Raw genomic sequence first — 144179 nt, forward strand, 5'->3', positions numbered from 1 at the left:
CATGGGCAGGACTTTCGGCCAATAAACAAGAGGGTTGCACTCTGATTGTGGAACAATCTACCAATCAGAGAGATCTACCTGACACCTTTCTTGTCACATGACTTGTCCTCTTTGCTAAGCAGGGTCTGCACTGGTTGCATATGAATGGGAGACCACATGTGTGAGCACTGTAAGATCTTCCCCTTAGGGGATGGGGCCACTCTGGGAAGAGCAGAAGGTTCCAAGTCCCCTCCCTGGCAGGATCTCCAAGATAGGCTGGGAGAGATTCCTGCCTGCAACCTTGGAGAAGCTGCTGCCAGTCTGTGTAGACAATACTGAGCTAGATAAACCACATGGCTCTGTGGTCACTAGGAGTCGACACCGACTCAACGGCACAACGTTTCCTTTTTCCGTTAGTGAGGCATTAGGCCACCTTGAATGCCAGCAGAACCTAGGAACACAGGAAGCTGCCTTCTACTGAGTCAGAACCTTGGTCCATCTAGCTCAGTATTGTCTAAACCGTCGCACTGAAAATAAATAAAAAACTCCACAAAGGAGGAGAATAAAGCCAGTTGCAGGCCGTCAGTTGCTAGAGCGTTCTGTGCACAGAGCTGATCAAGAGATAAATATATATTTTATGATGCCGCATTAAAAAGGGGGTGGGGGAGGTAATGATTAACCATGGAAATTATGATTAATGATTTGCAGGATGGGAAGGGCAATGTAGGGGATCCATGAATAGAGCAAATCCAGCAGTTTTCTTTGAGATATGGTATCTCTTCTGGCAATTTGTGGAGGGTCAAGGCGTCGTCTTACACCCTCGGTCTCAGTACGGATTTTTCTCCTGCTGCACCCTTCTTTCCCCTGCAAACACATGCTGCTCTGCGTAGGAACACAGTAACATAGGAAGCTGCCTTATACTGAGTCAGACCCTTGGTCTATCTAGCTCAGTATTGTCTACACTGACTGGCAGCAGCTTCTCCAAGGTTCCAGGCAGGAGTCTTTCTTCGCCCTACCTGAAGATGCTGCAATGCTCTCTGGGTTCCATCCCCTAAGGGTAATATCTTACAGTGCTTTTCATGTAGTCACCCATCCAAATGCAAACCAAGGTAAACTCTGCTTGGCAAAAGGGACAATTCATGCTCACTACCGCAAGATCTCCTGTCTCCAGCCTTCCATGGTTGGGCAGGTGATTGAGAAGGTGGTGGCCTCCCAGCTCCAGACGGTCTTGGAGGAAACTGATTATCTAGATCCATTTCAAACTGGCTTTTGGGCAGGCTATGGGGTGGAGACTGCCTTGGTCAGCCTGATGGATGATCTCCAATTGGGAATTGACAGAGGGAGGCTACACAGAAAAGGTGAGGTGTGAGGAGAAGGGAAGCAGGTGTTATATGATCAGACTTTATTATTATTGCAGCCAAGTCACAACCATTGACTCAACTTGTGGTCTATCAAAATTCCAAGCAACAGCTAGGAAAGTACCCATGTTGAAATTACCCGATGAGATACTACAAAGTATGTGGCATTGCTTAGACCTCAGCAGATCTTGTTTCCCCTATGCGGGTCATACTGGAATATGCTTCAAGTCATTTCTGAGAAATCAGAGAGCTATTAGGCTTATTTCACTGGTGTATTCGTTTCTCTATGGAAAAGGGGGTGAAAAAACTGAACCAGCAACAAAATCATCTTATGCAATGCAGAAGATCAGCCATTTCTAGGAGCCAAGAGAAGATGGATTTCTCTTAACAATGGAAACCATATGTATCTTAAATGGTCTCTGGAGTGCCAGCACCAATCGTATTCTTTATACTGACGCACCGGGTACAGCTATTTCTCAATTGATCCTGACCTTAATATTTTATTTCTACAATATTCTCTCCCCAGAGGCATGTAGATAAATTGAACATGGTGTTGACACATGCTTTGGACCAGTATGCTACAACGATTCTTCCCCAGAAGCAACATATACATATATCTCTAATTAAAAGCCTGGGTGAATATATGTGTCTTCAAGGCCTTTCTAGAAGTTGCCAGAGATGGGGAGGCTCTTATTTCTACAGGGAGTGTATTCCAAAGTCCAGGAGCCGCAACGGAGAAGGCCCCGTTCCTGAGTAGCCGCCAAACGAGTTGGTGGCAGCAGCAGGAGGACCTCTCCAGATGACCTTAGCAGGTGGTGGGGCTCAAGGCGAAGAAGGCAGTGGCCAGAGAGAACTCGTGGGCCATTAAAAAAGCAGAATGGGTGGAATCCATTCATGTCTACACATGCACAAGGACACATGTGTAGGAAACATACCTTCAGCACGCGGTCTTTTACCATTAACTTGAGTTTCATGACAGTTTTGTTAGCGGTGGGGGAGAAATCATTGAGACAAGAGAGCGATCCCTGACAAATATCTTCCAGGAATACATTCAGCTTGCAAAACAAGGCAGGCCATTTGAAGTGACACTATTCAGAGAAGACAACTGATTGCACAGCCATCTGGTTTGGGTCAATTTGTTATGGCTGTAGTTGTAAAACTAGACTCTAATGATCTGGTTTCACACCACTGATGATCACAGTGGTGTACAGTTTCTAATTATGTGTCCTCCCAATGACATCTGTACTGGCTTCTGTATTCATGCTATTGATTTGATCCAGGGACAATTTATTTAATTTGGGGTGGTAGCGATTTTCTCTTCCCAACCACCATTGGCAGAGTATGATGTTCTCAAGAATATGAGTGTGTCACATGACAGCCAAGAAAGAAGGAAAAGCTGATAACCTCATTCACAACATGTAATTTCTGAACAGCAGCATCACTTTAAATGGGGGCTTTTGGAAGAGTCAGCTCTCTAGCCATCATGGTAGCCACCCAACCTATATTTTTTAAGATCACTGGCGAGTTGTAGCTCTATCGGCTGCATGCAAAAGGCCAAGTTACCCTTGGATTTGGCTTCCAAAAAACCACACACATACCCCTACCTGTTAATAGCCAGAATAGCTATGTGAGAAAGCTATTTTCAAATACTATTCAAAAGCTATTTTCAAATTTTCAAATAGATTTTCAAATGCGGTTAATTTTGAAAGAGGGGTGTTGGGACCCAACGTAGACCCCTTGATTTGGAAGCCCTCCTCTTCCATAGAGTCATGGTTACTCAGTGAGGAGGAGAAGGCACTCTCCCCAAGGGAAAAATCAACTTTAAATAAAATAATTTCATTTCATGTGAGAACTGCTGGAAGGTAGACACCCTTGTGAAAGGAAGGAAGGAAGGAAGGAAGGAAGGAAGGAAGGAAGGAAGGAAGGAGGCATCCCATCCCATGTTTAAACCACTCTAGCCACCTAATGGCGCAGCGGGGAAATGACTTGACTAGCAAGCCAGAGATTGCTGGTTTGAATCCCCGCTGGTATGTTCCCCAGACTATGGGAAACACCTATATCGGGCAGCAGCAATATAGGAAGATGCTGAAAGGCATCATCTCATACTGCTCCGGAGGAGGCAATGGTAGCCCTGCTCCCCAGTATTCTACCAAAGACAACCACAGGGCTCTGTGGCCGCCAGGAGTCGACACCGACTCGATGGCACACTTTACTTACTTAGTTGGTGATGTCCACCTAGGCTGAGCCTTAGTAGACAATTAGAAGGAAGGAAGCAAAGACGAAGGTTTGAACATTTATAATGGGTGGGCTTCACTCTTTGAAGATACCAAACCCCACTCTGATATTGATTAACGATTTGTCATTCTGTGTTTAGTAAAGTTTATGAAAAGATAATGTCCCTCCAGAAAGAAGAGATAATGTCTGTTTGAACCCAGCCGGTTTCCAACAGCCTTCATACTTTACAGCTAGGAACGGTCGACTTCTCTGACACTTGCCTTTGGCTGGGACTTAAAGAAAATATAAACGCTGCCAGCCCTCCTGAGTGAGAAGAACTTTTCTGCTGGTGGTTTATGATACTGGAAATGTTTATGTGGCCTTAAGAAGGGAGTGTTTCATTCCTTCGCAATCTAGCTCGTTGCCAGGCCTAAAAGAGCATCCAAAGAGAGATGGGATTGGAGGGGGGGCCATAAATGTGTGCAGCAAAAGCTAATTCAGCCTTGGCAAGAAGAAATAGAACAGGAAGTACAATCAAGTCCCACTTCCTGTGTAACATCCCAGTGTGCAGTGATGCTTCTCCTTTGTTGAGAGATTAATGAGCTCTCCCTTGGTTTTGGGAAACATACATCTCCTGGTGGGATTGTGCTCAAACTCACTGCAGGAGTCATGAGAAATGGCAGAAGGAGTAATTAACGACTAATTGAGCTGATGTTGGCATGACTGGACGTCTCGGTACATAGTTCAAGGATAAAAAACATAAACTCTTATCTTTCCAAGGAGTCATTTGTGTTACGTCATTAAACAAAGGGGAATTGATTGCACAATTTAATTATTTTATACCTCACACATGATAATACAATGCAATCCAATGTTCTTACCTGAAAGTAGATTTTTGGATGGCCTTTGCCTTGATTTTCACACTGGGTAATGACAGACAGATCCAGTCTTCAGAGGTCAGGCACTGAATTGGACAATATGAGTTTCTTGCCTCATACCCCTTCACTATTTTAAGCCGGAGACAATGATCAAGTAATGACCTCAGGCAAAAGGCTATCCTGAGAAGTGGTCTGAGGTCACCAGGAAGAAAATAAGGAGGGAAAGGATTTCAAGCTTTGCAAAGGCTACCTTTGGATTCTTCCATTCTTTCCTTTATTAAAGGGTTTATTAAGTTAAAGTCGGCCTCCCTGTTAATAGGGTTGAATCAGAGTTCAGGCAATTTGGCAGAGAAAGCAGTTGGCAATTCTCTTTCTTTGGCTCAGTTCCTTCCTTCTGGAGACTGAGTCCTGTTTTCTCAAGATCGTTCTCTTGAAACATGACCACATTTCGGAATAGTGTGACATAGGCCTGAGGCACCGGTGCTTCTGAAAAATTCAACTAACACAGCTTGACTGCTGGCTCGGGGGTGGGACAAATTTCAGGGATCTCCCCCCTGCCCAGAAAGCAATCTGTGCCACCTGAAAATATGTGCCTGAGGGATGTGCAACCCTCAGGGACATATTTTCAGTTGATGCAGAAGGCCTCCAGGTGAAGCGGAAGTTGCTGAAATTCCTAAACAGACATACTAACACCAGTGCTGCATTTGTCAGGTACTCTGCAGATGCACCAAAGCCTCTCCTGTTGCACCATACCTTCATTAGGATGACAGCACAGGGTTTAAAAACAACTCAGTCATGCCTTTTCCCATTGGTCTAACATTTGTGGGATCCCTACAAATCCTTACAATGCAGCAGCAAGGTTCCAAATACCCCTTACTAGTGTGTTACCATCCATAGTATAACTTCCTTTACATAACTGAAGACTTCCTCATCAAGCACAAGAGGACAGTGCACTCAGAGCATTCTCTCCTATCAACACGGATGGTCACACTTGTAGTGGAAATAACACCAAAGCAATCCCTCCCACGTTCACGAGCGTATGACACCATCTGATGCTGTGTTCTTCATGAAAAGTGCCACTTTTATAACATCTCTCCCTTGCTCTGCCTGCACTTTTCAAAATGTTTACTCAGGGATTGCCATAAACGACACGCTATTGAACTGAGGAGGCAATCCAAGTTGATTTAGACCAGGCCTTATCTGCATCATATAACCATGATCCAGAGCATAGACTCATAGGGTGCGAGTGTGAGAGAGAGAGCAATAAAGAGCGGGTCATTTCTGCCTCTCAATCTTCTGTTCATGTAGGGAGGGAGCTGAGGGGGAGTTAGGTAATGATTTGTCATCCTGGGAGCTTGGAGTAGTCAAACCGACTGCTCTGGGAATCCTGGCTGTGATTGACAGCAGGTCTGTGGGGGCCAGTCATAATGAAGCTTTGTCAATCCCTAATGGACATGGAAATGCCAGATTATGCCGAGTCCCTCGACTCCTCGTACACCATGTTGGAGTTCGAAAACCTCAGGGTGCTGCCCACAAGTTCGTCAGGTGAGAAGATCCTTCTGTTTCCTCTCCAATCGGCCTTTGCTACCTTGGTTTCAAAGTTGCCCTCTGGGGTGGACAAGGAAGGGGTTGGGGTCGAAGGGTGGAAGGTGGTGTATTTGCAGTCGTTGTGAACCTTCGGACTTATTTTGAGGCTGAAATGTATTGGGGGTTTTATACTCCGGCCAAGAACGATTGCAGATAAGGTACCTGTCTCGAAAAGCTTACTGTCTTATGGCTGAGATCATGGATCCCTGACCTATAGAACACTGCAGATGTATCCACCCTGTACCATTTTTTTAAATCTTTATGATTTCTTTGACATTTCAAGGAAACAAAATGCCTACCTACATTAGAGTTACACTAAACCTGGGAATGCCTGTTTTCCAAATATTAGCTTCATGACGTATTATCATTGAAATGTACTACATTCTATATGATCATCCCTTGAGTTTTCCTTGTGTTCCATTGATTCACCATTGAGAAATGAAACTGAGAAGGGGAGCATTCTTTTTAAAATTCTCATTTTTTTAAAAAAAATTGCTTCCTATGAGTAAGTGGCCTCAAATTCTTTTTCTTGGTTCAGAATTTCCACCGCCGAAACACTTTCTTTGGAAAAAGTGGCCACCGGGATTTGGTCCTGTGTGTTGCAAATAGTCACGTGTTTAGCTGTTTAAACTTGACAGTGGACCGGTGTAGATGGTACCTCTTACATTTCATGGCTATTTGATCCCTCTGCTTGGGATGTGTTATCTGTACTCAAGTACTGCAGCAGTTGCAGCATGAAGCAACGGACCTCTCATCCCAAATACTCTTCAAACGGCTAAATACTCACAACGGTGTTGTGAGGAAGAAGAACACAGAGAGCAAGTCTAAGATGGCGTTCCGCATGGATGGTGTGTGAGGCGAGGTGGAGGATTAATAAGAGAACTCAGTTGAACCAGGTTGTTCAGCTTTCCAGTGGTCCCTGAGGCATATCACATTTAGCAATAGTCTACTGACGAAGAGGCAAATCTGTACTGCCACTATATTACCTTTCCCCTCTAGCTTTTGTCCAAATTCCCCACAGTATTATGATCAAAAAAGTGTGGAGACGGCACCAATACAGCTTCTGTTGCAGATTTAGCTGGCATCTGCCTCCACCATGAGAAGATAGGCGGGCAGGGGGTGGGCATAAATAATGTGAAATATAGAAACTACTTTGGGCAGCAAAAAGCCAAGTGAGAATAATTCATGCATCTGATGGCATGGGTCCTAATCCATGAAAGCTGATGCCATAATAAATCTATTGATCCTTTGTGTGCCACAAGGCTGCTTGGAAACAATATACGAAGATGAAGACGACAAATATGGTGACGCCATGTTAATGAAAATGACCCAGGAGAGTTGTTGGAGCCAGCAGGCTTGAGCTGATGCTTCCTTTAGTGGCACATTGTTTTCTTGCCGTCTGTAGTTTGGGCCTTGCCAACGCTAAAGGCCATCATTTCTGGGCAAAGTGTTGGTCACTATTTTCACTCAAATGACGGCTCTGTTGCCCCAGGTTTTACCCTCCGCAAGATTTCAAGGCAAATGTTGTGGTTCTCGATTGGGTGAAAATACAAGGAGTTGTGAGGGAAGCCTAAAGAGAAATTTAGTAAGACTAGCAAAATTACTCAGGATGGTTCCTGACATGCCCTTTCCTAACAAAATGTGATGAAAAGAAGGCAAAAAGAATAAAACATAAACTTCTTGTTTCCTCATTCTGTCTGCTGAATGATTTGTGCAAAAAAAATTTGCATGATGATGAAAATTGTGTGTGTGTGTGACATGTTTAGTTTTCCTAGAGGTGAAGGCTATCTCAAGTTGGCATTGTGGTATTTGCCTACTAGTTAATGAGTAAACTGGCTTGCTTAGAAACTAACTGTTTTGAAATTAGTTTGTTTGTCCTGGGTAAGCATCCTTAAAAAAAAAATTAAAAATGGTCAAAACCACTTTTGAAAAACAGAGTCAAAGCTTCCAGAGAGGGATGTATCCCACTGATCAAGATATTAAAATGTAGCTGGTCTAACCGCAAAGTTTTTCAAAAGATTGAAAATAGAGAACTTTTCCTATGTTTTAATGGTATTTAGGGAAACTTAAAACATGGGATGGGAATCCCAGGCTTAGGTCTCCAGATGCTATCAGACTACAACTCCCATCATCCCCAGGCACAATGAATGAATTAAGGTACAGGGTACCCCTGAGCACATGCTCAGCTTAGAATGTGGCTGTAAGCCCACTGAAACATGGCTGGTTGATACTTTACTGTTGTTATCAAGAAAGTGGGGAGCGGGAGGGACCTAGAAAAGAAGTTGGTGGCCAGAACCTCAGGGGGTATACTCGTGAGCCAAATGGGCCGTAACCCAAAATTTGGCTTTAAAAAAGCCAAATCTGGCAACAGAGGGACTGGAACCGAATTATTTAAAGACTTGCAAACTGGTAGAGCAGGGGTTCCCAACCTGTGGTCCTCCAGATGTTGCTGAACTACAACTCCCATCACCCCCCAGCCACAATGAACTGTAGCTGAGCATGATGGGAGTTGTAATCCAGCAACCTCTGGAGGAACCCTGGTCTGCACAGACTGGCAGCGGCTTCTCCAAGGTTGCAGACAGGAATCTCTCTTGGCCCTAAGCCGGGGAGGGAACCTGGACCCTTCTGCTTGTAGGCATGAAGATGCTCATCCCAGAGCAGCCCCACCCCCTGGGGGGAATATCTCACAGTGCGCGCACATACAGATATGATGGATATTTATATACCACTTTTCAACAAAAAATCCCAAAGCGGTTTACATATAAATAAATAAATTAAAATTAAGTAATAAAGATTCATTCTCTCTCTGTGTGTGTATGTGTGTGTGTGCGTGTGTGTGTGTGTGTAGCTACTCTGTCCCCAAAGGGCTCACAATCTAAAAAAAAGAAACATAAGTTAGACACCAGCAACAGCCACTGGAGGGGTGCTGTGATGGGGATGGAGAGGGCCAGTTGCTCTTCTCACTGCTCACTAAAGAGAATCACCACTTTTAAAAGGTGCTTCTTGGCTCATTTAGCAGGGGACATGAAGTCTCCCATTCAAATGCAAACCAGGGAGACCCTGCTTAGCAAAGAGGACAATTCATGCTAGCTAGCACAAGACCTGCTGAGATACGATCCTCCCCATCTCTGATGAATTTTTTTTAAATTATCTTTTAACTAATGTGGACACTGATATTATCTCTGTTATGGCCAAGTTTTGTTATATTATTTGTAAAGTACGTACTGGTTTATTGTAAATGTTTGCTGGTCAATGACCGAATAAACTTATATCTATATCTCTGGCAATTTTCAAAAAACACCTGAAAACCCCTCTTTTCGCCCAAGCTTTCTCAGCTTCCTAAATTTGGGGGGTTTTAATCTCTGGTTTATTTTTAAATTGTTAAATTGTGTGTGTTTTTAACTGGTTTTATGCTATTGTTAACCGCCCCGAGATGAAAGTTTGGGGCAGTGTACAGATTTGATAAATAAATAAAATAAATAAGACCCGAACCTCTGTGGTAGAGCATTCTGGCAGAGAGAGAAATCGCTTTTCTGGCTATGTCACTTTTCATTCTTTAAGGGCCTGCATGAGTACTTGGGCAACTCAGTGGGGGTCGTGCTGAAGTCAGCTGGATGGCTGCAAATAAATTACATAAGCATGTCTCTAAATTGCAAAAAGATGGTGTCGACATGGAGTGGTGGCAAAGGGATCATGGCACGCACTGCTTGCTTGTCGTCAGCGCTATCACAAACACTCCCAGATAGGTGTCTGGAACGCTCAGGCCCGTGAATCCCTGTCCAACCCAGCTCTCCAGATGACTGGCAGAATAAAGAAACTCGTCATCTCTCCCGCAGTTGCAAGACATGTCTCCAGTCTCAGCACTAGAAAATGTGACATCTCCGAAACATCAGGACTCCACAGACAGAAAGTGGTTGGATCTCATTGTGCACAACAAACCAGCCACATCTATGCACTGGTTTCTTGATAAACTAATCCTCTGGGTGGTGGTGGGGATTAGTAATGTCCCAGTTTTTTCAAGCTCTTTTGTTGACATCAAAGCGTCTTCCACTGCCACTCTGGGGACCCAAAGGGGCTGCAGCTCAGTGGTAGATTTGCACAGAGAAGGCTGCTTTGCATAGAGAAGGTTATGGGTTCAATTCCTAGAGTCTCCTCTAGGGCGGAGGAAAGATCTCTGCCTGAAAGAGATCTTTCAGGACCTGCTAGCCAGAGTAGACAGTACTGAGATGAATGGACTAATGGTTTGACTCCGTAGAAGGCAACGCATTCCGAAGTATTTTGATACATAGCCCAATTAAGATGAAACCCCATGAAGATGTTACATTACGACAATCTTCTGTAACTTGCAAAAATCCCATTAATTTCAGTTGCATCTTCCTGGTCTGTCCTTGCCACGTGAAAATTCATATAACCATCTACGACATGGCGGAGTCATCATAAGATGGCTGGGTTTCAGTGGGTTTGACATATGGCTTACTCAGGAAATGCATTGCCCCAGAACAGGATGCATCATTGTGATCTAGACCTTTGTTGGGGAGAATGTACACTCCCACCCCAAGGTGCCCAGTAGGACTTCACAACAGTTCAGGGGTGGTCATGGGAATAAGCCCTTGATTAGAAAACATGGTGGGTAAACCACCAAGCATCATTCATTCATTCATTCCATTTATATTCTGTTCTTCTTAAAAGGAGCCCAGGGTGGTGTACATGGTTATGTTAATCCTCACAACAACCCTGTGAGGCAGGTGAGGATGAGAGCTGCGTGACTGGCCCTGAGTCACCCAGTGAGTTTCATGGCTGGGTGCGGATTTGAACTCAGGTCTCCCTGGTCCTAGTCCAACCACTGCACCACACTGGCTACATCACACTACTACACCACATATATTTCAAAGGGGCCTTCGAGGGGACAAGCCATACTGAAATGCAAATCAAAGGTTGTGAGACAGCCTTGTGTGGTGGATCGGGATCATGCAGTGCAATCCAGAGTACTTCACAGGCTCTAAAATCCTGTCAAAACCAGTCACAGAACAGAACAGAACAGAACAGAACAGAACAGAATAGAATAGAATAGAATAGAATAGAATAGAATAGAATAGAACTTCTTATATTGTGCACCATAGCTCAATAATTAAAAATATCCAGAGAGTTTTGATGGATCAGACAAAGACCCATCTAGTCCTAGATCCTGCTTCCAACAGCGCCCAACTAAATACCACCAAAGCAGAAGATGAAGGCAAGAGCCTTCTCCTGGTGTTGCTCACTACCAACTGGTATCGAATGGCTTACAGTCACCACCATATCTTGGGGTGCTTGGTTGATTAAATGAGGGGTTATCAAATGTGGGCCCCCAGACGTTGTGGAACAACTCCTATCATCCCCAGCCAGTGCCACCATGGCCTTTGGTCCCCAACAACATTTGCAGATCCACCTTTGAGGATCCCTAGATTAAACTCGTAAATGACGCTTCTAGACCAAGGGTTCCCAACCTGTAGTACTGCCGAAGTTGCTGAACTACAGCTCCCATCATGCCCAGCTAGAACTGATTGTGACTGGGGATGAAGGGAGTTGTAGTTCAGCAACATCTGGAGGACCACTGCTTGGAAACCCCTGGATCAGGCCCAAGACCCATCTAGTCCTGCAACCTGTTTCACACAGAGACCTGCCAGATGCCTCTGGCAAGGGATGAGGGCATGCTCCTCTCCTGCTGTTGCTTCCCGGCAACTGGTATTCAGAGGCATCCTGTATCTGAGCATGGAGGCAGCCTGCCCTGCAGCCATCTGGACCAATAGCCGGACCAATATTGGTCCATCCGGACCAATAGACCAGTCCTCCATGAATTTGTTCAAGACCCTTTTTGAGCCATCTAAACTGGTGGCCATCACTACATCCTGGGGCAGAGAATTCCATAGGTGAACTATGTGCTGTGTGAAAAAGGACTTCCTTTGGTTAGTCCTAAATTTCCTGGCCACCAATTTGATGGGATGACCCCTAGTTCTAGTGTTGTGAGAAAGGGAGAAAAATTCCTCTCTGTCCCTGCTCTCCACCCCATGCATAATTTTATAGACACCTTCTCTGCAAAGCTCAACCAATTCCATTTTGTCTTTGTAGAATCCATTGTTCCAGAGCCAGGTAATGGCAGCTTGCTTGGTAACGGGATTAGCTCGTTGTGTGCCATCTGCGGGGACAGAGCTACTGGGAAGCATTATGGCGCTTCCAGCTGTGATGGCTGCAAAGGGTTCTTCAGAAGGAGCGTCCGGAAGAATCACGTCTATTCTTGCAGGTAACTATCCGTTTGAAGGGGATCCAGGGAAGTTTCCCAGACAGAAATATCAAGCCATTGCTATCCGTATTTATCTTCAGGAAGGACCGTAGCTCAGTGGTAGAACATCTGGTTTGCATGGAGAACGTCCCAAGTTCAAGCCCTGACATCTAGAAGTGTGCACGGAACCGGAAAGCCCTGTTTGGTTAGAACAGAACTGGACTCGAACTGGACCGGACCCGGTTTGGTTCTGTGCATGTCGAGCCAGGCCCCACTTCATCTCGAGTCTGAACTGGTTTGGGCCCAGCTTGAAGTGTGTGTGTGTGTGTGTGTGTGTGTGTGTGTGTGTGTGTGTGCAGGCATGCAAATGGCCAGTGTGCATGCTCAGTGGCCTTCAAAAGAGCCACCGCAAGCAAGCATAATGCTGAAAAGGCCTGTAAATGGGCCAAACTGGCCTGGAGAAGATGGGGAGGAGGCCATCAGGGGGAGGGAAAACCTTCAGCAACCCCTCCAATGATCAAGGCAACACCCCCTGGAGGCCACCAGACCTGGCTGTAAGTAGAAAACAATAACCCCAAACTTTAAAAAAACATTTAGAACCCCCTCAAAACATTTTGAGCCAAAGTTGAGCCGAACTGAACTGAACCAAACCGGGCACTGTTTGGCTCAAGGGCGAACCATCGAACAGGCCTGGTTTGGTGGTGAACCGGCTCAACCTTGAACTGGTTCGCACATCCTTACTGACGTCTCCAGGTAGGGCTGGGAAACACCCATTTGAAACCCTGGAGAACTGCTGCCGTTCTGAGTAAATAATCTGAAGCAGCGTCTTCAGAGTTCATCACCATCTATAGCTGAGTGACAGAGCACCTGCTGTGCATGCAGCAAGTCCCCAGTTCAAATCCGGACAGAGTCCTCGGGGAGGGCTGGAAGAGACTCCTGCCTAAAACCTTGAAGAGCTGTAGTCAGTCACTGAAGAAACAAGACCAAAATTTAGTAGAGTGGTAAAAAGGGCAGGTAGGCTTGAGGTGGGACTAAAATAACTGAAAGAGACACCAGAAAATGTATATTAAAAACAAGAACAGGCTTACTTGTAATTAAAAGATTTCAAAAATGAAAACAAAACGAAAAGAAAAACCCACAAAAAAACCAGTACAGAATGAAAGATTAGGTTGGCAAGAGTACAAAAATTACAAAATGCAACCATGCAACCTTGCTAGTCTTCTGCGACAAGGCTTAGCAGGCTTTGGTAAGACCAGCTCCTTCACTGCTAACTTCCCTACCAGTTTCAGCCCAATCGTATACTGCTAGTGTTCTAACCTTCTGGCTCACACAACACTCAGCAGCAAACAGTCTAACAGAACTCTTCTCTCTCATACACCATTCCCTTTGCTCTCACTCTCTCCTGGGCTGTCTCCTTTTTATTCAGTTCTAAAGGGATACCTTGGCCAGTGAGAGAGTTTGTTACCTCAGGCAGCTAGAACCTTCTTTCTCTGCCTGGAGACAATCCATAGTAACAGATTTGCAATTTTTCCTCCAAAACTCTGCAGCTGACAACTTTGACCTCAGAGCTGCCTGTCAGAGGTAGCAACATTTTTAATTTTTAATTTTCTCCAGCCACATTGCTTGGAGTGGACAGAGCACAAGGCAAGTACAAAACAAACATTACAAGCTGTAAAACCCAGTGGGGAGGGGTCATTCCTTCACAGCAGGCCTCACCCAATGTGCCTCTAACCCCAGCCCCACACCACTCTCCTTTTCCAGGTTCAGCAGACAGTGTGTGATAGACAAAGACAAGAGGAACCAGTGCAGATACTGCAGGCTGAAGAAATGCTTCCGGGCAGGCATGAAGAAGGAAGGTAGGTGGTGGCATAAAACCATCGCCTGATCGGTGACCTGTGAAGCTTGTAACTTTGTAATTGGGAGCCAGATGTTGCTGCCGGGTGAGTTCATGACTCATGCGGAGTGCCACATCGGCGCATTCCTCCCAACAGCTCTGTTTATGAGGGCAGGGCTGAGATATAGGGATGCAGAGCACGGTCATTTCTCTGAAGAGGTTTAGAGGGACTTTGCAACCAGGTGCTTGGACTCACAAAGTATGGGATAGTGGGGGATGTGAAGGACAAGGGGCTGGAGGAACTGTGTACACCTCACATCCCTGTGGAGATAGACAGCACTTGTGGACACAGAGGTGAGGATCCCGAGTGCCTTCCTCTCTGTTTTGAACAAAACTCTCATGCCCCATATTATAATTCAAGGCTTGGATAGAGGAATGTGTAAATCAATTTGAATTAGAATTGATTTGACTCGAATCTAGGTGATTGGAGTGATTAGAATTGAATTACCCCTTGAAACGGTAATTCGATTCAAATTCAAAATGAATTTTCAAAATTTGATTCCAGAGCCATTTGGCACCTTTAAAAAACCAAGCAGCCCCCCTGATTGGTTAAAAAAGGTGCCCAAACATGGACAATTTGATTTGCATTCTATTTAGATTCATATCAAGTTTTCTGACCAGACTGGAATTTGATTCAAATTTGGAATGAATTTTCAAAATTTGGTTTGAACTCAAAATGAATTGAAAAATTTGTTTCAGGCACATCTCTACCTGAAAATGTTGCTACAACCCTAGGGATAAGTAGGCCCCAGATTGTGGTGGGCCCAACTCTTGGATGAGGATTCAAATTCTATCAACCTCAGCATAGAATTTTTGAGCTCGGCAGAGGCAAAAAATCCTCAAGTCCAAAAAAGAACATAATCCCTCCCCTTCTAAACACACACTGTTCACACAATGAGGTCATTCACACAATCAAAACCAGTATTCCACCTGGGTTTGGGAACTGTGTGTGCTCCTAATTTTCGGTTATGTAGAAGCAGGGTAGGAAGAAAACCTGGGTAGCTTTTCCTGCCCCTTGTTTCCATAGAATCACTTCTACCTAGGTTTTCCTCCTACCTTACATCCACACAACCACAAATTGGGAGCACACAGCTCCCATATTTGGGCAGAACACAGTTTTAAATGATATTTATCACATGAATGTTCAGGAGGGCAGGAGGGAGAGTGGGGGGAAGGCTGCGAAAACTTTCCTTTCCCCCCAGATGGTCCAGTAAAATTTCCTGGGAACATGCTCTCAGATGATCCACTGCTGTGCTAGGCAGTGAAGGTCTGGAGGCTAGGATGACACCCAGTGGTTCTCACACACAGCCTAGCTCAAGCTAGCCTGGGTTAGGCTGTGCGTGAGAACAGCCTCTTTGATTGTATGAATGACTTCACTGTGTTATTGTGAAGCAGGGACCACACACCAGATCCCTGATCAATTCAGACCCAAATCTTTTGCAGAACACTGGGCAACTTCCAGACTAAATTACTCCTGAATAGTCCTTTGAAATTAGGTAGTCCTACAGTAATACTATTGAGTAACTAATATGGATTCTGGCCAATGCTTCTAAAACAAATCATTTAAGATAAGTCTCTGTTGAGAGAGCTTTGCCACACACTGCAGGAGAAACCAGTCCTGCTTCTCCACTCTCTAGTCACTAGCCAATACAGCCTGGGGAACAATTCCTTCCCAGACCCAAATGTAGCAACCAGTGTGATCCTGAGCCATATTCACATGCTTCACGTCATCTCACCTGTTGCTTAATTGACTGCATCCCCGCACCACCCAGTATCCGGTCCCTCATGATGAACACTGATCACATCATTTCCTAAAATGAGCCCTAAATAGTACTCCTCTCTGGTCTTTTTGTAGAAAAGCGACGTGCATGTCTATCAAAAGATTTGGAAAGTTACTGATTTGCTGCCTTTGACGTAAAAGTAACCTCTACTGGAACATTTATTGATTTTATTCTCCAGCACTTTCCTGTCTCCACTCTACTCCCTTGCCCTCTGTGGCAACATGAGGAGGACAGAAGGTTTGGGGAAATTAAGCAAGTCGATTCGTTGAAATTGTGCTACCTAACAGGGGAACAAACATGATCCTGTTTGTTCAAACATTTGGACATGGGAGGTACTGAGTGGATGCCGTGGCACAATATTCTGCCCTTTCAGACAAAGTCGGCATCACTAGAATTCTGTGGCAGTGTTTTAACCATTTTTGTCATTATTAGAAAGAGGAACAAAAGACCAGAATGCTGTCAGCCCCAGAACAACTGATTATTTATATAGCATTACAAGTAGGCATTTACAATGTTCAGGTCTTTTCATATACATTGGCTTGGTTCACACAGTCATTTGGATTTTGGTTCAATGTTGGTTACTGACATCAGTGTGATGCTGTGGACTCATGACAAGCTGGTTTATGGCCCAAGATGAATCTGAGATTCTTGACATGAGTTCACAATCACGCTAATGTTGGAAACCCACATTAAACCAAGATTCATATGATTGTGTGAATCAGGCCATAATATTGTTGCCCTCGTTGCAATAGTCGTGTAAAGGAAGTCAGTATTATTCTCCCTTTTGTACGGAACTATGCCCTCATCCTGACCCCACATCTCATACCCCAAAGCATCTTCACCCCCATTCAGTATTTCAGATGCACCACTCAGCTCAGCCTAACTTTTACCCCCTTTTATTAACCAGTATGAGAAATACTTTGCAATCCCCTGGCCGCTGAGTAATAACTTATTTTTACAATAGGTAAAACATTAACTGCACTTGGCATGGCAGGGTATTTCTTCCAAGGTACCTTTTGTGATAACGCTGAGATCATCTAGAGAACATCATGCTGTACCATCCAGTTACACTCAAGGGCTGTTATCAGAGCAAAGGGGAAACACTGAAATATGCACCATAAAATCTGTTGGAGAAACGCTAATAAGATAAACAGGAAAATTTCTCAATCTCAAAAGGGTATGAGCCCGATAGGAACATTAATAAAACTCCCTTTGATTGGCTCTAGTATGCCGTTGATTGGATCTTGTTTTCACTCGTGCTTTGCACAGAGTGTGATACACCTATCTCTTGCTTTGATAATGACTTTTTGGTCTCACTTGCTAATCAAGCCATTTCTGTTTTCTTCTTTTTGTACTCAGAAGGTATATTTACCTTCCTATTTAAGTGAGCTTTTCATGCGTCTGAGAAACTGGACACAGGCCCACAAAGCTTACGCCAAAATAAATTTATTAGCCATTAAAGAAACCACAATAAAATCTTCTTCATCTCTAGACAGTTAAGATTTAGCTCTTGATAGCCATGAATCAGGCAACATGTGCTTAGTCAGATGAGAATTTCCCCTAATGAAACATCTGTGGGTGTGTAAGGATTCTTCAGAACTGGTAATACGGCTGCCAAAAATATCAATACCATACAAATAAAGTTGAGATAAAACCAAGCATAAAACAAAGCTCAGAGCAATTTAAAATTACGATTTAAAATAGCAGCAGTAAACAAACAAAAAACCCATTTTATAGCAGTGAAGGATCTGTTGGAGATGCAGCTCCACAAACACATATAGGAGTGTACAGATAGCTGTACAGTCATACAGCATAACGTTGAATTGGCCTACAGTAGATATTTAAATCTCAGGAAAATGGGAGCACAAATCAGCCCTCTTTTGTCCAGAATCAATTATGGCATCCTAAAAACAAATACTTGCCTGATGCACAACTGTTCTTTTGTCTCTCTCGTAAGCTGTGCAGAATGAACGCGATCGGATCAGCATCCGTCGGAGCAGTTACGAAGACAACGGTGCCCTGTCGATCACAATATTGACTCAGGCAGAGGCAATGGCACAGCAGGTGGGGAAACAATTAAACAGCATGTGAGATGAAGTGGAGTGTATGGATATAGTCAGGATCACTGGTACATTTGGGTCTGGGAAGGAATTGTTGCCCAGGATGCATTGGCTAGTGACCGGAAGGTGGAGAAACAGGACTGGTTTCTCCTGAAGTGATGTTGCGGTGGGGGATTCTAATGTCCCTATTTACAGTTAATGACGTGTCTATTTCGCTGTTTTTATTGTTAAACTATTGTGTTCTTGGAGAGGGCCCTTAGCTCAGTGGTCGAGCAGATGGTTCACAATGTTTGAGGTTCTGTTTTTGGCATATTCAGTTAAAGAGCTTCAGGTGGAAGAGCTGGGAAAGATCATGGAGACAGAACTGGGCTTAGGTGGATGAGACAGCTTCCATCTGACATCTCATGGACTGGTTTTATACGCTGAATATTCAGCATATTGAACCTGGCATTGCGTTTCTCAATTGGTGGGGTAAACATCCAAGCAATCAAGTTAATGACAATAGATAGACACACAAAAACATGAGTTTAGCAAACATTTCTGAAGGCTCCAATGCCTGTTTCTTCTGAGCTCTTCTGAATAATTTTTAGTTTGAGTTGCACATATGCTGAAGTTTAACACACATTTAAAAATAGTTGTGATCTATTGCCACCTGCTGGACAAAGTGAATATTTTGCATTCCCTCAGAGCCTTCTGGGATACCACAGATGATACCTTGTGATTTTTGGAGGGTCAAGGGGGTGGGGAAGCGGGAGGAAGAGAAAAGGGGGCAACCCGCATTTATTGGGGAAAGGGCCGTAGCTCAGTGGTAGAGCATTTGCTTTGAATGCAGAAGGTCTCCAGTTCAGTCCCTGGCAGCATCTCCAGGTAGGGCTGGGAAAGACTCCTGCCTGAATCATTGGAGAGCTGCTACCGGTCAGTGTAGACAAGATTGAGCTGGATGGACCAAGGGTCAGACTCAGCACAGAGCAGCTTCCTATGTTTTGTATTGGGCATTGGGTTTGGTTGACTAGAGCCTGTGGATGCACATGCATAGAGAAACAAATTGTAACAGTAAGGTGAGATGGCTGTGAAAGGAAAGGTTAGAGCTCCATTCTGTGACAATTCTTTGTAAAGCTTCAATATATGTAAGATGAGGACAGTGACCATCCACAACAACCGATAACACGCTTGTCCTAGATTGTCCCAGGGCCCGGTTGTCACTGCTGAATAGCTATTTTAAATTATGGGGCCATCTGTTAGCCAGGGCAGGCCTACCACTCAATGCCTAGAAGAGTGAATTCATGAAGGATGGATGTCATCTCTGCCATCACTTACCATCAGGTCATCACTTACCATCAGGTCATCACTTACCATCAGTGTTCTTTTGCTGTCAAGAATGGACTATAGTCAACTGACATGGTGTTTACCTGGGAGCTGTAGGTGACCACAAGTGATGGTTTGGTCACTTCCTCTTTGGGGTTGTCTGGTTGAAACATCCTTTACCTTCTCTCTTATAGTATTCGGCTCTCCGTCCTGTACACAGAGCAGATATTGCCATGAAGAAGATTGCCACCATCAATGATGTCTGTGAGTCGATGAAACAGCAGCTTCTAGTCCTTGTTGAGTGGGCAAAATACATCCCAGTCTTCTGTGAGCTTCCATTGGATGACCAGGTAAAAGAGGCTGCTTCTTGCAGAGGCAACTTTTCACTCATTCAACATGGCTTCTTTAAGAGTTATGCTTTTCTTCTGAGAGCCCTGTGACAAGCCAAGGGAATTTTCCTGCTCCAAAAATCCAGATGCATGTCCACTCAATGCAGAATCCTTTCCTGCAACTGTGGATGTTTTATGGGGCATTTTTGATAGAAAATTGGGAACTGCACAGTGGTACATGACTGTAATTTGTGCATCTAGTGAACTCCACTGCAACACACCTATACATTTTTCTTGTTTGTGCAAACATACTTTGTTGTCTAGAGACACATTTCATGATTTTGCAGTGCCTATTTGGAATGCATTCATTGCTGTTGATTACGACAGCAACGAATGCACCACTGAGAGACCGTAAAGGCCAAGTTGAAGACAGATCATCCTGGAGAGAATCTATCTATGTGGTCACTAAGAGTCAACATTGACTTGACAGCACTTCAATCAATCAATCAATCAATCAATTTGGAATGCAAGAAAATTCTCAAAACTGGGAATTTATCAGCACTGATACAGAAGAGTGTTCTACATTCAAGTGTCTACAAAAGGCATCACAAACTCCAACAAAAGTTTATTTGCAGTGAGATATATATATTTTTTAAAAAAAACACCTTAAGGACAAGATTGAATGCACAAAAACCGTAAGAGGTTTACAAGTTTCACTTAACACCCCTTGTAGTACACTAGACCAGACCAGAAAAGCCAGGAAATAGATACTTTTTAAAAATAGTGGTTTTTCTACCTCTGATTCCATACACCAGAGAAAGAAGTACCTGGTCCTTAAGCATGTGGGGAATTTTGCCCACGGCCAATCTTGTCTCTTCCTACTCCTGGACCAAAAGAGTCAAAACAATTGTGCTGGCAGACAGCTAAAAGCTTTCCTTTCCCAAAGGTAGGTAATCCTCTTCTGTCCTGAGAGGCACTTGACTTTTCACACTGCCAACTGTCATTTTTCAACAAGAGCAAACATAGACACAACTTTCACATAACTTGAATTTTTGAACTGTGCAAATGTTCTTTTGGAACGGCACCTTTTTTCCCCTGGACCTGCACACATTGTGTCTCGTCGCACATTAAAAAATAAATCCCTGATGCTTTAGATTTAGTGGTTGTAGCAGGGAAAGAACTTCAGGGGGTAAAGGATTGCATTTTGTAAGTTAGCATGCACATGGTATGGATCTTGTGGCACTGAAACCTTGGATGCCACAGGCTGAGTAGATAAGATTTTTTGAAATATTTGCTATCATCCCACTTCTCCCCCCAAATATAGTCTTCTGTGAGGGAAATGACAGTTGTCAGTCAGCAACAGCAGCAGCTACAGGAGATGGTGGGATCCAATCCCATTCTGTGAAGGGGACTGGCCCCAACTGTCATACAACATTTTAAAAGAGCAGATACTCATAAGCACTTGCAAGCAAGAGTTTTTTCATACGTGCCAGTAAGACCAGTTGCAGTTCTGGAAGCTTCTGGAGTATGATTGATTATTCTGTCTTTCTTTTGCCACTCACAGGTTGCCTTGCTAAGAGCCCATGCTGGAGAACACTTGCTGTTGGGAGTTGCAAAACGTTCTATACCATATACGGATTTTCTATTACTAGGTAAAATAATCTTATTCGCCCCATAGTTTGGTTTCCATAAGGGAAATGCAAATCAATTCAAATTCAACTCGAATCTGGATGATTCAAGTGATTCAAATCCAAATCGAATCACCCCTTAAAAGGGCAATTTGATTTGAATTTGAAATGAATTCGATTCGAATTTGATTCGAGAGACATTAAAAAACCATTCAGACCCCCTGATTGGTTAAAAAGGCACCAAAACAGGGTTGAATTGATTTGAACTTGCTTCAAATTTGAAGCAAACGTTTGGACCAAATTTGAATCTGATTTGAATTCAAAATGAATTTTTGGAATTCGATTTGAATTCAAAACAAATAAAAAATTCATGTTTCATGCACATCTCTAGTTTCTACAGAGGTAACTTGAAGCCTTTGGTATCTGAAGTGGCTTATTGACCTTTTCTCTCCCTGGCCCTTTCCCCCATTATCCTGTAGACACTTTATAAATAACAGGATCATAATAACAATAATGACTGCAGTGCCCAGGCTTCCTGTATTTCCACCCAGCGAATATCAGGCACCTTCTTCCTTCTCCTCCTCTCTAGGAAATGACTTCATTATTCCAATGCAGTGCCCAGAGCTTGAAATTGCTCGGGTGGCTACTCGGATCCTGGATGAACTTGTGAAGCCCTTGCGAGAAATTCAGATTGATGATAACGAATATGCTTGTCTCAAAGCCATCGTGTTCTTTGACCCAGGTAAGGGGTTGCCACATTTCAGTGGCCCTGACCTCCATTTATCAGCAATGAGATTTTAAATAACATGTTTCTGGGTCCCTTTATCTATTTATTTAAAATATTTCTATACCGCCCAAAACTGGCATCTCTGGGCGGATTAGAACCCCTTTCTATAATATGTGTATGGGTTCAATATATTATTCTGCTCCTCTGTGTTAAACACAACAGTTGTAGAGGAAATACAGTTCCCGCGCCTGTTCCAGTAGGAAACCAGTGGTGAACTACTCGTATGAATGTGCACCACATAACTCAAACCTACGTGGGAATGGGGTCATAGCTCAGTGGCAGAGCATCTGCTTTGCAGGCAGAAGGTCCCCGGTTCAATCCCTGGCAGCATCTCTAAGTCAAGCTGGGGAAGGCTCTTGCCTGAAGCCTTGGAGAGCCGCTGCCAGTCAGTGTTGGCAATACTGAGCAAGATGGACCAGGGGCCTGACTCTAAAGCATCTTCCATCCTGTGTACCTTACTGGCTGCCTCTTCCTTCCAGACTGCAAAGGCCTGAACGAGCCAGGGAAGGTGAAGAATATGCGTTTCCAAGTGCAAGTGAACTTGGAAGATTACATCAACGACCGACAATATGACTCGCGGGGGAGATTCAGTGACATCCTCCTCCTCCTGCCTCCCCTCCAAAGCATCACTTGGCAGATGATTGAGCAGGTTCAGTTCATCAAGCTCTTTGGAATGGCCAGGATCGACAGCTTGCTGCAGGAAATGCTTCTGGGAGGTACGCAGTGGAGAGTCTTCCTTTCCTGGGGCTGTGCAGCTTTAGGGCCCTGGCATTTGGGGGAGACGCCAGATAATGAGGAGGCTGTTCACACGAACAGCCTAACCCTGCCTGGGGCAGCCGGGCAGTTAGGCTGGTCATGAGAAGCCGCAAGATCCTTGCAGATCCTTCTGCTCCCTGCCTGCCTAACCCTCTTAACTAACCCGGCTGTTAGCCAAGGCTAAGGGTGCACTCGCACTAAGGGTGCACTCGCACCCTTACTCCAGCCAACAGGTATTGTGTGTCTCCTTGGGGCTGAATTCAGGAGACCCGACGGGCATACAGAGCGTCCTTCTGATTCAGGATTACCCAATGCAACACACGTCTCGAGCGTTGCATTGTGGGAAGCCTGGAAGCCAGAACAACAGGTGCTGTCAGAGTAACTTTACTTTCTCTATCCTCACGCAGGAACCACCATAGATGTGCCCCAGTACCAGTCGGGACCTTCCAGCCTTAACATGGATCCTCTTCCAGGACACATTGCACTACCTAGAAACATGGGTTCTGTGATTCACATGGTTTCAGCCTGTAGGTGTCCAATTTCCTACCAGCTTCAGTAGGGGGAAGGGGTTAAATTGGGGCCCACTTGGGGTATAGGGAGCTTAATCCAAAACACAAAGATGCAATCTGGAATTTTCAAATGATGGATGGATGGACAGATGGAGAGATGGATATTTCTGAAATGTTCTCTCTATCTATCTCACTGCCAAGCCCTAAATCAAGTAAGATGGAGGGTGTGTGTGTGTGTGTTTTTGAGGGGGACATCCTTTGTGCTAGCTAGTTTTGGTGTTGCATATTAACTTCTCCAACCTGTAGTCAACTGTAGTCAACATACTTTGTAAGTTGTTTACCGTGACTACAACTATTATTTATATACTGCTTTTCAACAAAAGAGCTCAAAGCAGTTTACACTGAAAAATAAGTAAATAATAAATAAAAGGTTCCCCTGTTCCCCCAAGGGCTCACATGATAAAAAGTGAACCGGAGGGTTGCTGTGCTGGGGTTGGATAGGGGTAGTTGCTCTCCTCCTGCTAAATATAAGAGAGAATCACCACTTTTAAAGAATCGCCTTGTATAAGCAGGTTGCCCCAGCGTATCGTGTGCAGAGTGCAGGAGGGCACTGGCCCTGCTCCCTGATTTTGTTCCGGGCTCCAGTTGATGGACTTTGGGGATTGATTAAAAAGCAAATCAGAACCTGCAGACTGGCTACAACTGCTGTCAACTGCTGGTTCACCACATCTTTTTATGCTCTTCTCCTCCGCAGCTTCTCCTGAAACTTCCCTTCCTTCTCCTTCCACCAGCACCGGAAGTGAAGATTACAAGCTAGGCCCATCCCATGGGTCTGAAGTACCGACGACGCTTATGCCTCCAGCAGTTATACCCAAACAGGAGATCCTATAAAGAAGCAAACTAAATATATCAAGAACTAACATTTGAGTCTTCTTATTTTAACTGGCCTCATTCCCACAGTGGTGACGGGCCACTTCCATCGCCTTTTCTACCGCTCAACAAAATGGTGGCCTTCTATGACTACATGAGAACTTCCCTGTCTACAGTGTCTGTTTTCTAGGGTTTCATGCTGTTCCCCCCCACTGAATTATAAAACATATGGGACAGGCTCAACCTTGTAACTTCTAGTTCAAGTCGCAGGATTCTGTGTCAATGGAGATGAAAGAGGACATGCATCCATATGGGAAGTTACTTCCGCCACAGATCTTGACAATGTCCTTGCTATTGTCCTTGCTCTCCAGGTTCTGTCTACATATGGACGGAGCTTGGGAGATTCTGACAGCTGACATGTATAAAGACTTAAGGCAAATGATAGCATGTTCTGAACTGATGGACACCCCTGGATGCCTCTCCTCCTCATTGACACACAAGGTTTGGAGATCCCCCAGAAGCTTCAGCAAAGAGACAGATGAACTCTTGGGTCCTGGTGTTACTACATTTCCTGAGAATCTAAATCTGTTGAGAGGAGCTGGGTGTGTTTAATCTGGAGAAGACGAAGCAGATTGGAGAGCAGTCTTCGAATATCTGAAGGCCTGTTGCATCTGAGGAGTGGACCAATTCTCTGTTGCTTCTGGAGACAGGTCTAGGTTGAAGCGACAAGGGATCCGATTCAAACTAGATTTTAGGAGGAATTTCCTGACTGTAAGGGGAGTTTGATGGAGGGACAGCCCATCCTGTGTAGAGGTGGGCTCTCCTTCACTAGAAGCTGGATCACCATCTGCCAGGGAGGCTGTAGCAGATTCTTGTACTAAGCAGGGTGGTGGTGGTCTAGAACTGGGATTCTCAACGTTGGGTCCCCAGATGTTATTGAACTTCAGCTCCCATAATCTCCAGGCCCAGTGTCCTTTGGCTGGGGATTATGGAAGTTGAAGTCCAATAACATCTGGGGACCCAACGTTGAGAATCCCTGGTCTAGAAGACCTCTAAGGTCCCTTCCAAATATAATATTCTATTATTCTTTGGTTGCATGGAAAAGGGAATAGCAAACATCACTGCATCATCAGCCTCTGCTTCCAAGGCACCAATTGACTCCCTGAGCCCACAATTTACTGGCCTCGCATCTGCTCTCACACCAAAAGAAAGGCCTATTGACGCTGTTGGCATAACACACATTAAGTGCCATTTCTAGCTGTTGCTGATAGCAGATTGCAGTGTTCATCCAGCACTGGCAATATGTGGTGTGTTTTCTGGTTAGAATTCAAGGACACACCCAGTGGTTGTTGAAGCAGAAGACGAGGCTGTTTTGGAGATCATTCAAAACATAGAGGCTAGTTCCACACAGAGCAAAAACACATATGATTGACAAGCATCCAGTGTCATTTCTTGGGATTCATCGGTTTCTTTGCCATGCTATGATCCTGGGAATCCTCCTGGGACCTAGCCACGTTTTAAAAAAAGATTTGTTTTACTGTTTTTAAAAAGGCAGAAAATATTTGAAAATAGGAACATGTTGTGCTTGGAGTAAATAAATTCATAAGATGATATTTGGCTAAGCCTCTAATTAATATTTTTGTATTTCCACTGATTCCTAGGGGCATGCCTATCCACACATTTATTTATTTATTGTATATGCTGCCCCATTAAAAGAGCTTGCCCCTTAAAATTCACAGACACACACACACACACACACACACACACACACACACACACCTGGGAATCTAAACATGTGCTTTATCACTGAAATATGCCCCCCATTCCCCATAGAAACATAGGAATCTGTCTTATACTGAGTCAGATAATTAGTCCATCTTGCTCAGTACTGCCTACTCTACACTGACTGGCAGCAGCTCTCCAAGGTTCCAGGCAGGACTCTTTCCCAGCCCTACCTGGAGATGCTGCCAGGGATTGAACTGGGGATCTTCTGCATGCAAGCAGATGCTCTGCCATGGAGCCTTGGCCCCATCCTCCAAGGGGAGTATCTTATAGCAGACAGTGCTCACAGTCACCCATCCACAAGCAAACCAAAGCAAACCCTGCTTAGCAAAGAGGAAAATTCATGCTTGCTACCCCAAGACCAGCTCACCTCACCCACATAACCAGGGAAAGGTACAAAGCCAACACGAGGGCTTCAACTAGTTCCTTTATTTTACATTTAAAAAAATTACAACAGAACAAGGGTTTGAAAAGCCAAGAAACTCCATTTCCATACACACCACACACACTGGCTAGGGTCACACACAGATTCAGCTGCTTCAGAGGGTTTGTCGAGTTCCAGCAGTAGAGTTCACCCAACGGCGTACGTCCAAAGAGTCTTGTGATAAAGGCAGATATAACCAACCTCCAGAGCAGAAGGTGCAAAAAGGAAATTGCTAAGGATCTTAAGTTGTCCACATTTACAGAATTGATGTCAAGTTTGATTTCATTGCTTGCCACTTCTCTTTGGCACACCGGCTCCAAAGAACTGGGAATACATCCAGAACTGAAGAATTACCTGCATGAATTCGGTTCTGTTTTGCACAGGATCTTTTGAGGCCTTGCTCAACATCCCTGGCCCTCACAGCTCCTGCAAAATTGAGGTGAATACCATGTGCTTCGATGGCAGTTGTTGGGGGAGGCAAGCTGTGCGAGGGGACAGAGGCGTAGCAGCTTTATTGACATGTGCATTGACAGACGGCTTCATGTGTTTAGTGGCCCGGCGATCCCCTTCCTGTGATGGAGAAGCCAATGAGATCCCTCCTCCTTCAGCTTGTACATATTGTGAAATGCAAGCTGGACTCGCCACACAGGAGCCCGTCTCAAAAAGAGAACGATGTAAACTGGAATCACACATATGCATGCCTCACACATTGTGTGTGTGTGTGTGTGTGTGTGTGTGTGTGTGTGTATGTGACGGAGAAGGGCACATGCTTGCTCCTTTACCACATGGAAAGGATGGATGGCTCGCTATGTAGCTTGAACCTGGCCTCTTCCCCATCCACACACTGACTCCACACACTTCTGGTTTGATGTTGAAGTGCCAGCTGGAGGTGCAGAAAGGCCCTTTGACTGCACTTCCATACTCTGGTGTGAGACCTGATTCAAGTCACTAAACTCATTCACATGATGATAAAGCTACTGAACGAGGCAGGAGAAAAGCTCTCCTACCCAGCAGGAGACTAGCTGACAACCACTGCCAGCACCTCCTACCCACCCCCCCCAGCAGAAAACAGGAGTGCGCACAGCTCTCAAGATTGGGCAGGACGCTTCTCCTATCCAGTTTTCAGCCGTGTGAATGAGTCCATTATATGCTAAGATGCCGTGGAGAGGCATATAGACAAAGCATTAAACTTTATATTGGATAGTAAACTTATGGGCTGGAATCCAAAATAAAAGATGGGCACATGTATGGCAGGAACTTTGTCATTTTTCAGTGCAGCAGCCCTTCTTGTAGAAGAGGCAAGCCACTCCATACGCCGACAAATGGCTTTTCTCTTCAGCTGTGGGAAGTGCTGGGTTGAAAGAGGCAAAACTCCAGCTACTCCCAGGGTGGTATCTGCCACACATAATGTGCCTTCCTTGGGATTCCAGCAGTGAAATGGGAAGACACTTAAACATGTACATGCCAGGGGCCATTGGTAAAGCAAAAGCTCAACTTGGGTAAGTTAAGGAAAGTTTCACAATAGAAAGTTTCTTTTTGTTTCAATCTTCTTGGCACATATATTGAAGATTTACACTGAAGCGCCAACTTTAATCACTGTGCGGCAGGTCATAAAGCCAATGGGGGGAAAGCCCAATTGAGGATGATATTCTCCTTTAGGATACAGCTTGCCGACTTCAGGTCAAATTTCATTACTTGCAGATTCAAGAGCACATTCAAACTGCACATCTTTCATTCCACAAGGGACAGTAAAAGCTAATATGCAACTTGCTTGTCTAGCTTGGAAGGCGTTTGGGTTGGAATACGGCAACCTGCCAACATTCCAGCGCCCTCCTTGACACAGATTTCTACCCGCTGAACATGGCACACCTCATTTCTGATCAGGCGAAGCAAGCAAAGCCACAATTCACAAAGCAGAGGTGTTGGTGGGGCTCCAAGGTGGTTGTGTGGACTGCCACTCAGCAGCAGAGTTCTAGACACACCTGAGCCACAATCTGAGAACTCCTTCTTTGAGTGGGAGCTCAGAGGGGTCCACACACGCAAGAGTGGTGCCGACCACTACCCCAGGGAGCTGTGTCGCATGCAACCCCTGTGGGCATCCAGCGATGCCTTTGCCACTGACGTGAACAATAAAGCTTGCACATGCATGCCGAGTGGCGCCAGTCACAATGTGGCGGTCAACTCTGGGAACCTGTACGGCTGACTTCTAAATAGCATGCTTAGAATCTGGCTGCAAGCATGTTTGAAATGTGTTTGGCAGGCCATGGGCTATGACTAAAGCCTTTAAGCCTGCTTACTTGGGAGCAGCAACTTCGACAGCCTAGTTGTGACAAAATTTGTGCAAGGAAGCAACAGAGATGGTTGGCTGGATTGAGATACTTCTAATCTGCAATACATTCATTCCACAGGAAGATTCTGTCCCTCTTTCTTTATACAAACAAAGAGCCATCTCCAGGTACACCCAAGTGGTAAAAGAGGTGTCCCCTTGATGATGGTGCACATCTCTGCGCGAGAGATAGGCCAGCGACATGATTGTTGCACATTTAGCATTTGCAATGGAATCCTAAAGAGGAATACTCTGTTATGCACCTAGAGAAATGCTGGGCACTGAGCAGCTTTGTATATTTTTTGCTATGCAGTCCCAGAGCACAGGCCTGTTGAGATATTCACGCGCAGAAATATACAAGATGGAGTTGAGCAGCTCCTGAAGACTATAGGGACAAAAAAAAGATTGCTCCCAGCCCATAATTTCCAGCATTACTCTTGCGTATCATGATTGACTAATGCATTCTAGTACACAGTCTTATAAAAACAGCAGAGGTCAACTCTTTTTTTAAAAAAAGAAAGAAAGAAAAAGACACACATATCAAATAAAAAGGGACAAAAATAATGCATAATTAGATCTCTAAAATAATAAGTTACAGTAGTAAGACGATATTTTGGCTTCTTTAGTGTCCACCTTGCCTGGGGTTGTGTTTTGTTTCGGTTATCCTGCTCAAAAGCCATATATGGTAGTCTTTAGTTTACCCTTCCGGAAGTTAATGAGATGTCTGTGGCTATAAATGTATAAAATTCTGCTTGCTACAAGCAACATGTTTCATAAATACAACATACTACTGGCTTCTTCTTTTTCCTTTATCTTTTATGAGATCCAGCATGATTTGGCAGGCTCAAACGGAAAACTCAGGACCTCCTTTCTTTGCTTTCAGCATCAGCCGTCTGATTCGAAATCCAGCAAAAGGGTTTATCCAGAGCAAGGAGGGCTGGCCCCCAAAGACAGATTTCATGCCCTCCCAGCGTAGTCGCCGTTCCCACGTGGGTTTCTCGCTCTTCAGTCTTTCAATCTCCTGCAAATATAAAACATATTTTTAAAGGGACACACTGTAGAGGAAGTGCTAAGCTCTAACCATGACTTGTTTCCAAATTTGTACTCCGCTTTTAATTTAAGTATTCCAAAGCTGTGTACAAAAACAAATGCAAAATTGCAAAATGCAGAGACAGCCATTTAAAAATGCACACAGCACAGCAAAAGTCTTTTGCGACACATCGGTCACTGTAAACAAAGAAGCCAACATCTCAGCAGAGCGTAGTGCAGGGAGCATTGGGCATGTGGGAGACCCAAGTTCAAATCCCCATTCAGGCACGAAGCCCACCAGACCCTGGCAGGGTTCGAAACACAGTGACAAGGAGAATGTGCAAATCTTACCGTTTCGTCGTTGCATATTGAGTGGATCTGGGTACCAAACATGACTGCGGTAAACGTAAGGAACAGAAAACCCTCAAGGCACAAGAAGATCAGCAGGATCACCGTCACGGGTGGGGAGAAGTCACTGCATTCTGAAAACAGAGGATGGACTTGAACCCAGAACTCAGTTGCCACAAGCACACAGGCAAGAGGTAACTCCAAAACAGAAAAGTGAATTGTATATGCTTAATAATAATAAAATCAACCACGGGCAATATTACAAAAGGAACTCAAGTGTATCCTTACCAATCCACTGCCCTCTGACGCAGGAGAAGAACTGAAACCCACACAGGATGAGTGCATGAGCTGAAATTAGAGCTATGTACATCTGGAAGCAAGAGGAAGATTTGAAAATCGGTTTTGGAAGGCACAGCCCCATGACTCAGACAGATACAAACATCTCTTCCTGTTAGTTTTCAAACACGCCATGGCCAGAATCTAAACAGAATATTTGAGATGGGCCCATTAAGCCCAATGGGATTTTACTTCTTCAGATCTCTGAAGTGCCCACTACCGTGCCACGTCAGAAAGCAAATATCCTTGTTTCTAGTTCAGGACCATCTCATAGGAAGGAACATAGGAAGCTGAAATATACTGAGTCAGACCATTGGTCTATCTAGCTCAGTATTGTCTTCATAGACTGGCAGCGGCTTCTCCAAGCTTGCAGGCAAGAATCTCTCTCAGCCTTATCTTGGAGATGCTGCCAGGGACGGAACTTGGAACCTTCTGCTCTTCCCAGAGCAGCTCCATCCCCTGAGGGGAATATCTTACAGTGCTCACACTTCTAGTCTCCCTTTCATATGCAACCAGGGTGGACCCTGCTTAGCTAAGGGGACAAGTCATGCTTGCTACCCCAAGACCAGCTCTCCTCTCTCCATTGGTCAGCCAGACTCCATGGGGAAGCCTGTAAGTAGGAAGGCAACAGCACAACCATGAGAATGATCCTTGTTTCCTCCCCTCCGGCTGCAAACCTGGAGAAGTGAGTGGGCATCTTTGCTGCAATGTGCAGGAACAATTCTGTCCTCTTCCCCAGTTCGAAGCTAGAGAAACAGGCTAGGCCACCTCTCATTACCTCCACCAGAGAGTGATGGGACATTTACAATGGCGAGTGTGACTAGAAGAATTGTGGACCCCTGTACGCCACAATTTGTAGCTTTACTCCCACTATCAGTTCAGCCGGAGAAATTCTCAATCTCGGGGGGAAAAGATTTCCTACTCACAGTAAACAGCACAAAAAACCTCTGGTTTCTCTCCCCGACACAGTTGTTGACCCACGGGCAGTGGTGATCCATCTTCCGGATACATCTCTTGCAAATACTAAGGGAAGGAGAAAGGAAAGATAAAAGTTACACGATGAGGACATTCACACAATCAAAAACTGTGTTCTACCCGGGTTTGGGAGCTGTGTGTGCTCCCAATTTTTGGTTGTGTGGAAGCAAGGTAGGAGGAAAACCTGGGTAGAAGCAACTGTGTGGAATCAAGGCCGGACACCGTAAAGGGGGCAAGAGGCCGTACCTGCAATGGTGGGCGCGTTCCGGCTTAATGCTGCAGCACTTTGGACACTTGTAGATCACCTCGCCTGGCTTCAGCTGCAGGTTTTCCATGTACTCTTGTGTGGCGTTTCCTTTGGGAACAGCCCCCTAAGGCATTTCAAGGGGAAAGACAGACAGTGCCCAATTACTAGGAGTATGCGTATGATTCTGCCATGCACAGGACAGAAAGCAGATCCCTGGGGGCTTCATGCAATGCAATGCATATGCTCTGCTGCTGAGCGAGGGGTCCCCCATCACTCACGAGAGGAGGCACTGCAGTTGCTGGAGACAACATAGGAGTGCTGGAGAAGCTGGTAAAGTTATAAGGAAAGACTCGGGGCGGCCTTTCTGTGAGGCGAAGGGAGGCGGCAGATTATTGGGACGCCAGTGTGGCAGAAAGGCACCTTGCTGCCCTGTGCTTTAGAGAAAAAGAGGGGGAGGAAGGTGCAAGGGGAGAGGCATTTGGCGCCCTGCCTCAGGAGTGCGGAGGTCTTGAGCCATCACTGGAAAGACTTCGCCAGAAATGTGCTGAACAGTCTACAAGCCAGTTCACACGGTTGTTAATGGGGTAGGTCAAGCATCCTACCCAGGTTCGGAAGCTGTACACACATCTGATTTTTAGTTGTCCGTTTCCAAACTACGAGGTCGGAGGAGGAGGAAGTCATAGTCTGCTGGCCAGGAGCTGGGTAGTTAGGCGCCATCCTACCCAGCACTGATACCCAGCAGTTTAATGAGGCAGGAGGAAAAGCCATCCTCCCGAGCTTCTCTTTCACAGACAGTCACTCTGCCACCCTGCTTCCTAGGTTTTTGCTAGCATGTGATTGAAAACCGGGAGTGCACACAACTCCTGAAGCTAGATGTTTGTCCTACTTCATTCATGATGGTGTGAACTGGCTTATTATTTTGTGGGAAACTCACTGGCCTAGTTCATACCATTATCTGAATCTAGGTTTTATGTGGGTTAAACCTATTAATTATGATGATATTATGTGAACCCATGCCAAAGTATAGGATATTCACACATGGTTTGGGGTTCAAACATGGATGGGGTGACACCCTTCCAGAAAGAACAGGTTCGTAGCTGGGGTCAGTGTCTCAGGTTGAGGCTGTGGCCAGGAGCGCTTTCTACCAGCTGTGATTGATTCAACAACTCTGCCCATTCCTTGAGGAGAACGACCTGAAGACAGTGGTGGATCAGCCGGTAACCTCCAGGTTGGACTACTGCAATGTGCTCTATGTAGGGCTGCCTTTGTGCGTAGTTTGGAAACTTCAGTTAGTTCAAAATGCAGCAGCCAAATTGGTCTCTGGGGTATCCCAGAGAGACCACATTATGCCTGTTCTTAAACAGTTGTATTGGCTGCCGATATGTTTCCAGCAAAGTACAAAGTGCTGGTTATTACCTTTAACTCCCTGAATGACTTAGGTCTGGGTTGCCCGAGAGAGCACCTTTCTCTACAAGATCCCCACCACTCATTAAGATAATCAGGAGGGGTCCATCTTTGGGTGCCACCAGTTCATCTGGTGGCAACCTGGGATCGGGCCTTCTTAGTTGCCGCCTCTGGGTTATGGAACATGCTCCCCATGAGTATAAAAGGACCGTCTTCCTTGGAGGCCTCCAGGAGAGCCTTTAAGAGCCTCATCTCTTCTAGTTTTAACCTTAATTTTAATGAGATTTAATCTGGTTTAAATTTTTCTCGATTTTGTTTTATTCTGTGTTTTAAATTTTAAAGTAAACTGCCTTGAGTCACTTCAGGAAGGGCGGTATATAAATTGAATGAATGAATGAATAAATAAATAAATAAATAAGGTGGGAATCTCAGATTCATCTTCATTCATCCACCTTGGGATTTTCTTAATGAAAGGCAAGGTATACATTTAACAATAAATAAAATAAATAAATAAAATCTTGGGTTATGAACTGCCTTGCTGAGGGTTCACACACTCACTCTAATGTTGGCAACTCACATTAAACTTAAATTCAAACAACTGTGTGAAGCAGGCCATTGTCTTTCCTTGTTCAGCATAGTTCTGGATTCCAGTCTCACCAAGACATTCTTTGTGGAACCACCAAAATGCCAAATCATTCTTGCCTTCAGTGAATGCTCTACTGGCCCCAAAAAGGCACAGGAGATGGCAAGCCAACTGAGGGGAACGTTCTTACTCACGGGATCGGTCAGCATCGTTCTCAGGTGGGAGGACAACGCAAGCACGGCCAGGCAGTTGAAGAGGACCCCATTGATCAGGGAGTACCAGAAGTCTTTGGAAGGCAGCAGCATGACAAAGGTGACTACAAAGTCCGCATAAACCACGAGGAGCCATGTCATCACCGCGCAGACCATCCCGCAGCCATCGCGGATGAACCAAACCCTGTCGGCCATGTCGGCCTCGGACGGCGAGGACGAGTCGTAGCTGTCATTTTCCGCAAGCAGAGGATGATGCTCGAGATCGCGGAACCTATGCCCAGATGACTGCATGGTTTTCTGGTCGAGCCCTGCAGGAAAACGCGATGGCAGCAATGAACGGAGGCACTTTGACAGCAAATGTCAGGCCCGTTATGAAGGGCTGTAAGTGGGTCTGATCATAGAGGTTACACTGAAGGACGGCAGAGAGAGGGCAAACAATGGATTTTTCCAAACGGTCTTGTTTTAATAAGTGCTTGGCTGGTGGGCAGCCAAATCTTCATGCTGTCGTATTGGATGCTGTTGAGGCTCATGGTGTGAAGAACAAAACTATCAATGCTAAGTCAGATTATTACATTCAGATCTGTGTAGCCAGAGAAGAAGAGAACAGGCAATCGGTCCCATGTGGGGCTGGTGAGTACAGATAGCCACTAAAGTAGACACAGCAAAAGAGTATCTCGATTTACACGATGACTCAGCAAAAAGGGGCCCCGAAAGCGACTCTAGGCACCACAGCAGGAAGATCTTTGCAAGGAGTGGTACTTGGCACTTTTATCCAGCAATTTAATGTTGGTGACAGATGCTCTCCTTGCTACTCATGCATTTGGTCCTTGATAGGAGGGTGCCATCCTACCCAGCAACTGCATCCAGCTCTTTCAATGAGGCAGGGGGAAAGCCCTCCCACCCAGCTGACTCACAGTGGGTGATCACTTTCCCCGCCTCTTACCTTGCATTTCACTCGCACACGATCACAAAATGGGAGGACGTACAGCTTCCGAACTTGGGTAGCTAAGACACGACCCAATTTCTGATCATGTGAACTAGCCAAAGCATTGCAAAATAATGGTCAAGTACTTTTACAGCTGCAATCCTAAACAAGGATTAAGCTCCACCGGGGACAGTGAAATTTATTTTGGGGTTTAAAACGCACCTTTTTTTTTTAGAACAGAACAGACCTTGGATTTCCCCGACGCTTCACAATCTAATGTCTGCCATGTGACCCTCAATGAACTATTTACGGGTCACACAGAGTACTTCTGGGGGTGCGTCAAAAGTTGCCCACTTGCATGTGAGCCCCCGTGCTTCAAAGCTAGGGATGCTAGAGCTGCACGTGTATAAAGTGGCATAAACGCAGTGTTAGGGTGTCAGCCACTAAAAAAAACAAATGCTGGTTTTTATGCATCCTGCTAGTTCTCATTTTGCACTCCTCTCATGACACATACAGGTTTTGGAAAAGGTTCTTTCTTTCTTTCTTTGAACTAGGCATTTGGTGTCTCGAGCCCCATCTAAACACATATTGCCTCATTAAATCAAACTGGAGCAGGAAGGAGGTTCCAGTGAGTCTACCTACAGAGTAAATCAAAGCATTATTATGAACAGGCTGCAGTCGACCCCTGAAAGTACCAGGAATAGCATGAAACCCTAGAAGAGCATTCAGTCCTCAAATCTCTATTGATTTGGGGCTCTTAAGGACCATGCCAGACAGCAACCTGAAAGCAGCACATTGATTTGGCGGTATCTGAGCAGATGACCTCTTGTTTTCCACCCTGAACACTAAAGGTTGCTTCCCTTTCCTGTATCCAGCAATGAAGCTTCAAATGCATGTTTACCAATCTATTCACTGTTTTTGACTTCACTCAAAATATTAACCTTCAATATCCAGGCTGACCACCTTAAAGATGTTTAGGGGGAAGATGCTTCCAGTTAAGATCTGAATCTGACGTTCAGATTCCCTGAATGTCAGAATAAGCCATCTCTTCCCAGATTTCACTCTACCAATACACCAGTCCACTGGTGCTGCAATACAGAGCTAGAAAAGGTGTAGAAAAGGGTGGCCCAAATGATCATGGGGTTGGAGCAGCTCCCTTATGAGGAAAGATTACAACATCTGGGCATTTTCAGTTTAGAAAGAAGGTAGATAAGGGGGTACAGGATAGAGGTGTATACAATTACATGCAGCGCAGATAAAGTGATTAAAGAAAAATATTTTTCTCCTTCTCTTGTAATATTAGAATCAGGGGTCATGCGTTGAAGCTAAACGCTGGGAGATGCAAGACAGTCATAAAGAAGGACTTCTTTATACAACATGCAGTTAAACTATGGAATTTGCTGCCACCAGATGTGTGGATGGCCACCAATATAGACCATTTTAAAAGGGGACTGGACAAATCCATGTTGGACAGAGCTATCAATGGCTACTAACCACTGTATTGTGGGGAGGGGGCATGACCTTGAACACCAGGTGCTAGGGAACACCAATGGGAGGGGACAGTTCCCATCTTTCCCTATTTGCGGGATTCCCGAATGTATCTAGTTGGCCATTGTGTGGGGCAGGATGCTGGACTGGATGGGCCTTGGACTGATCCAGCAGAGCTTTTCTTATGTTCTTATGTGGTGTAGCTGATATTAGGGGTGTGCACAGACCAGTTGGTGCGGTTTGGTCCGAATTCGGACCAAACCGCAGATATTCAAAGCTCGAACCGGCCCGGTTCGCGGCAGTCCGGTTTGCCATCGAACCAGTTCTGCACATCCCTAACTGATATCCTGATTGGCTGAGGAGTGTCAAATGAGTAGAAGACTCCAGTACAAAAATCTGCTCACAGCAGCTGACTTACTATGGTTTGCAATTTCATCCACACTGGCATGTTATGGCTTAAGCTTGCCCTGCCAGCCAGGATGGAACATCAATATCAAGCCATGGCTTGGCATCAAGTCTGAGTTACCTCAATGATGCCTGGTTAAGTGTTGCAAGAACATATGGCAAAACTGCATTTATAGCTTCGTTAGACAACTGAATAAAGGCCACCCTCTCAGCAGCCTGTATTATTTTATCCCCAGCCATAAAGTTTCACTTGCAACATTAACATTAATCCAAATGGTGCCATCAATGCCTCATGCTTATGAGCTGGCAAAGCAAGAAGAGTAATAACCCTTATTGCCTGAAAAGCAAGAACGTAAAAGCCAGGGTGAGAATGAGAGGTGTTCTCATTTTCGGCACACAATTCAGTTTAATCCACAGGGTGTTTCTCAACATCAGATCTCGAGTTCTGTTTTGTTTCATTTTTCTAAAGGTAGCACCTATGCTGCTTGCCAAGAACCTAACCGGCCAAAGCCAACTGGAAGGGGAAAACTAAAACAAAACCAAAAACAGGGGATTGCATATGCGGGCGTCACTTAATGCCAGGAAATACTTGCAAATGCTAGGGGTGGGGGAAACCCTTAATTCATGCATCACTCTCTGGAGAGGCACACAGTACAGGCAAATGCATCACTCTCAAACCACAAATCTTTCAGACAGATCACAATGGTTCCTTGCAGTCTCCACACTTCAAAGTGTTGATTATCAGCTCTAAAGGCCTACAGGGCTTGGAGCCCAGGGTATCTGAAGGACCACTTTATCCCAGATGAGGCGAGGCTGCCTGCTTTTTAAGCTCTTCAGCTGAGGCCTCGTTCCATGTCTCGCTACCTTTGGAAGTGTGGTTGGTGATGGCACGGGACAGGGCCTTTCTGAAGAGGCACCCAGGTTGTGGACGATCTCAGTAGCGGTTTAGCCTCAGCCAAGTTGCTTGCTGGGTGCTCTTGCTTCCCTGGGGCTTTGATATGCTACTCCTGAGTTAAGTGTTTTAATTCTGTAATGTTGTTTTCTCACTTTGTTTAATTGCAAGCCACTCTGAAGGTCAGCTGGCAGAAAAGCAGCCTAGAAAAGTTACTATAAACAAACCGTTTGCATTCTGAACTGTGTCAACACAAAACAAAGACTGAAATCAAAATAAACGCAGCAGGAACGTTCAACGCCCGCACCATCTTAATATAATTTGAACCACCACCCTGAAACACAGGTCAGAATTATCACCGTATAGCAGGGAGAAGGCGTGGTTTCCCTAACATCTCCGAGTGAGTGCACCCAGAGGCAAGATGCAAATCGGGGACTTCCCAATTCGTAGCTCAATCGTCTCAGCCACAACTGCACACCAACTCTATACAGCACAGAGTGAGGCGCTTGCCCCTACGGACTGCTTAGCAAGTGAGTTTTGTAATTTGATTCACAAAGGCAGAAACGCAGGTCACAAGAAGCTAGGGGGTTTAGAAGCAGTCACGACAGCGGCCTCAACGTGTTATCCGTACAGACAACTCCGTTTATCACGGTTCAAGATAGAAGCACAGAAAGACTGATCAAGCCAACAGTCTTTGAATAATGGGGACTTCTCACAGTTCCGCTAGACGTTTGTGTGCCTAAACTCCAGGCCATCTTAGAATGAAAAAGAAGGCACAACTCACACGCATTTCAGCCCAGCGGCTACTAAATATCGCACTGAGGGGTCATTTGAGAGCAGGAGGTTGCTGTGCGAATTCAGTGGGGCTCTCCATGCCACCGGTTTCTATGTGCCAGCCCTACGTGCTTAGTCACGGCATACAAACTGTTTGCTGGATGGCGGAGCCTCCTCACAGTGGCACTTCAAGGCATTCTGTTGTGGCTTGTCGAAAGCCATCGCGCTTTCATCTCCCGCTTTGTTCTCACAATTCTGAAGAAAGCTCACTTTGGGCCAAAAGGCTCGCCGTCAGAAGCATAAAGGCATTTAAGTGTTTGCATTGCTCTCTGCGACCCGCCCTGCGCCTCCGGAGGATCCAGAACGAACACGTACCTGACAAGGAGCGTGAGCGTTACTCTGACATCTTGCTGTTCCCTCGGGCCTTCAAGATGCACGTAGCCATGTTTGATGTAACCTGCACAGACATAATAAAGCCACTCATTAGTCACAACGGTAGTGCCAAGGCTATAATGAAGAGCAAGTCACTGTTGGTGGTGGAGGAGGCACCACGGGTCGGGAGAAGACGAAAACCTGGGTGAATCTGGAGAGGACTTCCCTTCTGACCTCTTGAGTTGCTTAGCAAGTCCAAACCTCTAGGTTTCTCCTCCGCCTTGGGATGAAACGGTGAACCTCGAGGAAAAAGAAGAGGCGTGGGAAGGGGGAGGCCGTTCTCCTGAATAGAGGTCGCTGTTAATGAAAGACATTATCAGCGATCAGCTGTTTCAGGAAACCTCAGACTCAAACCATTTGCCCTGCCCATCTGTTCCACTGTGCTGACCAGCTGTCTGCTCCATATTCCTCTTTCAGAGAGCAACGTCACAAGGCACAAACACAAATATACACTGTATGGGGTGGCTGCCTTTGAAGACTATTTGGAAGCCTCAAGTGGTGCACAATACAGCCACACCTGACTTGAACTGACCACACAAAAATGTACACTATCAGAGTTAAAACATTTTGACTGATCTCCTGCATGTTCCTGGTAATGATTCAAAATGCCAGGGTTGATCTTTGAATCCACAAACAGCTTGGGACCTAAGGATCTAACAGATGTCCTGATCCTATTAAAAAAACCCCTTCAAGCCACCAAGATTTTCATGGGTACCTCTTCAAGGAGGACAACTTCCTTCGGAAGTCAGGAAGGTGATGACTGGGGATAAGGCTTTCTCTGTGATGTCAGTCTACTATTTAACTCCCTTCCCAGGAAATTTTCCAGACAACAACTTTGTTAAGCTAAAAAACTGGCACATTCAGCTGTGGAATAAGCTATCACCACTTGACTGCCGCCCGGCGCGAAACAAAATGAAGAAAAATAAAAGATAATGGATTAATTGAACACAACAGACTAAATCCAGCTACATAAGACTGTCCTAGAAGGCAGTAGCAAAATAGCCGTTTGCAATACATATTTCTGGGCTCCATGAGAACAGCGCTTAACCAGGGTTTGTTTTCCTTAATGCTGGATAAGCCTTAATACTTAAACCATGGTTAGGCACGGTTACTGTTATTTTCATGTATATGGCACCATAACATGCATTGCAGTTTACAAAGAACAAGACAGGCCCTTGCCGCAAGGGACTTAAAATCTGAGATCCGACATCTGGGGAGATGACCGAGAAAGGGGTAAGCAGAGCATGGGGCAAGCCGAAATACATCTCAGTGACATGCACTTAAGCCTGCTATGGAAATTGGAGGGTTGTGCCGAAGGCTTCGTGATAAAAGGCAGGCTTTCGGGAGTGGCTTGAAGCAAGCAAGGAAAGTGGCACCAAACAGAACATATGAAACTGCCTTATACGCTATCAGCTTGCAGTCGCTCCAGAGAGGCGAGTCCTTGAGGTCCACAAAACAGAGCATTAGCCCCAAAGAAGTCAGGTTCACAGAACAGCAGGATCCAGAGTGCCCTGCATGCGGTCATCGTGAACACAGTAATAAAAAACTGACAATGCAAACAAGGCTGTCGTTAAGACACCTTATATTTAAAAATCTCACGGGAAACTGGCTGCGCTTACTAGGGAGTCAGCATCTTCTCTTTCGGAAGAAAGCCAGCCCAAGCGGTTGTTTCACAGCACAGGTCTGTATTTCAAGGAAGGCCCATCTGTGGGGAAGCAGCAGCTGCAGCAGGCTCAACTTAAGTGCCCAATTACCGCCCCCCACAATTCAATTATTTATTCCGTGTAGACCACACTCAAGGTCACAGTTGCTCCGCCGCGGCTAATGATGGGTTTTCTGCAACCGAGTATTCAAAGTGCTCCGGAAGTTACATGGCTTACGTGAAAGCTCACCTTTTAGATCACTAACTGTGCTCTAGGAAAATCAGTGATTTTATGATGATTAATTCTTATTATAAATTATGCCGGCTGCTCCTTTTCATACCTCTTGCGGTTTTAACGTATCTCACCTCTGCAACTTTCTTTCATCGTGCACTTTCTTCTTCCAACAAAGGATGACAACAAACAAACAAAAAGAAAGAAAAGCCACACACAGGTCCATGGCCCTCGCTACTCACGAGAAAGGAGGGTGGAATGTCCTGGCTGTGACACTTAAGGGTGGTCATGGGACTATGAAACCAGATCTCACAATGGGCGTGAACTGCTCAACGGTACCTCCACACATCTTGGGAACGGGGCCCTTCGCTGAGTGGCAAGGCATCCACTTTGCATGCAGAAGGTTGCAGGTTCATACCCTGGCAGCATCTCCAAGTAGGGCTGGGAGAGACTCCTGCCTGGAAACCTGGAGAGCTGCTGCCAGTCAGTGTAAAGAGCACTGAGCTAGATGACTTGGTATAAGGCAGCTTCCTATGTAAGGGTCTGACTTAGCATAAGACAGCTACTTAGGTACCTACTGAGGTGATCATGGCTCAGTGGCAGAGCATCTGCTTGCATGCAGAAGGGCTCCAGTTCAAGCCACAGCAACTCCAGGTAGGGCTGGGATAGACTCCTGCCTGAAACCTTGGAGAGCCATTGCCAGTCTGTGTGGACAATACTGCGCTAGATGGCCCAAGGTTCTGACTCAGTAAACAGCAGCTCCCTGAGCTAATTCGTGAGGAGCAAGGGAGCTACCTACGTTGCTGAGTGGCTCTGGTTAGGATTACACAAGCCAGTCCAGAAAGGCCAATTCTGTGCGTGTGTGCGCACACACACACACACACAGAGGATTTGGTAACTAATTACAATACAAGGTGTCTCCCCTGCCACTAGTATGCAAGTTTAAAAACATCAGAGGAATGAATGGGCAGATGGGGCACCCAAACAGATACACCACCCTTATCTAGAGCTCCCTTATCTGCTTCCCTTACAGAAGACTTTCTCCCTCCCGCTACAACAAGCAACTATTACCTGCCGTCGATTGTGCTGGGAACATCCACCATTCGCATGGCGGAAATGCTGATCAGACTCTCCGATCTCATCTGGCTGCACAGGCCATATATATTTAATTCTATCTCTACCGAACGGACGTCCTTAACAATATTTGGAATTATTTGCTATTCCTTTCTCTTGGCTACACCACTCTAGCTGTCAACAGTTGATCAGTATTCTCCCCGCTGCCCCATTTTCCAAGGACTGAAGTAGACAGACAGACAGAGAGCAGCTGAATATTTTCTGGAGCAGAGCACATCCCTCCATATTTGGAGGTGGAAGGATTTCTGCCTTCCAGGCAAGGTTGGCTATCCGCCCCGGGGGCTTTTTATCCCCTCCTCTATGGTATGTGTCTAATTTCCTTAAGCCAACACGCGCCATCTGATCTGCTGTCAAAGTTTTGCAGCCCATCTGCTCCCCAACTGCAGCGTGCACTGGTCTCATAAGCATGGGAACAGGTTTATGGGAATCTCGTAGGTGGCTGGTAAAGGCGTTGGAGGGACCCACCGGCATCCCACCCCCCAATTCCACGAGGTTAATGCAAAAGAATATGACACAGATTTCCTTACGATGTGTGTGCATTGCAACCGCTCTTTTAAGAACATTTGCCATGCTTTTGCACGCTGCATACTGAGTTGCTGAGCTGTGCGATGGCTGAATGCACTAGGAAGAGGCCATTCCTCTGTGGTAGAGCACATGGCTTGCATGTAGTAGGCGGTAGGTGGAAAAACCTGGCATTTCCAGTTAATGGACCTCAGCGATGTAGGACTGGGGAAGAAGCCCTGCCTGCAACTAACCTCGAGGAGATGCTGCTGGCCAGAGCAAGCAGCATTGGGCTGGATATGGTCGGACTTAACAAGTCTAATTTCATAAGTGAAAGACAGAAAGACAGCTTATCAGAATTTTAAGGAGAGGCCATCACTCTGTGGCAAAGCATCTTCTTTGTAGGCAGAAGGTCCCCGGCGGCATCTCCAGGTAGGGCTGGGAATGTATCTAACACCTTGGAGAACTGTAGAGCGTACTGAGCTAGATGGACCAAGGGTCTGATTCGCTAGAAGGCGGCTTCCTGTGTTGTCTGGAGTAGACAATACTAGGCCTGTTGGACCAATTATTATGATTAAGGATAATTTTTCAAAGTGGTCTACATCAGTGTTCCCTCTAAGGCGTGTGCACAAGCGTGCACTCACAAGCTTAAAAAGAAAAAAGTCCGCTCAGTTCATTTTAGATCCCGCTCAAGCTGAATCAGGAAGGCCCCACTCTGAATGCACATGTGCGCACAGACTGCCTTGATACTGGCGCCCAGAACAAAACACATGCCACACAGAGATGGGGAAAAAATAATTAGAGGGGCCACTGGTCTACATAGAAAAAGGAAAAAGATGCCTCTAAAGGGCTTGCCATCGAAACACACACGGTAGACACCAGCAACAGCCACTGGAGGGATAATGTGCTGGGACTGGATGAGTTCAGTTGAGCTCCCCTGGTAAATATAAGAGAATCTTTGCCCAGTTAGCAGCGGGAGCTAGCTGAGCAGATTCAGTCCAGCACGAGGCGGCTCTTTGGTGTGAAAGAACTGCTTGTTCCAAGTGCCCACTCCTTGAGATCCAAGTCCAAGTAAGAGCACTCACAACTCACCCAATGGTTCACTCCGAAATTCTGCCAACCTACTGGACTTTTCTGCCAAAGGTTTTTAGATGCCACTCACGTTTATCCCATCAAGAGTCATCGTGTTGAACAGCCGGAAACAAGGATGTCAAGCGAGCCAGAGCTCTTTGTACCCGAGATAAGAATCCAAACTGCCTATGGTTGTCTCTGCCTCTTGCCATACAGTGGTTTCCGCTTTGGAAAATTCTGTTGGAAAGCGGTATATAGATATTTGTTGTTGCTTTGATTAGGTCAAATGCTTGTGGGGAAAATGACAGTGATTTTGTGGTGAAGTTTTCAGACTCTCTTCACAACCAAAAGGACTAGTCCTATTTTTTTAAAAGAACACTCATATTCTAAAGTTCCCAACAAGCGCTGTGCAGAGGGAAATCAAGGGCTACCACAGGCTGCATGGAGATCTCATTTTAAATCAATTACCAATGCTACCTTAGAGTTCTTATTTAGTCTCCAGCCTGCTTAAATCATCTCAAAAGCTAGTGTGCCTGGAAGGGAAAGATGATCTCTGAGCGACAGCAGGGGGAAAGAGACAATTGGGGAGCTGAGAGGTAGAAAATGGGCACTGCATGCAGAAGGTCCCAGGCTCAACCCTGGCATTGCCAATTTAAAAAAAAAAATGGAAATAGCAGGGCTGGGATAGATGTTAGAGAGTGACTGCTAGTCAGAAGAGACAGCGTCGACCTCAAAGGACCAATGGCCTGACGGAGGGTAAGGCAGCTCCACAAGCAATGTCTCTTAAAGCTGAAACTAATGAATTAAATCAATGACAATGTTCTTTAGCTCCTCTGCTGGAAAGACTGCAGCCAACAAAAGCATCCGTTCCTGGCTCTCAGGATCAGTTTTTCTGTGCAAGGTGGAATTAAATTATTTCAGTGGAGACATATCAGAACGGAAAGCCAGTTATCCCCAATACTGAGTTGATTAAACCCAGCTTTCCCCCAAACGTAGGTCCCACAAATGCAAAGAGGGCACACAGCCGGAGGGCTGGGATAAGACTCACCATTCTCGAGGGATGTGCACGAATTGGTTTTTCGGGCCTCCGAACCGGTTCGAATGTCTGGCAGTTCAGTCGGTTCGGAGGTGGTGGTGGGGATACCTTTTAGGATGGGGGACGGTGCTGTTACCCCTCCCACCACATTTCCCCTGCCTAAAAGTGCTGTCTTTTAAAACATTCCGGCAGGGCAGAAGCGTACCTCCTTGCTGCACCGGTTCCATCTCTCCTTAACCCACACCTTCTAACTGGCAGATGCTGGTTCTATGCACACCACTAGCATTCGCTTGTCCGGGACCTGTTCACTGGAACTCCTGGAAACGCCACTGGAAATCAGGGACCTGCACTGAGGGTTGATGGAAGCCAGTGTGAAGCTCTGGTTGAAGCCGAATATTCTGCTCGGTCCCCCCGCCATCATGGGAGATGGCCATTCGCAGCCTGCAGGGGGTAATGTATGGGGCCCGGCTGGGGGGTGGGGAGGACTCCTTTAAGGGAAGCAGAGCCCACTTGAGCCCCTACACCATCTGAGCACAATGATCATGATCGTCATCTTTATTTTGTTATCAATGAAAATAACTAGTTGGTTCTGAGCCATAGGCGCTTCCCATTATTAATTATTAGTTAATTAATTAGGGGCAAATGGTGTCCTGTAAGGGACAGACAAACTGGGGCTGGAATAAGGGACTGCTGGTAACCCTACCCTACACGCACCCTTCAAGGTAGGCTGAGGCACAGCAACTGCAGAAACTCGAACCCAGACCTCCAGACCAGGGCAGCACGCCTTCAACCCTCCAGCTATTGTTGGGACTACAGATCCCATCACCCTGATCATGGGTCACTGAGGCTGGGGATGATAGGCACTGTAGTCCGACAGCAGCTGGAGGACGAAAACTGAGCAGCCTTGCTCTAGCCCATGGGTTCTCAAACTCCTCTCACCGGAGAGGAGAGCTGGTCTTGTGGTGGCAAGCATGCATGGTTCCCTTTGATAAGCAGGATCCACCCTGGTTTGCATTTGAATGGGAATCTACATGGTCTATGAGAGCTGGTCTATGGAGCTGAGCTGGTCTTGTGGTAGCAAGCATGACTTGTCCCCTTAGCTAAGTGGGTTCCACCCTGGTTGCATCTGAATGGAAGACTGGAAGTGAGCGCACTGGAAGAGATTCCCCTCAGGGGATGGAGCTGCTCTGGGAAGAGCAGAAGGTCCCAAGTTCCCTCCCTGGCAGCATCTCCAAGACAGGGCTGAGAGAGAAACTCCTGCCTGCAACCTTGGAGAAGCCACTGCCAGCCTGGGTAGACAATACTGAACCAAATGGACCAAGGGTCTTGCTCAGTACACAGCAGCTTTCCAATGTCACCCGATGTTGCTGGACTACAACAACTCCCATCAGCCAGTCCCAATGGCCTGGGATCATGGGAGTTGTAGTCTAGCCATATGGGGGAGCCAAGTCTGAGAAGCCCTGGGGTAGCCCCCGGGCCACACTGCTATGCGAAGGAAAAGTGGGGAGGAAGAGAAGCTGCGGGCAAGGCACGTGGCGGGGTGCAGAGGCGTGGCCTAGGCTGGCGGATGGGCGTGGCCCCGGCGGGTGGGCGTGGCCTCTCCCGGTCTCCTCCCCCTCCCCTCCGTCCCTCACAGACTCACCCTCGCCTCGGTCCCATCGGCCGACGACAGCTCGGGGCGACGCATGCCGAGGCCTGGGTCGAGGGCCGCCCGGCCCGCTCAGGGCCCGCCGAAGGGGGGAAGGCCGCGTAAAGCGGAGCCGACACCGCAGCCGCTGCCGCGAGAGGCAAGCGCGCGAGCCCCAGGAAGCCAGCCGCCTCGGCCGCACCGCGCCTGCGCGTCGCGCGATTGGGCCGGCCCTCGGAGCCGGGTGGGGCGGGGGATAGGCGGCCACGCATGCGCGGAGTGGACTCCCAAGGGGATGCGGGATGGGTGGGCGGCGACGGGTTCCTAAGGGGAGCTAAGCGACGGCATTCGCTGCAGGAGAGGGGGCGGCGGGGGGGGGGCACCCGGATTTACCCTGCAATCCGCGAGGGGCAGCGGCTTAAGAAGAAATTGTCCCAGTCCTGCTATAGAAAATTTTGCAAATGCATCGTTTATTCTTTTTCCTTTTCCGTTCTTTAGAGTACGCTGCCTTCCCGCAAATGGCGGCGGCCACAAGAAACCCGGAAGGTGCTCTTTCCCCCTCATAGCTGCGTCTCTTGGAAGCGGCTGTCAGCGCGGCGCGCGTGCGCAGACTGCTATTCTTGCCTCTCCTCTCCTAGAGCTGGTCTTGTGGTTGCAAGCATGAATTGTCCCCTATGCTAAGCAGGGTCCGTCCTGGTTTGCCTTTGAATGGGAGATGGCCTGTGAGCGCCATGAGATACGGGGCTTCCCTGGGAAGAGCATCTGCTTGCTTGCTTGCCTGCAGAAGATCCCCAGTGTCTAGGGCTTTTCAGTGGGTATTGCCTGTCCTTCTGTTAGTACATCCCCTAGAGAGCATCTGCTTTGCATGCAGCAGAAGGTTCCAAGTTCCCTCCTTAGCAGCATCTCCAGATAGGGCTGAGAAGGACTCCTGCCTGCAACCTTGGAGTAGCTGCTGCCAGTCTGGGTAGACCATACTGAGCTAGATGGACCAAGGGTCTGACTCCGTATACAGCATCTTCCTATGTTCCTGCTGCTTCCTCTTTTTAAACACTCTGCTTATGCGTGTTCTAGAATCACTTTTCTAAAAGATATGATTGATTAATTGTGAAAGAATGAGCAGCCAGGGCGAAGGGTTCCTTCTCTCGCCCGTTGTTTTGCAGTCTGGACCAAGCTTCATTAATGGGAGGGAAAGGTGCTTCTGAGCATCTGCTTGTCACTCCCTGGGTCCCCTGCACGTACACATCTGGACTGGTGGAGAGCACTGTGAGAGGCTTACAGACAAGTGTCGGTCACAGAAGACGCTAACTGTAGATTTGGCTGTGCATTTCTCTTTGTGTGTTTGCTTTAACTGTGTTTCTGTTGAGAAGACAAACATTTTCATACAGTGTTTGTAGGAAGAAAAACAGCAGAAAAACATAACAACTTGAGCCTAACAACTTGGGTTAAGATACAGTGTCAGCAGAGAGGAAGCCATTTCATTCTTGTTTCTGTATAAACTGTGTTGAGAGCTCTCTCTCTTTTTTGCTGAAAAGTGGCATATAAATACCTTTAATAATAATAAAATCATGCAACCTAGGGGCCAGCTGTGTGACTTGCTAGACAGAAGTTTTATTCGTCCTGCTTTCCCCTCGCAATGAGATGCCCCAAATGGCTAACAACAATTTAAGTAATGTAATTACTTAAAACAAAACTAAAAGCAGCAAAAGATTACCATGCATCCTGCAGCCTCAATTTCGGTTTTAAGGTTGTTACCTGTTTGGAGTGTTGTTGTTGTCTGATTTGTGCATACTTATTTGGAAGTAAATGCCATAGTCTCTCCAGGTGAAGCATGCAAAAGCTGACATTGTGCTAACACATTCCTGGAAATGAAGAGCGGTTGAAGAAAACAAGCAGACAATTGGGATAAGAAAGTTTCACGTTTCAGTGCAGAAGGACCCACAGAAACTGAACTTCCAATTTTCAAATAACTGCTCGCACAGCCTGATCCCAGGGACATTTACTGGGAAGCCAGTGCCATTACTTTCGAGGGACCCCACTCCCAGAAAAATGCACATAGCTTCTACTGATTTGCACTGATTTGCATTTGTCCACCAGGTGGTGTGTTTAATCTGCTGGACCATCCTGGAACAGCCCACTGTATTTAAAAAATAAAAAAAATCTCATCCTCTTCAACCTGGTTCAGTTGCGCATTAATAGCACCTGGTATAATCATTTGGGGACTGAACCTGTCTTAGTTTCTTATGGAAGGAACTTGGTGTATTTGGCTGGGTGACATGTGAGTGCTGTAAGTTATTCCCCTTAGGGAATGGGGCCATAGCTTAGTGGAAGAGCAAGAAAAACCCAGGTTTAATCTCTGGCAGCATCTCCAGGTAGGGCTGAGAAAGACACCTGCCTGCAGCCCTGGAGAAGCCACTGCCAGTCAGTGCAGACAATACTTAGCTAAATGGAACAATGGTCTGACTCAGTATATGGCAGCTTCCTATGTTCCGGGATGGACAACTTATTTATTGTCTGGCTCAACACTATTTTGTAATGCTCAGCAGTTTGTATCTGATGGAACACAGCTGTATGGCTCAGCTTGGGTCCAGATGTTCCTAAATATCTTTACAGCTTTTGTTTAAATATTGGGCCTGCCTTTGTCCAGTGAGACAGTGTGTGTGTGGTGGCGGGCGGAGGGCGGGTTTTTACCACCCTGCTGCTTTCACTTCCTCTTATTTTCGCCCCTCTCCTCTCCACAAATAAGATGACTAAGAAGAAAATGAGTGAAAGCTGATTGAAAAGTTTGAAGATCTAGAAAAGAGAGAAACCAGTGGAACAGATTGGTAGGCTAGACCAAATAAAGCACGTCTTCCTATGGACAATTTACTGGTGGAACTCCCTGCCACAAGATGTGACAAACTAGCTCACGTAGCTATAAAAAAACAAATTCATGGAGCAGAGGAACTTGCGGTAGTTTCACAATAGCAAATAAAACTGCAAGTAAAGAATAAAACCTGTAAGATAAGAATATTTGGTTTCCTTTGGCCAGGCTGTTGTACAGCTCTTCTGGTTAGCTTTAGACTTAAAAAATAAAATAAAATTCAAAGCCCTGAGCTTGGGTGTAGATTTGTCCTTGTATATGCAGGTTATCCCAGTGCAGGGTTCATGGGATGTAGCAGGTGATGTTGACTCTGCCTGTCTCCTAGCTTGGTGGCTATAGACATTGATCAGATTCTGAGGGTCATGTCCCTGAACAGAAGCTGCTAAGGGTCACCAAGGCAATGGGGAGGTTTCCTTCTTCCCCCTGCTTGATTGGCCACTCTGTGAGGCAGGATCCTGGACTGGATGGCCCTTGGCCTGATCCAGCAGCGGTTTCCTTATGTTGTTCCTGAGCTGCATTTGGCTCAGGTTAGGGGACTTCCGGGTTCTGATAACAGAAGACCCTGCCCATCCTTCCGTTAAAGATACATTAGGAAAACGTAAGTGTCTTAAACTCAGGAATTCAAAATATACTTCAACAGGGTGCTTTCCAGATTACCCACAACAACAGTGTCACTAGGTGTCCATTAAGCATGCTTCTGTACAGCCTGTGTTTCCACATCACAGACCGTGAGCTGCCAGCAAGGTGCCGTTCACATTTCCGATGCCGCCTTTCTGGTTTTATTGCTGTGTTACAATCTTAAAACGTCGCATGTGTGTTGCAAAAAAGAAAAGAAAAGCAAAAAGAAAAAAGCCGTATTTTCCTGTTGTAGGAGTTTTGCGCAAGCTAGAAAAGGCTGCTCCCCCTGCTGGTGGCTTTGCGCAATAAACAGCGACAACCCTTTATTGACGTTTTGAATGTGAGCTGCCAAGCCGAAGCATTTTACTGCTGTTGTAGCGGGTAGTCTGGAAAGAGCCCGGGTGCAGAATGTGAAATAGAATCTGCTTACTCCCTGGTGCTGTAATATTTATTAATGTATTGTATTTGTACACCGCCTCAAACTTATGTCTCTAGCTGGTTTATACCAACATAAAAGTTAAAACCTTAAAACAATTGAAAACCACAATGCTAGTTAAGAAGCTTGGGTGAATAAATGTGACTTTAGAGACTTTTAAAAAGGTGTCAGAGATGGGGAGGCTCTTATTTCAGCGGCTGTTGGCAACTGCAGACAGACCTCTCCGGATGATCTCAATGGGGGACGATGCTCATAAGGAAGAGGACGTTCTCTTAAGTGCATGCCTGCCTGTGCATTGGCAATGCATTAGAAGCAAGAGATTTGCTTTCCGGAGGCCCCAGGAAAGGTACTGAAGCCTGAAATGTGCAGCCTGAACTCTAGCCATTTGCATTAACAGCGTTTTTGACCAGGCATGCCCAGTAGGCCAAGATGAGGGCAGTGATTTACCAGCAACAGGTACAGAATTTGGGAGCATCCTTGGGGAACAGGCTGTGCCCTGAGCTTTGGTTCTTTCAATCTATCTCTCCCGTGCCAGGTACCTGAGCTGTCTGTGGTGGTATGACTTGGCCCTGTGGACCGCTTCACTCTCCAGTGTTTCATTTGGCAGCACACGGCATTCTTCCACGAAATGGCACAGAAACCGTGTTCAGCTCACACCTCTGCGATGGAAAAAATGTCGAGCTCTCCAAAGTCAGGGCTACTAAAAAGCGGCTCTGGAGATGCAGGATGTTCATCCAAGCAGCTCCTCGTAAACGGTCTTCTTTGGTCAAGAAGAATCGTGAACTGTGAAATTTCATTTTTCTCACCTCATCAGTGGCCTCTTTCAGATTTTCTATTTTTCTTCTATTGCCTTCAGCAATAGACTCCAGCCTGAAACCATGGAGAGTCGCTGCCGGTCAGTGTGGACAATACTGAGCTGGATGGACCAAGAGCCTGACTCAGTATAAGGCAGTTTCCTGCGTGTAAGTCTTAGAGATGAAGCAGACTAAAAAGGAATGGGGCCATAGTTCAGAGGTGAAGCATCTGCTTTGCATGCAGAAGCTCCCGGATTCAATCTCTGGCAGCATCTTTGGGTAGGGCTGGGAGAGAGACTCCTGCCTGAAACCTCGGAGAAGCTGCTGCCAGTCAGTGTAGACAATACTGAACTAAATGGACTAAGGCTCTGACTCGGTATAAGGCTGCTTCCTGGGTTTCTGTGACTTGGATTGATGCAACCAACCAAATCCTTTTCCATCCCCCGCCCCCGCCAGCTCCTGTTGCCGGAATAATGTTCACAAATTAAGAAAATACGTGTTTTAGGCTATTTTCTTCTCTTTTCTCTCTCTGGCATCTGTACTTCACAGAGTGCCGGCTCTCAGTATTTTTGAAGATGCAGAGTGACCTCTAGTGGTTGAAAGCAGTACAGGCGTCCATACTGTGAAATTGAAGTGGCTTGAATGGACGGAATGAGATATCAGGATTACTAGGCTTCCCCAGTCCTCCTATGCTTTCTTCTTCCGCTCTTCCGCATGACATCTAGAAGAAGCACACAATAGCTGGATTCAGACATTATGCTGTGTGTGTGTGTGTGTGTGTGTGTGTGTGTGTGTGTGTGTGTGTAGATGTCTGTACACTCGTACACGTGTTTGAGTGAATGGTTGTCCCGGGGTTCATTTTAAAACAACAGGCCCTTCAAAAGCATGGGAGAGATAGGAAGTATACTGCTATATAATCGGAGTTTACTAGCTGTTTCATCCCAATCTTCACTATGATGTCCAACAGTAGTTTGTAGACCTGTCTAAATTTGTCTAGCCCAGTTCAGTGTACAGTGAAACAGTGCCATCTCATGTTCAAATCATCTGAAGTTTGGTGTGTAGGAACATATAGGAACATAGGAAGCTGCCATATACCAAGCCAAACCATTGGTCCATCTAGCTCAGTATTGCCTGCACAGACTGGCAGCAGTTTCTTCTCCAAGGTTGCAGGCAGGCAGGAGTCAGTCCTATCCTGGAGATGTCAGGGAGGGAATGTGCAACCTTCTGCATGCAAGCATGCAGGTGCTCTTTCCAGAGTGGCCCCATCCCCTAAGGGGACTATCTTACAGTGCTGAATGTGTAATCTCCCATTCAAATGCAAACTAGGGTGGACCCTGCTTAGCATAGGGGACAATTCATGCATGCAACATCAAGACCAGCTCTCCTCTCCTCCCATCTGCTGTATTTTATTTTACACATTTATTTTGTCTGTAATAATGTTTCCAGAATGCTGTTCCTCCTGATAGGGCCTTCCCACCAATTTATTTTGGTTTGCACAGTGTCAAATCAAGAGAAAACCCCACATCTTGCTTTATGCCTCCTTTGTGCTATATTTCTCGCTGCGTGTTCCTTTAAAAAAGAGGAAAGCACTAGCAGTTAGAAAGGGCGTGAGCATTTTGTCATCTGCTCTTAGCACTAGAAAGAGACGTGATGAACCTCCTTCACGTTCAGGAAATATATTCCCATTTAGTACTTTGAGCATCATTTTTTAAACATATTTGCAAGGGAGGAAGCAGTCAGCACAGACCCCAGTGCAACTGAAGTTCATTCAAATGCAGTAGTAAAGTTTCATGATGTACATTAAATCATGGGGGGGAGGAGCGGCTAAATCGCCAGCAAAGCCCTGAAACTGTCAAGCTCCCTCACCAAAGCGGCTTTCCCTTGGGGGCCATTTCTGTAACAAACGTTTAAATTGAGTTGTAAATGATAGCAGAGCAGGAAAAGTGGTTTTCTCAGTTTACAGGGGGATTTTCTAAAAAGTACACATTGTTGACAAATGCTCTTTCCCCTTTGGTTAAGAGAGGGATTCAATTCGGATGGTCATTGGGTAGGATCTCTCGAGGACCGGTCGCGAGTACTAATAACACAACTTGACATTCATGGGCATCTTTCAACTTCTCTGCAGATCAGAATCTATTTGCGCAGACATTGTGGCAGCAACCGTTAATCAGAGTAATTATTATTTTTTAAATTGATCAACTAAAAAGGTGTAGGGAAGGGCAGCCAAAATGACCAGGGGGCTGGAACAACTCCCCTGTGAGGAATGCTTGGGCCTTTTTAGTTTAGAAAGAAGGCAAGTAAGAGAGGACATGACACCCCTCTTTCATAATATTAGAACATGGGGTCATCTGTTGAAGCTAAATGCCGGGAGATTCAAGGGAGAGAAAATGAAGTTTTCCAAAGGGGAATTGACGGACTGGGGCTCTGTTGGTCCTTTTGGATCTCTCGGCGGCTTTTGATAGCATTGACCATGGTATCCTTCTGGATTGCCTGCGGGGACTGGGTGTAAAGGGCACACTGCCCACACCTCTTGGGCAGATTCCAGAAGGTGTTACTTGGAGAGACTGCTGCTCTACAAAGTGAGAGCTTTTGTATGGTGTCCCTCAGGGCTCCATTTTGTCTCCAATGCTTTTTATCATCTACATGAAAGTGCTGTGAGAGATCCACAGGGGATTTGGTGCAATGTGTTATCAGTATGCTGATGACACCCAAATCTACTTCTCCATGTCAGTTTCATTAGGCAATGGCATAACTTCCCTAAATGCCTGCCTTGAGGCAGTAATGGGCTGGATGAGGGATAACAAATTGAGATTTAATCCAAACAAGATAGAAGCGCTGACTGTAGGAAGCCACAGTTCAGGAAATGGGATAGATCTGCCTGTTCTGGATGGGGTTACACTTCTCCAGAAAGAACAGGTTTGCAGTTTGGGAGTACTTCTGGACCCAAACCTCTCTCTTATACCTCAGGTGGAGGCAGTGATCAGGAGTGCTTTATATCAGCTTTGGCTGGTTCACCAACTGTGCTCTTTCCTAGAAATGACTGATCTTAAGACAGTGGTGCACCAGCTGGTAACCTCCAGGTTTGACTACTGCAATGCACTCTACGTGGGGCTGCCTTGTATGTAGTCTGGAAGCTGCAATTAGTGCAGAATGCTGCTGCCAGATTAATCTCTGGGACGTCCCGTAGAGACCACATTACTCCAATTTTAAAATATCTACACTGGCTACCAATAGGTTTCTGGGCAAAATACAAAGTGTTGGTTATTACCTATAAAGCCCTTAACAGCTTGGGCCCACAGTATTTAAGAGAATGCCTTCTTCATTATGAACACTGCTGCCTATTAAGATCTTCAGGATGGTTTGTCAAATTTGGAACCAGGGGTCACCTCATGAAACTGAAGGTCAGGAAATTTAGGACCAACAAAAGGAAGTACTTTTTCACAGAGATTAATTATTACACAGCATAATTTCACAATTAATCTATGGAATTCTCTGCCATGGGATGTGGTGATGGCCACTAGCTTGGATGGCTTTAAAAGGGGCTTAGACAAATTCATAGAGGACAGGTCTATCAGTGGCTCTTAGTCTGGTGGCTATAAGCCACTTCTCACCTCAGAGGCAAGATGCCTCTGAATCCCAGTTGCAGGGGAGCAACAGCAGGAGAGAGGGCATGCACATACCTTTTGCCTGTGGGCTTCTCAGATGCATCTGGTGGGCCACTGTGTGAGACAGGATGTTGGACTAGATGGGCCTTGGGATCCAGCAGGGCTGTTCTTATGTTCTTTCACACACAAGAGGGAATGCCTCTTCTGAGATAATTCCTCTGATACGACAAACACCACTTCCATCCAAAAAGAAAAAAAAGTGTTTCTGGTTTCAAATCTATTGGCTGTACTCATATGCAAACTGAATCAAATAATCCATTTATCACCCTTAGCTCATTCATGCAGCTGATTAAAGATTCCTTTAATTGGCTGACAGCCCTACCAGAAATACAAATTTACGGTTGGCCATCTGCCTCCCCTTCCCACCCCCAGTGATTTCTTCTTTAAAATTTGCCTGGTGCTCCAACTTTGAAGCTAAAAAAATCAACACTAAGTATTTTCAAACTATTGTTGAGAAGTCTGGTTCACAGGAGAATGCACTCCCAGTGGGCATGACATCTGGATTCGCCCAAGTCTGGTTCTCCGTTGGACTTCTCTACTTCCGGCAGAGAATGTCGAGCGAAAGTTGGGAAATCTGGCCAGGAGCTGGACTTTGATCAGTTCAGACAACAAATGGACTCCCCAGGACCATGTGAGGCCACCCGCTGAGAACTGAGTAGTCCCGTATTTACCTGAAGGGAAGACAACTCTACATTTAAGATGATCCTCTTAAAAACAGAGGTTGTATTCCTGTAAAATGACCCCCAGTTTCTAACATCGAAGAACTGGTGGTGGTGGTGGTGGGGTGGAAGCCTTGTCTTGGATTCAGGTAGTTATGGTGCCTGACTAGGATGTTGGGTGACCATGCAGCTCAGTAAAGGCAGAGATGTCAAACAGCAGCCCTCTCCTCGCTCATGCTGAGTGATGGGGGCAAGGAACACACCTCAGAAGCCTGGAGATGCATGCCCATCTCAGAGGGACCGCATCATGCTGTTCCTTCATTGGCTTTGGGGTCTGTTCAAGAGCTTGGTTTAGTCTTCACCTTCAGCCACCTTCTCCTCCCTCATTCTGCCGATGATCTTCTAACTCCCTGATTGCAGGAGCCGCATACTTGAGTATCCAGGGGCCATTGGTAACATGTTTTCAATGGACTTATGCCTGCGAAATTATCTGTTCCTTATTGAACAGATACTGTTGGAGTGCGCTGCGTCTTGGGCTCAGCTCAAAGGCCACCCCTCGCTGTGCAGAGATGAGAGCATAGATCGTATATTTATTTGAATTTAGGGTGGAGTAAAGTCCTGAATTGGAATTTCTGGTCCCAGCCTTCAAGGAACTGTGTGTGTTTGGATAATTATGATCCACTCAAGACTCAGGGATATGCTTTCCTACCCATGATCCCTTCTGTGCTCCGAACCTGTAAAAATAAAAAGCAAAATCTGACCACTCTCTGTTTTGTTTTGTTCCCCTGGGCGATGGCTAAGGCTGATGAAGATCAAGGGGAAAGCTGGGAATTCATGAACAGAGATCCACAGGTAGGGTAGTTGCAGCCAAGTTATGGCCAGAGTGGGGTCATACATTGTTCCTCTTGCAGAGAATGCTTGAAAATACACTTGGGTTTCGAGATGGTTCAGATGATATTTTCATTGGATCAGCTCTGTAGGCAGGGTAAGGGAGCAACTTTTCAAATGGCTTTTCTCCTGCCTGCAAAATGCCTGTTGTTGTGGGCATTTTAGGAACAGAGCATCAGAAGCTGCCTCATACTGAGTCAGACCATGGGTCCATCTAGCTCAATATTGCCTACACTGACCGGCAGCAGCTCTCCAAAGTTTCAGGCAGAAATCTTTTCCAGCCCCATCTGGAGATGCTAGAAGGGAGTGAGCAGGGGCGTAGCAAGGTCAGAGTGGACCCAGATACGAGATTTTTAAATCCGCCTCCCCACAGCTTTCCTCTCTTTCTCCTGGCCCGATGTCTCTGCTAACTATCCCAACTAGTTACAAGGTGTAAATAACAGCAGAACCAACTAATACAGGGATTTAAGTCTGATATTTCAAAATAAGTATGCTGCCTGGGAATACATTTCACTGAATACACACATGCACACTTCACAATATATAGTGATATACATTGAATACTATATATTTGTGCTACTTTTAATGCCTAGAACACGCTAGAAACACTAGAGGTAAGAGTATTTATGCTGCTTAGCTAGATAGATGCTAAGATATCATGAACTAGATAGATGGGGAGCTGGGACGATGATCATGTGACTTGTCTCTGGGGGGCCCCTCAAGGCAGTGGACTCCGAGACAAATGTCTCCCCTTGCCCAATAGTAGTTACGCCCCTGGGAGTGAGCCTGCGACCCTCTGCATGCAAAGCAGATCCTCTCTGCCACTGAGTTATGTCTCCATCCCCTAAGGGGAATATCTTACTCACATGTAGTCTCCCATCCAAATGCAAACCAAGGAGGACCCTGCTTAGCAAGGGCACAATCCATGCTCACTAACTCAAGACCTGCTGGGTCAGATCAAAGATCCATCATTCTGTTTCCAAGGGTAACTCCGCCAGATGCTTACAAGCAAGTCATGAACACAACAACCTTTCTGTGGTGTTGGCAGCATGCACCCAATATTCAAAAGTATACTGCCACTAAACTTGGAGGATGTGGAGGAATTTCTCCAGAGTGTAAATTCTCTCTTCGAATTCCAGAGGTTCTGTCCAAGGACAATTTTTGGATACTTTTTGGTAGTCTTTTCTGAGGCTGCAACTCCTCATGGTGTACATACATTCGGATGCTGTGGTTATTTTCCTTGCCTACTTTTAGGAAACATTGGCCTCCTTCTAATCTGGCTTGACCACACAGTAAATATAGCCAAAAATCTAGTTGACTGAATGGAGCTGTGATGTCATCAGGCTGGTTATGTGATCCCTGATTGGCTAAATCACACAGCAGCAAGAAGAATCCTCTTTCTCAATAAAATGAAACGAAATTTTAAAAAAAGGTGTCAAAGGTGAAGTAGAATTAGGCTGAGAAAAAGGAGACTAGCCCAGTAAGCTATGTGGTTAATTATGGATTTGAACCCAGGTTCTCTTCAGCCCAAGGCAAATCGTCTAATCATCACACCACCCTGGCTAACCATGTCTCAGTTCCCTTAATTTTTGCCCTTATATGGTCCGTGAAATATCTGGAGACCCTGCTCTGGGAAAAAACGTAAAGGCATTCAGACAGAACCAGCTCATGTTGGGGCTCCCCCCCCCCGCCCCCAGTTCTCTTTTGGATCATGGCCACTGCCATTTCCAAATAAGGATCTGGCATCTGAGAACTGCCATGCATGCCTCCACTACTCTCATCTTCAGAGTTCTCTCACTTTTCCCTGAACAACTTCCCAGGAAAAGCAAGAGTCTCCAACTTACATTTTTGGGAGGTCTGCCTCATCATTCAATTATTCTTTGGAACTCAGATTCAAGAGTCCTCCACAGATCACAGCTATTGTCCCTTTTCTTCCTCTTAAAAAAGAAAAAAACTGATTGTTTTGCTGGGGAACCTGTGAATTCACATCACAACTAGCCAGCGACTCTATTTGCTTTATGATAGAAATGTAGAGCACATATTAAAGTTCTAATTCAGTTGCCAATTTTTTTTATTTTTTATTTTTGGTCTTTAATGCTGCAAAAGCAGTAGTGAACTCAGCGGGCGATTTTCCTGTTGTTAAAACTGTGGGCCGTAATCAAAGGGAAACAACCCGTCCTCTTATTTTCTTTTTTTGAAGCAGATAAGATAGGAGAGGTTATTAATCATGGGTTTCAATGGCCGTGGTGGGAATTTGGAGTTGGGACTGGCAAGTCCCAGCTTTATATAAAACTTGTCAACATGTACTGAGGGGCCGGATTTCGGTCCGGAGGGAGCTTTAAAATGTCATTATGCATCTGGCGTACGATAAAGAGCAATTTGTCCGTGGTGATGTCATAGCCAGGTTTTTAAGATTCACAGGCCTTCCAGCAACACAATTCCTCTTGAACAAGCCTTTATTGGTTCATTTCTATTTTACACATTTGTAGCATGCTATTTCATCTCAACCGCTTCTCAAAGGGACATCCCAGCAAAGTGCTGGTGTGATGAAAAATGTGGTGCTAGCACACACACACACAAGACTGCTCGATGGACCAGTGCTCTGACTCAGGATATGGCAGCTTCCTATGTTCCTAAGACTGTGACAGTGGAACAGCCTGCCTCATGGTGTGGCAAAGCCTCCTTCAATGGAGGTTTGCCAGCATCCATCAGGGACTCTGTAGCAGCTTCCCAGCACTGAGCAGGGGGTCTAGAAGACCCTCCAAGGTCATTTCAACTCTGGTTCTGTATGCTCCTTGTCTGTGCTTCCATCTAAATCTCCCCCACCCCCCAGAGGGTAAGGCAGATGGAAGGGGCGGCTCTCACTGTGTGGGAGCCCCCCCCCACCTTTCCAGCTCTCTTGTGCCTTTCAGGACCGCATTGCAGAACCAGCACAGTCATCTTCCCACCAGGCAGATAAACGTGCCCCCTCCTGCCTGTGCTCGGACCAGTCTAGGGCTTTCCCCAGAGGACAGGAGATGGAGCAGGGAGGTGGGAAAGCGAGCGGGCTGGGGGGGGGGTGTGGACTGGCGAATGCAAGCATTTTTCCCACCGTCGGCTTCAGCTCTTTTCCAATCCCCGCTGCTGCAGCCGTGGTGTCATGTGTCTGCAATGCCCAGGCTTCGGGCTGAGGGGCAAAAGAGTTGGGGGTCTGCAGGCCAGAGATCGGTGTGCCATTCACGGTTTCATCACAGCTCGTCTTTCCCTAAGCAATTTCGCACTGGTTTTGGGGTGGGGGGATCAGAAGGCGAGGGGAGCTGCTCTGGAGGCCGTCGGCTTGAATGGTCCTCTTTGCTAAGCGGGGCCTGCCTTGGTTTGCATTGGGATGGGTGACTGTGTGCTAGCCCTGTAAGATATCCCTCTTTGGGGATGGGGCCATTGCTCCGTGGAAGAGCATCAATAAGGCCGTGAGCATGGCCATTTTCGCTGGTGGGGCAGAGGGCTGATGGGAAGGCAGGATCCTGCCTGCCTCCCTGCGCATGATCCCTGTCCCTGTCCAGGCTCTACTGCTTCCTCAGCTGGGCGGTCTTGTCACCCGGTTCCGTGGGTGCATGGACCGCCTGCAAAAACACCTGACCCTGAGCCTGAGGTTAAGGGCCTGCCTGCACCCTTAAACCCAGGTTAAAGCCTGGGGTAAATTAACAGGCTTGGGGCTGAGGCAGAGCTGGAATCGGGATCAATTCAGGATTGGGATCGGGCTGGGTTGGCTAAGGCTGCCCGTGTGAATAGCCTCAATGTGTTTGCAGGCAGAAGGACCTAGGTTCCATCCCTGGTAGCATCTCCAGGTAGGGTGGAGAGAGAGACTCCTGCCTGCAACCTGGGAGAAGCCGCTGCCTGTGTGTGTAGACAATAGTGAGCGAGATGGACCAAGGGTCTGACTCGGTATACAGCAGCTCTTCTATGTTCCTAAGGTAGGTCAGGCTCAGCTAGCAGATCTCCTGCTTTTTGCATGATATCATAGGGCTTTTTTTTACATGCAGATAATTTGGCAGAGTGGGGAGGAATGGAGGAATATTTCATCCCATGAGTTCCCAGCAGCACTCTGAAGTGGTATAGAAAGAAAGAAAGAAAGAAAGAAAGAAAGAAAGAAAGAAAGAAAGAAAGAAAGAAAGAAAGAAAGAAAGAAAGAAAGAAAGAAAGAAAGAAAGAGAAAATGCCCTTCATTTGCTGCTGGTAAGAGCTGGGTCTATAGCAGTCAGGCTGACACTATGAAGTCTTTGGTCAGCAAAAGGTCCCCCTCCTTTGACAATCCCAAATTCTTCCTCTTTTCATAAAATTTACAGCCTCCTGAAATGGTTTGCAAGGACCTCCCAAGCTCTGATTCCTTGCTGCGTGTTTTTTTTTTTTTTAATGTATATTAGCCCCCATGCTGGCTCACAGATTGAAATAATTACACTCCCTGTTAGGTGTTAATGCTTTTGACATTTGCTTGCCAGCGGCGGGGAGAAATTTATGAACCAACTGCCCACAGACTGGAGGCCAAATTGTAGCCTCCGCATTCCTCCTAGGGGCTGCTCTCTCCTGCCATGCATTTGCTCATTCATTCCCGAAAGGAAATCTGAGGGAGGGGTTCCTGCTCCCCGCCCCCCATGCATTACCTTCCTAGTTCTGTGCATGTTTGGATTCGAGGTTTGCCCCCCCCCCCCGGCACCCCTGCCTTACTGGATTGCAATCGGTGGAACAGACTCAAAGACAGCAGAGATTTTTCAAGAGATGCCCGCGGTTGGAATGCCACCGCTTGAAGCTGCGGCCGGCCGCAGTCAAATCTATCTTTGTTGCACCTGATTTGCGAAGAAAGGGGTTTTGCCCCTCTCTGGGTTGTAGGCCCAGCTGAAGAAACATACATTAAACTTCTGAAGTGCGGGGGGGACGGACGACGACCGCCAACTACAGCCCGGTTCCAAGCCCTGAAGCCATTTAGAGGGTTTTTCTTTCAAGACACCTTATCGGGCTGACCTTTTTAGCCCCTCTGCATACAGAAAAGGGCAACCAATGCCACCCAAGGATTTGGATACTTTCTCTACAAGGGGAAAAAAAGGGCATTTTGGCGTGTTTTATTCTAATAGCAAAAGCCAAGAACAAGAGATCTCAAATGTGCCCCTGCCCCCTCTGATGTGGGACTACCACCCCCATCATCACCAAAGTCCATGGTGGCTGGGGATGATTGGCGTGGTAGTCCCACAACATCTGGGGACCCGCGCTTGAGAACCCCTTAAACAGCAGAGGTGTGTCGTATAACGAATAATTTGGGGATTAGGATCACCCAATGAAATGGAGTGGCCCGAATTTCAGAACAGACAGGGAAAACATAGCACACTCAGTTCACTTATGGAGCTCACTGCCACATGATCTGGGGATGGCCACCCACTTGGGCAGCTTTTTGTTCAGCAAAGAGAGGATGTGTGTCGATGGGCCAAGCAGCCATAAGCTAAACTGAGCCTCCATATTCAGAAGCAGTCAGCCTGTGAGGACAAAGCTAACAGCAGCTTCAAGCAGTGATTTGGACCAGGAACACAGCATTGTGTGTGTGTGTGTGTGAGGGCTAGATCCCTGCTCTCTCCGGCGCCATGGTCCCAATCCAGGAAAAGTTGCTAAGACTTTTGGTGCTCCCACACGATGTCTACTTGAGCCTAGAGATCTAAAGCTTTGTCAGTGCAAAAGCCACATTAATGTTTAATTGCAGCATCACTGAAGGGCACTCAAGGATCTGGGGCAATGGGTCCACCGTCTCCTGCGGTTCCTTTCCCCTCTGTTCCTCCGGATCCTTCATTTTGGGAGTTTGTGTATCTACCTCACCTCTGGCACTGCAGAACCCCTGGGGTCAGCAAAAAAAAGTCCCCGTGGGCTGGATCCAGCCCATGGGCCTTATGTTGTGCAGGCCTTGTGTGGGGTGTGTTTGTGTGTGTGCCCATGTGCACACACACACACACACACCAGATGTTACTTCCTCCAAGTCTGTAGCCTTTTCAGCCGATAGGCCAGTCAAAGGGGACCTGCTAGTGAATACATTTGGAAAACTGTTGAAAGAAAGGATTTGACAACAGTTCCTCCCTCCCCGCACCAGCCTGGATCTTGCACTTAAAGGCACAGGCACAAAATGCTTGCTGCCCACATTACCACAAGGCATGGAGAAGGACCCCAGGGCAATCCTGGCATCTCTGTGTAGAGCAGGGAAAGGCACACATACACACCCATCTGATACCTGGAGAGCTGTTCCCAACTCAGTGGAGGCATTGGCATAAGCTGGATGCATCAAGGGCTGGCTCAGTAAAGGCAGTTTCCTGTCTCCATATGGTTGCATCTGAATGGGAGACTAGAAGTGTGAGCACTGGAAGAGATTCCCCTTAGGGGATGGAGCCGCTCTGGGAAGAGCAGAAGGTCCCAAGTTCCCTCCCTGGCAGCATCTCCAAGATAGGGCTGAGAGAGGTTCCTGCCTGCAACCTTGGAGAAGCCGCTGCCAGACTGGGAAGACGATGCTGAGCTAGATGGACCAAGGGTCTGACTCAGTATATGGCAGCTTCCTATGTTCCTACATTGTATCTCTTCTGTTATCCTATGCCACCCAAGGAAGGACCATGTTCCCAGTTGTAGGGAATTCTAGCAGGAAGAGTACAGAAGGCTGTACACCCCCCACCCCACCCCGCCCCCGCCCCACAGAGGCATTGGCCTAATAGCCTGCATGATGACTGCAGGTAGAGAGGAAGGTATATGTCTGAAGATGCAACACACAGAGTCCCCAAACCGAGTTCAGGACGGGGTCCCCATGCCGTATAATCCAGTGATACTTCAAGAGTGGAGTCTGTATCCCAAACCATCTAAGCCTTCAACTCCCGGTGAGAAAGGAAGCCAATCTGGTTCATATCTGTAGATTTCAGCCTGGCAAAGGCTGCTGGCTCTTTATTATTTCAGGTGGCAAGCTGTTGGGATTAATGGCCAGGCCTTTCTGTGCGGCTTTGACAACGGCAGCAATTTTCCTATCAGCGTCTGACATGCTGCCTTCTCTCAGGGTGGGCAAGAAGGGTTTGCTCTGTAGGCTTCCAGCTTCTGAACCTCTCCTAATTATCTCCAATCAACATGCCCTTCTGCAGATAACGAACTTTCGGCACAAAAGGTGATGAGTGAGAAAGGGGGGGGGGGCAGTGGACCGCCAGCAGGGGAAAATAAACGGGTTTCGGAGGAAGGCCAAGGAGATCGACAGGGAGTTTAGATCTGTGAGAAGTTCCTTTTCCTTCATATCCCGACATCTGCAGTGCACATTTGGAAGGGGTGTTTGGGGAGGGGAGGGCTAGAGTCCACTAGCAAGCGAACCCACGTCTTTAGAGAAGAGGACTCAAGAACCACACAAGGTCTGAAGATGGATGGAAGAAGTATACACAAAGGTCTGAAAGTTCTAGCCTACTAAATCCAAAGAGCATGGCAGTCTTCTGCTTGGGGGATAGCTTTGTGTGAGATGTGTGCAGAGGCGTAACTATAGGGGGGGCAGGGGGGGCACGTGCCCCGGGCGCCATATTTTCTGGTCACGTGGGGGGCACCGCCATGACAATTTTTTTTTAAATTTTTTTGTTAATACAAATGTTTCCTGCTCAGTGCAGCAGCGCTGCAGCAGTCAAGGGAGCGCGTTGGCGCCCCCTCCCCCACGAGCGGTCCCTTCCGTGCCGCCCGCGCCCCCCCATTGCTTTGCTGGCACCTGGCGGCCAGTCAGTGGCCTGGCTTGGCGGCGGCAGCGGGCGCTTGTGAGGAAAAACCTAAGTATAATGTAGTATGTTGGGGGGGCGGGGGCGCCATTTCAGTGCTTGCCCCGGGCGCCGTTTTCCCTAGTTACGCCTCTGGATGTGTGGTGGCATCTCCTTTTCATGGGTCTTCATATGATGACAATGAAGTATATTTATATAATGCTTTCCGGAAAAAATGTCCTCAGAGCAGCTTGCATATAATTTTTTTAAAAAAATGAAATAAGATGGTTTCCTGTCTGCGAGGGCTCAATCTAAAAAGAAATATAAGGGAGATACTAGCAACAGGGATGGTGTGCTGGGACTGGACAAGGCCAGTCACTCCCCCAGCAACCTGCTAGATATAAGAGAAAAGTCCACCTTGAAACTAGCGTATCATTTGACATTTGAATGCATGTGCTCTTGGGAGATGCTGCACACTGAATCGCTGGAATCTGCTGATACAAATTGTGGCGATGGCCTCCCGCTTAGCTGGCTTTAAAAGGGCATTAGGCAACTTCATGCAGAGAATTTCTGTTACTTGTGATTGCAAAATGAAGCCTCCATGGTCAGAGGCAGTCTATCTCTGAGTAACAGTTGCTTGGCCATAACAGTGGTAGAGGCCTGCTTGAAAGCATCTGTGGGAAATGGGATACAGGACTTGATAGATATTGAGTTTGTCTCAGAGGGCTCTTTTTATATGCTTGTGTATCCTGCATATGTCCTCCATGGCTCTAAGGCTGGCTTACAATGATCACCCCTCCCATTTGATCCCCACAACAACTCTATGTGCTGAGCTAAGCTGAAAGATAGCTTTGAACCTCTCCAAACTCATGTCTTGTCTTCCTAGTCAAAACTCAGCACTGATGCATTGGTAACATCCAGATTGGACTACTGCAACGAGCTCTACGTGGGGCTGCCCTTGAAGACTGTTCGGAAGCTTCAGCTGGTTCAGAATGCTGCAGAAGGATGCTCGTGGGTGCAAGTTGCACTCTGCCCTCTCATAAAACTTCATCCTATGCTAGGGAGGAACTCTGAAGTCCATTTCCATGATTCCTGGAACCCAGTTCCCTTTCCTGCTTTTGAAATATGTTCCTTTGACACACTTTCTTCCCAAATCAGGGCTCTGTCTGACTCTGAACCCAGCAGAATCTGAGCACTTCTCAACCTCTTAGTGATTTGAATTCCTCAGTCATCCAAGGTCACGGCAGATGGCACACCTACAGTTCCACCTCTAGATGCTTTTGGACAAACATCGTTACTGTGCTTAATCGCCCATTATTAATCAGTGTTGATTCCTACCATCAGCTAGCAGGTCCCACCATGCCCAGGAGAGAATGCAACATTCTACCTTTGGCGTGCCGGAAATCTATGGCTATCATCATATCGTGGGTGGGTGTGTTGATCTGGTTTGATTTTGTTCTTGCAAAACTTGGGAGGTAGTGAGATTTTTTAAAAGGTGCAAGACAGAAGGAGAAACCTGTTTCTGGACCCTTCCAGATTAAATAATTGCATAACCCTAAATATCTCTCTAAGGACAGGAAGGCATTTCCCCTTTTGCCCTCTTCAGCTTGGCTAGATAGGAGATGAAGAGGGACATCTTACTCTGGCAAACTTTGCCTTTGTGGCTCAGATGAAAGTAAAACACTAGTTCTTGGGGGGCTAGTTGGTGATTTTTATCTGGACCTATGCACGGCCAAGGGTTGGGGCTGCCCCAGGCAAAAAAGTCTTCAGAGTGGCCCTTTCCCTGTTGGATCAATGCTGATACAAGTATCTTCACACAGCACACTCCAGTGCTCGAATGCTTCTTCCAACCCCATCTCACAGCTTTTGTGGTCTGCCCTGTTATCCGAGTGCAAAACATGGTCCCGTTATAACTTAAGCACCAAAATAAAGAGGAAAGAAACAGCACCCCTATCATCACGACCGTCTTATTTCATAGGCTTTCTCTCCTAATTGGATCTGAAAAGACTCCACGCTTTCAGTGGTGTATGGTTCCTTTTGGTCGGGAAGCATGTTCGTACTCCCCCTCTGCCAGTAGGCGGTGCTGTTATATACTTCATGGAGCCCTGCTTATTACCTAGTCTGGTAGTTGAGATGCAGGGAGGTTGCAGACCTTCCGTTCCTTTTCTGCACGTTTCAGACACTAAAAGGTCCGGTACTAAAGAGGATGAATTTCTGCTGAACTGGTCAGTGCATAAGACTCAGTCTAGAGGTCAACTCAGGGCTTCCCATGAGAAAGAAACATAGGAAGCTGCCTTAAGTTGAGTCCAGCCCTTGGTCCATCTAGCTCAGTATGGTCCACACTGACTGGCAGCGACTCTCCAAGGTTCCAGGCAGGAGTGGGTCCCAGCTGTACCGGGAGATGCTGCCAGGAAATGAGAATGGGACCTTCTGCAGGCAAGCAGATGCTCTACCACTGAGCTATGCCCCCATCCGTAATGCTTTTGGTAGCTACAAGTATTGTCTTTGGGTTGCCGTAATTTGTGGGTCTCCAAGGCAAATGCATTCCATGCCCACCCCTCATTTAAGGGCTGTTCATCCCCTCTAGTCTCTGCCTCGTTCACCAGTCCTAAGGGACCTCTTGCTGATGTGCCTTTTCCCAAAAGCGCAATACACAGTCTGGGACAGGTCTCCGGATCTCCTCTGCTAACCCACACACGGTTCTTCTATGGCCTGCACACAGTGGGAGCCCATCAGGATCGTGGCCTTCCCAAGGGTTCCTTGTTGGCTGCTGCCTGAAGCTGGGTGGTGGATTGGATGAGCCTTTGCCTGAGCCAGCAGGGCTTTTCTTGTGTTCTTGGGATTCCCGCATGCAGAAGGTAGGACCGTGGTTCTGTTATTTGTTTCCCTGCACAGCAGGATCCTTTCCAGAGCTGCACTATGGGCACATGGCCACCTGATTGGGGCAGCTGCAGGGACAACAGACAATCAGCCTATGGAACTCTCTGCCACAAGATGTGGTGACAGCCAACAGCCTGGATGGCTTTAAGGAGGGTTTAGATAAATTCATGGAGGACAGGGCTATCCCTGGCTACTAGTCTGAGGGCTATAGGCCACCTCCAGCCCCAGAGGCAGGATGTCTCTGAGTACCAGTTGCAGGGAAGTAACAGCAGGAGAGAGGACATGCCCTCAGCTCCTCCCTGTGGGCTTCCAGCGGCATCTGGTAGGCCATTGTGCGAAACAGGATGCTGGACTAGATGGGCTTCCTTGGGCCTGATCCAGCAGGGCTGTTCTGATCTTCTTAACATGCTAAGAAAACCCCAAGCTAGACAAACTCCACCAGCACATCACTTCTCACCGGACGCAATGATCTCTGAGTCTTTTCAAAGTGCTTTTCCAAGGGTCTCAGCAAAACTCCTCCATTCCCACCTCCAGCCAGGCAGGTGTAGCAGCTGCTATATTGCCTCCCCCCCCCCGAAAGGGGTATCTTGTTTTGCTTTTCACCTTATGCCACAGTGCCTCAGCATTTGGCAGAACGGCAGGTGGGAATCACAACAGCAATCCGTCAGATCACACGTCACCCACAAGTCACAACTGTGTCTCAGTCTTTGCCAAACCAGATGCAAAGGAACATTTATGTCAGCTGCCGTAGATGATGAATCCAAGGGCATTGTTTCTAAAGGCACAGACTGTTTGGCTCTCTCTGGAACAGGTAATACATTATGAACATTCCAACCCCTCGAGGAATATTATAAAGCCCCTTGGCGCATTTTAGTGGAGTGGCTTCCTAGCCATCCCCTCCTGATGGTTGTTGTGTTAAATCTCTCCCCAGCATCCCACCACCACTGGCCGTCCACTGAGCATCATGAGTACATACTTTATACAGTCACATTCGTGAATGGCTGCCCTTTTCTCTCTCCCACCCCCATTTCTTGTCTCCCCCACTTTCAGGTTTAGATTGTAAGCTCCTTGCGGGCAGGGAACTCTCAATTTTGTTTACAAAGCTCTGTGAAGTGTAGCATACATTGCTGGCTTGGAATTTATTTATTATTACCATAATTATCTGTTTGAGGGCTGGCTGTTGCTTCGACTGCACCGAGCAAAATTCCCCAATGTCCTATATCTGGAAGACACTTGATTCTTAGCTTGTTTCTTTTTCTTTTTTTATGCGTTCCTGCAACAGCTACTGAAGGAGGAGCGGGAGGCTTTTGCATTTATTTTGCAGCAAAACAAACAAGTCCCATTTTTGTGTTTTCTCCCCCTGCCAACTTTATTTTGTTTCTTTCACAGCCTCGGGACTTATGGCTTTGCTACAGAGCCAACTTGAGTCTCAAAAGAGCTCTGCTGAGGACCCTTAAATGCCACAGATTCATGCCTTGGCTTATATCTTTTTTTTTTGTTCCAGTGACCCTGGGCTGGAATTGATTCCAGCGACTCCTTCCCATCTCTCTCCAAGTTGTCTGAGGTTCATTCTGGAGGCTTCGGAAAGGTCAGAGGCCACAGGTCAAAAACGGACACTAAAATTAGCTTGTATTTTGTCTTTGCCTTTTCCCCAAAGAGGGGTGGGTGTTCTTTCCTGGCCTTGTGGTTTACATTCTTCTTGTCATTTTTTAAAATCTCTGTCACTCCTTTTTTCTCCCCTCTCCCTTGTTTTGACTCTATTTATTACCTTTCATCCCGTGTATTAATCCCCCCCCTCCACCCCCTGAGAACGGCTGTGTTTCTTTCCTCCTGTATTTATTACAGCTCTCCAACACTAGGCTCTACTGAAAACAAATAGAAGAAGTGCAAAAAAAATTGCATAAACTCTGGCTAAAATTTCTGGCTCCTCGTTCCAACTTCTGGGCACCCGGGAGCCGTGCAGAACAGTCTTTCACTCACCGGCCATTTGTTTCCACACGGCTGATCCCCTTTCGGCAGCTGGCTTACAGAAAGTCTTCTGTGCAGTTTTATCTCCGAGAACATCTAAATGACTCCCAAGCCTGTTGGCTGAACTCAGCACATACATAGGAATGAACAGCCCGCTAGGTCTCAGCTGCAGCGATTTTAGCACTCACCTCCTGAACTGCATATATGCTGATAGACTTCAGAGAGTCTTCTGTTGGGGGTATTATTTCTTGGAATTTAGCACGGAGAGAGGCACTTGGGAGAGGCATTGTGCTTTGGAGGAAGGTGCTGTGAAACGTATACCTCCCAAGTGTCCTGGGTTCGAATCTCCTTTTTTAAAAGATCCCTCAGAACCTTTGTCAGGCCCCCAATTTCCACTATGCCTTTCTTGGGTGGCAGGGGAGGAGGGGTCTAGCTTCTGCCTGAAATAGTGGCTAATGCTTGCTTGTAACGACAGCCTTACATGGTGGCAACTTGGTCCACACAAAAGTTGTCCACTGAAGTTCTTGGGTTGAAGAATGGTGGTTATCATATCAGCAGTAGAGTGTTCTAGGAAGGTGAACATAAGAACAGCCCTGCTGGATCAGGCCCACGAAGGCCTATCTAGTCCAGCATCCTGTTTCCCACAGTGGCCCACCAGATGCTGCTGGAAGCCACAGGCAGGAGTTGAGGGCGTGCCTTTTAAAGTACCTTTAAAAAGTACTTTCAACCCTTTAAGTAGCAAATGCCCCCTAACTTCTGAAAAATTTTGTACTGAGATGACAGGTGGCCTTGTTATTCACGGTTTTGGCACTCACCAGCCCGCGCTGATCGTGGGGAGCACCGGTGGGGCCTAAGGGTGTTGCGGGAAAATCCTCTGGAACCTTGCCCTCCTGTTTAAGAATCCACCTGTCAATTTCACTAGCCAGAGAGCCAATATTACAACAAGGGAGCCACTGCCAGCCCACCGCTGTGGAACTGCGCTGCTACTTCAGTGTGTAAGGTGACCTCCTGCCCGCTCCTGCCCTCCTTTTTTAACCCCACAGGTTCCCCCCTGCTTTGGATTCCCCTTTACAAACATCCCGAACCAGTCGAACTGGGCTGAACTGTTTGGATCCAAACCGAGCCTAGTTCGGCTCGAACTCGGAACAGCCCCCCCTTTTTGGAGTCCAGTTCAAGCTCAAACTGGTTGAACTGGTTTTGCAATTGAGGAGCTGCTGCCAGTCAGTGTAGACAATTCTGTGCTCGGAGGGCCAGTGGCCTGACGTGGTATAAGGCAGCTTCCTATGTTCCTACGAAATTGCTATTACAGATTAAGTACTGGAAACAAAAATGCCTTGAGACATGAGCTGCCTCTTCTTGGAGGTGGGCAAACCAATATATTCCTTGATGACACAGTGCTGTCGCTCAGTGGCAGAGCATCTGCTTTGCATGTAGAAGGCCCCAAGTTCGATCCCTGGCAGCATCTCTAGGGTAGGGCTGCGGAACTACTCCCACCTGAAGCCTTGGAGAGTTGTTGCCAGTCAGTGTGGATGATAATGAGTGAGATGGCTCAGTGGTCTGACTTGGGATAAGGCAGCTTCCTATGTTATATGCCCTTTTATTTGCTGCCCCCACCTCTGCTAATCATGCAGGTTGAATTGCATGGGAGGAGAGCTGGTCTTGTGGTAGCAAGCATGACTTGTCCCCATAGCTAAGCAGGGTCTGCCCTGGTTGCATATGAATGGGAACTTGATGTGTGAGCACTGCAAGATATTCCCCTCAGGGGATGAAATCGCTCTGGGAAGAGCAGAAGGTTCCAAGTTCCCTCCCTGGCTTCTCCAAGAATAGGGCTGAGAGAGACTCCTGCCTGCAGCCTTGGAGAAGCCGCTGCCAGTCTGTGAAGACAATACTGAGCTAGTTAGACCAATGGTCTGACTCAGTATATGGCAGTTTCCTAGGTTCCTAGGTGATTGATCAACGCGAAAGATAGTGCCACCTCTTGGCTTCTTCCCTTTAGTAATCCCATCAGTGGGAATACAATTCAGAGCCCAGAACTGCAAAGAACCCATGACAGATGGGCAGCATGGAACATGAGACTGCTACAGACCCATTTGCAGTGGGTAACCCACCCTGCCCCGTCAGTGCCTATGTGTGAATTAGCTCCTGGGGAGATAACGTGCTCTTGGAAACTGTTTGCACGTTCCAGAGTTCAGAACAACCTCAGGTTCACAGCTAGTTCGTCGCATGTCACAGCATGCCGTGCCCTCAAACAAACTGCTGGCGTGGTTTCTAAAACGTATCAAACATTTGCTGACGATTTAATTCCTCTCTGCAATTTAATAATTGAGGATTAAGACAATGTCTATATCTGTAACGTTGTTTCTTCTGGAAGGAGATTATTTTGTGACTAAAGAATAGCTTGAATGCCGTTTGATGTTTTTTAACGTACAGGGTGGATGGCAAACGGCTCAGGTTTCTCACTGACATGGAAATGGTGTGTCTGTCTGTCTGTCTGTCTGTCTGTCTGTCTGTCTGTGTGTTCTCACAGATAGGTTTCAGGGATCTGAGAATGCTTCTGCAGTCAGGATAGCTAGAATGCCTGCCAAATGAGGTGAGCCAGGTAGCTACTAGGGAGAGGGCCTTCTCAGTGGTGGCACCCCATCTATGGAATAGCCTCCCCTGTGAGGATCACTTGGTGCCTTCATTTTGTTCTTTTAGGTGTCAGGTGAAGACCTTTTTGTTCACTCAGGCTTTTAAAAATTGGTGGGTTTTTTTTTTTTTTGAAGTTTAAAAAATGTTTCCTATTGTATTTTGTATTTTTTGTTTTGTGTTGTGATTTGTTTGTCATGTCTTATGTGTTTATATTGGATGTTATAAAATGTTGTGTTGTGAGCTGCCCAGAGAACAATATTAATTAATCACACTAACATATTTTTGTATCACCCAAAACCTATGTCTCTGGGCAGTTCACAATAAAACAAAATAAATTATAACGGGAAAAGTTAAAACATTACAACAATTAAAAAATTTAAAACTATATTAAAACTATTAAAACAGTATTTAATTAAATGCCTGGGTGAACAGATGCGTCTTTAAAGATTTTTTAAAAGTTGTCAGAGACGGGGAGGCCCTTATTTCAGCATGGAACACATTCCAAAACTTGGGGGCAGCAGCGGAGAAGGCTCGTCCCCGGGTAGCCACCAGACGAGCTGGTGGCAACTGTAGATGGACCTCTCCTGATGATCTCAATGGGCGGTGGGGTTCATGATGAAGAAGACGTTCTCTTAAATACCCAGGGCCCAACAATTAAAGTTGCATTTTATTTTATTTTATTTCACTCTTTTAACAATGGTCTACTCCAGGGGTTTTCAATCTGTGTTCTGGGAAACCCCAGGCCTCTTTCAAAACTGATCTGGGCTTCCTTCATGAAAAATCCATCATGGAGAACAACCTTTCCTGGAAGACACCTTAAGCCCACTTTTGCTAACCTTCTATGACACACTGGGCAAGTTTTGGGGTGCGATAGACACCAGCAACAGCCACTGGAGGGATGTTGTGCTGGGGTTGGAGAGGGCCAGTTGCTCTCCCCATGCTAAATATAAGAGAATCATCACTTTAAAAAGGTGCCTCTTTGTTTAGTTAGCAGGGGACTAACTCATGCATTGCCCCTCAGTAAACCTAAAAAGACCAGCTAGCCAAAACAATGCAGGAAGTAAAAAGGGCTATCCTTAAAGCCCCTCCTAAAGTGAAGAGGAGACAAATGTCTGGATGGAAGATATTCCACAGCCTTGGGGCTACTGCTATAAAGGCCCCGCCTGTAGCCATGCGATTCTCACTTTGTAGAAGGTTGGAACACAAAATGGGGCCTGATTAGAGGAATGTCATCAGCAGGGGCAGGGCTGATATAGGGAGAGATGGTCTCTAATAAATGGCACCCAGTGGGCAGGACGACCCTGGAACCGAACACTAATTCCGCAGAGCAATAGACACTGGAGGGGGAAATGGTTCATTCCGTCAGGATTTTCTAGATTATTCTGGCTTCTTTCTGTAGCTTGAAAAACTACCCATAGCAAACTCCCCAAATCAAATCCCCTGCTAACAGAGCAAATAGGCACCTTTTAAAAGTGGCGATTTTCTTTATTGAGCTGGAGAAGAGCAATTGGCCCTATCCATCCCCAGGACAGCATCCCTCCAGTGGATATATATACTCTGCTTTGGGAACTTTTGTTGAAAAGCAGTATATAAATACTCTTTGTTTTCGTATACGTGTTCATTCTAAAGTATAATCGATCGTCAAGATTGCATTCCTTCTCTCCGCCCCCAAAATGTACAATGATCCCCCTCAGAACCTACTTGAAGTTTGGAAAAATAAATGCAGATTAATCCATCTGAGGAATAAACAAAAGAAATATGTGTAGTCTGGCGATATAAACAGGAAGTCCCGATGGTCTAGCTTTTTAATATTTGCTTATTGCTTTAGAGAATAAAGGATGAATTGATGCCATGGGTCACAGGCTGAAAAGATCTCTGCGGGCTTTAATATCATACTGTAAACAAACGTCAGTCATAAAATGTCCCCCCCCCCCCCGCCTCAATTATCCACCAAGAGAAAATAATTCCCTTATTTGGATAGAAACGTATAATTTGATATGAGGAACAATAGGCTTTCAATTACTTTGGCAATGAAACAGAGATGGTCTAAGCATTGTTTTCCTTAAACGTTGAACTTTTAAAGAGGAACACGTGGACCGAACGGCAGGTTCTGCTGCCCTGAACCAGTGCTGACCACCGCACCGCAAAATTAAATTGTTCATTCCAGGAACAGACGGCGCTTTTAAGATGTCCGTCTGAGGAGCTCTTGGCCTTTGGCGGCATCATCCTTGCGCTTAGGAAGGACGGACATCTTTCCCCCTCCATGTCTCACATCTTGGTTCAAAAGAATGAGCTCGGACCACCTACGTGATGAAAATTGTGGAGGGTCTCCGCTAAGTTTGACCTGACAGGAGAATCTCTCTTCCACAGTTTTGCGCACAATAATTAGCTCGGTGCCCTTCCTCCCTTTCATGCTTGTGCGGGGATTTCTCTGGAGAGGCTGTTGAGCTAAATGGAGGCAATGTTCCTCCTTCTTTCCCAAGGCCCAGCATTTCACTCCTACCTTCCGCTCTAACTGCAGGGAGCATTCGCTCAGTCCGGGCTGCCCACTAATCAAAAACAAAAGCACAGCACACAAGTTTCCGATCACTTCTGCAAACGGGAAAGGCCAAGAGTCCTTGGAACATGGGCGGGCGGAGGGAAGTCATCAACGGGTGCCTTGGGAGCACCCAGATCAGCATCTGGGAGAGCCCACCTGGTCTCAGTAGAAATGCAGAGAATCACTAGCAATCCGGGCTCAATGACTTTGATCGTGTTACTGTTCTAGAAATCAGACAGAGATCCTCGTAGTGGCCTTTGGACATGCACAGTGGTGGGAGGGGTGGAGAGGAGAGCTGGTCTTGTGGGAGCAAGCATGACTTGTCCCCTTAGCTAAGCAGGGTCCACCCTGGTTGTATTTGAATGGGAGACTAAAAGTGTGAGCACTGTCAGAGATTCCCCTTAGGGGATGGAGTCGCTCTGGGAAGAGCAGAATGTTCCAAGTTCCCTCCCTGCAGCATCTCCAAGAGAGGGCTGAGAGAGATTCCTGCCTGTAACCTTAGAGAAGCCGCTGCCAGTCTGTGAAGACAATACTGGCCTAGATAGATCAATGGTCTGACTCAGTATATGGCAGCTTCCTATGTTCCTATGACCTCAGAAATGGGCAGCCAGCATGGCTCAAGTTAAAGCCGGGGGCTCCACATGTCTCAGCTGAGGAGTGTGTGTGTGTGTGTGTGTGTGTGTGTGTGTGTGTGTGTGTGTGTGCCAAGATCAATCTGTGCCTAGGGCATCAAAAATCCTAGCAAAGGGGATGATTCATGCTTGCTATCACAGGACCAGCGCTCCTCTCAGATGACCAGCCTACATGGATGGCCAGCAAATGACTAGCCCGTGCTGGTTTGGGGACCCAGTGGGAGAGAGTTTCCAGTCCATTATGGGGTCAAAACGCTAACACATCAGAGATGAAACAATGCTGCTGTTAATTGGGAGATCCAGTCTGAGGCCATTTCCTCTTGGAAACGAATGCCGAGGCAGGCAATTCATATACCAGAGAGGGAGTGCAGCGTAGGAGCTTAGCTGTTTATTGGGGGCTGAGGTGCAATGAGCAAAGAAGATGGAGCGTTTTGGGGGTGCAGAATATGCAGTTGCCGTGCGGAGCAGGATACAGGATTCCATCTTACACTGTGTAAGGGGTGCAATACCAGAGAGAGAGAGAGAACTATTAGCAATGCTATATTCTGACCCTTTTTATGCACCCCCCACCCCCATGAAGTGGTGCCTATTGGATAGGCCACACCTGGATGGATGGATAGTGATTCAGTATAAGGAAGTCTCATATGCATTGGCTTATTTTATTGAATGAAGCTTCATTCCCAGAGGTCGGCTTTGTGGATTTTCTCCCTTAGTCCAACAGTCCTTCTACGGATGCTCTGATCCTTCTATCACAGGGTACCAAAGAGGCAGTTGCCGGGAGCTACAGGATGTTTAGTGACTGTTTGTGGGGCTGAGTGATGTCTGTTTCTGAGGGGGTAACATTTCCCAGGTTGTAAAAACCATAGGGTCAGCATCGTAGGGAACAGAATCAAAAGAAAGATTGGTTTCAAAATTGCTTGAGAATAGTCCAACTAAAGAAAATGAATAGATGGAGGTGGCTGTCTTTATGTAGCAAATTCCTTTTACTATTACTACTATGGATATTTATATACTGCTCTTCAACAAAATTCTCAAAGCGGTTTGCATAGAAAAATAAATAATACATAAATAAGACAGTCCCCTGTCCCCAAAGGGCTCACAGTCTAAAAAGAAACAGAAGGTAGACACCAGCAACAGCCACTAGAGGGATGCTGTGCTGGGGTTGGATAGGGCCAGTTGCTCTCCCCCTGCTAAAAAAAGAGAATCACCACTTTTTAAAAAGGCACCTCTTTGCTCAGTTAGCAGGGGTTAGATCAAAGCACCTTCCTTAATACAATTAAAGAAGCTACTGCTGATTTCCCATAGTGATGGGGCAAACTCCCCTGGCCACACTTGAACTGGGATCTGGAAACCACTGTTTTCAAAAGGAACCTCACAAAATAGCTCAGCTCGTCCCAGTTCCAGGGGCCAGAATGGGGGGAGAGGTCAATCTCCCAGCCAGGGAAGCAAGTGAAGTAAGCAGGTTGGAGATGGGGTGGGTGGGAGAGAGAATGTAAGTTCTGCTCTGACTCAGAACCTTCGGGGCTTTTACAAGCCTATCGGATTCGTGTTTCTGCGCTAGAGAATACAAATTTCGGTGACACCACCAATGTTGTAGTGTCTACGAATCAGCACCACTGTGGGTCATTAGGGGCTCATTAACACATTGCTACAGATGTGCCATTACAGATGTGCCATTACAGATCGAGCATTACATCCAACACAAGCTTTCTTAGTTCAGACAGGCCACACATACAGCTGCCACTCATCAAAGGTATAACAACCAAGTATAACAACCAGGTACATCTTAACAAGAGATGTATTTTGGCTGCATTTTGAGCTAAGAATTCTTCCTCAGAGGCAATGAAAATGTCGATTCATACAATTTCCAGAGCCTGTATCCTACGTCCAAAGAAAGTCTCTGCTAAACATGGGTTAGGTACAGCAACTCATAGCTCCAGCCTGCTCCTGACACTGCTTCCAACAAGGCCTTTCACTGACTCTTTTCATGAGAAAATTCATGTTCCGAATTTATCCATGCAGCTGTTCCATATTGTACAATGCATGGAAGAATGGAAACCTTAAAGATGTTCAGATAGTATAATTCATTTGCTTTATTTTTCAGTTTTAAAAAAAGAAAGGTTTAAAACACCAATAAAACACCAATAACTTTAGAGTTACGTAATCACAACATTCCCCGATTCGGTCCTTGTGCCAGCATTTTTCTTTGCCAATGGCTTTTTAAAATTTTATTTTATTATTTTAAAAAAGCTTTATTTGCATTTCTGCCAAGCCACATGCGAATAATGCGATGGCTTTTTGCAGGCCATCCAGAGATTTTTCATGGGACCCCAAGGCACGGAGGTCAAATCCAGCCCTGTGAAGATGTCCAGTGCATGATACATGAGGTGCAAAATCTGATTTTTTTTTAAGAAGGCAAAAATTCTGAGCAGCTTCCAAGGATTTCAGGCAGGAAACATTTGGATCTGTCAAAGTGTTTATATCTGGGCAAAAAGAAAGATGGAAAGAAGCGGGGGGAGGGGGAGTCTGTGGGGGACAGCGTCAGCCAGTTCTGAAGAATTTAGCTGTCACCCAGCACAGGATGTCTGTCTGGAGGTGTGAAGTGGAAGCTAACACCAGCAGGACTTTTGCAAGATGAACTCCCAGCAGTAGGCTGATCTTTCTTCCCAGAACATACGACTCCACTGCCAGAACCACACACAGACTCCCTCACCCTTGGCTGAAGGCTTCAGTTCTACAAGTGGCCCTTGTATCTTTCTTGAGGTGCTCTGCTGGGAATGACCATTATCCATCTCGGCTGATTCCCCGACTGTCTCTGATCTGGACGCTGCCTATTCACTGGCCTGCTCCTGTCATCCTGGCAACCCATTCTGTTCTTGGAGGAAGAGATCCAAGCCGCCTCTTTGATGTTGGCAAGCCAAGATGAGCACGCCGCTTCCCTGCTGCTTCCTGTGCGCTCGCTCTCCCTGGGAGTAGAGAGCCACAGGGAAAATTGGCTATTGTATCAGGCTCTCCGCCAACATCGCCCGGGTCTTTATTACCATGCAGCGCAGACGGTACGTCCAGCGTGAGGCCTGGAGCTGAAATGCCTTCATGTTTGAAGAATGTCAAATTTAGGTTGTAACCTCTACCTTGACTCCATTGACTCTGCTCCCAAATGCAATGGAAAATGTGGATGAATCAAAAGTATTCACAGTCATGACTGATAGCTGGGAATCCATAAAAACAGACAGAGGTCACTAAGAGTACACTTCTCCTGTGCACTGGAAGATCAAGACCCAATGAGCCACTTTAGACAGACCCAAGAATCTGGGCATGAACTGATGGATTTTTGACCGATTTTCCCTTTGAAAAGCAGACATCCCTTTCTTCCCTTTCTCAACCATGTCACAAGTTGTCAAGAGCCCCAGGTCTAGAGCCAAGGAACCCCAGCACAGCTGTCTCATGTGGTAAGAAAGGAGGCTGCATACTAGAGTGTCTTCTGGGGCAATAAGGTTTTCCTGTTTCTGGGTTGGTGCCATCTACCCAACCTGGTCACTGGGTTACCCTAAACAGGAAGGCCTATACATGTTTTCTGCTCAGAAAATGAAGAAGATTGGGCAACTGTTTTCTTTTTACTCCAATGCCTGACTTCCCGTTCATCCTCTGGCTCTTGGCTCCTTCTTGCCTGCTGATCATCACTCGGTCCTGACAGGAAACTGTCCAACATGGAACATGTCCCTTCCCTTCCCTGCAAAGGAGCTAGAGAGTGGGGCTTATTGGAGGATTTCTGAGGCAGGATGGGCATTTTCTTAGCCAACAAAAATATAGCAGTTGTTTTTATGACTCTGTCCCTTCTACTCCACAACTAGTACTGGTTCAAGACAAGACTGAAATAGTAAAAAAGAAAGCAAAATAATAAAGGAGAACAAATGGCTTTGAAAGAAAAGGAAGTTGGGGTGGGGGTGGGGAGAAACCCACCGTCCGACAACAATGTCACATAAAATGAGGATCTGTGAGGTCTCGGAAAATAGCCATGTTCAAAACAGGAGAGCAGCCTAAGCCAAACAAACTTTTGAGACTGGGTCATAAAAGTGATGCATCTCTATATCGGATCTGTGGACCACACATCTGGGGAGTTCAGATACAATCAGCTGCTCTGCAAAACCTCATTCCTTGGTTACCAGGAAGAGGCTGTTAGAAAGAAACTTTGATCTATCCGCAACCTGGGGAGTATCACCTCCACAAGCTGTTAAAAAGAAAGCCGGTCCCAATGTGCATGAAGTTACTATATGAATAATCAGGAAACTAACTGGAATTGGTTTTCTGGCATCGGGGATGGGGCTCAATAGTATCGCATGTGCTTAGCATACAGAAGGTCCCAGGTTCAATTCCCAGCATAGAACTGAGAAAAAATCCTGCCTGAAGCCCTGGAGAGCTGCCGTGAGTCAGAGTAGTCAACAATGAGCTAGATTGATCAATGGTTTGACTCAGTAGATGGCAGCTTAACCTGGGTGGCCAGCTTCCAGCACAGAGAATCAGTCTGATCAAAAACCAGAGGGAAATGGTCAAATATCTATTTAACATGTATTTGGGAGACCTCACATAAACATAGATTCTCTGTGAAAAAGTCACTTCTGACCCCTACAACTCCAAATGCAAATCAGAATAAACAGCAGCAGTTCTGCGCATGTATATAACCAAAAGGCCCTTTGAGGGTCTGAATTTCTTGAATCCAATGAGTTGTAGAGGAGAGCTGGTCTTGTGGTAGCAAGCATGACTTGTCCCCTTAGTTAAGCAAGGTCCACCCTGGTTGCATATGAATTGGAGACTAGAAGTGTTTGCACCATTAACCTCGTCTTAGGGGAGGGGTATTTCTGAGGGTTAGGTGCCGGGACCTGCGTGGTTCCTGTTGCAGCACACGATCGCCCCAAAGCGGGCTAGGCTTCCTTAGCCCGCTTTTGGGCAGTCGTGAGAATTGCCTCAGTATATGGTAGCTTCAAAGATTTCAGGGTTTCTGTGAAGCTGAGCTGGTGCCCATATTGTCAGACCGAACGTGCCCCATTCGGTGTGCTTCAACGCAGGTTAATCGTATCATTCCTTCTGCAAACAGCCCTTTGAAATGTTTCGGACAACATCCTCCGGTGATGGAGAGCCTGCCAGATGTTTGCCTTGGAATCAAACCTGGCTTTGGACTCTCAGGTCTTCAGCAGCCTGTCAGAATATGCGGCGAGCTGCCAGTTTTCACACCTTAACCAAAGATTTATTCCCAATAAAAGTCACCCAGAAAGAAAATATCCTTAGATACACAGCCATTCACATCTCCTGCCCCCGGGAAATCTTTCCATGTTCAGATCGTGGCCTCCCTGCTCCTGCCGGTATTTGCAAGAATGATACATGCCTCTCCAAACATCAGCGACAGCCGCCGCTCAGAGGCTGGGGTTTCCAGATGGACCTTGGGCTCTAAAATAGTTCCGTTGAAATTCTTGCGCCCTGGCCTATAGGAGCCAACAACTTTGCTTTCTCCTTTCCTCACCTCAAATAAAATCAATGGGGATTAAGCCGGCCTTGTGGCAGCAGCAAGCATGAACTGTCCCCTTTGCTAAGCAGCTCTGCCTTGGTTTGCATGTGGAGGGGTGACTCCATGTGAGTGCTGTAAGAGATTCCCCTTAGGCTTAGGGGTTGGGGCCGCAGCTCAGCAGAAGAGTGTATGTTTGCCTGCAGAAGGTCCCAGCAGAGGTGCAGCTAGGTAATTTTGGAGCCTGGACCTAAAGGCCTTTGGAGGCCCCCCTCCCCTGCAAATTAAGCATGCTCGGCTGGGCGATCACACCACCCAGGGCAGACTAAAGAGGATTTGGGTGGGGGCAAGGGCTGTGGAGGCTCTGGACTTTGACCCCAAAGTCCAGGGGTAAGAGCACCTCTAGGTCCCAGGTTCACTCTCTGGCAGTGTCTTCAGGTAGGGCTGGGAGAGACTCCTGCCTGAAACCTTGGAGAGCTGCTGCCAGTCAGATCAGACAAAACTAACCTAGATGGACCAGTGGTCGGACTCAGCAGAAGGCAGCTTCCTATGCTCTTAAAATGGGACCAGATTTTTTTCTTATCAGGAGCTTAGACAAATTCATCGTCTATCAGTGGCTATGGTCTTGATGGCTATAGGTTACCTCCAGGCTCAGAGGCAGGATGATGATGATGATGATGATGATGATGATGATGATGATGATGATGATTTAGATTTCTATGCCGCCCTTCCAAAAATGGCTCAGGGGAGTAATGGCAGGAGAGGAGGCTTGTGGGAAACAGGCTGCTGGACTAGACAGGCCTTGGGCCTGATCCAGCAGGGCTGGCCTTATGTTCACTATTATCTATCTCTAATCAATGTGATCTATACTGCCAACATCCTCACCCATTTTAACTTTCACCGGCTGCTACAAAGTCCGTATTTCCCAGAGACAATCCCTATTTGCTGCAATCTTAATGACAGTCAATCACTGTCTCTGTTTTGGCTGCCGGGGAGATCTTGTTTTTCTTGTGGGTTGCTAGAGTTGCCATTCATCTGGATCCAGCTCTGGCCCCAGGATTTCTAGCAATTCAGTCTCCAGTTGGGCGAGTGGGCCTGTGTGCAAAAGTATGTACAACACCAAAGCATGATGTGGTACCCAGCACCCAGCAGAGGGAACCCAGTCTTCCATAATGTTCCAGAGTCCGCACAGGGCTTGGGCGGTCCCCCTTGGGATGAGAATCAGTGGCTCCCAGTTTTTATCTGCAAGATGTTGGAGATTAGGGGGCCAGGTAGCCATTTCCGTGGGGAGTGTTCTAATCAGGCCTGCCGTGACATGAAGAACGAGGAGCAGTAGCCAAAAGATTCGATGACTTTCTGTAAATCGCTTGAAGAAGCCCCTGAAAGGTGGTATACAAATAACTCCAATAAAAGATGCAGATACAGCCCGGTTGTGGTTATTTACAGGTGAAATAAGGACACGCTCCACACATGCTTAGAGGGGCTTTCTTTATTATGGCTTCACACATTGCAGGTTGAGAACATGCGATCAATAAAATGGCTTGAACATAGGCACACAGGAAGTGGCTGTCTACTGAGTCAGGCCTTTGGTCCATCTAGCTCAGTATGGTCTGTTCTGACTGGCAGAGGCTCTCCAAGATTTCAAGCAGGAATCTTTCTCAGTTCCACCTGGAGGTGCCGGGTATTGAGCTTAGGATCTGCTGAATGCGACCTGTTTCCAGTGGCCAATGGACCTGCCATTGGTCATTAGGAGCACAGGAACATAGGAAGGTGCCATATACTGAGTCAGACCATTGGTCCGTCTAACTCAGTATTGTCTACACAGACTGGCAGCGACTTCTCCAAGGTTGCAGGCACAAATCTCTCTCAGCTTTATCTTGGAGATGCTGCCAGGGAGGGAACTTGGAACCTTCTGCTCTTCCCAGAGCGGCTCCATCCCCTAAAAGGGGAATATCTTACAGTGCTCACACTTTAGGTCTCCCATTCATATGCAGCCAGGGTGGACCCTGCTTATCTAAGGGGACAAGTCATGCTGGCTACCACAAGACCAGCTCTCCTCTCATTGGAAGGTCCATACCAATGCCATCCCCAGCATTGGAAGCTTCCAAGTCAGACCAAATTAACCTCAAACTAGCAGCAGCTTTCCAATAGCACAGCAGAGAGAGGCCTTCCCCATTTCAACTACAGAGGCTTCATTTATGGTGGATGCTGCCAGGGATTGAACCCGGGACCTTCTGCGTGCAAAGTTGAGGCTCTGCCACAGAGCGACAGCCCCATCCCTGGACCAGTAATACACTGGCAAGCCTCTTCTGGTGCCAGCTTTGTCCTTCCAGCTGACCTGCTCCCTTTCTGCATCTTTTCTGATCATGGGTTTCCTTTCTGTGTTCTTAGGCACCTTTCCAGGATTTTTATTTATTTATTGCCGTTTGCAACCCGAGCTTTTCATCGAGGGCAGCTGAGGTTTAAATGAAGATAATTAGGTGAATTACCAACGGGAACATTTTTACACTTAATGGTCCCCTTTGGTGCCTAAAACGTGTCGGTGTAAATAATACAGCAAAGCTGGAAAGCTCGCACCTGGAGGGATTCCTTTCCATGTCCCGAGAGAGGTGCTTTACTACTGCAGGGCCATGGGATCGATGCCTTTCTTTATGAAGCATGCAGAGACAAAGATGCACAGGGAATGACATTCAACAGAGTCAATGGAGAAATAAAACCAGCGATGGCGCATTACGAGCACTTGGGCAAGACACAGATTTTAATAAATATGAAGTAGCTCTTTTTTTGTGTCTTAATTGTCCTTAATTTGGTACAAGTGGCTTTGTTTCTACTGTTGTTTCGAGAAAAGATCAACACCCCTGCTAAACATTTCTGTAAGATACATAAATGAAATGAAAAAACAAGGAGGAGATGGGGAAGTTTTTCACACCCGGCTTTTAGTTCGCATCTCCTCTGGAACGGAGGTGTGCGTCCACATATCAGCCAAATTCACCCCAAAGTCTCTGCAAGCTATCAAGGAGCAGTTCACACACAATTTGTGTTTTTCATTGCGCATCAGAGGTGAGGGGCCAGGTAGCCATTTCCATGGGGAGTGTTCTAATCATGCCTGCTGTGACATGAAGAACGAGGCACAGCAGGGGGATAGACTCGATAACTTTCTTTTAATTGTATGTAAATCTCTTGAAGAAGCCCCAGCCCTTTAAAAAATTCTTTAAAAAATATATCCTTTAAAAAATCCACTTTTTGCATCGATTTTGGTGGCAACTTCGAACTCACGGTAAAGCCTCACAGAAAACCGCGGTAAAGCCTGCTGTCTGCGAAAGCTCCAGGTCCGTAGCTCAGAGGTAGAGAGCTGCTTAGCTTGCACAGGGTCCCAGGTTCAGTCCTCAGCATCTCCAGGTAAGGGCAGGGGAAAATTCCTTTCTGAAACCCCAGAACATGCTGCCAGTCAGAGCACACAATACTGAGCAAGATGGACCAATAGTCTGACTCAGTAAGTGGCAGTTCCTGATGTTCCGATGAGTTTCCCCCAAGCGAATGAAGGCCATAGCTTCAGATATTTGCAATGCTTCATACACTAAACTCCAAGGAGGCGTCACGAGGTGAATTGTGCAACAGTCATGACTATTAATAGTAATGCATAATCATAATTTCAAGCTCCACCGAGTCGTACTGGCTGCACAGTGCCATTGGCAAGCCACACTTAAGAAATCTCTTGGGCACTTTGCAAGGCTGGTGCAAAACCTGTTTCATTGGCCCCCAGAGTCCAGGGATTCAGGCCAAACTTCATGTGTTTTTATGAGCACTGACTTTCCATTTAGGGCCGAGTGTCTGTTCTCCTCTTGGCTGCACCTCAATCTTTGCACCTTATAAAGCCTCGCCGTGACCCGACGTGAGCCGCTGGTACAAAGCCCCCTCAGCATCTTGGGTAATGAAGAGTAAATAGCCAAGCAAAGCTCTCCCGCGCCTTGCCGTGTGCTCGCCGCCTCCAAAGACATAAAGCGACTTACTGACCAACCTTCTTTAATCTGCCACACCAGCACGGCCTCCTTTATTGGGTGTGAGGCTGAGCCGGCGTAAATCCAACCCTTGTAATAGGGTCTGTGTTTTCTCAGCAGGGGTTGGGTGGATACAATCGAAGGATCTTTCTGTGTGTGTTTCCAGTTAGCAGCAACCCAACCCAACCAGTTCAGGGAAAGCCAAGAGGAGGAATACATGGAAGACATCCTTCTGCTCCATTGTTTAAGAACTAGAGACAGGCATAAGGATCGACTGATAGATCAATGAGTGGAACATAGGAATGTCAGAAGCTGCCTTCTACCAAGTCGGACCATAGGCCCATCTAGTTCAGTATTGTCGGCAATGACTGGCAATGGCTCTCCAATGTTTCAGGCAGGTGTCAGGGAAATGCTTCCACTGAAACCTCCATTCAGAAAGTGACATCGTGTCGTCCAGAGGTTGGAGCTGCTTGGAACTGGAGTAGAGGGTCGGAAGCTCCTCCCTCTTTCCGTCTCCGATTGGCTGCCGCGGTTGTCCTTGATGAGAAGGAGGAAGCCCACACAGCCAGTGTCTCTCTCTCCCCACCCCCTCCGACTTCAGGCTCCCAGACTCCAGATCAGAATTGTCTGGGAGCATGGCGGGTGAAATGGGGGTGAAACTCAGTTCTCTTGGACCACCCACAGTTGGGCATTATGTGCGAAAACGGCCTGCATGTGCGAACACTGTAAAATATTCCCCCTTGGGGGATGGGACTGCTCTGGGAAGAGCACCTGCCTGCTTGCATGCCGAAAGTTCCAAGTTCCCTCCCTGGCTACTCCAGATAGGGCTGAGAGAGACTCCTGCCTGCAGCTTTGGAGAAGCCGCTGCCAGTCTGGGTAGACAATACTGAGACAGATGGACCAAGGGTAGACTTGGTATATGGCAGCTTCCTATGTTCCTATGTTCCTATGGCACAATGTGCTGTCCCTTCAGACTGAAAGTTAAAAAAAGCCCCATAACTAAAGCTGTGAGATATGGTTTGATCCACTTGGGATGTCATGGCCCAGCACCAAACAAAGCATTGAACTCCTCCATGTAATATCGCATCAGGGCTTCTTTGACACAACTCTGATGTTGCCATGCTGCATTTTCCATCCATCAGGGGGCAGCAAAACCAGGTCCTACTCGCTGAATTTTTTTTTTAAAGCCACCTGAAATCGAATTAGATTTGAATGGGTGCAATTCCATGCTTCTTGATCAGCATTCCCAGCCCAAAGGAGACATTTCTGTCCCACGGGACATGGAGCATGAACAGCCATCCTGTCAAATTGACCCTGAAACTGGATGTCTTCTCATCAGTGCATGGATGATTTTGCACCAAGCGTCGTTCCAGTTCCCCTCCTTCTTTGACTCAAAAAGTCCCAATATAAAGGGAATCTGAGCTTTTCTGTAGTCTGGTTTGGGTCTACATTGTCGCAACAGCAACAGCATTGCACCTTTCGTGGATGTCGCAAACTGACAAAGTTAGAATCTTCAGCTCTGTATAGTACTGCCTTGTGTTGTGAGTCATGAGGGTAATGGATTGGAACATCTCCCCAGGCATTCCTGGGATCCGGAATGATTGCGCCCACCAAGACCCAACAAGAAGGGTAATCAAGGCTTCCAGTACCGCCTGGGAATTTGGGCAATGATCCTGGCTCCAGACTGTTACGATTCTTGGCTCATTCTTTGGGTCGGCCCCTCAGTTCTAAGCTCCTGCTTTCTGGCACCTGCATCCATTCAGTCATTGCCTACAGCTCAGCGTTGACAGGTTTGGATTCCCAATATTTTAATGAGAGCAAGCAAACCTGAAAGTGAAGAAGGAGAAAATCTCTGACATGGAGAGATTCCTCTCTCAACTCATTAGAGCCCAGTGGGGCTGAAGTTCAGCGTTGGGACGTAACGCTGGCAGCTGGAAACCTCAGGTAGGAGTGGTGAAACCCACTATGAACCGAAGGTACAAACTGGCATTTTGGGAGGAAAACTGCAGGCTGCTTTTGTGTACAAACCATGGTTGAATGCATTCGGGTGTGCTAAAATTCAACCTCAGGCCCTTCCAACTCTGGTTTCCCGTTATGTGCAAATGGGGCCATATTGTTATTGCATGTATCACTTGGCAGGTTGCAGTCTTCATAATTAGCTGGCAAAAGCTGAAGCATACAAAGTGATTTTTAAAAGAGAAATTATAATGAAAACACTCCAGTTTTCCATCTTTCATGTGAAGAATTCCATTCAAGTATAACATTTGGTATTTGTCTCAGCAGATTTATCTCCCTACAGCTTCTGGATGGCTGGAAGTAGAGTAGTTCTCTCCTCTGACCGGCTATTCTTGCTGGTGCAAAGAAGAGGGGAGTGGTTCTTCTTCCCCTGGGACTGAGATGGACAGCACCTAATCATTCTGAATGAGACCTAACCTAATCATTAACAGTTGTAAAAGGCAGCATGACAGGGAATAAACATCTTCGTTTAAGATTTAAAAATCTCCATCTAACTAATAAAAATCTCCTCTAGGGGAGGAGAGCTGGTCTTGTGAGTAGCAAGAACAAATTGTCCCCTTTGCTAAGCAGGGTCTGCCTTGGTTTGCATTTTGATGGGTGACTACATGTGAGCACTGTAAGATATTCCCCTTAGGGGATGGGGCTGTCGCTCAGCATCTATTTGCATGCAGAAGGTCCCAGGTTCAATCCCTGGCAGCATCTCCAGTTTAGGGTTCAGAGAGACTCCTACCTAAAACCTTAGAGAGCTGCTTCCAGTCAGTGAAGACAATACTGAGCCAGATGGAGCAAGCGTCTGACTCCTTATAAGGCAGTTTCCTTTGTGACGCTGCAGTATATTTAGTGCCTTGTACACTGATTTCTGCTTGGCAGAGTTTTATCTTTGAAGAGCACCACCCTTTTTGCCCTCCCTCCTTTATAAAACCAATTCTATAGAAACCACCAGGGATGTGTGAAGCGTGTGGTGCACACACAATATGTAACATGGTAACTTCAGTCCCCACAAATTCTTGGGTGTGCAAGTTGTCCAATGTAGACATTCAAATGTTTTGCCAACGTTGGGCGAGGATGCTAGAGGGAAGCAAAATGGCTCCAGTTTCACAGCAGGAAGAGTTCATTACATCTGTGGTCCAAGGGTGGATCTGGCCAAGCAAGTCTCTTATCTTGCGTGGATCATCTTGAACTCTAAGCAAGACCCCACCTGACAGAGAAGAATATATGGGAGAGGAAGAGTTACTCAACAATCTCCCCTTCTGTTTGCTGTTGTTCTAAGTGTTACAAATTAATTCATAATGGAGGGCCCTTGAATATGTTTTTTGTGCCTTATCTCTGCCTGGGAAGGAAAATATTTGGATCGCGGCATGTTCTCTTGTTTCGGTCCAACACGAGCTCTTTGATGGGGGCAATTTGGGAGGCTGTGCTTTGAATTATGGACAGGGAAGGAACTTCATTAACATACACATTCCTTGTATATCGAAGAAACTTGCAATTAAGAATATCACTCCGTTCCCCCCGCCCCCCAAAAAAATTCCCGAAAGCAGCGTGTTCTCATGAGAGAGCTCTGCAGGTTGTTCGCAAATCTGGGCCCCTCTCCCAGCCATCTCTTTTTATGTAGCCAGTTTCCTGAGCTTGCTGACAGAGCTGTCTGGATAGGCCCCCGGCTCACATTCCAAGCGGCCTTTGCTCCAAGTCAGCTTCGCTGGGCCCACTTTCAAACAAACACAGACAGACCACCACAATCCAGAGCTCAGTGTGGGACTGGCACTTCTTGCCTTTGAGATATTAGGCATAAATCACTCGTAGTAGCGAGCTCAGACACATGTGGGCGTCAAGAGACTTGCCAGTCCTGCATGCTGTATGGGGAGGTGGACTGAAGAGGCCTGTTTGCTAAAAATCACAGGTCTTTCTTTTGTACAACGGCTGTTGGAGAAGGATGGGAACACAGGAAGCTCCCTTATACTGAGTCAGACCATTGGCCCATCTAGTTCAGACCTGTCAGCGCTGACTGGCAGCATTTCTCCAAGGTTTCGACAGGAGTCTGTCCCAGGCCTACCTGGAGATGCTGCCACAGAGGGAACCTGGGACTTTCTGCAGGCAAGCAGATGCTCTTCCACTGAGCTATGACCCCATCCCCTAAGGAGAATCTCTTACAGTGCTCACTTGTCTTTCATTTTACTTTATTTTTATTTGCATATTTCTATATCACCCTACTTATGCATCTCTGCCTGGTTTGCAGCATACTAAATGCTGAAATTGAAAAACACAACCAAACAGCAATTAAAACACTGAAATAATTTTAACCCTTTAAAAGATTAATAATCAACTTGGAACTTTTTAAAAAAATGTATTTTCCTCTCCAAATGCAAACCAGGGCAGACCCTGCTTAGCAAAGGGGACAATTCATGCTTGCTATCACAAGGCCAGCTCTCTTCCCCTAAAACCCCTAGATTTTAGATCCCTAAAAAAGGACCACAGTACAACCACCACCAACACAAATCCACCCATGAAGTCTACAGTGTGGAAGTTGGGTCCATGTCCAGTTCGTCATTGACTTTGATGGCATCTCAGGATCGCAAATAGATTCTCCATGCGAAGACACACAAGGAATCCAAGTGGTTCCAGGCATCTGGACACAGACAAAAATGTCCTCTGTATCAATGTGTTCTCCATTTTAGTGCTGGTTAAGCTGAATGTCAAATTTGGGGGGAGAGAAAGGGAGGAGGACTCCTCCAAGAACCACAGCTACAGAAGGACAGCATCAGGAGCCGGCCGTAGACTGAGTCATATTGAGAACGATGGATGGCAAATTCCTTCTCGAAGTGACCAAGGCGCTACTGCCATCAACAGCCAGAATAGGCCGAGTTCTCATGTCAGGAATAAGAATCCAAATGAGGCAACTGCATTCCAATGTGATGGTGTCATATCAGTGACAGCGACGGCTTTGGCATCCGCCTTCGCAATAATTCCCTTATGTGGAAGTTCCTTGCTCTCTTATCCATGCATTTTATTCTCATTTCACTGAAGCCTCTCTGCATTTCTCCATGCCATCTAAACTGGACCGCCATTTGCATGGAAGTGAAATTCCCTCCCCATCTAAGCATCTATGAATTTGTTTCGAAGCTTCTGATGAGAGATGAGCAGATTCCCTCAGTTCCACTTGATTATTGTTCTGATATTCTGAGATTCCTTGGGTTTGAGATTCTCCACCTGCATCCCAAGCCAATAAGAATTCCAGATTTTAGGAGGTGGGAATGGATTTTGCACAGACACCCAAAATTGTGAGATATTAAATATAAATTCAAATGAGCACCATTCCCTATTTTTAAAAGTAAAACTAATTTTTATTTTTAAATAAGCAATATTACTTTTGCAAAATTATGCAACAGCCAGAGGTGCACCTAGGTAATTTTGGAGCCTGGACCTAAAGGCCCTTGGAGCCTTCCTCCCCACCCACACCCACCCCACTGCAAGTTAAGCATCATCCCCCTACACAAACACACACACACAGACAGACCCTGTGACGCAGTATTTTTAACACGTGTGCATTCTTGAGGGCACAGACCAAACTGAACTCACAAGAACGTAAGAATATAAAACTGGTATATTTATGCAAATATGCATTAGCAGAAACATTTCAACACACAACTTAACATAGTCCCATCCCACATATTTATTTTCCCACTCCCCCCTTTGTCTCTAAAACAGAGGTCATACCTGGCACTCAACACAGGTCACAATCGCACTTGGCCGCCTGGCACCGTGTGGGCCAGTGGTGCAGTACGGTGACCACACCGCCTGGGACAGATTGTGTGTGGAGGCCTCGGACTTTGACCCGGAAGTCCAGGGGTAAGAGCGCCTCTGGCAACAGCATGCCAAAACTAAAAACTGGAGTGCCTTTTCAAGGGGACAGGTTTGTTCTTTAATTTATGCAGGATATATATTTTTTATTCCAAAAAAAAAAAAAAAGGACAAGGAAAGAAGCAGGAGTCCCGCCCTGCCCTGTACTGCTGGAAAAATAATGGATTTTAACAACTTGAATTCCACTCTGATAAATATATCTGTAGAACAGAACCTCGGAATCTGGGTCAGAATCCAGCAGAAGCAGAGTCTTTTGATCAAGTGGTGTCCAATAGTTTCTCACAGACATATACTTAGGATTACATCCATAATCCATTCCTTGCTATGGCTATGGCTTGAAGAAACATGATGTAGGCACCTTGCTGAAATTAAGGAGGTTAGAGTCTGATCAATGTCTGGATGCTGGGAGGCCACCTGCAACCCCTCATAGATGCCACCTTGAGTTCCATGGTGGAAAAAGAGGTTATAATGTGATAAACAAATCAAACACAGACAGTGTGAGTTCAGTGTGATCTGATTAAAATTCAACCTTCATTGCTTTGAGCAACTCCTCTCTTGGGATGCTGAAATGGTATCAACATTCAGCTGTCTTCTCCTTCCTTTCCTTGTCTTTCCAGCCCAGAAAGGAAGTGAGTCCTTTATTTCCTGGTTGAAGAGGTTATCTGGGTGGTGCAGGGTTACATACTGAAGCTCACCAAACATTGGCGAGAGACAGACACGAGTCTCCCTCTGAAGAGGAAAACTTTAACGTTTAGGATGTTTCACATTTCCTGCCCATAGCTCATAAAGATAGGAACTGTTCCCCGAAGGAGGCGAATAAAAAACTAATCCCTTCTCCAGTCTGATCAGAGGGGGAACAGACAGGAAATCTTTGGCTGCTTTGCTGTACACTGTGGGCTGTTGCTGGAACTCAAGGAAAAGGGCATGAACTAGTCAAAGTTAAGCACTTTTAGGTGCCTGAGCCATTTTTGGAAGGCTGGTATAGAAATCGAATGAATGAATGAATGAATGAAACACAAAGGATGCAAAATCAAATCTTTATGCATCTTTGCATCCAAGTGTGTGTGTGTCTGTCTGTCTGTCTGTCTGTCTCTGTGTGTGTATTTCCAGCCTGTCGTTCATACTCTGCCCAACAAGGGTGCACAAGATTAAAATCCTAAATTATATGAGCAAAGAGAAAGATAACTCCATAAATCCTTCTCCTGTGAGGATTCTCACTGCCATCGAGACAGCTGTGTTCAGAAATAACTGTATGGCCGTTGAAATGGCTCCTCCTGGTTCTGTCCCTGTTATATGCTCCTAAATTTGATCTCAGGAGAGGGCAGGTGTTTCTGGGGAGGCCTGTGCTTTGCTTTACTATCTTCTAGGGTGGCAGATAGGAACACAGAAAACTGCCTTATACTGAGCCAGACAACGGGACCACCTGAGTATTGTCTACTACACTGCCTGTCAGCAGTTTTCCGGGATTTTAGGCTGGAACCTTTCCCAGCTCTGCCAGGGATTGGATGTGGGATATAAATCCATTAAATACATATAAGTTGATATGCCGGCGATGCAATGTGTATATTAACTCCTCAGCTCTCAACAAAAAGACCCTTTGTTGCACAAAACGAAAAACTAGAAGTTGGTCCACATAGATAAAATGTTTCGGTGTGACACACCATCCTCAGTTAAGGAAACGAATGAGCTGCCGCCACCCACAACCACCTGCCACCACTCACTGCCCACCAGGGCAGTCCAATCGCCACCAGATCACTCTTTAAGTACACCACCCATGCAGCGTCGGCGTGGTTCTAGCCTCCACGGTGCCCAGAGGCTGGGACTATGCCACCACCAGGCAGGCGTCCTGCTTAAAGCGGGATCCAGCACTGGGGGGCAGTGAATGGTGGCAAGCGGCAGTGTCGGCAGCCACTCTGGGCTAGTAAGGACCGTAGACAACCTTTCTTACCACGCCTCTGTCACCAGCCCGCCGCCCTTCAATGTTGAACCGGTCTGCTCGAACCAAGCTTGGTTCATTTCCACTGCAGACCAAACTGGCCCCGGTTTGGTTCACAATCAAGCTATTGAACCGGCCCGGTTCGACGCAAACTGGTTCAACATCACACAGTTCATGCACACCCCTAGCAGAGATGAAGTTTCTCAGTCCTGTAGACCAAGACTGCTTCCTTGCTGGTTGTCCTGCTAAGTGATCATGACAGCCTGAGATGTGTTAGAGCAGGCTGCAGTTACGCCTTCCATTCAGAAATCTGGGAGGTTTTTCAACGCACATTCCAGAATCCCCTTATACTCAGAAAGGACTCCAGTCTCTAGGACGTGGCTCACAACAAACTGAAAAGTTTGCCCTGTGATCCATGTTCTGTAGCTCCTTTGTCCAGACTGACAGCACCCAATGGCCCTAATCAGATTTCCGAAGAAGACCCCTGTTTTACTATTTAGATCTACTCCTGGCATTCTTGAGTGACTTAACACCCACCTTCCTCATTCAGCTGAAAGCATGAGAGATTGTTTGGTCTTGTCCATTAACTGGATGCACTTCTATAGAGAATTGTGGTAAAGCGAGGTGTGGCAGGCATGGAAAACTCTTCCTGATATTTGAAATGTCATTTGAAGCAAGTCTTAAAATACAACAAAGGCATTGTCATGGCTGATGTAAGCCAACGGTTCTGTTTGCTAATGGAGATGGCAAGGTTCATTGCATGGTTGCCGATGAATACAGGTGTTCAACAGGTTGGAAGATGATAATGTCCTCATCCATCAGCACTGAGTCTAGCAGACGGACTGGACATCTCCTTGCATGTCAAGAGACCAGCTTCTTTCATTGCCATGGCATAAGACCCATCTGAAGGACTTTCATCCACCAATGCAATTGGAGCTTCAAGAAGCCAAAATTAGTGATGCTTCTCAACATCAGGGTGGGGGGCGGGAAGGCAAAAGAAACATGCTACATTGGGACCAAACAATGTGGTCAAAAGGACACCCCACAGAAGAATCCTAAGAGCTGTAAGTCAGTGTGATATGGTGCCTAGCGGGATTGCACTTAAAGCAGGAAGACCCAGGTTCAAATCCTCAATCAGCAATGATGCTCACTGTGTGATCTTGGATCAGTCATGCCTTTCAGCCTAGCCTACCTTGCAGGATTGTTGTGAGAGTAAATTAGGGGGAACCAGGTACGCTATCTTGAAGGAAGGATGCAAAAAACCCTGTGTTAATCAGCATAGAGAATTAATGTCTATAGATTGTGTTTGCTTCCTCCTCCAGTGATGTTTTACCATCATCCTATTAGGTATGAACTTGAAGTGCATTTTTTGATCAACACAGTTGTATAAAAGAAAGAGACAGAAAATGACTGGCTGACTGCTTCTGGCAAAGAACTGCAAAATCACACATTTTGTGAACGGAGTCAAGACAAGCTGGAAAAATACTCAGTGTGTTTTTCACAAAGTCTTCCAGATTTTTTGGGGGTGGGATGGGAGCTATGAAAAATTGATTTGAGATTCCCTTCTGTGCATAACTTTAGACTCTGTGGATGCAAAATTCTCCAAGCAAGACATCAAAAACCTAGAAAGTGAGGACATTCACACAACCAAAAGCTGTGTTCTACCCTTGTGAGCCCTTTGGGGACAGGGGACCATCTTATATTTGTATTATTTATTCTTTGAGAACTTTGGTTGAAGAGCAGTATGTAAATATTCATAGTTCATAGTTTGCACCTGGGTTTGGGAGCTGCGTGTGTTCTCAATATTCAGTTGTGTGGAAGCAAGGAAGGAGGAGAACCTGGGTAGAAGTGATTGTGTGGAAACACGGTAGAAGGGAAACCTGGGTAGCTTTTCCTCCTACCTTGCTTCCACACAATGAGGCTCTACACATGATCTGTGTGTACAGCCTAACCAGGCTCTCCCCACAGATGAACCAGGAGCTCGCCCAGGGTGGCTGGATTGGCCGCCCACACGATTACCAGCTCCCAGTAGGGGCAATGGGGATAGGGCAGCTGCCTGGCCCCTGGAAGTCCCAGAAGGTCTCCTTGTGAGTCGACATGGTGCAGAGCCTCATCGCAGCATCTCATGATTGAGAGAACAGGTTTATTCTATTTTTATTCATTTATTGTTACATTTCTATCCCGCTCTTCCTCCAAGGAGCCCAGAGCGGTGCACTACATACTTCAGTTTCTCCTCACAACAACCCTGTGAAGGAGGTTAGGGTGAGAGAGACGTGACTGGCCCAGAGTCACCCAGCAAGTCTCATGGCTGAATGGGGGTTTGAACTCAGGTCTCCCCGGTCCTAGTCCTGGAATAGAATGCCAGGAATAGAGTTAGCAATTCCGGGAGGGGTGGTGGTGGTTATGGATCTCATAAAACAGGGAAGTCCCTAAGTCCCTACAACCAAGAAAGCTCTTCTAGGTGACCCCACCAATGGTGCCTCATTTGGGGACAGGACATACAGCTGGGGCAAGGAGGTTGCGGAAATCTCCTGACTCCAGGCCCTTGAGGGCTATACATTCTAAGTTGGACTTTCTGCCAAAGCAAGGCAGGAACACAGTCTACACACACACTGAATACTTTTGGTGCACCCCAGAAAAACAAGTGTTTCACTATCTGGTGAAAACACAATGGATACCAGGAGAGGGTTGGGGTGGGAGGCGTAAGGTGTAAGTGCATGAAACACTGAAGTTCCTCTTCACTTCCCAGGCACTGCACTTTATTGCCAGGAAAATATTTTCTCAGCTGCTTTTGTGCAAAGGTGGTGATGAGTGGCAGGTAACGCCAAGTCACGCCATGTGCTAGAACCATGGGATAACCCACAGACCTACTTTGGCACATGCTGAGGTAATTAGCACAATCAAAAGCTGTGGTGTACCCGGGTTTGGGAGCTCTGTGTGCTCCCAGTTTTCGGTTGTTTGGAAGCAGGGTAGGAGGAAAACCTGGATAGCTTTTCCTCCTACCTTGGTTCTACACAGAGGCTGCCTGTGGGCGTAACGCAGAACTGTGGACCCAGTGGATTCACGGTTCTGCACCTCCTCCCCCTGCACAGAATGCAGAAAGGAGGGTGCGGTGGTTGCCAGGGCTTCCTTCTTTAGTGATGGACAGTCCTGGCAGCCAATAGCAGTCAGAGTGAGGGAGGAACTTCCTCCCTCAACTCTGGTTGCTTAAGGGGGGGAGCTCTGGTGCCAGCATTTGGATGTAATGCTGGCACTGCAGAATTGGAGTTAACGGCGGCGAAACTCACTACAAACTGAAGGTACAAAATAGAGTTCCCTGTTGAAATAAGAGCCTTCCCATCTCTGGCAACTTTTAAAAAGGCCTGGAAAACACATTTATTCACCCAGGCTTTTAATTAGATTCATGGTTTTAAAATTTTAATGTTGCTTTTAAATGATTTTCATGTTAATGATTTTAATGTTTAAATGATTTGAATTGTTTAATTGATTTAGTTTTGATTTTAATTGTTAAATGATTTTAGTTGGTTTTATTTTGATGTAAACTGCCCTGAGCCATTTTTGGAAGGGCGGTATATAAATCAAATCAATCAATCAATCAATCAATAATCAGTGCAATGTGTGCATGAGGAATGTGGAAGGGAACAACGATGCCAATGGAATGGAAGAATTACAGTAAGGGTTGTGGCAAAAAGTGCATTCTCCGATTCTGGATGGTATTTTAGGGTTAATAATTTAGAAAATCTCTGAGTTACACCTGAATTCCAGGTGGTGCAGTGGAGCTATCAGAGCAGAAGGAACCAAAAGATCAAAAAAGAAAAGACATGGGAAAATCCTCTCATCCTTGGATGTACATCCAGCCCTCCTAAACCCTCCTGAGGTTTCGATGTGAAACTTGTGAGAGGTCATTTATAAGGAGTTTTAAGGCCTTTCACTTCCTTCATCTAAGGCACTAATGGAGAGAAAAAACCCTTTCCTGTGGCTTCTCTAGGGGAAAAAAAAAGACCATTTCCTCCACCTCCCTGTTCCTATCTGAACGGCGATCCATATGACTAGTTGACCCCTGGGACATTTATGTTCAAGGGCTGATTTACACGAAACATCTGACTTGTTCTCTGGTGGAACCAACGGGCTTCCCCCCTCGCTAAAGGACAGCCTGTCTTGGGACATTAAGGGGCTCTCGCTGTCGAGACGAACAGACGGCTGGTCATGCTCCTGGAGGGGAAGCCGCAATCAGACCTTTTGCTCTGGCTTCAGACTTCCTGTTCCTGGTTGACTTATCACGTTGCAGCTTCTGCCTGACTGGAGCTTCCTCCTGGGCCTGCCAAGAAAGATCCTTCACCCTGAATAATTATCCCGGGGCAAAAACCTGGATTTCTTAAGGGGTGCAGGAGTTCCACAGCTCGTGAGCTCCAATGGCTTCTGCTTTAGGTTCTGTTAAGGGGAGCTATGCCCATTTCCAGATGGAGTTGACGTCACTTCGTCACTTCTCTCTGTTTCGCCCTGTCTCGGCTCAAATGCTCCCAAGATTGTGTCCGACTTGACGTTCCAAAAGCAGACTCGAGAATTTTGCCAAGAAGCAGGTGGGAGTCTTTTCATGCAAGCCTTTCTGTAGAGCACAGTAGAGGCTGTTTTCGTATGATCTTAGTGTAATGACGCTCTTGGCTCAGGAATGGCTGGTGTGTACCACTTAAGGCAGGACATAAATCAGGAAGTCTTTAAGCTTTGTCATACAACCCCATCCGTCTTTCAGCCCTCACTTACTCTTTGGGACGCTCAGATCAAAGTCTGGCATTACCAGTTTGGAGCCTGGGGAGGATTTCTTTCCCTCCAGTTCAGACTGACTCTGTTTTTAAAAAAAAAAAAAAAATTAAAAAAATTGTGCATGTGCAGTGGGGTGGTGTATTGCTATCTCTTGAAGCACAGTGGTGGCCCGGTGGAGTTTTTATTTTTTAAAAAATTCAATATAAATTAATATTGAAAATGTCTTTAGCTGGTATAGATACACAAGAGCCCTATTCACATGTTATGTTCAGTGCTCATATAATGAATGTACAGTGTATACAAGTAGAGATCTGTACACAGGTACAGTGATTCACACAGTTTTCTGGACACAGGTACAGCAGTACACTGCCTATCTGAACTCTACATTTGAGGGAACTGACTCCAAGTTGCTTTGAAACTGAACACAGATAGAGTCATTCACACAAAAACATGTACGAGTGTACAGACATCTGTACATGTAGCTAGCAACACAGGAAGCTGCCTTTTACCAAGTCAGACCCTTGGTCCATCTAGCTCAGTATTGTCTACCCAGACTGGCAGCGGCTTCTCCAAGGTTGCAGGCAGGAGTCTCTCTCAGCTCTATCTTGGAGATGCTGCCAGGGAAGGAATCTGGGATTTGAGATGCTCTTCTCAAAGCAGCCCCATCTGTGAATGGGAATATCTTATGGTGCTCACAAGCACTCTCCCATTCAAATGCAAACTAGGGCAGACCCTGCTTAGCAGAGGGGTCAATTCATGCTTGCTACCACAAGACCAACTCTCCTAATTTTATGTGTGACATAATGAAGCTATTCACATGACCCCGCAAAAGCGGGCTAAGCAGGTGGTCGTGAAAACCACCAGGCTCGTGTTCTTTGGCAGCTAGCCATCTGAAGACCCCTACCCCTAAACTAAGTTAATGGAGTGAGCACTCCATTAACCCCATCCGTTTGATTGCATGTCAGCCGTGGCTGCCTCCCCTTCTCCAAACCCCTGAGCTCCCTGACGGAGCTGCAGCCAGGCCCGGGAGTGCCGGACCATAGCAGCCTCTCGTCTGGGCGGCCAATCTGGCCACCCAGCAATAAGCGGCTGCTTGTGTGTAGGGAGAGTGGGCTAAGCCCACCAAACCCTGTCTGGCGCTTCACACGGGTCGTCTGAAGCTCCTCATTATATGAATAGGCCTAAGGCAGGGCTGCTGAACTTTGGCCCTCCTGCCAATGTTGGCCTACAATTCCCATAATCCCTGGCTATTGGTCACTGTACCTGGGGATGATGGGAGTTGTAGTCCCAAAACCTCTGGGGGGGCCTAAGTTGAGCAGGCCTGGCCTAAGGTGATGACCTTGATTCTGTCATATACATTACCTACCTGCAAGGCAAAAGTTTTACCAGAAAAACAATCTATGGACCCAAAGGTTTTGTTTTTCCAATCATGAAGTTTTATATTCGGCTCTCTGATTTGGGTGCTCTTTCATCCATGCCACCATTTTCATCTTGCATCATGCAAAGCAGCAGGAATTCCTGTTCAAATCCTCACACAAAATCTTGGATATCTCTCAAGGAAAATGGTGAAAGGAGCCCCCTCCCCACGATTTATCTCCAGTCGCGGAGCCAGCATGACGTCTGCTCAGGGTTGAAAAGATGGCGGAAAAATATTTGAAGCTCTCTCTCCTATTAATAACAGCAGTCAATCTGGGCAAATTAATGTGTCAGTTTCTTTCGGTCTGTGCTATCTCAACAGCCTTTCATCCCTCCGTTCATGGCTGGTGGCTCTCAAAAAGGTTTTCACTCCATATTTTCCCCCGACGGCTTTTGCAGGAAAAGCAATTACATTATTAAAACTTTAATTGCTTTCCTGTATATAATTTTCAACAGAAACAGGGTCTATCAGGGTCTGAGGGAAAAAGAACCAGTTTCCTACACACAACACAACACCGTCACAGTGATCAGACATATACCTCCGCTGGAAAGAAGGCATTATATAAATCTGCACATGGGATATACCCTTCTCTTTTAATTTCAGCACAGTGATATCTTTCTGTTAATTTTGTTCTATTTTGGCAAGATTCTGGGTAAAGGCCAGTTTAATGGCTTAAGTTTAATGACTGTAATGTAATACATTACATTAAAATAATGTATTAAAGGAGTGATAAATGGTCTCCCTCTTCACTTAACAGATGTGTTCTCCCTTTTAGTTCAAAAGAAGATGAGGTTTTAAGCCGGAAAAGAAAATGTTAGAAAATAGAAATTGACCTCAGAACAATGGCATGTTCACATAAGACTTCTTTCTTGTCCATAAAAGAGGTTAAGCAGGAACAACTTAACTGATGAACAAAAAAAGGTGGATAATTAATAAGGTTGTAGTTTCTGCATACTCATTGGCCTCCCTGGGTACAGGTAACGGCAACAACCAGACTAGTTTGCATTGAATCTCCCCTTCCCTCCATAGCTGACTATGACATCTGTGACAGGCCACATTCGCACATAATGCAAAACCGCGGGTCCAATGGACTGAAGATGACCTGAATCGAATATGACTCTGAATTTAAGATGACCCCCTTAAAAAGGAGAGGTTTAATACAGGTTACACCTGCATTTACACTAAAGGAACAGGGCTGAATTTATGATGACCTCCCAATTTCTAATATCAAAAACCATGGAAAAAACCAAGTCTTGGGTTCAGGTAAATACAGTAATTGCATTGATGGAGGGATTCATGCTTGCAGCCCTACTGCTTACATTTTAGAAAGAAAAGAACAGCCCTGCTGGATCAGGCTCAAGCCTATCTAGTCCAGCATCCTGTTTCCCACAGTAGCCCACCAGATGCCTCTGGGAAGCCCACAAGAAAGAGATTTAGACACACACTCTCTCCTGCTGTTGCTCCCCTGCAACTGGCATTCAGAGTGATCCCTCTTCTGAACCTGGTGGTAGCCTACAGCCATCTAGACTAACAGCCATTGATAGACTTGGCTTCCATGAATTTATCTAAGTCTCTTTTAAAGCCATCGAAGCTGTTGGCCATCACCACATCCCATGACAGAGAATTCCATAGATTAATTGTGCACTATGTGAAAAAGTGCTTCCTTTGTTCAGTCCTAAATTTCCTGGCAATCAGTTTCATGGGGAAAGAGCTATGCCCATCATCCTACTGGTGGGGAAAAAGTTGCATTGTTTTGGTGTCCATCTTTAGAACAGCCTATCATAGTTTCTACGCTTTCTTTTGGAAAGGGTTTCTGGGAATAGCGCCCGAGGGAAAGGGGTGCCAATTTCTATTTGGAGAAATGAGGAGAGGAACCAGAGGCAGGATGATAAACATAGGTCCTGCCCACACCCAGATGCTTCCCTCCCCAGGACTTGAAGCAGCCATGGATCCTTTGAAGAAGCAAAATGTGCCAATGGGACTTTCCCTCACTTGCGTCATCTATATTTTCTTTGCGAGAGCCAAGGGAGAGCATTGCATTTTGAAAAACGCAACCCCGCATAGCAAGCACAAGATGCATTTAAGGCCCATGAGCTTGTGTTTGTATAGCACAGCTCAAAAGAAGGAACAAGCACCCCCAGTAAACAGAGCAGAGCCAATCAAAGGAGAATTGTGTGCTCCTGTGTGTGTGTTTACACTCACACAAATGTACGGAAGCCAGGAACTGGTGTATAATTGCAAACTCAGTTCAATGCCAGAAAATTAAGGAATGAAAATAAAAAATAACACAGACACAGCAAAAGGAGCCTGATCCTATGAACTGCAAGGGCATATCCCATTCCTATCATATCCCAACATGGCCATCTTTTTCCTAAACCCCAAAGCCCCAAACGTTTTAGTCTTTCCTCATAAGGAAGGTGCTCCAGCCACCTGACCATGTGAGTGGCCCCTTTCTGTACCCTTTCCACAGCGACAATTTCCTGATGAGCTGGATGGGGAACTCTTTGTGCAGCATTTTGTCTGTAGGCTTCCCAGCACCACTTGGGGGACTAGTGTTGGAAACAGCATGTGATGGACCCTTGATTCGATTTCACTGGACTCTTGCGTTCCTGTATCCACTGGTGGACCACAGTCAGGCGGCCCTTTCATGAGGCAGGGTGAGGCAATCACTTCAGGTGGCAGATTATTGGGGCGCTAGCAGGGTGGCAAGATGCCCTCTGCTGCCGCCACCACACCACCAAGCTTGAGAGAAGCAAGAAGAGAGAACAGGAGGCTGTTGGCAACTTGAGCTCCTCATACGAGTGTAAGAGAAGCCTTACTGGATCGAGCCTAAGGCCTATCTCATCCAGTACCTGTTTCCCATAATGGCCCACCAGATGCCTCTGGGAAGCCCACAAGCAGGAGACGAAGGCATGGCTCCTCTACTGCTGCTGCCCCCCTGCAACTGGTATTCAGAGGCATCCTGCGTCTGAATGTGGAGGCAGCCTGTAGCCATCGGGACTAGTAGCCACTGCTAGACTTGTCCTTCATGAATTTGTCTCAGCCCTGCTTAAAACCATACAAGTATGATCCCCATCGCACGTTGAGGTCACTTGGAGAGGTCCGTCACCACCAGTATGTCTGGTGGTGACTGGGGGTCGGGCCTTCTCTGCTCCTGGCCTATGGAATGCACTCCTGGCAGATATCCGCAGTTTAGGCTTGCTGCTGGACTTTAAGAGAGCCCCAAAACTTGCTTGTTCGGACTGGCCTTCTGAGGTTTTTAAATTGTTTTGTAGTATTTTAATTGGTTTTAAATGGTTTTGAATTGTTTTTAAATTGTTATAAGCAGTGTGTTTCAATGTTTTTATGTCTTTTTAAACTTGTTGTGCACTGCCCAGAACCTTTGGATGGGGCGGTCTATAACAACAACAACAACAACAATAATAATACAAGCTATTGGCCATCCCTCTCCCCCTTCCACTACTTTCAAAGCTTGCAAAGGTGGGGTTTGAAAGGGGGCTGGTTCCGGTCCTACTCAGGTCCAGAAGTTGTTACTGTGGGATTGTGGCTCAGTTCCATGGCCATTGGCCTGTGGGGTCCCACAAGACTCAGTGTTGTCCCCCATGTTGTTTCACATCTACATGAAACGGCTGGGGGCAATCATCCAGAGGTCTGGTGATTCTACCCAGAGGTGTCTTTCATAGCTTGTTTACTCCTCTTCTTCCTTATTTTCCTCAAGGAGATGTCATTTCGCTGCCATCCTGGGCAGATGTCAGTGGAAAAATGATTCACAATAGGAAATGAGTTGGACGACATCAGAAAGGAGGAAGTTGCTTGGACCAGGGTGCTCTTGGGTCCCTGGTCTCCTGTTTCAAAGCTCCCCCTGCTTTGAAATTATGAGACCACCAAAAAAGTGACAGCCTGCCAAAAATGACTGTAAAAGGTAATAATTGTTAATAACTTGGCATCGGCTTGCTCATTTGAGCAGCATGGGTTTGGCATCCACTAAAGACAACATTGTAAGCAAATAAAGAGCAAAATGCCTGGCGTGTAATATTGTTAACCACATCATAACTAAATATTAAACGGGAGGTTGCAATGCAGTTTGCAAGATAAATAAGGATCACTTGCAGCTGCCTTGGAAAAAAATTAGCATGATTCAACCCCCCAAATTGTTATTTATAAAAGGGGGCTTTGGTGAGATCAGAAGCATATCCCTGACCTTACTTTAAACTTTTTCCCCTTCAAATTTAGAAATTTAATTAAGAGTCAAAACAAGCTTTAATTTGGGATTCAGATTGCCAGATATTTAAAGATCCATTACGACATTCCCCCCCACCCTGTTGTAGGATTTTCCAGGCAAATGGAAGGATTCATTGACTATTGCCTGAGCTGAAGGAGGTTTCCTTTAGCTTTCTACTCTTTCAGCACTGAGCCTGAGGATTAAGTATAAAGCTTCTCTTTGGAGCTTTTCTCTTTTCCCTTCTCCCTCCTCCTTCAAATCCTCCTCTACTCAAGATCCCTTTCTTTAGAAGAACAAATGAGCTGTGAACATCTATAGCTGCCACTAGACCTGTTGCAGAGACTTCTGTATTCAGATGGTTCTAGATTCAATCCCTGGAAGCATCTCCAGGTAGACCCCAGTCTGAGTCCTTGGAGAGCAGCTGTCAGTCAGCATAGGCAGTAATGAGCTAGCTAGGTGGACCAAGGATCATCCATCGCTCAGAGCATCTTCTTTGAATGTGGAAGGTCCCACATCAAATCCCTGCCATAGGGATGTAGGAAGCTTCCTTACACCGAGTCAGACCATTGCTCCAACTAGCTGAGTATTGTCTTCACTGACTGGCAGCAGCTCTCCATGGTTTCAGGCAGGAGTCTTTCCCAGCCCTACCTGGAGATGCTGCGAGGGAGGCAAGCAGATGCTCTACCACTGAGGATGGCCCATCCTCTAAGGGGAATATCTTACAGCAGACAATGCTTACAAGTAGCCATCCATCCAAATAAAATCAAGCCAAACCCTACTTAGTGTTGTGAGCAATTCAAGCTTGTGTTACTGCAAGACCGGCTTAATCCAGCATCTTAAGACTGGGAGAGACCCATCTAAATCCAAAGTGCTGCTGTTCATCAGTGCAGACAATCTTGGTTTAGAGGAATGACTGTGAGGGAGTATAACAACAACAACAACAACAACAACAGCAACAACAAATTTATATATCGCTTTTCGACAAAAGTTCCCAAAGCAGTTTACAGAGAGAAATAATACATAAATAAGATGGCTCCCTGTCCCCAAAGGGCTCACAATAAAAAAGAAACATAAGATAGACCTCAGCAACAGTCACTGGAGGTCCTGTGCTGGGGGTGGAGAGGGCCAGTTACTCTCCCTCTGCTTAATAAAGAGAATCACCATGTTAAAAAGGTGCCTCTTTGCCAAGTTAGCAGGACAGCTTTCTATGCATGGTCATAACTATGTATTTATTCCTTGAAAAATCCATATGGAAGCAGATGGACTTTTGCACTGGACTGGGAGGTGAGGGTGGGATTGCCAAGAAAGTCTTCTCTTTCAAAGGAAACTTGTGCACACACTGAAAGGGATCGGTTTCTGCTTTCCGTTCAAATGGGAGAGTGGGGCTTATTCGCTGGCTTTTGTTTTGATAAGTGGAGCATGCTAAACTGTTTTTCCAAGCCTTGCCAGCCAGCGTTAAAACATAATGCCATTAAATCTGAGGTCCTACTGGGAAAAGTAATGCAAACTTCATTAATGCTAAACAGGGTTTCCTCTTTCTCCCCAGCTCTGTTTGCGAGGCAGGTCCTTTGGCTTGTACAAGATTTGCTTAGTCAACAAAGTGGCAGGATTTGGAATGGGAAAGGTCGCTTAGATGCAGCGAGGACGCAGGAAAAGAGCAAGCAACAGTACAGAAGCCACAAGCGGGTGGGGGGTGAAGGCGGGGGGCTCACAAGGCAAGGGAAACAAAAGGATTTTCCTCCTTAAAACAGCAAGCCTTGATTTCCCTTCAGTTTCTTCGGATGTTTCAGTAATTTTCAGTGGAATTTAATTAAGCAAACTGACCTTAAGGAAGCTTCCAGGATGCAGAAGATCTGAGATCTCTACTGCGTCTGCTAGGCATGAGAAGGAGGAGTGAAACCACTTCCCCTCTCCCAAGAACTTCTCATTGTCATAAAGCAACCGCTCGGAATACTACAGTCACCCCACAGTAGGCACAGCTGGGGAAAGGCTGGAATCCAGAGCTCACATGTGGGGGACATGGTAGAGGGGCCCTTAAAGAATGGCCATGTCCCACCCCCTAACAACCCCCAATTCTAGCCAATTCCTGCCTTCTTTCTGAAGATAATCATGGCTCTGAGCTCAGGCGACAGCCAGAACCTGGATCCCACAAGGGAGGAGCCATGCAAATGCCCAGTACCGACATCAGCTGCTGATGCACAGGATCCTACTTATACCACTTTTCAGCAAAAGTTCCCAAAGTGGTTTACATAGAGAAACAACAAATACATACATAAATAAATAAGTGGGATCTCTGTCTCCAAAGGGCTCACAATCTTAAAAAAAATATAAAAAAATCCATAAGGTAGACACCAGCAGCAACAGCCACTGGAAGGATACTGTGTTGGGGCTGGAGAGGGCCAGTTGCTCTCCCCCTGCTAAATGAAGAAAATTGCCACTTGAAAGAGGTGCCTCTTTCCACAGTTTGCAGCAGAGGGGCGGAGCCTAAGGGAGGCCATCATGGCCAAGAAACATAAAAGGGCTCTGTTGGAGCTGAGTTGCCAGCAGATCAACTTGTTCCCTTGGAGCTCTCCAAGGTCCTGCCGCCTTGCCTTGCCTTGCCAGAGACTAGGACAGAGCAAATGCTGCCACTAGGGGAGCTACTGGGCCTCCTCTACCCCACCCCTATAATTCAAGCACTGCTCAGATCCATTTCTCCAATAATTTGGCTGATGGTTCCAGCCATACAGTGCTCTGACCCAGTGAGTGAGTTTTTTCCATTAGGGAAATACCTTAAGTATGGCTGTACCACTGTACAATTTAAATGTATCGTGTTTAGCCCTTTCTCCTGTGCCATTTTCTGCTGAAAATTGCACCAGGGCCGCTCTTGGTCCCTTGGGAAAGGCTTTCCCCCTTCCCAGGGCTGTGGTCCGATGAATGTTCTACATCAAGTCTCTGGCTGCCTCTATTTGCTGTTTAGAATTATTATTTTTTATGATGATTTTATGCTGCTCATTCTCATATTGTATGTTTTATTTGCTGTGTTTAATGATCATGTTTTGCTGCTTTGATTTCCCACTGGAGAAATAACATGGTATATATAAATAGTCTCAAACAGATTTGCAGCATGGAAAACCATGAGCCAGAGGAAGTGTTCCCTGCAACAGGGATTCTCAGATGTTGTTGACTACATCTCCCATCATCCCAAACTGCAATGGCCTTTGGCTAGGGATTATGGGGATTATGGGGGTTGTAGTCAACAATATCTGAGAATGCCTGCTACAGGGAATCCTGGCCGCTTGCCTGGTTGCCAGAGCAATGGCCTGATGCGTTCTCTTCTACCAGCCATGCCAACAGCTGCCTTTATTTCATCTCAATGATGCCATCATGTAGCCAGTTCTGACTGGCCATGTGGCACCATGATTGTCCTCAAGTTGCTGATCTGATTCCCAATTGACTGAGATCACATGGTGGAGAAGAGCATGTGGAACCCAGAATACGAGAGAAACATCCCTTTCTTCCCTCCGAAATGCCATGTACACCTCTCCCATCAAGCTCCAATGATTTCTTAAATGGGAGATGCTGGGGATTGTACTAAGAACCTTGGACATGCTTTGCATTGAGAAAGCATTGCCATATTTACCCGAATCCAAGATGAAGTTTCCCACTCAGTTCATTCCTGTTAGATACAGGAGGATCATACTGAATCCATTCCTCTTTCTTTTGAGTAAATGCAGGTATAACCTGTATTTAACCTCAGCCTTTTCAGGCATCATCTTCAATTCAGAGTTGCCTTCTATTTGGGTAAATATGGTACCATATTTCTGTTTCCTGGAGCCATTGTGTTTGCCACTGTTCCTGAGGGCTGCCCAAAATATGGTGGCACCCGAGGTGAGGTACAGATGCTGCCTTGCTCTGTGCTCGTGCTGGGGGCCGGCCTCCTTTCAGAACCTTTGCAAGCTTTGAAAGTGGGCAGGGAGGAAGGAAGGTTGGCAGGGAGGAGGGAGGGTTGGCAGCAGCTCCTCCCTTCTCTCCTTGGCCTTCATTCAGACTTTGCAAGGAGTGTGAGGAGAGATGCTCCAGTGATGGCAACAACAGGCATCTTACCACTCTGTTTGCCACCCAATAATCTGCCGCCTGAGGCATCTGTCTGACCTCGCCTCATGAAAGGAGCGCCCCGACTGTTCCCCAGACACAACGCTCAACACGTTCGACACTGGCATCCCCAATCCTTCTTCTAGACAGTGGGTTGACTTTGGCCTTCAGCGTTTGCTTGCATTTCCCAGCACAGGAGACTTACTCACGTTTGCTGCTACTGTCTGCACTAAATTCTCTCCTGGTCACCACGGTTGTTTTTCCAAAGCTCTTGTTATGAAGCACAAGCCCCACAGAGTCCTCCCCACGGTGTCTGCGTTTTGATAAGCGGCACCAGAATAGCATTATCAGTCCACAGAGAATCTGTATTTTTCTAAAATTTAACAGGTTCACTGTCCAGGCACCGTTCTCCACCCGCTTCCCCAATATTGCAAATGTGGTTTGTATCCAGTTTTAACATTGCTAAAAAGCTATGAGCCCCCTTTTGTGGGGGCATTTCCGGATCAAAAATCAGCCGTGTGACATCTCTTTCTTTCCACTATCCCAGGAGTATAACTTTTTAAAATTCTGCATAAGTGAACTACGCCTACATGGAAAGTTCCCATTTCCTCCACTAAACAACACATACACACACACACACATACACACACGGCCTTTTGTCTGTCTTGTTCGACAATTGTGGCAGGTTCCCGCCTGAGCTATACTATAGCCCAGCTTTGGCACAGTGCCCAAAACTCCCGTCTGTTTTCCAGACAGGAAATATGAATCAAAATAACATGACAGAAAAAAACAGTAATTAGCTTTTGTGTGAGACTGCTAAGGCCTTAATGAGGAACAGGCCTGCAATAAAACTTTTGGCTTCTCTCTCTTTCTGTGTGTGTGTGTGTGTCTGAAACATGCCCACTTTAAATGCAGTCCTTTTCTTGTGCGGTGGGATGGATTCACAGAGAACCACCTTCCATAAGAACAGAAGAACAGCCCGCCTGGATCAGACCAACTATCTATCTAGGCCAGCAACCCCATGTCTTAAAACCCCCCCACCAAAGTAGGGCTTGAATGCAATACTGCCCCTTCCCCATTATTTCGTTCTAGCAGCTGGTATTCAGGGGTATACCTGAGGAGGAGAGCTGGACTTCCAGTAGTGACCATGAATTGTACCCTTTGACTTCCGGTAGAGACCATGAATTGTACCCTTTCCTAAGCAGGGCCTGCCTTGGTTTGCATTTGGATGGGGACTAAATGTGAGCGCTGAAAGATTTTCCCCTTACGGGATGGGGCCCAAGCTCAGTGGTAGAGCATCTGCTTGCATGCAGAGAGCACCAGATCCCCTTTTAATGTATTTATTTACTTATTGTTCGATTTATCTACTGCCTTTCATAAAAAACTCATCCCAAGGCGTTAATACACTAAACCAACAAACATATGTTAATACAATAAAATTCCATAAAATCACATTAAAATGTTAAACTCAATTAAGGCCATAAAAACAAAAACAGATCAGCTGGAAAGGAGAGATTGACAACCCGTAAGGGGTAAAAGCCTTAACAAATAAAAGAGTTTTCAGGTATTTTTTTTAAAAGCAGCCACCATTGCCAAAGAATAGACAGCTACCAGAACATTCCAGAGCCGGGGGCAACAACAGAGAAGGCCCTGTCCCACGTGCATGACTATTGAGCCTCCCTCAATGTCGGCACATGGAGCAAAGCCCTCCAATGACCTTCTTGGGTGGGCAGAAACCCCTGGGAGCAGGAAACCCCAGATATCTAATCTCTGGAAGCATCTCCAGGTATGGCTGGGAAAGACGCCTGCCTGAAACTCTGGAGAGCCACTGTCAGTAAGTGTAGACAATACTGAGCTAGGTGGACCAAGGGTCAGAATCCGTATAAGGCCGCTTCCTGTGTTCCTAAGTTAAATTTCTCAAGACTTTAAACTCCAGCTCCAAAATTGGTCAGGAGCCAGTGTAGCCATTTCAGGACCATCAGGACCTGTTGCTGATACCCAGCCACAGTTAGTACAGGGATGCTGTGCTGGGGATGGATGGGGCCAGTTGCTCTCCCCCTGCTCAGTAAAAACAAGCACCACTTTAAAATGGTGCCTCTTTACTCACTTAGCAGGAGACACTTAGTAAATGTGCAGCTATATTTTGCACTAACTATAGGAGCCTTATTCAGATGTACAGAGCCTGCATATGCAGTCACAGGTGCAGAGTCCTTGTGGGGGTGTCAAGGTACGGCAGTCGCCAAACAGCTGAGCATGACCCCACCCATGCAATCCAGACATTAGAGCCGACAAAGGGTCATCCCTCGAAGGGTTCCCTTGAACAGGGATTCCCAGATGTTGCCGACTACAAGTCCCAGAATTCCCAAGCAAAATCCATTGTAGCTGGGGATTCTGGGAGTTGTAGTCGGCAACATGTGGGAATCCCTGCTCGGGGGAACACTGGTCATCAGGGTGGCTCGTTCCTCAGGAGGAATGTGGGACACTTGGGAGATTCAGGGAGAATGGCACAGGGGGAGGGAGAGAGAGAGAGAGAGAGAGAGAGAGAGAGAGAGAGAGAGAGAGAGAGAGAGAGAGAGAGATGGATGGGAGGTGCTGGGACTTCCCTGCTCACTCTTTGCCCTCATTTGTTTCCCCCTATTAGTAGGAGAAGTCGTCCCTCCTGCCTCTCCAACCCAAGGTCCATCGCCCTTTTGCACACCTTCCAAGGAAGGAGGTGAGGGAGAGGTAGGGGACAATTTGAGTCCACCCCTTACTTAGCAGAGAAACCCAGCTTGATGAGAGCAGAGCTCACAGAGGAGGTCTGGAGGCAAATGGCAATTGCTTAAGGGCTGAAGCCAGTAAAGGCTTATTTGCGGAAGTTACAGACTTAAGCAGAGTAGAAAGCTTGCACCCTGGGCTAGCTACTTCACGGCCAAAGGAAGAAGAAGGAACCGAGAGAACAAAGAAGGAGGGAGAGCAGTAACAGCCTACCAATCAGAAGAGGCTTGGAGCAGAGATATGTTTTTATGGCGTTTAATGGATTATTTCTGTTTTAATGATTTTAAGGTTTTAAATGTGATTTTTAATGAATTTTTATTGTATTTTAGCTTTTGTGAACTGCCTTGGGATGCCTTATGAAAGGTGATATTAAAACTGAACTAACTCTCTCTCTCATCTATCTATCTATCTATCTATCTATCTATCTATCTATCTATCTATCTCCTATATATGTTCCCACACCATTTGAGCTATCGGGACCAAACTTTGCAAAGTGACTTCCGATGACCGTACGAGTAACAAGGGTAGCCGGGAACCCTGACAACCACCTTGCACAGACAGATAAACGGATATACAGCAGGCTAGGGTTAGGGTTAAGACTTATGGCTGAATAAGAGTTGTCCATCAATATGCTCTCAGTTTCTATACCTGAGCAACGCCAGGGACTTAAAGCTAGTAAATAAATAAAATAAGGAAACAAGAGAGAAATAAGGGGGCAGTCCCATACACTCAACCTCTACTCCTAATGTCCCTAGGAGACAATTGGGATTATTGGTGTTAAGAGCTGATGCCTTTGTGGAGTCACATCTCCAATGGAAAGGCCAGCATATGTGATGAACATATTATTGAAGGTGAGCAGAGGGTTTAAGACAGGCCTGCTCAACTTAGGCCCCCGCCAGCTGCTTTTGGACTACAACCTATAATCTCTCGCCACAGTGGCCAATAGACAGGGATTATGGGAGTTATAGGCCAACATATGCAGGAGGGCTGAAGTTGAGCAGCCCTGGTTAAAGTGGTCTTCAAATGGTGATAGTCTTGGTTTCAATCCTTTTGGGGTTTTTTTTAAATTGAAGATGAACATGGAAGGACTTTGATGGAGCTCCAGAGAAAGGCTCTGTTGAAGTGGGTCTCAAGGAGAGCCTTGAAAGAAGAGAGAGAAGAAGAGGCATGGCAGATTAAGAGAGGAAGCGAGTGGCTTAGTGAATCCTAACCAGGACAGGCTTATGTAAGTATTCCCAGATGACATCTCCAATTGCGTCGGCTCCACTATGACACGTTGAGCAGTCACTGGCATTACCACTCATAGAAGCCAAACTGATTTGGGAAGGTTGCCTAGTCTAAAGAGAGAGGGAAGGGGGGAGAAATCCTCCTCTCAGAAAACATTTAAATTGATGTGGACATTTATGACTTGTGAAAGTTGTAAAAGCATCACACGGTGTTCTCATAAAAAGCAATAAACCCTATTTACAGCCTCGGCATTATTGGTCCAGTAACTCAAGCCAGAGCTGCCTCCTCCACTGGTTCAAATGAACTGATATATATCTAAGCAGGCTCTTCACAGCAAGTTTGGGAAAACAGAGAGCAAGCCTACAGTTCTTGGGAGGAGGAGGGCGGGGGCAAGAGGAAGAAGAGGAGGCGGCCATGGGGAAACAGTGGCTTTATGGCAGGCCTGATCAACAGGGCCCCCAGCTAGTTTTGGACTACAACTCCCATAATCCCCAGCCACAGTGGCCAATAACCAGGGATTATGGGAGTTGTAGGCCACCATCTGCAAGATGGCCGAAGCTGAGAAGCCCTGCTTTATGGGCATTTCTTCATATTGTGTGTTCTGTGGCCAGTCTGGGCGCATCCACTACAGCTGAGCAATCTTCCTCATCTGCGTGCACGAAATGGAGCCAATCCAGGGCCTCCCAGGGTGCAACAGGAAGCAGTAGCTCTGACCTGAGCACAGAGATAGAAAGAGACTAGAGTCACTCACCACCACAAACCTGATTGGCACTTCCGGACTGAATATGGACTGGTTTTCCACATCAGCATCCAGCGCAAAGGACAGAGGGCTTTCACTGTAGAAGAGGTAGGCAACCTCAACTCTCCAGCTGCTGTTGAACTGCAAGTGTGGCTGGGGATGATGGGAGTTGTAGTTCAACAATGGCTAGTGTGCCAAAGTTGCCTGTTCTTGCACAAAAGAGAAATCAAGGGATGGCGAGATGGCACCCTTTAGCTGTAGAAAATCATGGCCAAGGGTTTTTTTCAATTTTTGCCAGAAGTTCAGGCTGTATGTGACTTGATCCTCTCCCTCCCTCCCTCCCTCCCTCTCGCTGATGTCCATCCAGTACTATAGTAATGTCTTTCAAGTGATCATCTTTTGTGCAGCTGATTGCCTCTTCAGTGTGCACCAACTTCTGAAATATGACTCTTCACTGGCCCAGTAGGACTTCCGGTCCCTCTCAGCTACAACACTCCAACCTAAGACATGCCTACAATCAGAGTTCTGGAGCACCTGAATCTATGGTGGAAAGAAAGTGGTTTAGAAGAGAGGCAAAGATATGAGTTTTGCAGGCCAGGCCTCAGCAAGGGTGGAGATTCAGCCAGTTGCATTTCAAGGTGGTGTGCTCTCAAAACCAAGCAGAAGCCAATCCAACCAAGGAGTCAGGAAAACAGGGATGGCACTTATTCAGGCAATGACTGCACACCAGAGGTGATGAACAAGCACTGGAGCTTCATAGGGTCTGGTGGACTGGGATTGGCCTTTGGGAGTCAGCTGATGGAATGTTTAGGCGGGCTGGTACTGCAGCCTAGGTGGCACCCTTGAGGCCCATCGTTACGTCTTTCAGTTAGAACAGATCACAGGAGGGTTTTCACACCTGGCTTTTAGTTCGCATCTCCTCCAGAATGGAGGGGCTGCGTTCACATATCTGCCAAATTTACCCTGAAGTCCCTGCGAGGTATCAGGGAGGACTTCACACACAATTCAGGATTTTTTAGATTGTGCATTAGAGTGTAGCCTGGGGTTACACTCTGGGTTTTAAAAATCCACTTTTTGTGTCTTTTTTTGGAGTAACTTTGAACTCACAGTAAAGCCTCTCAGTAAACCCACAGTAAAACCTGCTTTCTGAGAAAGCTCCTGGTGGTGCAGTGGGATAAGGTGTTTGGAGTCTGACTAGTTGGACATCCCCTGGGCTTTTCACTTGAGGAAAGAGATTCGAGTGGATGTTGCTTGCTTTGGTGGGATTGGGTCTTTCTTTTGGGGGAGACTGTTGACTCTCCCTATTTAATGAAAACAAATAGAAATTGACATCAAGAATCCATAAACCCCACTCCGCCAAAAGGAAATGGAGTCCTATTGTGTTGTCCCGAACCTTCTCACCACTTAGGCAAATAGGATATATGCAACAATGAATTCAAGTGCTGTACAATGGAATCGTCCCAACCTTAGAGACATTAAAGGAGAAGAGGAAGGGCGGAGCCAACCAAGGGGAGGGTGCTTGATCCAAAGTTTTTGAGAGCCAGTCAGATGGGGGGGAGTCCAGTAACTTAATTGGGCCATCAATCAACCTCAACATCTGTCTGATCCAAGACGTGAGAAAGAGCCTTTCAGGACGATTTGTTTATAGTTCAGCTTTCTCAGCGTAGCCAAATATATGAAGAGAGGCTACCCGTGGAGATAGCTGGGGTGTCAAGTTACGATTGGTGGGAAGCCCACCAGGTCCCATTGGCTGCAATCAAATTGTATCTGACTGTTGTCATCATCCAAGGAACAGAGCCGAGCCTTTCAAGCCATGCCAGAGCATCCACTACTGACTGTATATGTCAAGGCATTATGGATTGATTTATTTTTTCAACAGCGCTTGTAAAAAACGAACTCCACAAGTTCAAAGTAAGTAGCACAGAGGGGCAGCCATCTGGAGAGGCTCTCAGGGCTCAAAGCGGAGATGCGAAGCAAGGCTTCACGTCCGGATCGGGGGCCGTTTGCATGTGGCGTGCCGCGTAGCTCGCTTCCATGGATCGGCTGCGTGGGTTTCATTGAATGTGTTCCCCTGCTCTCTGAAGAAAATGGCCAAGATCCAAAGAGCTACTTTGCATGTGATCAGTGGGATTTACAGCTTCGTTGGCAACTTCCTTGCTTCCAGCCATTTTTATTTCACTGGCTGCTTTTGAAAGTCTTCTCCATTGCAAAAGCAGTCTACACCAGGGCGCTTTCCTGATTATTTATTTATGGCTCAAGGTGGTTTACACAGAGAAATAATAAATAAATAAGATGGCTCCCTGTCCCCAAAGGGCTCACAATCTAAAAAGAAACATATGAGAGACACCAGCAACAGTCACTGGAGGTCCTGTGCTGGGGGTGGATAGATTACACGCCACAATAGCGGTAGTTTTCTTCGGTTTGACAGGATCATATTGAGACTGTAAATAAAGGGTGTTGCACAAAGCCACCAGCAGGGGGAGAAGTCTTTTCTAGCTTTTGCAAAGCTCCTACAATGGGAAAATAAGGCACTTTTTTTTTTTTTTTGGCAACGTTGTAGTACTGTGACGCAAAGATAAAACTCAAAAGAAGGCATTGGAAATGTGAACAGCACTTTGCTGACAGCTCAGGGACTGCGATGTCGAAATGCAGGCAGTACAGAAGCACAATTAACAGACACATAATGATATTGTTGTAGCATGTGATCTGGAAAATGCCCAAGTGGCATCCTATGGCAATGATGCCAGGAAAGCATTAAGGCCAGGACACAGGAACAGAGGAGGTTGACTTCGACTGAGTCAGACCCTCAGTCCATCTAGCCCAGTGTTGTCTACACTGACTGGCAGCGGCTTCTCCAGGGTTACAGGCAGGAGTCTTTCCCAGTTCTACAGTGAGATGGTGCCAGAGACTGAACCTGGAACCTTCTGCATGCAAAGCCAAGGCTCTAAAACTGAACTATGGCCCCATCCTCAAATCCATAGCAATGGGTTCGCTGCAATATCAAATGGATCCTACCCAATGTTCTCAAAATGCAAAATAGAACCCTCTGTGGGGCTCTGGGCAGACCTGGGAAAGAAGGGTCTGATGTCCAAATCTACTTTGTCATCTGTGCCTGCAGAACCAGTGTGCTGAATCTGAAGTGAGTGTCGGCCATGATACTCATTGCATGGTTTTGAGCCAGTCACAATCTCTCTTCATCTAACCTACCTCACAAGGTGGTTGTGCAGCTACAATGTGGCGAAACCAGGCAACATGTCATCAATTATAGCCTCATCAACTGTTTGTGGGAACTAGGTATTGCTTCGAGACTGTGGTTTACTTTTGTACTGATTTGCAGGCTGGGGGGTGGCGGGGAGAACACACCTGGAATAATAAACAATGAGAGTTGATGGTTTAGAGAGACAGCCCTTTCCAAGGAAGAGAAGTCCCTGTTCTCAAACAGAAACCTGAGTCAGCTTGTACCTTTGAATCAAGGCCTTTAAATTGCCCATTGCAATTTGAATGCAACCCCCAGGGTGGGAAGCAAACCCACCCCAGGGGTCTCTTGGCTCTTGCATGCAGGACGGCTGGCTGAAGAGACTGCATCTGTCTTTCATTCCTGAATAACAGGACACGCGGAAGCAATATTGCATTATTAAGAAAAGAGACACATCCAATCCACATTGTATTTTCAGACCTAATGGTTTCTGACAGACAATTAACCCAGTCTCATCCAGTCAGCCCCCCCCCCCCCCCGCCTTACTTTTGCATTCCTTCTAGGGAATCTACTTCTAGATCACTTTAGATATCGCACCGTGGCATGGCGTGCTTGCTGCTATGTGAACCAAAGAGCTGGGAGGCATCCCTGGGGTGTGCTGTGTAATGTACATGCTGGCAAATATGAGGGTATTGCAATTGATTTCTTTCATATACTCTGGATCTCAGTCATGCAGTTTGGGTGGGTGGATGCTGGATTTTATGTAGCTACACCTGATTCAAATGTTGTGCATGTGGGTAACCCACATGCACAACATAACCCACCAACTGGATAATCCACCAACTGGGTAACCCACTGGCGGGATAATGCCCCCCCAGTGGATGGGGGATGGGGGTCGGGCCAGACCCTCAAGGAGGCCATTCGGGGCTGGCCCTCCCCCACCTGGAGCTGCCTGCCCCCATGCCTGCAGGCTGGCTATTTGTCACCTGATGAATGAGCGGCCTGCAGGCATGGGGGAGGGGAGCCCCCTGCCCCCCACAACCAATCTGCCTGCTTCGGCTCCGCCTGGCAGTGCAGCAGCAGCGGGGCTTGGCCCAGGTCAGCCCTGCCGGGTTTCAGAGCATGTAAGAGCATTTTCATCTCGTCGTGTATAAAGAAGATAGGACTATGCAGTGCAAGGAAATATCATTTAAGCAACCTTACGCCTTCCCCACCTCACCTCCCAGAAATTCTGTACGGATCAGATTCAGATAACTTGGACAAATTCCTTCGCAAGGTGCATATCTACCAGGATTTGCTGCTTCCTCAAAGGGCCATGCAGCGAAGTGGAAGCTATCAAGTTGGGTGTACCAAGAGCATATCCATCCATATGGAAAACAATGATCCCGTGTTGACATTTGGCTTTGTGATTCAGTTGACCTCAAATTCCTTGTGGTTATCTGGCCCTAAATATCTAATATCTTCTCCATACTTAAAGGTTTCCTTCTGGTTTCCTACAGAGCATGATCCATCTCTGTTAACCAACGTTTTCAAAACAACAGATATCTTCACTTGGCTGAAAATAGGAGTTTGCAACATCGGCAAACGGGGCACAGCCAAAGTTGAGCGGAGATTTGCAGCCGGAGGTTTGATGCAGTACTTCCTAGTTAACAAAAGCCACTTGGTTTTAAGATCTTTGAAGACCTCCAAAGAGATCTTTGTTGGAGACGTCAAATGGGGCTCTGGAACACGCTCCCAAGTGAAATCAGAACCTCTCCATCTCTGGCTGTTTTCAAGTGACTTTTGAAAATACACCTATTTTATCAGGCTTTTTTAGTTTTAAATGTTTTAAAGTTTTATTGATGGTTATTTTAATATGTTTTGTATGATTTAAGGTTTTAATGGTTGTTGAGTTTTTATTGTAAACTGCCCAGAGATTTTATATATGGCGGCATATAAACAGGAGAAACAAACAAACAAATAATGCTAGTGGAAGGAAAATGGCACATGTTTCAATCCTACGCAAAACCCACAAAGCTCTGAAAATAAGTTATTGATACTATTTCACATCAACATTTTTATTGAATGAAATTTTATTGAATGAAATTTGAATGAAATTTCAGGGGGCCTCCCACTTTGTATAAGACAAATGAAATTTCTCAGGGGGTAAAGGTGGAGATGCATAGCAGCCTCTTGGAAATTTCCTATTCGCCCAACGATGCTGGGTAGGTTTTCACAAATGCCGACAAGAGCATAGATGACCAAACTCATATATTGGAGAAGTTTGAAGCAAGGAATGTCAGCAAACACATACATAGAAAGATGGATTTTATTTATTAATTATTGCAATAAGCATTTTCAGGATGGTGTATTTCTGCATTTGTAAATGTTTCAAATGTTTATGTGTCTTAATTGTAAGGACAATGCTCTATACATTATGAATAATAATTATCAATTATTAATATAGTAATATTAATTATTTATCTAATAATAATAATAATAATAATAATAATAATAATAATAATAATAGTGCAATTCCAAAACAACTTGAAGAGCACCTCAACACCATAGGGGCCACAGAAATCACCATCAGCCAATTACAAAAAGCAACTTTACTGGGGACAGCCTATATTCTGCGACGATATCTATAACAACAGCAACAACACTGACAATAAAATTCAGCCATCTCAGGTCCTTGGGAAGGACTCGATGTCTGGATAAAACAAACCAGTCAATAACACCTGTCTGACTGTGTAAACAACAATAACAACAACAACAATCATGGTAAATGCTTGTCCTTAAAAACAATCACCAAAACAAAATGAAACAAAAAACGGAATCATCCCACTCCCATCCAGGATTCTCTTGGGGTCCTATTTCTAAAGTGGAATCATACCCATACAGATTTGAATTCAGAAGTGGAACCACATCATTTAGACAGACACATGATTTCCTTGACAGTTCATATAATAATCTGCTACCCATCAGCCAGCAGCCCTGGGGAATAGATGTCAACTTAATTCGTGCAGTCATGCAATTTAGAACTTGTACAATACTTCTCAGCTACAGTTATGTACCCATTCTAAATATTTGCCTTTTGAAGTGAAAATATGGTTGTTCCCATTTCTCCCTGCCCCCTTACTTCCAGATGCACTTTCTTGAGACGATCACAGACAAATCTTTAATTAGCACCATATTTTTAGGGCAATCTCATTTTTGGAAGGAAAACAAATACAAAATTCTTAGCTATGCCTGCATTTTTATGTTCATTTTCCTGTTGTGTGTTCTCCTTAAAGGCTGACTTGGAGTAATTTTTATGACTTGCCCCGCAACTAAATGTAAGGTTCATGTTACTGTTCTGATCTGAGAGGAGATATTTCATCTGCTTTACCTGATAGCTATGATTACATAAAGTAAAGTAAGGTGTGCCATCAAGTCGATTTCGACTCCTGGCACTCACAGAGCCCTGTGGTTGTCTTTGGTAAAATACAGGAGGGGTTCTCCATTACCTCCTCCCTCACAGTATGAGATGATGCCTTTCAGCATCTTCCTATATCGCTTCTGCCCAATATAGTACCAGCAGGGATTCAAACCAGCAACCTTCTAGAACCTGCAAAGGCAGATGTTCTCCCACTGAGCAACGGCCCACAATTGTAAAGTCTTGCCAGAGATGGCTGCTTTTGATATAGCTGGTCTTTTTGCAAAAATTATGCCTTTCATTTCCCCATTTGCTTCTTCTAATTGTTCCCAGTTGAAACAAAAAAGAATTATGGATAATCAGCTTCATTTCCTAAGGTAATACCAGATGCTAACATGCTCTGGAGATTCTTTGGAGCTCTGTATTTCATGATAGGCCATCATAGACTCTATGCTATCTATACTGAGTTGGGAAATATGGCACTGCAGTAGTCACGATCTGTTTTCCCCCTATGAATTGTAGTGTTGGGGTGGGGGTAAGCCGCCATTTGATAACGGAGTAATGGATGGGAGAAGGGACCCACAGCACGAACTGCTGTAAACAATCTGGCTGTAAATGTTCATCACTACAGCATCAGTGTAAATTTCCCAACACTCTCTGCAACCCTGACCCCAGCTGGTCTGGCCTGAATGTCGATCTATCAAGCACAGGCATCTGTAAAGCATGCTACAGAATCCGGCCTTGAACGGAAATGTGATGTATGGTATTGTGGACTCTCTGGGTTCCAAAAGGCAGGGCATAAATTCATTAATAAAATAAAATAAATATGGTTGTGGTACTTTCCAACTAGCTTTTGTTAGACAGAGTGACAGTTAACAACTCAGAATAGTCAACTAAATGAAGTGCATGTTTTAAGAGATAGCTGGCCATCTCTCTTGAGTGGTTTGAAGCCGTCAGAACTAGGAGAAGATGGGATCCTTCCAGGAGAGGGGTGGAACAGATATAGGGTGTGTGTGTTGTGGATGTGTGAAAAGCTTCAGTTCTTCTGTCATCTGGAAGAGACAGAGATGGCAGACCAGTAATGCAGTGGGAGTCAGAGGAAATATTATAGGGGGAAGGCCAATCTTAGCCCCTTCCCCAAGCTATGGGTCTGAAAGAGAGTGAAAGCTATGGTGGCACTATGAGGGTGCAAGCCCTCTCTTTGGGAATCTGATGTGGAGTAGCAGATGTCTTGCCTTGTACGACTGCCTCCTGTTTGCCCCCACATAAACTCTATTTTATGCCTTGGATCCAGACGTACACAAGCAAACTATCATTAACACTCATGGTCATGGTCCCAACTTCAAGCAATGGTCAGGACTTGGGTCCCATGGGGAAAGAGCCAGGCAAATTTTCAGCACCAAGATGCATGCCCTGGGCTCCAGCCGCAATGAGTCGCACCAGGAATCCGAACCCAGCCCCACCCCCCCAGAGATGGCCTCCCCTGAGTCAGACTCACCCAAGAGGTTTGATCCAGTTGGGCCAGGAACATTTTGCCCTTCATTGTACACTCCCTGATGCAGGGAGCACATCAGTGAGAGGTGACCAAGGGGTGGCTGAATGCCTGGCTCCAAGTTCTAGGCTTCCCCTGTATGGATCCACACTCAAAGGAGGGGTGGAGCCTGAGAGAGACAGTCGGGGCTGGAAGACAGAAAAGCTGAGACACCATCAAATCTAGCCGCTCCAGGGGAACTCTTACCTGTCCCACAGATGTGCCTTGTCCTGGCTCACTTGTGGGAGACCAAGGTATGTGAGGGCTATTTCCCTGCTCTTCTCCCCATTCCAACCCTCTGAGCATTGTTTAACAACAACAAACAGCAACAACAACACCAATGCACGAATTGGTGATTAATTTGGTTTGGTCCCGTCCCACGGCTAACACAGTTTCTGAAGGTCCTCTTCAGCGATGTAGTTGCCAATTCAGAAGTGCAGAAGGCGCTCAGTCTCCATGACAGCCCCCCTGGCCATGCCCACCCCAACAGCCAGAGAAGTCGAGAAGTATCGGTGTTCCATCCCTGTGCACCCCACTGGTCCTCCCAGTATATTCTAGACATTGCCTTTTCTATTTCATGTGTTCTCTCCCTGGTCAGGGACCTCCACACACACATCTGATGTTAATTCTGCTCCTCCACAAAACCAGCATGCTGTTATTTCCTATTTCATGGGGTGCTCATAATTTCTTTTTTCATCCAAGGGCCTTCTCTTCACCCCACCACACTAGCTCCTTTATGTGCCAGATAGTTTAAGGGGAAACACACACACACACACACACACACACACACACACACACACACCCCACAAGTTAAGACCAAACCGCAGATTAGAATTATTGCTCTGAAATTGTGGGGGTTTGACAGTTGCTTTCATCCTGTATATTTAAATCCTTTAAAACAAAAATACCACAGTGCCTATATAGATTTTTTTTTAAATAAAAAAAAAACCCTCTCCAACCCCATCTGTGTTTCAAGAAAGAAAGTGGGTGGGGAGGTGGGGAGTTACATTTTGGTTCACTTTTCCTTTTAAGGTGCACAAACAGGTCTTTGAGGGCGAGAGATTGCATGAAGAGAGGAAGGCTCCATTTCACCCCCACTTTCCCCCATGTGCCAGAACAAAAAAAAACGAATTTGGCTTGCAGGCAGAGGGCCGCAGGAATCCAAAGGATAGCAAATTCCATGTCAGAGAGGGAGCCCAGCTGCCCTATTTCTCTTGGCTCCGTGCCTTCTCACTCACATGAACTTGTAGCCATTTTTCGCTCCACAGGGCCAACCCCTAGAGAGTGCATTTCAGAAGGAAATCTGTCTCGGCTTCAATGAAAACTGTCACACTGGCTCTCCTCCTCCTTTCTTCTCATAATTTACCTCAGGAATATGTGGGCCATACCAAAAAAAATGCAGCCTGCCACACAACACGAACCCACCCACCCATCCTGCAGAAAGCATCCCACGGGTTCTCGGCAAGAACACCCTCTGGGCTTAAAAATTAACTTGCTACAATTTGAGGATTTGCAGGAAACTCCCCCACCCCTGAAATTCCACTTGTCCTGGAGAAACTCATTTGGCTTCACTTGAAAATTCTCAGATGTTTCACCTTAGGAGGTACCCAAACATTTGCTTGGAATTTCACTTGGTGCAAAATGTCAGTTTCGACCCAAAGAATGAGCAAAACCCCTCTGAGAAATTCTACTTATTTTATAGAAATTCATTTGGCTTCTCTTGCAAATTCTCAGATATTTCTCCTTAGGAGGGATCCTAAAATTTGCAGAGGAGAGGAGCTGGTCTCATGGTAATGGTAAAGGTAAAAGTAAAGGAGTGTACCGCCGAGTCGGTGTCAACTCCTGGCGACCACAGAGCCCTGGGGTTGTCTTTGGTAGAATACAGGAGGGGTTTACCATTGCAGTCACCCACGCAGTATGAGATGATGCCTTTCAGCATCTTCCTATATCACTGCTGCCCAATATAGGTGTTTGGGAAACATACCAGTGGGGATTCGAACCGGCAAAATCTGGCTTGCTAGTCAAGTCATTTCCCTGCTGTGATATTAGGTGGCTAATGGTCTTGTGGTAGCGAGTATGAATTGTGATCTTTGCTAAGTAGTTGTATTTGGATGGGCGATAGGGCTGTAGCTCAGTGGAAGAGCATCTAAGGTCCCAGGTTCAATTCCTGGCAGCATCTCCAGGTAGGACTGGGAGAGACTCCGGCCTGAGGCCTTGGAAAGCTGCCATAAGTCAGTGTAGACAATACTGAGCTCGATGGGCCAAAGGCCTGACTCTGTATAATGCAGCTTCCTATGTTCCTAAGTTCACTTGGAATTTTACTTTCTGCAAGAATTTGGTACGAATCAAGGAATTAACAGAACCTCACCGCAAAATTGTATTTGTTTTGTAAAAATTCACTAGGTTTCCCTTGAAATTTCTCACATGTTTCTTCTTAGGAGGAACCCCGAGAGTCACTTTGAATTTGAATTTGCTTTTTGAAATTCTGATGCCAACTCTCGCTAATCTGTCAGAAATCAAAATCATTCCAAAGGCTGGTGCAAACTGATCTAATATGCTAATGTGATCTGTTTTGGTTTTTTTTAAAGTCCCTGCAAATGAAAGGTGAATATGCCAAGGAGTAAATCAGCTAAGACACCTGGTTTGCTTGCCTTCCACGTACAGGAAGGGTTTCTTCCCCGACAGGGGAACATTCAAATGTGTGTTTTTTCTAGCTACATTATAAAGTCATAAGGTTCCCTTATGGCATGGGTTCCCAACCGTAGATCTTCAGATGCTGTTGGACTACAACTCCCATCATCCCCAGCTACAATTGAATCCACACACCCCTTGCAACTGCTTAAAAAAGAAAATGCCAATTATGGAACCAATATCACATCTAGTTTACCATCAGGTAGCAAAGCTGGGAAAGAACTCTCTCTGGCTATACACTTCTATAGCCATGGCCAGTCAGAGTGGTCAAAACTAGACAATAAGAGCCAATGGCCCAACTCAGCATAAGGCACTTGTAACCACACACATTACAGCTCCAAACCACATGGATGGATGGGTGTTACCATCTGGATGTGCCTTAAATGTTGGTGCTTTGCATGCAGAAGGTCCCAGGTTCAATCCTTGGCATCTTCAGTTAAAAAGAACCTCAGACAGCAGGAACTGGGTAATATTTCTCACTTCCAGAGACCTTGTAGAGCCCGAACAGACAATTCTGGTCTAGGTGGACTGATGGTCTGGCTCAGTATATGGCAGCGGCATATGTTCAGAATGCCACCAGTGCCAAATTACAACATGTGGCTTTTTTCTAAGACAGTATTTACTGCTGCTTTTTGAAGACCACCAAGCAGCAGATATTTTTAGGAGCATCTGAACTTTTGTCGGTTCTTATTGGTTATTCCCCATTTTCATCGGAGCCAAACCAATAAGGATATCAGATGTTGCTTGGGTGGGTGGCCTTAATGATTTTACCATCCTATAGCCAGAACCCAAAAGGGCCCAGCAAAGTGCCCCAGTTAATTGGGAAGAGTGAAATTTGTTGCATATGAACAAACACAGCAAACCACGGAGTTGTTAACGACTTAGGTAACAATGTGGCAAAGGTAGCCGTTGTGTGCCACTGAGGAAGGGAGCCAGTGCAGTGGTCCTGGCACCTGCCCAGCTTCTTGGCAGTCCGAAATGTGATGCCCCACTCTTCAGTCTTGATTTCTTTTACAAGCAAAGAAGGCCAAGAATGTTGCGGACACGGGCAGAAGAAGGAGACCAGACCTCTTACTCGGAAAGAGAAATGTGGTTTTAAAAGAGAGCGAAGGTGCCCTTCTGCATGATCTATGCAGCTGCTGAAGCTCACCGGCCTACATCTCACTCGGGCTGGGGCGACACAGATGACAGTTAGGAATGAAGTGGTCAAATCTAGGGTGATGGGACGACTTCAGGCTTTAGGTGGGACATACCACTTGGAATGAAAGACGGGCAAGTTCTCCTCCTACTCACATGGGATTGGCTCGGAAATAAGTGGCGCTATTTCAGAAAAAGAACACCCACACAGAAATGGTCTGGCTTATTTTTCTAAGCCAATCTGAATAGACTTTGCAACATCCTTTGGGAAGATGACAGTTCTCCTGGTGTTGTCCAGGTGTGCTAGCAGTGTGGTGGGGAGGGAGGGATAAATCTCCCTTCTCCCCTGTTCTGTTTTTGGAGCACTGCCACCACAGCTGCTGCCCATCCCGGTCATTTTTTAAAGGGTAGAGGAGAGAGAACTGGAGAGATCAGGGGTGGTAAAGCCAAGAATTATTCTGCGGCTTGGATTTTAAGTTAAGCTGGAGGAGAATGTGATATGCTCAGTTCTTCTTTGAGGCTAGCATTTCAAGACCCAAAGCTCATTCTGGGCAGGAGGTTGTTGGGAAAGCACAGAAGGGAAAAGACTTGGTAGAACCATCGCTGGCCATATTCTGGCTTGTTCCAATGCTAGTCCCAAAGAGGAAGAGGCCGTTTCAGTTCTGAGGGCCATTGGGAGGGGAAATTACCCTACATCTGAAGTCTTGTCTTGTTGCTTTCCCAAGCCACTGAAATGAAAGATCAACTCGACTGTGGGGAACCATTGCCATTATGGCTGCACTGAGTCCCTTTCCGCGACACAATCTTCCCCCAGAAATGGCAATGTTGGGAGTGGATAGAGGGGGAGGAATTGGGGTGTGGCATGGTGATTCCCTTGCCATTCTGGAAGGGCAAGAAGTGGGAAGGTGGGAGGAGATTGAAGGGAGGAGCCACTGCCACCTCAACTTGGTTTTACCTGACAAACAAAGTGGACCACATAACAGCTTGTGGAAGCAAGAGACAAGGACAGCCCCCTACAGGCGGGGAGCGCGGGGAGGAGCCACTGCCACAGTCCAATGGCACCCAAGACATCACCTGTGGCACCCATCTGGACCAGGCCTGGAAATTTTCCTAGCATTAGGGTGCAGGTGACCTAGGCTAGGAGAGGAGGGCCGTGCTATGTGTCAGTACTTAATAATATGGCATCTGATGAAGGAGGCTGCAAGACCCGTAAGGAAGGAAGCCCTCTTGAAGACAAAGACACAGACCACACTGTCAGATCCAGTCCTTTACACCCTCTCCCTAGCAAGCTCTTCTACTTACAGCAACATCTGGAACTGGGGACTTAAAAAAAAAAGTCAAAACGTGCACATAGCAGCATTTGCTTGATTCAGCTTTGTTAAGCAGATGGGAAATTAAGTAATGAAGACGTACTTCTATGTTACATGGACACACATTACAATACCGTATTCACTGACAGGGAGAAAATCTCCACCTCCTCTTCCTGGATGCATGAAGTGTTGTCTTCTGAACCAGATGCCTGAGTCGGTCTAGCAGTACTAAACGGGCAACAGCTCCTTAGGGCAGGGATTCTCAGCCTTGGATCCCCAGATGGTATTGGACTACAACTCCCATCGTCCCAAGCTACTGTGACATCTGAGGACCCAAGGTTTGGAACTCCTGTTCTAGGGTCTCAGACAGAGGTCTTTTGCCATTCTGAAGATGCTACCAGGAATGGAAAGTGGGACCTTCTGCATGGAAAGCGTGTTTTCTGCCACTCATTCATTCATTCATTCATTCATTCGATTTCTATACCGCCTTTCCAAAAGTGGCTCAGGGCAGTTTACACAGAGAAATAACAAACAAATAAACAAATAAGATGGAACCCTGTCCCCAAAGGGTTCACAATCTAAAAAGAAACATAAGACAGACACCAGCAACTGTCAGTAGAAGGGTGCTGTGCTGGGGGTGGATAGGGCCAGTTACTCTCCCCCTGCTAAATAAAGAGAATCACCACGTTAAAAGCTGCCTCTTTGCCAAGTTAGCAGGGGTCGGTTCCAGCCCCTCCACCGTGTGTGTTTTTTTTAAACTTGGGAGACATTTTCCAATATCATTAGCATAACCTTTCTTTACACTTTGCTAACCGATTACATCCCATTTTTGCCGACGACCCTGAGGATTCAGGTATATAACAGCAGCTGTCATTGTTAGGAGGTGAAGAACAAATTGATTGACGGCAGATAATCAAAGTGATGGAGAGGCTTTGGCACAGGGAGTATTTATGTTACATCTGTCACTTAAGACATTTTGCTGCCAATCAGCTTCCTTAAGAAGGATGTCTCAAACAATAGGGCCCTTTCTGTTTAATTCCCCCTATTGACTTGAGCTGATGCCGACAAAGTTCACCCTTTATGTAATCCTCAAAGCATGTGCTGGCTGCCTCGGCCAAGTTCCGAGATATATATCCCCCTGTGTCAATGAACTGGTGTGTGGGGAGGGGGAGAAGGCCTCTGCATGCAGCCAGAGCATTGAAGGTGGTCCTTTGCGAGAGCAATCCGGACGAGTGCACAATTTGCTTTGTCCACAGATGAGGCGTCAAAGTGATAGAAATCCAAACGGGGGCCTCTCCCCGCAGCTGCTGGAGATGAGAAGGGCCTTTGATGGTCCTGCGGCGATCACGGTTCGCGGGTCATTTCTGGCTGCAGAGATGCTCTGTAAAAACAACCCCTTTGGTGTGTCATCCCCGATGGCTGAGGTTTTACGAGATGTCTCCGGAAGACCACCGCTCAGAGCGGGATCCTGGAACGTAGGAGGCTGCCGTATATATCGAGTCAGATCAATGGCCCTCCAGGGAATCAGACAGGAGTCTGTCCCAGCCTTACCTGGCGATACTGCAAGGGGTCTTTCTGCATGCAAAGCAGATGCTCTACTATGGAGCTATGCCCCCTCCTTAAAAGATCTGATAAGGTGCCTTTCTGTTTCTCACTCATGAAATGAAAGCTTCTTTAGCCAGACCACATCTAGCTCAGTATTGTCTGTTCTGACGATAGCAGCTCCAGGGTCATAGAGACAGGGGATTCCCCCCCAGTCCGATATAACTGAGGACCTTTAACTGGAAATTCCAAACTTGGAATTAATTAATTAATTCATTCATTCATTCATTCATTCATTCATTTGATTTCTATGCCATTTGCATCGCCTCTGGAATAGAGGTGTGCATTGCACCCCCAAGTCCCAATGAAGACAGGACACGCTTATGGAGGCTGCCAGGCAAGTTCCTCCCTGCCCCCTCTCCTGATTAGCCAGCCCTGGCCATGTGGAGGAGGTCAAGATGGCGGCCGCCCTGCTTCCTTCTGAGGCCAGAGGCACAACTCCGCCCCCCTGCCACACCGTGTGGGGGTGGGGAGCAGCATACACATAACAGCCAATTTTACTTTGAAGTCCCTGCAAGCTATCGGGGAGCACTTCACACACAATTCGGGTTTTTTCACTCCATGTCAGAGCGTAGCCCGATTTTTATCTGGGGTTAAAAAAAAAATCCACTTTTTGCAGTGGTTTCTTTGGGCAACTTTGAACTCGCAGTAAAGCCTTGCAGAAAACCTGTGGTAAAGCCTTCTGTCTGGGAAAGCTCCAGGAGTCTTTCCCAGCCCTTCCTGGAGATGCTGCCAGGGATTGAACCTGGCACCTTCTGCATGCAAAGCAGGTGCTCTTCCACTGAGCTACAGCCCCGTCCCTAAGGGGAATATCTTACAGCAGAGAGCACTCACATGCAGTCACCCATCCCAATGCAACCCAAGGTGAATCCACCAATGCAAGGTGAATACCAATGCAATCCAAGGTGAACCCTGCTCAGAAAGGGAGACAATTCACACTCCCTAGTACAAGATTGGCTCCCCACTCTATGTGATAAATGTGATATATTCAGGAACAGGCTATATCACTATGCTTCTAAATAGATTTCTAGATCTGCTGGAAACTTGTATAGCATAGTACACTCAGCCTGCAATGGGCTGAAGACCCTCATGCCTTTGAGAGAAGAGGTAGCTGGTAGAGAGCCACTATGGTGTAGTAGTTAGAGCGTTAGGCTAGAACTGGGGAGACCTGAGTTCAAATCCCCCTTCAGCCATGAAACTCAGTGGGTAACTCTGGACCAGTCACTTATCTATCAGCCTAACCTACTTCACAGGATTGTTGTGAGGATGTACACCACTCTGGGATCCTTGGAGGAAGAGTGGCATATACATGTAAAAATAAATAAACAAAACGGTATCACAGCAGTGAGAAAGAGAACGAGAGCTCAAGATTCGACGATTTCATTGTGACAATCATGGGCATCTGTCAAAAGATCGAGTATGAGGACCACAAATGTCAGGGGGTGGGGGAGAAATCCTTGGGATTTTGCCAAAATAAGTACTAAGCTTCCAAGACACGTCTGTCACTGCTTTTGCTCTGGAATTTCCTCTGCCTGTACTGGAGGATTTCATTCTTTCCACAAGAGCCCATATTCTTAAGGATCAGATTATTATGCAAGGGGCATTGACCAGCGTTTCAACTTGGACGCTCCCAACCTGTTTTGCTTTTGTCATTCTCAGAGGCCAGCGCAAGGATCGTGCTCCTGACACTTTCGGAGGGGAGCTGATGAAAGACGGGATGCCAGAATCCTTAGTAAGCTGGACTCACAGGAGTGTTTAAAGAGTGCTGTTTATTGAAAAGAAAACATGTTCCTACCGTTTCCATCAGGTGACACATCAAGCTATAACAATGTAGACATGAGCTGGGGTGGCCCTGTTCATGAAGCAAGGCGGGCACTGGCCTCAGGGGGCAAATTATGGCAAGATGCTGCCTCCTCCCTGCCCTGCTCCACCACCATCAAAGCAGCCCTTTGGGACTGCGCTGATGGGCAAACCTTGCAAATAGGGCCTCTCTTCAGCCTCTTGGCAAAGCTTGCGAGAAGCAGGAGGAGAGGAGAGGAGCGGCTGGCAAAATGCCTTATCAAACCTTGCCCAGGTTGATTTTGAAAGGGGGCTGGTCCCTATTAGGGGCATGGGGCAAGGCAGTATTTTGCACCTCACTTTAGACACCGCAATAACTTGGGGGCCTCTGGATGGATGGATGGATGGGTGGATGGATGGACAGATAGGCAGACAGACAGATAGGCAGGCAAGTGGACTATACAGTGATCATTGCTGGTTTAAGGTATATGGAATTTATTCTTAAGGCAAGAATGATGGGCTCTTCAAGCAAGGGAAGTTACTCACAAGATTATCACGCAACACTGGAAGGACAAATCTACTCCTGATTTTTAATTTTGGATAACTGAGATCTTTTCTGACTATATTTGAACTGGTTTCATTCTGGCAAAGTGGTAAAGAAGAGGAGTTTTCAAACTCTTTGGTCTAACCTTAATGAACTGCTTGTGCTTTGAAGAAACTATTCTTGTGGTGGGGGGAGGAGAGAGAGAGAGTGTGTGTTAATGGTTAGTTACTATACCTTTTGTATGGGTTTCCCCCCTTCATTCTTTGAAATTTAATATAGATAGATAGATTAGATAGATAGATAGATAGATAGATAGATAGATAGATAGATAGATAGATAGATAGATAGATAGGCCAGTGTTCTGCTGAGTGTTTTTAAATGTTTCTGGCCTTGCTGAGACCTCTACCTGCTTCAGAAGGAAAAGAACTCACATGCATTTTGCTGCAGAGAAATCCAAGTAAGCAGGGAGAATCATCTTGGTGATGTAATTTAGAAGCAACAGCATGAAGGAAACAGCCAGCAAGATTTTAGCAGCAGCTAGTAGTCCTCCTTTCGGAGGCCTTCTTTCCACCCATATCTGACTGACCTCAAGGAGGAAGAAAGGGAACTGCGTAATGCTACAGCTGGCAAAAAGGTAAAAGTTCAGAAGTCCACACACAATGGAGATATCAGACCTCCACTCGGCTGGAATTTAAAGGGATATGGTTCCGAATCATGCCGTTGGAATGCAGCTCCGACTTAATAGCCGTGAGCGGGAGAGATGACAAAGTGGAAGGGTTGCAAGAGGGCACCGCACGGCAGGCCATCTGAAAAACAAGACAAGGAGATGTTGGAAATGTCGAGAAGGGAGGAAACCTGATCCTGGCAGCTTTCACTAGGGGAGGAGGTAGGCTCATGTAACATGCCAATATGGGTTATATTCCAGCTCCCACTGATTTCAAGGGGAGATTTATGGCTTTCAGCTGGAGCTTCAGCCATGATTGTCCAGCTCTTCAGAGAGCTCTCACACAATGATCTGTCACTGCTAGGTGAAGGCCAGGTGACCCACCCAGCTGAGTCCAAAACTGCAGTGGGTTAAGGCTTCACAGGGGGTGGGGAGGGAGGGGGAACTAGGGGTTACCCTTGTCCTCATTAGGCTCCCCAAAGGATGCTGGAGGTGGTGTGATGGACAACGGAGAGACAAACTAGAACATCCAGTATGCTTAGTTACCACATTGCCTGGTTAACATGGATGCTTCATGAGGATATTATTGGTACCAGAAAACACCGAGCCAACCAATGAGCAAAACACCTCTCAATGTGTAAGATATATACACCCAGACTTGAAATTTCAGTCATAAGCTCAGGCTGCAAATTCCACACCAGTGTGGAACACGGAAGCAACTCCTGAAACAGACCACTTTGCAGAGAAATGTCCTCAATCCAGACAAGTATCTGAAAAACAAAGTAAAAGCCACCTATTCGACACCCCCTGCCCCCACCCACACACACCCTAACATCAGAGGAGTTAAGTTTCAGTTTGCTCCCCTCCTCACCCCCCAAAAAAATCAAATTTGTCTTTCAGAATGAGTTTAAAACACAAAAATGGATAAAGGGAAGAATGTTTTAGATTCAACACTTGTACACTTTACTCTTTTGCTGTGTGTATGTGTGTGTGTGATTGCATCGTTTTGCATGTATGGACTGCATTTTGTTATGCACAGAGGCCTTGAGCCACTCCTGGTTTTACTGATGCATGCAGATGCTCCTTTGCATTGGTAAAGCACTACACAAAATCATCTTGATACAGCTACACCACATGACATTGGTTTGTTGTGGTGTTTTCTCAAAGAACATGCACAGCAATGAAACACCACTCAGAAATAATCTTGAAACAATAGTGCATATGCTCAATCAATATGAAAAACAAATAAAGATTATTTAAAAATGATAAATACATAAAAATAAGTATTGGGGTGTGTGTGTGTGTGTGTGAATAAAATAAATTATATTTTAAAATATAATATAATCTATAAAAATAAATAAAATATTATGAATAAATAAATAAAATATTGGCATGTGTGCGTGCGCGTGGCACGTTGATGGTATAGAGAGTTGAGGAAAGAATGATGGGAAGGAACTGGAAGCTGTGGAAATCTATGCATGAGCAACATTTTGTACCACCTTGGAAATCGACAGTGGAGAATTCCAAATGTATTGTTTCCATTCTCGAAACTACAGCCGGTAAATCTGGAATGCCAAAATCCAGTAATAGATTCGGATCAAGGGAACTGTGGAAATGTCCCCAGCATAGACCAATGGACTGAAATCATTCCAGCTTGGTATTTTTTATTTTACACTTATATCCCTCTCTTCCTTCAAGGAGCTCAGAATACATGGTTATTTTTATCCTCACAACAACCCTGTGAGGTGGGTTAGGCTGAAAGATACGTGACTGTCCCAGAGTCACCCAGTGAGTTTCATGGTTGAATGGGGATTCGAACTCTGGTCTTCCCAGACCAGATTCTGGTAAATCACCGCCACATGTTTCCTTAGGGCTGATTCTTATGATCGTGGCAATGTTAGTTGGATGGGAATTTGAGATTTCCATGGTGCCTACACTCATGCTCGGAACAACCCCAAAAGGAAGGGAACTGCATAATGCTACAACTGTGGCAAAAAGGTAAAAGTTCAGAAGGCTACATACAATGGAAATATGAGACCTCCACTTTGCTGAAATTTAAAGGAATATGGTTTCGAATCATACCATTGGAATGAAGCCCTGCTCAGAATGATTCAACCAAGGGCCACACCTCTCATTCTTCTCTCCTTCCTCCTTTTTTTTTTTTAAAAAATTTTTACCATCAGTATCTTTGTTGTTATCCATGATGGACTTCATGGATTAGTAAGCAATGGATAGTTTTAGTAAGTCAGCTCGTGACTTATTACCTCTAGAGCACGCTTCATCTTCTCTTGTGGTTGTAGCTTTGGAAACCAGCTATAAACAGCAGCTGGACATTGCCAGAGAAATGTCACCCTACTGGTTGTTGACCATTTCAATGCCATCCCTTTGAGGTCATGAGTTTCCAGGGAAATTGTCAAACTGTGGTGCAGAGGCAGATATATGCATGTTAGCAGGGGGCCAATGTTTAGATGTGGGCAATGGCGGAGAAGATAATTCTCCCCCCTTTGAGAGATTAAGATGCAAGGTTTCCATCTGAACATTTCTTCTCCTTAGACCATCAGAGAGTTGATGGGCTGGGTTTCCTCATGAGGCAGTTTCCATCCTTTGTGGTTCTCCATCTTGTAATTTCTGCTCAAAACCTAAGAAGAACCAAGGACCTGAAGTCTGTTTGCCAAAGCCTGAATCATGAGTCACAAGGGAGCAGTATGTCTCAGAATTAATAAGGTGTCTTGAGAAAGGAGACAGGATGTAGCGTAGGGAATTCAGTTGTGCATCCTTACACTAGGCTATTATTGATTCAAAGATAGGGCAGTGTGAATCTTAGTTGCATGTTAAGGTCTTGATTAAGGCTGAGCCAATAAGTGGTCAATTTATGGAAATAATTGTCTGTCCAAAAGTCTGACACTGACGTTTTGTCAGGGACACTTGATTCCCTTTTCAGCATTTTTTTTGTGTGTGTGATTACTTTGAAAAGGGGTGAAACGCAATTTCAGAGTGAAGGCAATGCTTCTTGAACTGGCTTGATGACATCAGCACATGGTGAAATCTGATTGGCCATGTAGCATGGTGACATTCTTGTGCTCGCGATATAATCCCTGAAGAACTGGGAATACCCTTGCGACTGAGCCAGAAAGCATTGCCCTCACTCCCAATTGTCTTAATTTGCCTGCAGTGATGTCATCATCCTCATGTCTGATTGGCTATGTAGCATTGTGATGTCATTCTGTTCACCACATGGCCCCATGGCTGCCTTTCCTGCTATTTATTCTGCCAGAGCCTCTGTTGGCTTGTCCCACTTGGTCCCCAGTGTCAGGTAAGGCCCCCACCTCCAAGAAACAACAAATGTGCACATTCATATGGATAAAACACTCAAAAAAAGAAGCCCATTCTCAATGTAATGGTACTCATGATTGCTCCGGGCATAGTTTTATCGGGTGTTCTTCCAGTGTTCAAGAGTACACGTACACATTAGACAAACACTGCAAAAATAAATGATGGTGTAGTTGTGATTGTGATCCTCTCAAGATTCCACTTATGGCCTACCATAGTGGGGGGAAATTGCAAATGACCTGAAGGGACTCCAGATTGGGTGCTGTAATTCATCTTCTTCAAAGTCCAGCGCCATTTTGAAGATAACTCCTGAGTGAGCTCTTCTATGCTGCATTTTGTCCAAAACTGACTTGGGTGCTGTGCTTCCACTTTTCAAGTGGTCAGGGCCAATGGAATCCAAGCACTCCGATTCAGCTGGGCACCGGATAAAGCTGGCCACTTCCTTCAGGTGGTCAACCACAAACTCCCAATGTTGTCTTGATGAAAAATAGAGAGCAAATTTTTGGAAAGACCCCTTGGGTGACATTTGGCATCACAGAGGAAGCTTTCAAGCATGGACCTAAAATAGGGTTTATAACTAACATTTGCCCCCTGATCTTTTAATTATAGATACTGACACAAAAAGCCAGTTGTGGCTAAAGTTCTCAGTGGTGGTACAAGAATGTTCCTAACCCACATCAGGCTGCAGTAAATATATTTTCCCTCTGTGAAACAAAACCAAACAAAAACAGGAGATCCATCAATCAATTGAAGGTCCAGAGAATAACTCAACACCTTCCCAAAAAAAACTTGGGGCGACAAAATAGGCCAGTCACTGGTATTCATTGTATCACCAGAGTTCCGGCATCTAGCACAAAAAAACCCCATTCCTTCCAGACAGTTTGTCACTTTATAGAATCCAGACTCCTGGATAGAATTTGGAAGAGCCAATGAAGCCTGACCCTAATTGCACTTATTTGAAAGATATATAATTTACAATAGGCTCATTCAAACAACCACTGGCAGGATAGGAGGAGTGCCCACTCTGGCTAGGAGATCCGGGTGCACTCCTGATTTTCGGTTGTGTGCTTGAAAACATTAAGGGAGGGGTCTGGGAGAAGGATCATATGCCAGGCAGCAGCTGTGTAGGACAGCTTTTCCTCTTACCTCGGTAAAATGCAGGGGATTGGGATCTGGGTAGGGCACATTCATCCCACCCAGCTGATGCCTGGCACATGATCACAGCACAGGTAGTCTTTTTGATCCAGAGTCTTGAGTAGTTCACCACTGGTGTTTCAAGGGGTCACCGCGGCGCAGGGGCAGGAGAGATCCAAAGATTCCAGGTTCCAGTCCTAGAAACTCCTTATAGTCTTTGGAATTTGTCCACTGAGTTGCAAGGAGTGAGGATGTTGGCTGCTGAGGGGTCTCCCCCGCCCCTCCACCGTCAGTCCCTTGTCTATTACTAGTGACATTTTTGTAGCTGTAAGAGAGATGGGTTTCTGAAAGTTTAACAGGTATTTTGCAGTTGTGTCTGGTTTGTGGCAAGATTTCTATCCATCTCCTACTCATAGTTATGGCTAACCTTTTGCTGGGTTTTGTTTTTTAATTTAATTATAGGAATGTTTAAATAGAAACCCTGGAGAAATGCATGGCTTTTCCAGGGGGGATCTTGGCAATACTGCAGCAACCATGGCTTGAAAATGGGGAAGATGGAATTTGGCCTGGCTGAGCCAAATACAACTGAGGCAGACGTGGTGTGTACCCCAAGTAGGGGTGTGCGAACCACAAGTGCAGAGGCTGGAGGCCCGTGGTGAGGAGGCCCATAGTGTGTGTATGTGTGGGGGAAGTGCTGGCAAGGTGCCCTCTCACCCGCCCACAAACCCATTTAAGATAGGGAACCACCCAGCCTCCGTTGCTTGTAAAGGAGAATCCGTACCAGATTCCCAGGCAATCGAACCGGGTTGAACTGGTTCGACTTGGTTCGACAGTCCGAACTGAACCGCCACTGGTTTTATCGAAACCACTCACAGACTGGGTGGCTCAGTTCGAGTTTGGTTCAAACTCTAACCAAACCACCTATTCCAGTCCCATGCACACCCCTAGCACCGAATCAACACAAATGCTGTTGGAAGCAATACTGAGACCCGTAAAAACCCCATGCATGTGCTGCTGAAGGACCACCCAGCGATATGAGGCTGGTCTTACAAAATCATAGAAAGCCCTTTCTTGGTTCTTAAAAATAATTGCAAACTTTTGGCATCCAAGACCCAGTCCCAAACCACTGCTATTTCTTACCCATTAGGTTAGCCAACCCACCAGGATTGGCCTGGAGTTTCCAGGAATCAGCATCAATCTCCAGGTGACTCTTGCAAGCAATTTGGGAGATTTTTATGGCTTGCTATTGTGAAAAATATTGAGAAAATAATCTCCAGGAATAGCTTCATTCAGAATTGGCAACCCTGTATACCCATCCCTGGAGCACCATGCCCATAAAGCAATGCTTTAGAGAGCTCTTCTCACTGTGTGCAGACATATTTTGCAATCAGAATATGAAAAACATTGTTTTCACACATCCAGGATTCTGAACAATAAAAAAAGGCCCAAGTGCCGTGTATAACAAGGCCTCACGCTGAGCACAATTAAACCTACTGTTTCCAATCAGGTTTAATGCGAGGATAAAGTGAACGCTCCCTGAGATTTGAGAGGAGGATAATTTGTCAGTAATAATAAGTGTAGACAAACAGGACGTATACCAGTGCATGGAGCCTGATTAGAACCAAATGTGCTCTTAGGGATCATCTCTAAACTCCCTGCAACCAAAGGACTGCCCAGGACCAGTGGCATGCAATCTTGCTGTTTCTTTTGGGGGCATCCCAAACTGTAGTCAATTCTCCCCAAAAAGATACAAGTTGCCAAGCACTTAGGTTGTCACAAACTAATTTGAAGCTTTCCTCTCCCTTTTCCTTTCTTTTCTCCAAATCCAGTTTTATAACCTGTCTAGGGCAGGGGCGGGGAACATCCTGATGAGAAAGGAAGAAGAACATCCCAAATTTCAAGCTTTTCCCAATGAAGAGTCATCATGCACATCTTAGTATGGCTGACAAAAATGTCCCATCAAGGTTTGAGCCTGGGTTCGAAAACCCGGCTTCAAATCCCCATGCAGATTTCATGCTAGGGATTATTATTTATTATTTGTTTATGTGTCAGATATATACCACCCGATATAGACATCTCCAGGCAGTACACACAGTCCAAATTGCAATATTTTTTTTAAAAAAACATTCTCACAGAAGAAAAAACAATGAAAAACAATGAAAAACCAGTCACAGAGTGAAACCATTAAAATAATTTCGCAGGATTCACAGGATATTGGGAAAGGGGCAGAAAAATAAACTGGTCCAATACTGTAATGCCGTTACAAAAGGAGGAAGTTTGTATAAAGTTGCTGCTGCATTTGGAATACTGTGGAGAGTTCGAATTATCCTGTATCCAAAAGGGTGCTGTAGACGGAGAATGGGCCGCCAAAATGATCAAGGGGTTGGAGTGACTTCCCTGTGAGCAAAAGGCTTAAGCCAGGTTTCTCATCCTTGGGTCCTAGATGTAATCCCAGATGTAGTTGTACTATAACACCCATCAACTCCAGCCACAATGGCAAAAGAAGTCAAAATAAAAAAGGAGGGACATGATGCAAAACTATGCATGGTGGATAGAAAGAAATTGTCCCTCATTCCCTCCTAATACTAGAGCTGAAGTTCATTTGATGAAATTGCTCCTATTCACACATTATGTACACACATGTATAATCTGTGTACAGTGAACACAAGGTGCTCTGCACACACGTGGTAGCACTCTGCAACTGAGGCAGCCTGTTGCTAGTCATGTATGATCATTCACACACAACATGCATACGTGCATGGACGAGAGAGAGAGAGAGAGAGAGAGAGAGAGAGATTAGCATATAACATAGCAATTTTACAATAATGACCATCTACTGCATACTAAAATATAACTGCAATTTAATTTGTTTCATTTATCCAACCAAAATCATATCTAACATAGTTCCTTTCATAATGTTGTATATACACTTCTAGACTTTTTTCTTTTATTCTCACTACTTTATTCCCCCTTCTCTATAATCCTAATGTCATATTATCTTAATCCTAGAGTGTTTCATAATACATTCTTTACATTTAATTACCCATTGTTCTATCGAAGGGACAGCATATTCCCTCCAGGGCAAAGCACAACTTTGCCACTCTTAATAGGATAAAGACTCATTCACTTTTATACTCTGACCCTATGTTTTTGAAGGTTCCTAATAAAATTAGAACAGTCTCCCCGTAATCATCATTTCTTTGAATCAAGTAGAATATGAATGTTTAATCTTTTATTTCCTAGATTGTTCAGGTATAAAGTGGGAATTTTAAGCACAGTTGCTAGGGATTAAGTCCCATCAAGTTCACTAGGACATATTTGTGAGTAAACATGCATAAGAATTATAGACAGGTGGAACATTAGAAAGTTTGTTTGAAATGCACCAATGCATGGGTGTTTTATTTTGGTTGTGAACCACCTTGAGACACTGGTTACAGGTGGTAGAGAAATACGTTAAATAAATAAATCAAGCCAAACATTTTTGTAGATCTGAGGGATATGTTTGAATTACGACACAATGTTCAACATAAAATGTATCTATAATAAACAGACTCTGAATATGGTAAATAATAATCAGACACTGAATACGGTTAAGAAGACTGTGACAAGCTACCTGGAATTTTAAGAATAATCTTTCACTGGAACATTATTAAATTGTCCGCGTTTTTAGACACGTATTGGCTGACAACTTCTCTCTAAGGTTATATTGCTTCCTAATGCAAGAGGAAGATGATAAAATGATCAACCGCAGTCAGAGAACTGACTGATATCTGCAAGACCCAAAAGCTCTCTCGCAACTGAGAGTTGAAAATTTGACCAAAGACGAAATGGCCATTTTCATCTAGTATTTTAAAATGACATTAGGATCTTCTATATTCATAGGCATAGGTGGAGAATCTCCCTGGATCCCTAGGCCTTTCTGCCACTCAGAACACTTTCCTGCTGTTTCCTAGATAATATGTAGTGTATGTGGGTGTTTTATAAGGAATAATATAACCATAGTTTTCATACTTGGGAGGTGTCTTGGGGGCACTCCACATTTGACTGTCAAATGCATCAGGCAGACTATGAAGGACTGGAGAAGTCTCTTAAGCGTTCAAATGAGCTATTGGCTCAGGCTCATAAAGGTAATTGCTCTGTATTGACTGCAATCTGTTTTCCTAATTTACCAACCCAGAGAGCTTTATTGCAGACCGGCGGAGTGTTTGGGATTCTTCTTCTTCCTTCTTCCTTCTCCCTTTCCCACCTACGTAAGTGTGTGTATGTTCATCTATACACATATTAAAATGTGTTAATGAAAGCATTTACTTGCAGGCTCCGAAGAGAAATTTGGAAACAGCTCTCTCACAGACGAGCATTTCAAATCTTAAAGGCAAAATGAACTCTATAGGAATCAAGGGAGAGTAAAATGATCAAGAGCGAAAAACAATCCTCAAGGAAACCTTCTATTTAAAGATCTTGGGGTTGGGTTGGGGGAGTGCAGCTATGGGAGGGGCTGCCTTTTGGGGTCTGTTTTGATTTAAATTTATTTTGGGATAAAATAAATACTCTATGCTGGAGTGTCAGGTTTTCTGTGGTGCAAGAAAGGTGATGGTGAAGAATGCGAATTAGTCTGTGGTGGGTCCAGTGTAGGAATGGGCTTTAACCGGGTTGGTGGTGTGTGTGTGTGTGTGTGTGTGCGGGGGGAGATCGTCCTTTCAGCTTTCTCTACATATTTTTAAAAATCTGATCATTTGCCCTGAATGCTTGTGTCGGGCTTGATCCTGCTCAGATAACTGTAATTGCAATCAAACATGCAGAAGTCCTTTGTCCTCTGTTATTAGCACCATATATTTCTCTTCAGCAGAGAGGAGGACCTTAAGTCCAAACTGACTCTGGAAATCTCCTTCAGACAGGATGGTAAAGAAAACTCAGGGGGAAGGAAGAGTGAATGTGATGGAGAAGCCCCCCAAACAACCGTTTGTAACAGTCTTCAAATGGAGTGTTGGAAGTGTGAAGCAACTTCCAGCAGGGTCCTATGCATGTTTACGTAGAAGTAGGTTCAACTGTAGTTGATGGGGCTCAGGTTAAATATGTGCTGGTCAGGACTGCATACTTAATTCAATTAGATGCTGCCAGATACAAAACAGATTTCAGGTTACACTGAGGGCTACTGAGAGAAAGAAACAATAAGGGCGGTTTCCCCATTATATTTATTTGTTTAGAAGATAAAAAGTGAGCAGTTTCTTAGATCTGCATCTAGCACTAAGCAGAATACATGGGTGGCTATATGAGAGAAATGAAGTGGCAGATCGTTAGGTGCTTTCAGATGCGGATTTGGACTCATTTGAACACAGGGAGCTGCCTTTTACTGAGTCAGACCCTTGGTCCATCGAGCTCAGTATTGTCTACACTGACTGGCAGCAGCTCTCCAAGGTTCTCCCCCAGCCCTACCTGGAGATGCTGCCAGGAAGTAAACCTGGGACCTTCTGCATGCAGGCATGCAGGTGTTCTTGTCTTTCCCTGAGCTATGGCCTCATCGCTTGAGGGAAACAGCGCTCACAGGTAGTCTCCCATTCAAATGCAAACCAGGGGGAACCTGCTTAGCAAAGGGGACAATCCTTGCTTGTGACCACAAGACCAGCTCATGCCACTTTCCCAATGAACTTCAAGCAGCTCACACAATAAAAGCAAACACAACAGTATAACTGAGAAGTGAAAGCAGTCAGTAGGCACGGGACAGTCCCCCACAGGAAAATTTCCCTGACAAAATAGATCCACAGTGACTGGAAAAGACGTGTATCTGAAAAACTGGTAAGGAGCCAGAAAGTTCATTCCACAGCTTCAGGACCTCCCCCACTGTCAAGTTAGTACCCCTGCTAACTTGGCAAAGAGGCACCTTTTAACATGGTGAGTCTCTTGATTTAGCAGGGGGAGAGTAACTGGCCCTCTCCACCCCCAGCACAGGACCTCCAGTGACTGTTGCTGGTGTCTATCTTATGTTTCTTTTTAGATTGTGAGCCCTTTGCGGACAGGGAGCCATCTTATTTGTTTGTTATTTCTCTATGTAAACCACCCTGAACCATTTTTGGAAAGGCGGTAAGAAATCGAATGAATGAATGAACGAATGAACAAACAAATGGATTCTAGCAGCTACCCTTCCAGCCTAGTCTCTCCTTTCCCCTCGTTGTGGGGAGTCCGAAGAGTGCAGCCAGTGTGGGTGGTGATGACAGAAGACGTGGTCTTTAGGATATGTGGGTCCTGGCCATAAAGGGGATCGAGACGGGGGGGCATATCAGGGAAGACAATTTGGGGCTGCAGCATGGGCAGGCGGGAGGAGAAACCTTGGAAACTGCCTTTTACTGAACCCACTCTATTGTACTCCCTGATGCGGAGTTAGACCCTTGGTCCATCTCGCTCAGTATTGTCTTCAGCCATGGCTCTCCAAGGTTGCAGGCAGGAGTCTCTCCCAGCCCTACCTGGAGGTACCGGGACCTTCTCCAGCCTCATTCTCTCAGACAATGCATAGGAAACTGCCCCCTTCGGAGTCAGACCAGGGGTCCATCAAGTTCAGGATTATTTACACTGACTGGCAGCAGCACTCTGGGTTCCAAATAGGGGTCTCTCCCAGGTCTACCTGGAGATGCTGCCAGGGATTGAACCTGGGACCCTCTGCATGCAAGGCAGATGCTTTACCACTGAGTTGCAGCCCACCCATGACATGGTGAAGATAGGGGCATGGGGACAATGGAAGAAGGGGGAATGACCATCCCTCAGCCACTAGGGTCTGGGGGGATGCCAAGGCACCCGCTCACCCTCGGCCAGGCCCCCCGGCCCCTCCCATACCCAGGCAGGGAAAGGAGCTTCCAATCAGCGGTTCAACAAACCACTGACTGGGGAAGGTCAGCAGGGGCCGATTGGCCCCGCCCCCAGGACTGGCCACACACCCCTGAGGCTGGCATCCGACACAGGGGGTGTGGCTTGGGGGTTTGTGAGCCTTTCATGCGTAATCAAAAATCATGAGGGGGGGGTGGGAGCTGCCAGCAGCACTATGTCCTCCAGCCGCTGAAGAGCTCTGTATGCCCCTGGGTGGAGATCCAAATTCCACCCCCACTGCTGCATTTCCAAAGCGGGGGCCATATTGAGATCCAGTCACAGCACACCACACCAGTGGGGCCCTGAGATCACCAGGGAACTGTGGGTGGGAGAACTGGCAGAGTGACGTTTATGGGAAGCGATTCATCAGGACGAGAAGGAAGAGAGATAAGTTGGCTGGGCGGGGGGGGGGAAGAGGCCCCAGAACCCATCAGCAGCTGCTATTCCTAAATCGCTGTTGCTTTCAGACTTGGTCTGCATCCTGAACTCTTCTGCCCTTCCAAATCTGCTGCTCCCCCAATTTTTAGAGCCACCGAAATGTCCAGGTTAAGGCACTACTCTAAGATCTTTCTCTCTGTCTCTCGCGTCACGCACATCTCTGCTAGGAAACCCTCCTTGGCAGTCCCTGGCTCTCATTTGTTAAGCTCGGCAGCCTCCTCGCTGCCAAATTAAAAGCGTCATCCATTAAACAGTCGGCTGGGCTTTTGGAACGGTTCCTTGAGATAGTTCTGACACCCAGCTCTGACTTGGTAACTCCCCCATGCCGGGGGAGGAATCTCAATAGGCGACAAGCCTGTATCCCTCCACCCAACACATTTCAAGGGCGAGGCATGGTGGGAGGCCAACGGGGTCAACTTGGATCTGTCTTTGCTGTGGGGTTGGCGTTTGGTTTGATCCGCTGCCATCCTTCAAACAAAAGGGGTATTGTGAGACACAGATCGGCAGCGGCCAAAGCTTCTCCGAGGCCCAGATCTCTATATGAGGTTAGAACAGCAGCGTTAATCTCCTATCCAGTGTTTATAGAGCCCTCTCATCTCTGGGAGGGAGTGGAAGGCAGCCAAGTTGCAAGAAAACATTCTTTATTATAAAAAAATTAACCCCCTGCTTCTAGCAACACTGACCTCGAGAGCCTGGCGCAATCCGTCGTTAGGGAACTGCAGACAAATTGTACGAAGGTCCTGGCATGGTGATGGTTCAGAACACAGGCCCCAAACCTTCAGAGTTCAGCCCAGTGGAAATCCACAGCCTAAGCTAGGAAAAGTCTGATTCAACACTTCAGTTTCGTTAAACCAGAACATAACACCTATGAAAAGCTGGCTTCTCCCAATTTAAGTTCCTTGGCCTGTCTGTTTTCTTATGAATAACTTCAGTGGTAAAAGTAGGCAGGTAGGGCATACCAGTAAAATGTTAAGAGTTCTGGTGAACCGTTTTGCCCATATTCACCTGAGTTTAGAGGACTTGAACATCATCAAGGAAGCCCTGGCCAAACACGCCATTTTGTTTGACCACTGAACCCGAGGCCCTTGTTTTTGCAGAAATGAACTTTTTTTTTTTGGCAAGGAACACTGAGTTCTTCTGTGACCAGTTTAGCCTGGCCAACAACATCATCCCAAATGTTCAAAAGCATTATGTTTTCCTAAAGACTGATGCTTATGCTGTGATGGGTCTCCACAGGAGTTTCACAGTTGTAAGGAAGGCTCTAGAACAGGGATTCTCAACGTTGGGTCCCCAGATGTTATTGGACTTCAACTCCCATAATCCCCAGCCAAAGGCCACTGGGCCTGAGGGTTATGGGAGCTGAAGTCCAAGAACATCTGGGGTCCCAACGTTGAGGATCCCTACTCTAGAAGACATCTCAGGGGTGGAGCCACCATTGAGCAAACAGATTCAAAGAACCCAGGTCGCCGCCCCTCAGGGGCTGTGCCCCAGACACACACACCCCATGCCAGATGTCCGATGCGGGGAACGTGGCTAACCACATCCTGCGTCTGACATCAGATGCTGATGCAGGGGGTGGGGCTAGGGGGCTGCAGCGGCGGGCTGAGCCCGGGCCACCACTGGCCTCCCTCCGTGCCTGAGACATCTCTACATGCTTATGATTTCCTACATCGGAAGGCTCAGTTGGTATCAGCAGGAAAGACCTCTTGATTGGGAATGGGTCACAGTGAACTTTCCCAGACAGCAGGATGGTTTACTGCGAGGCTTTACTGTGATTTCGAAGTTGCCCAAAAAATCTGATGCAAAAAGTGGATGTTTTTTACCCTTAATATAGATCGGGCTACACTCTAACAGGCAATGAAGAACCCAAATTGTGTGTGAAGTGCTCCCTGATAGCTCTCAGGGACTTCGGAGTAAATTTGGCCAACATGTGAATGCACACCCTCCATTGGTGTGCGAACTAAACGCCGGGTGTGGAAAAACTTCAGTGCGATGTTAGAACACAGGCTTTGCATACAGAAGATCTTAGATTCGACACGCAGTTAAGACCCAGGAAAACAAGACCTAGGAATGGCTGCCAGTAAGAGAGCAGACAGTACTGAGTTGATGGACTAAGGGTCTGACTCTGTGTAAAGCAGCTTCATATGTCTGATCTTGGAGAGATGAAAAGGTGGCCTTTGATGCCCAATCAATGCTGCTTAAGCAGCAAGGGAATAATATATATGCTTGCTAAGTGGGCCAATCATTTGTCTCATATATATATATAGAGAGAGAGAGAGAGAGAGAGAGAGAGAGCGAGAGCTGGTGGAAATAAATAACTATACTGATTACTTTTGGATTTAGTGCCCTGAAATTTTGGTTTTGAAAAGGGCTTGCTTGAGGGCGAAAGGACTCATTTTCAAGGGCTCTGCTTGCTTTGAATTCTTTCTTCCAGTCTCTTTATCCTTGTACAACAGTTGACAAATCTGTCTTTCTAGACACTGAACTCTTGTCTTAGTAGCTTGTTGATGTTGTTGTGAGTAAACTTAAAATAAACCAAGGTCCTCCTTCTGTCTGGAGATATGATAAACAGGCGAGATTTATTTCTGTTGGCAACGCACACATTTTGTGACAGCCTTTTTACACGACATCGGCGTGGTTAGCATAAATCCAGTGTCAGTATAAAAAGTAAACCACTGAGAAAACCCACTTGCAGGTTCAGGATTGGACTTGGAGGCCAGAGAAGCATGGAGTTTGCTTCATATGAAAATGGAACTAAATAATTGTAGTTATTCCAGTATGTGGTTTCAAAGCAAGCAGCTTAAAAATAAATTCTACCTTTGTATAATTTTTATGTCTCCAGTAGAGTGGGAAACAGTTGCTTAGGTGAAATAACACTGTGTATTTTTGTACAGTAAAGTTTAATTTAAATTAAATTAAAATCTCAATGAAAATACATTCAAACAGAACATAATTCTCTCTTTCTCTCTCTCTTATTATGTGCAAGAAAATATTCCATCTTAAAAAGCTCAGGAGGAGCAAGCAAATCCCGAATTGCTCTGTAAATGTTTTAGGAGCATGAGTTGGTTTAGCTTCATGGAAAATTGCTCTTGCCTTTTCTGAAGTGCAGTCTCATTTAACTTTACTGCCTTTCAGGCCAGAAAAAAAGCCCCTTCTCTACCACTGATATGTCCAGCAGATTTGGGATCCGTTGGTTGAATATTTTCGGTCCCCTTCGCCATTCCAAACTAACCTCAGGAAAATGAGCAGGCAACCTTTGTGAATTTGTTGTGTTTCCTTACGGGATTGTTTAGTCGGAGAAGTTGCCAACTTCCTGATGGGTTATTTCTGAAGCTGTGTTAGAGACACGCTTCCTTTTTGACTTAAGAAAAGAGAGGCAAGCAGGCAAGCGAAGACGGGCTCAGGAGAGAGGTGGACTCTTCAATCTCTAGGTACTGGATCTTTCTTTTTCCTTGCTTTGGCAACCCTCCCCATTCTCACCCCTCCTCCACTTTCCCAAGACTGAAATATCCAAACTTTCTCAAGGATCTTGTAAGACCTCCCTGTTCGGCTGTGTTAAGAGTCTTTTTCGCAGAAACCCCAGTAATCTATCACCCTATTAAGAAATCCTGGTTAGATAAATATTGCTTGCAGTCGAAAGGCAGTTATTTTCCTGCATTTCCTTTCTTGATTAATGGAGCTACTTTTTTTCAGAACATATTTTTTCCTGAAATTACTACAGATTTTATTTGCTAACCCCGATAGCTGTCTTTTTCACCCCCTTCAGATGTG

The 144179-nt window shown here is 46.1% G+C and overlaps 2 protein-coding genes across 6 annotated transcripts; one reads left to right on the forward strand and one right to left on the reverse strand.

The window, feature by feature from the left end:
* The first annotated feature begins 5681 nt into the window (after positions 1–5681).
* On the forward strand, positions 5682–25805 carry LOC128334617 (hepatocyte nuclear factor 4-beta-like). The gene is made up of 10 exons (XM_053271590.1): positions 5682–5974; positions 12125–12296; positions 14037–14131; positions 17908–18014; positions 19510–19665; positions 21209–21296; positions 21862–22014; positions 22539–22775; positions 23223–23342; positions 24079–25805. Exons 1-10 carry the CDS (start codon positions 5857–5859, stop codon positions 24213–24215), a joined length of 1383 nt encoding a protein of 460 aa, XP_053127565.1. The 5' UTR covers positions 5682–5856; the 3' UTR covers positions 24216–25805.
* A 585-nt stretch (positions 25806–26390) lies between these two features.
* ZDHHC7 (zinc finger DHHC-type palmitoyltransferase 7) lies at positions 26391–46302 on the reverse strand. 5 transcript variants are annotated; one of them, XM_053271382.1, is made up of 10 exons: positions 46035–46302; positions 44598–44736; positions 43448–43593; positions 38720–38801; positions 33843–34168; positions 31661–31785; positions 31366–31462; positions 30392–30473; positions 30107–30237; positions 26391–29747 (listed from the first exon to the last, which is right to left on the reverse strand). In XM_053271382.1, exons 5-10 carry the CDS (start codon positions 34149–34151, stop codon positions 29571–29573), a joined length of 921 nt encoding a protein of 306 aa, XP_053127357.1. In that variant the 5' UTR covers positions 34152–34168; positions 38720–38801; positions 43448–43593; positions 44598–44736; positions 46035–46302; the 3' UTR covers positions 26391–29570. The 5 variants fall into 5 exon arrangements, with proteins under 5 accessions (XP_053127357.1, XP_053127356.1, XP_053127358.1 ...); XM_053271381.1 differs by having other exon boundaries at positions 44598–44741; XM_053271383.1 differs by lacking the exon at positions 44598–44736.
* Between the last annotated feature and the right edge of the window lie 97877 nt (positions 46303–144179).

The sequence above is a fragment of the Hemicordylus capensis genome, chromosome 9 (genome assembly GCF_027244095.1).
Source record: "Hemicordylus capensis ecotype Gifberg chromosome 9, rHemCap1.1.pri, whole genome shotgun sequence".
In the NCBI taxonomy this organism is placed as follows: Eukaryota; Metazoa; Chordata; class Lepidosauria; order Squamata; family Cordylidae; genus Hemicordylus; species Hemicordylus capensis.

Bases quoted from the DNA above. Each gene is read 5' to 3' on its own strand.
- LOC128334617 (XM_053271590.1), top strand. From the start codon at position 5,857: ATGAAGCTTTGTCAATCCCTAATGGACATGGAAATGCCAGATTATGCC. The intron at 21,297-21,861 runs GTAAAATAATCT...CCTCCTCTCTAG, and splicing joins TACGGATTTTCTATTACTAG to GAAATGACTTCATTATTCCA. The intron at 22,015-22,538 runs GTAAGGGGTTGC...TCTTCCTTCCAG, and splicing joins CATCGTGTTCTTTGACCCAG to ACTGCAAAGGCCTGAACGAG.
- ZDHHC7 (XM_053271380.1), bottom strand. From the start codon at position 34,151: ATGCAGTCATCTGGGCATAGGTTCCGCGATCTCGAGCATCATCCTCTG. The intron at 30,474-31,365 runs GTGAGTAGGAAA...TCTTGCTTCCAG, and splicing joins GGTTTTTTGTGCTGTTTACT to ATGTACATAGCTCTAATTTC. The intron at 29,748-30,106 runs GTAAGATTTGCA...TTATATTTGCAG, and splicing joins CAATATGCAACGACGAAACG to GAGATTGAAAGACTGAAGAG.